General features: G+C 34.7%; 8 protein-coding genes and 5 long non-coding RNA genes across 16 annotated transcripts; 5 read left to right on the top strand and 8 right to left on the bottom strand.

Annotated features, from left to right (window-relative positions):
- Positions 1-1,495: 1,495 nt before the first annotated feature.
- LOC148780270 (uncharacterized) lies at positions 1,496-4,056 on the bottom strand. Its single transcript, XR_016042303.1, has 2 exons — positions 3,557-4,056; positions 1,496-1,913 (listed from the first exon to the last, which is right to left on the bottom strand). It is a non-coding gene; the product is annotated as an uncharacterized LOC148780270 (long non-coding RNA).
- A 1,437-nt stretch (positions 4,057-5,493) lies between these two features.
- On the bottom strand, positions 5,494-7,441 carry LOC148780269 (uncharacterized). Its single transcript, XR_016042301.1, has 2 exons — positions 7,218-7,441; positions 5,494-5,780 (listed from the first exon to the last, which is right to left on the bottom strand). It is a non-coding gene; the product is annotated as an uncharacterized LOC148780269 (long non-coding RNA).
- A 5,179-nt stretch (positions 7,442-12,620) lies between these two features.
- On the bottom strand, positions 12,621-13,441 carry LOC148780268 (uncharacterized). The gene is made up of 2 exons (XR_016042300.1): positions 13,188-13,441; positions 12,621-13,110 (listed from the first exon to the last, which is right to left on the bottom strand). It is a non-coding gene; the product is annotated as an uncharacterized LOC148780268 (long non-coding RNA).
- Positions 13,442-17,300: 3,859 nt separating this feature from the next.
- On the bottom strand, positions 17,301-19,307 carry LOC148780267 (uncharacterized). The gene is made up of 2 exons (XR_016042299.1): positions 19,102-19,307; positions 17,301-17,676 (listed from the first exon to the last, which is right to left on the bottom strand). It is a non-coding gene; the product is annotated as an uncharacterized LOC148780267 (long non-coding RNA).
- A 12,400-nt stretch (positions 19,308-31,707) lies between these two features.
- On the top strand, positions 31,708-36,010 carry LOC18447466 (DUF2996 family protein). The gene is made up of 4 exons (XM_006857563.4): positions 31,708-32,212; positions 34,297-34,499; positions 35,547-35,619; positions 35,711-36,010. Exons 1-4 carry the CDS (start codon positions 31,999-32,001, stop codon positions 35,863-35,865), a joined length of 645 nt encoding a protein of 214 aa, XP_006857625.2. The 5' UTR covers positions 31,708-31,998; the 3' UTR covers positions 35,866-36,010.
- Positions 36,011-42,455: 6,445 nt separating this feature from the next.
- On the bottom strand, positions 42,456-49,853 carry GAUT4 (galacturonosyltransferase 4). The gene is made up of 9 exons (XM_006857564.4): positions 49,050-49,853; positions 48,841-48,875; positions 48,637-48,678; positions 48,400-48,484; positions 47,307-47,587; positions 46,078-46,343; positions 44,919-45,276; positions 43,649-44,224; positions 42,456-43,066 (listed from the first exon to the last, which is right to left on the bottom strand). The coding sequence occupies exons 1-9, from the start codon at positions 49,147-49,149 to the stop codon at positions 42,791-42,793; spliced, it is 2,019 nt and encodes a 672-aa protein (XP_006857626.1). The 5' UTR covers positions 49,150-49,853; the 3' UTR covers positions 42,456-42,790.
- Positions 49,854-57,995: 8,142 nt separating this feature from the next.
- Positions 57,996-59,801, top strand: LOC18447468 (pentatricopeptide repeat-containing protein At3g12770). Its single transcript, XM_011629927.3, has one exon. It carries the CDS (start codon positions 58,226-58,228, stop codon positions 59,660-59,662), a length of 1,437 nt encoding a protein of 478 aa, XP_011628229.2. The 5' UTR covers positions 57,996-58,225; the 3' UTR covers positions 59,663-59,801.
- A 1,226-nt stretch (positions 59,802-61,027) lies between these two features.
- On the bottom strand, positions 61,028-68,754 carry LOC18447469 (small nuclear ribonucleoprotein SmD1a). The gene is made up of 4 exons (XM_006857566.4): positions 68,633-68,754; positions 68,266-68,342; positions 61,748-61,939; positions 61,028-61,289 (listed from the first exon to the last, which is right to left on the bottom strand). The coding sequence occupies exons 1-4, from the start codon at positions 68,644-68,646 to the stop codon at positions 61,228-61,230; spliced, it is 345 nt and encodes a 114-aa protein (XP_006857628.1). The 5' UTR covers positions 68,647-68,754; the 3' UTR covers positions 61,028-61,227.
- Positions 68,755-73,809: 5,055 nt separating this feature from the next.
- LOC18447470 (glycine-rich protein / oleosin) lies at positions 73,810-74,416 on the top strand. The gene is made up of 2 exons (XM_088850572.1): positions 73,810-74,227; positions 74,316-74,416. The coding sequence occupies exons 1-2, from the start codon at positions 73,810-73,812 to the stop codon at positions 74,414-74,416; spliced, it is 519 nt and encodes a 172-aa protein (XP_088706698.1).
- A 911-nt stretch (positions 74,417-75,327) lies between these two features.
- On the bottom strand, positions 75,328-85,408 carry COX15 (cytochrome c oxidase 15). 4 transcript variants are annotated; one of them, XM_088849273.1, is made up of 7 exons: positions 85,093-85,408; positions 83,552-83,865; positions 81,954-82,179; positions 81,469-81,714; positions 80,810-80,920; positions 79,791-79,922; positions 75,328-75,729 (listed from the first exon to the last, which is right to left on the bottom strand). In XM_088849273.1, the coding sequence occupies exons 1-7, from the start codon at positions 85,333-85,335 to the stop codon at positions 75,691-75,693; spliced, it is 1,311 nt and encodes a 436-aa protein (XP_088705399.1). In that variant the 5' UTR covers positions 85,336-85,408; the 3' UTR covers positions 75,328-75,690. The 4 variants fall into 4 exon arrangements, with proteins under 4 accessions (XP_088705399.1, XP_020531215.1, XP_006857630.1 ...); XM_020675556.2 differs by lacking the exon at positions 75,328-75,729 and adding an exon at positions 77,503-77,825; XM_006857568.4 differs by lacking the exon at positions 75,328-75,729 and adding an exon at positions 78,310-78,795.
- A 1,155-nt stretch (positions 85,409-86,563) lies between these two features.
- Positions 86,564-89,487, top strand: LOC105421680 (Tetratricopeptide repeat (TPR)-like superfamily protein). The gene is made up of 2 exons (XM_011629928.3): positions 86,564-89,046; positions 89,157-89,487. The coding sequence occupies exon 1, from the start codon at positions 86,572-86,574 to the stop codon at positions 88,567-88,569; it is 1,998 nt and encodes a 665-aa protein (XP_011628230.1). The 5' UTR covers positions 86,564-86,571; the 3' UTR covers positions 88,570-89,046; positions 89,157-89,487.
- Positions 89,488-97,195: 7,708 nt separating this feature from the next.
- LOC18447473 (seed imbibition 1) lies at positions 97,196-104,064 on the bottom strand. Its single transcript, XM_006857570.4, has 13 exons — positions 103,814-104,064; positions 103,057-103,301; positions 102,762-102,852; positions 101,591-101,639; positions 101,401-101,492; positions 101,188-101,295; positions 100,956-101,090; positions 100,038-100,448; positions 99,717-99,858; positions 99,462-99,529; positions 99,129-99,263; positions 98,758-98,975; positions 97,196-97,898 (listed from the first exon to the last, which is right to left on the bottom strand). Exons 1-13 carry the CDS (start codon positions 104,002-104,004, stop codon positions 97,522-97,524), a joined length of 2,262 nt encoding a protein of 753 aa, XP_006857632.1. The 5' UTR covers positions 104,005-104,064; the 3' UTR covers positions 97,196-97,521.
- A 14,975-nt stretch (positions 104,065-119,039) lies between these two features.
- On the top strand, positions 119,040-119,531 carry LOC148780266 (uncharacterized). Its single transcript, XR_016042535.1, has 3 exons — positions 119,040-119,166; positions 119,253-119,328; positions 119,418-119,531. It is a non-coding gene; the product is annotated as an uncharacterized LOC148780266 (long non-coding RNA).
- Positions 119,532-144,179: the final 24,648 nt, after the last annotated feature.

Raw genomic sequence — 144,179 nt, 5'->3', positions numbered from 1 at the left:
TAAAACATAGATGCTACTTTCTTTTTTTTTTCCTTTTTTCTTTTTTTAAGGGAAACATAATATAGACGTGTGGTTTTTATAAGGTTGCAAACTTAAACCATCCAATTAAAGCGCACCTCCAAATTTTATCATAATATGTAATTTTTTTTTTAGGATTATCTTAAAATCTATTTCATCTCTAATTATAAAATTTTAAATTCCAAAAATTGATAAAATAAAGTAGATCTATAAACATATGAAAATCTCGAAAATGAACGGTCTAAAAAATGTGTTGCAAGATGCACTATTTTTTTGGAACTCGAAATCTTTTTTTTTTTCATATTCATATATCTCGATGTCGAGATGATCACTTAGAGGGTTTTTCAACATTAAAACAATCTTTTTCGATGGATATTTTAGGTGCATATGTAGTTCTATATTTTAATGTTGCAACTTTATATAACTTTTTCCTTTACTTTTAATACAAGGAGATCACCATCACTCTTGTTAGTCAGATTTCAAATTGGGTAGTTGTGAATGTTTTATTGACAGACTTGCAAGTTCAAAAGTAAAAATTCTTGAACTTTATGATACACTTCAAGCCATTCATTTTAACATCTAATGGCTAGGGGAACTCCGTGTAAAAAACATAAATAGTCTCATATTATGAAATCATTTTTTTAATGAGAAAAGTATCTAAAGAGACCATTTACCTTTACTACATGGTCGTCACAATTAATCTTGATCATTATATGTAAAATTAGGAAGTTGCTTTTATTTCATTGACCAAGTTCACAGTTCAAAAGAATTTTTCTCGAATTTTATGATACCTTCAAGCTATTAGATTTCACGTCGGATAGTTATAAGTAATTGTGACCTCCATGTACAAAAATAAATGTTCTCGACATATACAATCCCTATTTTTTTTACCAGTACTAAATTTCTGACATGAATAACTTTGGATCGTTATGCCAATATCCACCATCTACATTTTCATGGTCAATGGAATTAATGAACAACCACTGAAAAATGAAAAATGCCTGCATATGCTGGATTTTGGGTCGAGGCACCGGATTTGATGTAAATTGTATTTTCTCTAAATGATGTTTGGTTGTGGGACTCTCTCTCTCTCTCAAAATAAAAGTTGACCATATTGTGCAAAGTATAATTCTTTGGATACTCATATCTCAAAATAATTGTCTATAGACAATCAATCAAAATACCTATAGGAGATAAACCCTCAAACATCCCTCACAAGTCTATTATTTTTTAAGCACCAACTATACACCCTAAGGTTAAATGAAGGTACGATTATCCATGAGTACCTTAATCACTTTAATAAAATTATTTATGAACTATTGAATATCGGTGTTGGGATGGATGATGAGCATAAGGCTATAATTTTATATCCTTACTTCTTTTTTTATATGAGCATCTTGTCACAACATTATTTTATAAAAAAGATACCACAGACATATGGAGGCTGGATTATCTAGAATTAACAACCCTTCCTGACTTATTCCTGGAAATCGATACTTAATTTTATTGTCTCCAGTATGCTGTCCACGGGAATGAAAATGTTCAAGTGCCCTGCCAAACTAGGCCTTATTTTACATCCCACTCTCATGGAACCTCATTGCCTTAGGCCCATATTATTCTCAAGAAGGTCTTTCTTACAGTTCATTCAAATAATGACCTGAAATCAATAGACATTTCTAAGTTTTCTTACAACATAACATTGACTCTTCCCTACAACTATTCATTGCATTTTGTTGTTTTAACATCTTACTAACTTCGTCATGTCATTTACGGGCTTCACTGACGTGGTGGTGGTGAAGGCAGCATAGGAGTATCCTGACTGCGGACCTGATTCGGTTCGGGAGGAGGATTAAGAAACGAACTTCTCTGTTTACTCTCAGTGAAATATCCATTTCCTGTCATTAAGAGGAAAGAAAGAAAGGCCAAAGTAAGAACCATGATGATAGAAATGGAGAAAAGATGCATGAAAATATCGAACAAATTTCATTTATTTGTCTTTAACTTATGATTTTGTTTAATTACCCTATGATAGGATTGTAAGACGATGATTTGTATCTTCTTTATTTTAATTTAACAAAAAATGGGTAAGGGGCCTTCTCCCCCCCTGACTTACCCAACAAAAAAAAAATCGATCAGATGGTTATTCGGTCTCAGGTCTCGTTTGTACAATAGAACATCAATATTATTTAGATTCTAGTGAAAAATAGGTTTTGTTTTTTTTTTAATAAGGGGTTAAACAAATGGAAATATATACATTGAGACCATTTGCTTTTGAAACAGGGAGGTCACAATCATCATTGACCGTCAAATTTAAAGGGAAAATTTTATATAGAGTTGAGGCTCTAAACAATCAAATTGGAGTCTACCCCAAAAATTTCACTAGAAAATGTTGTTTTGATGAATTTTTTGACAGCCAATTTTCAATATTTTCAAATTTTCATAGATCTGCTTGATGTACACTATTTTTTAAAACTTTAAACTTTATAAATAAATATGAAAATATATTTTGAGGCTATCACAAGGATCTCCAATATTGAAACCACATTTCTCGACACCATTTGAAGGTAGGCTCTAATTTGATTGTTTAGAGCCTAGGCTCTATATAAAATAATGTTTTTTGAATGTTGCAATAAATTTTCATTTAACATCCAATAGATCAAACTAAGTGTGATCTCTTTGTACTAAAAATAAATAGTCTCATAATATACCATCCCTTAACAAATTGTAGATAGTCTTAAAATATATAGAGGATGAAATAGGGGCTTAATATGTCTAAGTGTCAACAAAGCAGGCCATCTTAGGGCAGGCCAGCTGAGGTCAGCCCGTCATGAGCCCAAGCTGATATGCCAAGCCAAGCTCATCCCACTAGTTCACATACTAAACCATCAAAGCTCAAGCTAGGACAGGCTTAGCTTGAACATGTATCATTTGTGTACATAAAATATAAAAAAAATATGGGGATCTATCCGGATGGAGATTGGCTTAGTCTACTCTGCACATACACCATCACTGCCACTTTTGTTCTAGAATGTCCAAACTTAAACATCACTCAATCCGCACTATCATCTTCAATGTTTTACTAAAAACCCCTATCTTTTTAAAAAAAACCACACAAAACATAATGTTATTGTGAAATCACACAAGTATTTCTACATAACCAAAAATACTAACATAAATTGCATTTGCAAGAAATGGATTTTGGACCGTTTCAATCTTTGTTTCTACTTGTTTCCACAAAGGTTGGATGGTGTATACAAAGAAGTGTCACCATAAAACCAAGATAACATTGCGGTTATTGAAGTAATCAAGTAGATATTCCACTCTTTCACCCCTCTTCCATCACCATTGGATCTATGGATTGGACAATGATGATCACCATAAAGCAAAAAAAATTAATAAATGGACAATATACTACACTTCAATCATGGTTTTCTTTTCTTCCACAAGCTCTTAAATGTCACGAGTTTAAAATTTTAATAACAATTAGGGTGCGATTTGGATCATAACCGGAGGAATTTCAAGAGAAAAGGAATCCTACCGAATCGAGGAGGCGGCTCAAAAGCACGGCTTGACGCCCCCACAGGAATCAGAGAAGCATACAGAATGAAGGCCGCAAATGCAGCAAAGACAACGTACTTCAATGATGTCTGCATCCTCTCTCTCGCTCTCTCTCTCTCTCTCTCTCTCTCTCTCTCTCTAAAGGTGAGCAGAGGACTAGAATCCAACTCCACTTATATTCCCATGAGCTTCTTTCGAGCATGTACTCAGTCATGCATACTAGTCTGTGTAGGGCAGCGTCATTCACGACTCGCTCTCCCTTTCTCTCGGTCTCTGCCTCATTGCGAGTCATGCATTTGTTGTTGCAATTTGGGCCATTGTGTCTAGCAGAAGGAGAAACGTCAATTGGGCGGCCACCAACCCTAATCTCAACTTTTACTCTCTCTCTCTCTAGACTCGACTTTACTCTTTCTGGATTGCCCCATTTTGCCAAATTTTGGTAAGGGAAGCCCCTTTCCTTTATCCGAATTGCCTTTCCTTTGTAACCTTCCCATTACCATAAATAGTTAGTCGGGCTCGGGCCTTTGCTGAGCCGACCGAGCTGTTTCGCGTTGGGTGCCCAATTTAAGGATATTAAAAAAAATTTATATATAATAAAACCATTTATTTATTTTTGTACATGGAGGTCACAATTACTTATAAACATTCAACGCGAAACCTAATAGCTTGGGTGTGTCATAAAGTCTGAGATTATTTCTCATGAACTTTGAGCTTAGTTAATGAAATAAATGCAACCACCGAATTTCACATGTAATGGTCAAGATTAATTGTGATCACTTTATATCAAAGGTAAATAGTCTTATTAAACTTTCCGTCAAAAGAAATTTCAAAACAAATCATAAAAAATTCTAAAAAATAAGGAATTGATTTAGGATATCTTTTTTTATATTCTCTATCACTTTCTCAAATATTGGAAAGTGTTTTTGGGCATAAATATTTATTCCGATATTTTCCATCTTTTAGACTATTTTGAAAATGCCCCTAGTCACTGTTTAAAATCTATTTTTCTAACATCATTTTGTAGTGTTTTGCTTAATCTTTTCTTTAAACGTACCACTCATATTTTTTGACTTTTTTTTTATAATTTTTAAAAAAAAATTTGCTGCTACAGTGGTTGCAATTGTCGAGCCCAGTCTCCTAGACTCTTGTAATTGGCTCTTGCCAGGACCGACTGTCTCACTTTCATGTTGGTTTAGTGTGATACTCTTGAACGGGGGAATCATGTTGGTTTAGGGACCGTCCATTTCTTTGCTCTATGTATAATTCTTCCAGATGATACTTTCAGGCGTGTGTATTAAGATTAGGATTATGCTAAACACGTGGATTCCATTAATTCAAAAGTCTCAGTCTCTCTCTCTCTCTCGGGTGAGGGGTCATGAAAGGATGGGTGAGATGGGGAGGGGACATTTTGGGAGGGGGTAGAAAATCCCATGCCTTGGCGCTAATTCATTTCTTCCGCTATCTATCAGGGTCGGGCCGGGGCGGTGATGCTCCCAACATTATGAATTAGGAGTGGGGAGGCACGGACAGCTTCACACGCCTGCACAACCTCTTCAATGGTTTCTCATCTACCAATCGCCAATCCCTAACGTGTCGTGCCCGAAAGGTACCTCCCCTTTTCCTTCATCGCCAATGAGAAATTGTCATGGGATTTTTAAATCAATCCCCTACGTTTACTCAAGATCTTTACGGTGGCACACAAGTCCATTTGGGCGGGCGGGCCTAAGTGACCTTCACTCTCTCTCTTCCTCCCAATCCCTCGTATCTCTTGGATTAGTTAGTGACGTGATTAATGATAACAAGGAAAGAGTAATGGTAAATTTTAATGAAATGGATACAAGCCACCTTGGACATTTTCTTAGTACCCACCAATGTCTCTCTCGACCTAGATAAAAAGCTCGCTTTGTGGCACCAACATTTCACCACAACAAGCAAAAACCTCATTCTCATTCCCCTTGTTAACAAATTTATTTACTGAAACAGAATACCTGCAAAGAGCACACAAATGCATAATTTTTCTGCTTGTTCTTCACTTTTAGACTAACACAAGACTCAGGCAGGCGGTGGCGGTGGAGGTGGTGGTTGAAAAACAATAGCCCTCGAGGGTGCATCACCAACTCCTTTGAATGGATTTCCACGAGGACTGCCGATATTGATATATCCACCCCCTCTTAGCTCCCTATGAACTTCATGTATGCCATTTCCTTGTATTCAAAAGAGAAGAAAAAAAAAGAAAGAAAAATCAATATGGAGAAAATGAAACAAAAATGGAATTAATCAGGATTACTGGATGTGATATCAATAAAAATTGGTTGTGGTATGTATAATGTTGAGGCCTTAAACAATCACAAGTAAGGTGCACCTTTAAATAGTACTAAAATATGATGCGCCAGTATAAGAAATCTTACAAATGACCTAAAAATTTATTTCCATATTTAATTATAAATTTTAAAAAATCAAACATAGTGTAGATTGGGCAACTCTATAAGCACTTGAAAATTTTTAAAATTTATGGTCTAGATAATACATTACAATATGCATTGTGTCCAAGATATAAATTTTTTCCAAGTTTAGTTTGTGAGGTGGACAAGTTATGGGAGGTATGGCTGGCAACAGGTCGGGCTCAGGCTTAGCCAACATGGGCCCAGTTTGTCCAGAAATTCTATATCTAGGCTGGGGTACAATTCGGGCCTAAATTTTGAGGCAGTCCCGGCCTGGGCCTGAGCATATCCTTTGTCTTTTTTAAGGATGCCCGAGCCCAACCCAAAACCTGGCATTACCAGGATGACTACTAGCCAAAGCCTGTGGGATGGCCCGATTGACAGCCCTAACTTGAGTGATGGGTTAGCGCAGACGGACTTGCACCCCGTACAACGAGGATGCAAAGGGCTTAGGATGCATTTTCTGAATAGAATGCCAAAGAAACCCGGTTTTTAAGCACATTTTCGACAACTGCTGGACTTTAAGAAGGGGCAAAAGAGAGATACGAGATGGTGGAGCAAAGTGTCATGGAGTTGGTTAAAAAAAGGGATTCTGGCCGCTCCCCAAACAAGCTATAAGATATCATAATCAGATTGCTACATCATAAAAGAATTAGTGCACTAATTATCGTAAAACGCCGATTATTGGATTGTTATTAAGCTTTTATACTGGTATTCCTTCAATCTTTTACTTTCAGTGTTAGGATTTTGTGAGTGTTTATGTGTAAATGGTTTTTTTGACCATTTCAATCTTTGTTTCTTCTTGGCGTGTACTCAAAGAAGCATACCCATAAAACCAAGATAACACTTTGGTCATTTGAGTAATCATTCTAAATTACTAGGTTGGACGGTGATAGAGGGAGAGTGGGTCCAGCAAACTTGTCACTAGTTCAACTGGATGTCCCACTCCTACTCCATCACCATTGGATCTACCGATTGGATGGTGATGACTCCCAATCGCCATAAAGTCCAAAAATTAACAAATGGATCATGTTGTACTACACACACCTCCATCATGGTTTCCTTTTCTTTTCGATCTCAACATTGTTATTAACTTAATAACATGAAATTCTCTTAACATAGTTTTCTACAAGCAATCAGGCTACCAAAACGAGGTTGCATTCGGATCATAAATGGACGAAGAGAGAAAATGAATCCTACCGAAATGAGGTGGCCGCTCGAAAACGTGGCTTGACGCCACCACTGGAATCAGAGAAGCATACAGAATGAAGGCTGCAAATGCAGCACAGACAACGCACTTCAATGGTGTCTGCATCCTCTCTCTCTCTCTAATGGTGAGCAGGGGACTAGACTCTCAGCCCCATTTATAACCTTACAAGGTTCTTGCAAGCATGTGTTCTGTCGTGCTCACTAGGCTTTGTAGGGCAGGGACATTGACTCAACACTCTCTCTTTTATTGCGAGTGATGCATTTGTGGCTCCAATTTGGGCCTTGAGTCAAGCAAAAAAAGATGCCTGGCTCTGGAGAGAAGTCCATTTGTGCGGCCATTGACCCCCCGCCCCCCAAACATCTTTTGGGATTTGCCCTTTTCCTAGTTGGTAAAATTAATCATTCATAAGGTCGACAAGGATAGATTCTTTCCCGAATTGCCCTCCCCTTAAGCTCATTTGCCTTTTTGAGGCGTTTGTGTTTTAAAACCCGGTGATTTTCGATCTACATCATTGATTTAGATGAGAAATAATCAAAGACCAAATCAGTTTTAGAAAATTATAGGTCGTAGCCTGGTTCCTGTAAAACCCCAAGTTTTTTATTTTCTTATTTTTATTTTATTCTTTTGAGCTTGTCAAATGTTTTATTAAGTGGCCTTAAGCCCTTGCTCCATGAACTCCTATTTTAATTCTAGTTTTAATTTTTATTTATTTATTTTTAATATTATTTGAATTGCCAATTTTGACCTATCTAAGCCCGATTCAGATCGATGATCTAGAGATTCAACATAAATGTATGATCTACCTCACCGATCCCAATTTTAAAATACTGGCTCCAATGAAGTAATGAATTGTTGATCTAGAATCGATACGTAATCTGACTAATATGGAGTGTCTCACTTGAAACTGGGAATCAGCTCGAGTTGGTGCCATCCTCTTCGTTGTCTAATAGTATTGGGACAGTCACTTAGGACATATTCGTTTTGGTGGAAATTTTGAGTAGTTGGAAATCCAAATTCGACCAAAACGCCTCTTGTGTTTGTTGATGGAATCCGGTAGTCCGAACATTCCAAGCCCCTTAAGAAACAGCATTGTACTAGGAAGCCGCGGCTTCCATGATTTGTGGAAACAATACCCTTTTCCACATACCCTTTACAAAATGATTATGGGGTTGTACCATCCCCATTTACATTAGGGGACCGTTTGCTATTACGGGGAAATAGATTACAAAAAAATACATCAATGTTTGGGTACGACAGTGAGCAAGAAATGAAACAGGTTGCCTAAAATTTCCTCCAAACTCAAAAAATGTATTACCCACCCCAATACTTGACGTCCGCCTTATCTTCCACCTCTCTCTCGCTGAGAAACTCAATTGCTTGTGCCTGCTTCGCACCCATAAGATCAGCCTTACATTTTTCAACTTGGCATCTTGGTGGTTGCCCTTTTGGCCTGAAACCCTAGTTTTTCGACTCGAACTACTTGGATTTTCATTTTCCAGTGGTTATCTAGTCGGATTTTCAGAAACCCACATCTTTAAAGTATATCCTGAGTTTTAGTCCATTCATGGTCGTACACTCCATTTTTCTCTTTCTAAAATTGTCTCTCTCTTGCTTAGAGAGTCTCTCTCAAGGATTCTCAGGGACCAAGCAGAACTAAAGTTAATGAAAACAACCGAAAGGCTATTCCAAAGAACATACCACAACCAAATATGAGTCGTAAGACAGCAGAAATACCTAGAGCTTATCTAGAACTCCTCGAGGGACTAATGTATAGAATTACAACCGACTTAATTCGAGTTCCCCAACTTCAACCTGCAATTACAATGTTTCGTATGGAGTCAGAGTACAGAGTTCCCAACAACATTTAATCTGATGCATTTGGGACTTTAATAGCTGATAATGGCTGAATTTTAGTGTGATGAATTTGGACCTTTAATAGCTGATAATGGCTGAAAGCCATGGCAGCCCATGCACATAGGAAGCTCCCATCCATGTCTCTCTAAAATTCTCTCTCTCTCTCTCTCTCTCTCTCTCTCTCTCTCTCTCTCTCTCTCTCTCTCTCTCTCTCTCTCTCTCTCTCTCTCTCTCTCTCTCTCGTTTAGGGACTCTCTTCTCCTCATCGCTATAACAATCCATTTTTGTATAAAGTGCTCTTTTTTTTTAGGATAATTTATGTAGTGCAGTAATATGGTGTTTGTTGAGTTAGATTGCAATTAGGGTTTTTATTGATTGATTTTTTTATTGTTTTTCAGAATGTGATTCTTGAGTAAAATGTAGTAATGATAGGGTGGAAATTTTATTGGGTTCTAATGGGTTCGCATTTTAACTTTTTTTTTTTTACATAAATTCAAACTTGGAGATATTACCTTCACATTCTAGAAAACAAAGTAGTTATAATTAATATTTTATACTAAAAAAAAAGAAGAGTATTAAAAAAAACATATTACTATATATAAAATTAACACAATATTTCTTAGCCAAAATGTCGGTAATACATTTCTCAGTTTTCTTGCAGACATAGCCAAATAGTAGCAATGTATTTCCCATGTTACATCTAGATACTACCCAAACAGTAAAAATCTATTTGCAGGTAATGTATTACGCCAGTAATATATTTTCGAGACAATATATTTCCAGGTATCCAAACGACCCCTAGAGGGTTTTCTTTTTAATGTTTATGTTGCTGAGATATTTTCCTAAACATTATCTTCAAAAAATAAATAAATTGTAATTCTTCATAGTTAAGAAACCTTGTAAAGTAGATGTGCACGTGTTATTCAAAAATAGCACTACTTCTATTCAATTTATCGTAACCAATTTTAAAGGCCAATCCAATAAGAAACTTATTGTTTGGGTTTGGTTTGTATAAGGCTAAGGCCCTGAGCAATCAATGTAACACACATCTTTAACTGTTATTGATAGATATTGTTTCAGTATTGAAAATCTTTGTGATAGTCTAAAAAATAAATTTTCATCTTTAATTATCAAATTTAAAGGTGAAAAACTAGTGTAGATTGAGAAATTCTTTGGACACTTGAAAATCTTAAAAAATTGACGGTCCATAAAATATACTACAAATTGCACTATTTTCAAAACTTGAAATCTATTTTTTCTCATACCATATATCTTAAGTCTAGATGATCAATTTGAGGAGTTTTGGGCATCGAAACAACCTCTTTCATTGAATTTTTGAGGTACGCCTAGATTTGATTGCTTCCCTTCTTTACAAGCACGATACTCATTCATATAACTTCTCTCTAGCCGGGCTCATTAAACAAGAACCATCCACCCCTTTACAAACTCAAAACTTAACCATACCCTGATCATTCTCATTACCTCTTACAAGGGTAGGGCTGATCAAGTGAGATTAAGACTAGCCCTAATGGCCTAAAAATTACAACTCCAAAGTCAATGCATGCCTTATAAAAATAGCTCTTGGTGGAGGTGGAGACGATTAACTTCTTCAATAAATCAGCATGAAATTCAAGAGGACTTTCAGAACAGAGTTCTTGGTGTTGTAATAGGAGGCCTAATGGGTAGCTGTGGTAGTTTTGAATGATTGAATCCTCTTTCATGAGGACTATGAGGATTAAAATAACCCATCCTCTCTTTAGCTTTCTTTTTTCTTCTTTTTTTTCTTTCTTTTTTTTTGTTTTTTTGTGTTTTCATAGGGGAATACAAGCCCCAACCTGTTTTTAGAAATAATTAGCGTTTTTCAAATGTACAAGTACGAATGGAAACCTAGACCGGTAGCTGAGGCTCAAGTGGTGCTCCCACCCCGACCTCAACCCCATTCCCATCCTCTCTTAAACATCTAACTCGATTGCATAATTTAATGGTAGTCTAGTGGAATTAACTTGTAGATTTTCTCCCACTACTAAAAAGACCTAGTTAGGTCGATTTATGTCATCAAAAACTTTTCTAAAATATCCATGATGCATCCCAGGCTTATTTTTTGAAAGAAATAAAACCAACCTCGAAATTCTTTTTATTGGTTCATCAAAATGGATAAGTCAAAATTCAATGTCATATATGAGTCAAGATTGTATATTATAAGACCATCTATTCGTTTATATAAGAAGGTCACAGTCACTTGTAACCATTTGATGAAGAATCTGACAACTTGGGGTATGTCACACTGTATGAAATTTTTGAACTTCTAATCCAATCAATAGCTTACCCAGCCACGTAATTTTACATCCAACGAACAATAGCGATTATGACCACCTTGTAACAGGAGTAAATGATCTTATTATATTTTTTTCCCTATGACTCGAGATACTTTTGGAGTTGAAATTCCACTTATTTTTTAAATTGACCTTAGTCTTTGATAAACACCATTTCAGACATATGGGGTCCATACATTCACCCTTAACTGGGTGAGAGAGTGAAGTCTTCCATTTTGAGGATATTAACCATATATTCATATACAATGTTTAAAAACAAGGCTGGGACTCGAGACTTGAGACTTGGCAGGGTCCTGAGTCCGAGTGATCCATACAAACTTGCCTGTGTCCGTCAGGCACTCGGTTGAGTCTATTTATCCAAATATAGGAATCAACTAAGTTTGGCCGATTCGTACTTCGACTCAGCACCTTGCCTAGTCTAAGTAACTTAGACTCGGGCAAGTCAAGTCGTCGTGGACTTGCCCAAGTTTTAAAATAGTCAGATATATTTTCATCATGATTAACAAGTTAAGGGACATAGAACAACGTCAAAATTCAAAACCAAGCTACCTTGACGAAAAATAAATCATAAAGCGCTGTCAAATTCGCTTCATTTCAGCTGGAGAGGCCGAAGTCTTTGGATTTTAGGCTTACATCGAAGCCTGGTGCTACCACCTCAGTCGGCTTCGGGCTAATGCGATCGAAGCTTCGGCATTTTCAGCAGTAGCAAATAAATATCTATATAAAAATATTTTTATTTTTTATTTTTGAAATTTTTATTTTTAAAACTTTTCATTATTTTTTATATATAAATATTTCATATATTTATATTAAATTTTTTTAAAAAAAAAACGAGTTCCAAGTTCTTCCCTATCGGTCAAAGCACCAACTTGCTTTGTTTTTCTCATCAAACCGAAAGATTCAAAAACGAATTTGACAACATTGTCACAAAGCTTGCAAAACTATGAAAACTATGAAAAATAGTTCTAGATTTGGCCATAAAACAGTTGGATACAATTCTTACAGATGAATACCGATTTGCAGTTTATCTATAAACATGTTTCTTTGGGTAAATTTTTTGTTACATGTTTACATAGATAGATACAAGAAAAGAGTGCTAAAATCGAAATTGAGCTTTATAAAAAATTACACGGGATTGCAAATCATGAATATCCATGACCAATTTATTAATAGCAATGTCTTTATCTCATCTACACATAAAAAGACAAAAAAAAAAAAAAAAGGGATGGAAAAGAACTTATTTCAATTTGTTAGCATGCTTACTTTTATTAAGTACTTAACGTCTTACTAGGCCCAGTCCCAGACTCATGGATCACACTAATGTTCAAAACAAAATACTCGGGTACAGACTCGCTAGTGTCCAATTGGAACTCGGAATGAGCCGAGTCAAAGACAGAGAAGTCCTGAAAACCAAAAACATTAGAAAGCGGAGAAAGTCGCACTTTATTTTTTCCTTCTGAAATTTAACCTGTGGGAATGGAACTCGATACGTGCATCTTCCAATTCTCATTTGACACCTTTTGTGTCTTAGTAACCGGGGTGATTCGGACTCACGGAGTTCTGGTTGACTGGATCACACTCGGAGGAGCATTCCCAACACCCACTCTGCGACTCCTGCTTGGTTCGGGGGGAGGACGAGCATAGAAGAACCCGAAACGGTCAGTGTGATATGCTTGTGCTCCACCACCTACCATGGCTTCAGTAAACAGATTAAGTGAGAGACTGTTTCTTGCATACAAAAAAGGAGAGAGAGGAAATAAGAAATGAGATTACCAAAAGGAGGAGCTTGATGAATAATTGATTCCACACCACTAAGGAGTGAGGAATGCACAAGCAAAACGAGAATCAAACCAAGAAAAATGCCCACCCTCGGCGTCTGCATCATCTCTCTCTGTTTAGAGGTTCGGCGTCTGCATCATCTCTTTCTGTTTAGAAGTTTATATAGATTGCAAGATAACGCCTCTCTCTCGCTTTCTCCCCTTTGCTTAGAGCTGACTATCTCTCTAAAGTCTCTCTCTCTCTCTCGTATTTGTTTATAGCTCTCCCTCTCTCCTTAGAGTCCTCTCTCTCTCTTTTCTTTTTCATTACTCAGTCCACTTTGTTTATTCTCTGTCTCGTCTTTATTCTCTCTCTCTCTCTCGATATAATTACCTCTCCCTCCATGTGTATAGAACTCTCCTTTCACCAGATTGGTAAATAGTATTCCGATTTACATGGCTCAAATCGTATTTGAGTCCAGGTTTTAGAAATGATCGAACTTATCAGGTCTTAAAATTGGATCCATACCTCTACCAATCGGATCCCAGAACTCATCAGGTCCATTGCCACCTTATTACTATGAACTTCTTTGTTTTGTTTTTTTACCAAAAGGTTACAATCAAATAAATAAGGCTTAAAGTAAGCTTAAAATAGAGTATTTTATGCAAAAAAGTTACTTTAAATAAGGTTTAAAATAAAGTATTTTACTATTTATCAAATAAGTAAGATTTAAAGTAAAATATTTTATCTCTAACCGATTAATGGGTACGGATTGCATCCGCTGGACCCAAACTAAAATTTAAATAATATTTGGGTCTAAGTTTTGGACCTAACCCAACATGTCGTATCTAATAATTAAACTCATACCCAAACTCGAGATTGGGTACACGAGGTATACACGTGCAATCATTGATGAGATGCATTTTAAAAGCCAGAGTATTAATGTGAGAAAGATGACAAAAAAAAAAAACTTCCAATTCACAATTTTCCTGTGAGTCAACAAACATCTTATTTCCATCGCCTAAATTACCTCCACCGGAAAACGTTGACTTTAACTCCTTAATCCAACCATCCAAGGAAATAATTATAATAGGGGATCTACATTGTGTTCTTACAGGACCATACTGTTTGTTTAGTACCAAAACACAGAATTAATGGATTTTGTAACCTATTTCTTTTTTTCTTTTTTTTTAAATGATCTTTGATTCACATTCTCATCAATTTCAAATAAGAAATCATAATTATTATCATTTGACCCTTATTCCAACCATTTGGCATTGGCCTTCATGAAAAAATGTAGCGACTTTTATGCTAGTGGCCTAACACAACCTCTTCCTTTCTCTAGGTTTAGGATTGGCATGACCAGCTAGAGACTGGCCATGATGGAGTTAGAAATTCTTAGATTCAATATCCATGAGAGGGTTCCATTACATGGACTGTCTGGATTCTATTTTGGAGGGGATTTTTGTGTAAGGGACTAAATAAACTTAAAAAAAGAAAAGAAAAATAATCTAATCTTGTAGCGAGACAGAGATTGAGCTTGCATGACTATAAAATTTGAACCCACCGGACCACCTAATCTTTTGCCTTTAAATAAGCCACCACTTCATATGGTCCATGGCGCAAGTTGGTTTGCTGCCATCTAATTTAGCCAGATAAATAAAATTTTTAAAAATAAGCCACCAACTCAACCGAAATTTAAACTATACAAAGTACAAATATACCATACACCAATGTGTATGCTAAATGATAAGACCTTGGAGCCATCCACAAGTAATGGACGGTGCAGATGTAACCTAATATCAAGAATGACGATTCAACCTCGTAGGGTTAATCTCCACCGTCCATATTTCCAAGATGCCTCATAGCGGTTGTGTGTCATACATATTTCCTAATTGAAATTCAAGAAGTAATGCATTGGATGAGAGTTTCATATGTGGCCATGTGTGAGAACGGCTTTCATGGTTTCAAGATTCCCAACCAATCAATGTCTATCAAATTCGAGGTTAAGTATACGTTTATCCAAAATTATATAATTGACTTGGGTTGACTCTGATTAAATAAATAAATAATAAAATGTTATAGTGGTTAGTTGCTCATAGTTTGGACGCTAGTTCGATTCCTACGGCTAAATTATTCAAGAAAATGAAAAAGATGCTAAAAATAATGCATAACAAAGCAAATTAATCTTGATCAATTTGGATCAAAAGTTCTCATTTCAATATTTTTTTCTTTTTGTGAAGAAAACATGTTTTTACACTCAATCCGCCTCAACATGGAATTCTCTTTCTTTTCTTATTCAAAGTTCTCTTCTTTTTTATTCAAATTCATTGAAACATGGTTCTGTTCGATCTTGATTCAACCCTGTACTGGATCCTCGTATTTATTTAATGGATCAAAAGCAAGAATTTGAGAGGTTTGGCCCAAAAATCCTTGATCTCTTATGAAAAATCTTTTTTCTTTTTTTTCTTCAAAACCCTCCATTGTTTCGAGATCTCTCTTCTTTTCTCAAATTGGTTGAAACTTGGTTTTATTTGATCATAACCCAACCCTCCGCAATAGCCCCATAGTGATTTGTTTTGACTAGTGGCTGAAAATTGAGATTTGTTGCCCAAAAGTTCATTGTTTGGTGAGAAAAAAACCGTTTTTTCCACACCCTACTCGATCCGTCATTGTATTGATTTTTTCGTTCATTTTTTTTGTTGAAATCTCTTGAAACTTAGTCGCATTTGATCGTTATTCAACCCGCTGCAATAGCCTCATACTGATTTCTTTGATCAAATGTGAAAATTGTAATATTCTGGGGAGATCTTCTTTTTTTGGGACTCAGGATAACTCAGGCAAGTCCACTCGGACACACCCGAGTAACTAGGCTCGGGTAAGAGCGGAGTCTGTGGCCTGCATAGAGCTCCATAACCATGACGTTTACTTCTTTTGTTGATCCAATAGTCATGCATCGTAGATTAGCAAATGTTTTATACGTTAGAGGAACTATTAATTTTATTGACTGCTCATACTTCAGCAAAGAGATATTAGCATGGTTAGAAGGGGTGTCAACCCATCAGTTTATGCATCTCATATGCATCACGGTATGATGAAAACTAACATAATATTTGTAAGTTTGAAAAGGGAAAAGACAATAAAGCATAATTTCCATGAACCTGCTTCCTTTTATTTATTGATTTCGTGAATTGCAGATAGAAAAAAATTATACAAGGTTTCAATCTTATATTAGAGAAGTAAGGTGCACTTCAAAAATCCATTACAAAAGATTGTTCCCGTGCTAAAAAATCTTTTATTTGATCAACTTGATCTTGAGCTGTATATATAGGAGAAAAAGGATGGCAAGTCCTATAATGTATAATATATATTATGTTTATCGTCTATTTTCAAGAAATTCAAGTGTTTATAGATCTGCTCGATCAGAACTATTTTTAAATTCAAAACATAGTCTACAAATAGATTTTCAAGATGAGTTTCTGATAATGGAAATGTATTTTTCGATATGATTTAGAGGTGCGCCTTACTTTGGAGCCTCATACAGACCCACACTTGACAAACAAAGACTTCCGCAATACTTTCCATTTTTCATTCTTGTAGCACTCTTTGCCCGCAGAGGACCTTAAGCTTTAGTCTAGTTAGATTAGGTAATTAATTTTTTTATTACTTTACATGTTGGCCTTAGAAATAGGAGAAATTTATCTAAATACACCCAACTTTTTAGTTTTTTGGGATATTTTAAACTAAAATCAAAAGGAATGAGTAATATATTAAATGGTTTATAGTATTTTATTAAGAGATGATATACTATGAGACGATTTATTTTTTGTACAACGATGTCACAACTACTTTAAGCTAATGGATGTGAAATAGAACACATGAAAGTGCGTCACAATATTCGAAAAATTTTATTTTGGACTTTGTGTCCAAACAATGACACATCCTCACTTACCCTATTTCAAATCTAACAGTCAATAATAATTGTGACCTCTTTGTATAAAAAATAAATAGTCTCATTATCCACATTTCCTTCCTTTAATCCTCCTAGAAATAATGGGATTGAGATAATCAAGAGAGTAAAAAGATTGAAATGAGCAAATTGATTGCTTCTCAATTGCATCAAACAGCTAAAGAAATGAACCAATTTATTGATTAACACCACTACAAACAAATAAATAATGGATTTCATTACGAGTGTGTTCCAGTATAACTCTTTTTTCTTAATATGAATAGCTGAGGCTCTTATGCCCCAAAATCCACTAGGAGCCAAAACCCAAATGTGCTTGTGTTGAAGTAGTACTAGGATGTGTGACTTCCCATAATGCCTTTGTGCACATTCACGTCGATGAGGGGAAAAAAAAAATGAATCATGGAGGCGCATCCTCAGGAGGATCTGCACCATCATCCCCTTTATCACCCCCTCGATTTTTAGTTTGGTTTGCTGTGGGAGAAGGGGGGCTAGGAGCCTCTCTCATTTGCCTCCCATGCCTATCTAACATGTTTCCTGCAAATCAATAAATAATATGCATAAGCAACCACAAAATAAATTAAAAAATTACAAAATTAAAAAATTTGAAAGGTGTATGATTTGGGTATACGCAAAATCATGTTTTCTATTTTGGGAATGTTTGGCCAAACACTAGTTGGGCATTGAACATATTTTTTTTCCTATTGGAAAATTATTGATAAAAGTGTCGAACTTCCTCAAAATAAAAATTGATAAACCTCCTTGATAATTTTACCGATAAATAGTGCTTACACTTTGTAATTCATTTCACTTTAAGCATTTTGTCAATTATTTTGTTAAAAAACTACCCAAATACTCCTATTCTAAGTTTGGAAAACTGAACAAGTGAGGGTATTTTTATAGGTAAAATTGTTTCAAGCGGGCTTGACAGAATGAATACATATGCAGTCCAAAGAATGTAAATTATCTATCTTAAAGATGGATACAAGTAGGTGTTCCGTCTAAAAACAATGGAAACTAAAGATTCAAATGTTTTCTTATTAGAAGTATTATTTATAGTTTTTAAAATTTATTTATTTTTTTGTATTCATGATCTCCATATTAGATATTACAGGTCCTTAAAAATTAAGTCCAAAATAGGCCCGCATTTCTACATATACGGGCTTGGCCCCATAGAAATTGGGTCCTTTTCATAATAATGATCTCTTAAGTTATTCAAGCCAAATAATTTAAATACCATATTTATTTTGAGTGCTAAAACCCAAGCACTATTTTTAATTAAAAAATCTTTTATGGGTTTGGAATCCAAAACAGCTAGGAGTGTTCGTATCTTTTGGCTTGGTGATTTATGTGGAGGAAAATTACCAAAATGTCTTCCAAACCTAAAAAATATTTCTTTTACTTAAAAACATATTTGGCTTCAGAACTCGATTAAATAGTAGTATTTAAGTACTTGGCTCAGGTATTTAAGTCGATCAAATTATCAAAATATCTTCATTCTCACAAAGTAGCCATAAATGTAACTTGAAAAACAAAATTCTTGAAAAGGTACCTAAATGAATGAACTCTTGAAGGGGTACCTAAATCAATGAACTATTGTAATGTGACCACTCTAACTAAGCGCATTATTGATTTTTTTTTTTTGGCAACTTGACTGTTTTAAAGACATTTTCCTTTTTTCTTTACTTGATTATCAAAGCACCATCTCTTAGTCTATCATCTCTAGTTGAAAACCATGTTTCATGTTTCATGCGTTTTGCTTTGCTACTATATAATCGATTCAGCAAGTCAGGTATGAAATGAGAAACTCAGAGAGAGAGAGAGAGAGAGAGAGAGAGCTATGTACTTTGCTTCTATTGACATGCTATCCTATAATTGATTCAACAAATCGAGTGTGAAATGCAAAACTGAGAGAGAGAGAGAGAGAGAGAGAGAGAGAGAGAGAGAGAGAAAACCACGTACCTTGTGTCAAATGAGGAACCATAACTCTGGACTCCACAATGACATACCCTGAACTGCATAAAAGAAACACAAAGAACACCAAACATAAACATCTCTCAGTAACACCTCCCATTATCACTGTCTTCTCCACATGAACTTTGATCATTCGAGGAGGCATATATGGACGTGCTCCACCAAGACCAACAAGACCTTAATTTTACAGGAACAAAATATGTTTATAATGTAATTTCTAATATTCCCTTATTTTATATTTTTTATATGAGGACGAGGCTATGCTTCCGCTGGAGCAGACTATACACCTACTTCCTTGACCAACAAAAAAATGGCTTTGAATACTTCAACACTTAGATCCGGTCTACTATGACTTTCAGGATATTGTATTTTTAAGTCTCATATAGAGCGTGCTTGAAATTTTTCTTTGAAGTTGGCCTTCAAATTTAAATTCTTATAATTTGGGATATTCCTATATTAAGATTTATCCGAGGGAGTAAATGGACATTATGCTCTAGTAAGAGTATGAAATCTTTTGAGCTTTATACATTTGACTCCATATGCATTTTTTTAGTGTAACTTTTTCATGCTTCTATTAAGAATATGACCATGTTTGAACCTATAGATGGTCAAATATGGCTCCCATGGCAACCTTGTTAAGGGAAGGGAAGCTCATAAAAATTAATATCTAATTGTAGACGCGTTTCACCAACTATAGTCAACGGAACTCATTCTTGCTCTTGCTTGATTCTAGGTCTTGAGTTAAGACCGTGGAGGTGTATATATATATACGCGTTTCACCAACTTTAGTCACTGGAACTCATTTTTGCTCTTGCTTGATTCTAGGTCTTGAGTCAAGACCGTGGAGGTATATAGGTATATATGGGTTTGTCTAAAGCCTTAAAATATTAAGGTTCAAGTGAGAAGGGATTGTGATATGTGTATTTATCAAAATAATCATTATTTTTTTATTAAAAAATTGTTTAAATAGATAACTTTATCTTTAAGCAATGACAAATTTTAAACTTTTATAAAAGTATAATGGTGTAATAATCTTAAAATTTCAAAAAAATAAAAATAAAAAATAAATAAATAAATATAAATAAAAATAAAAATATTTATTAAGAAATTAATAAAAATCATAATATTAACGGTGTTAACATAAATAAATACAAATAAATAAATAAAATGATAATTATATATCAATAATGATAATAATAAATTTATGCCGTTAAGATATTATTATTTTTTTATATATTAACAATATATAAAACGATATTATTGTTAATATATTTGAGGGTTAAATTTTATTTGGGTGGACCATAGGTCCACCATCTCAAAGACTTTATGTCAAACTCCTTAAAACAACACCTTGCCAGTGCCTTTTTTTTATTCGACATTCTCTCTCTCTTAAAACTAAAACTCATCAAGGGGTTTCTCTTTCTCTCTCTTAAGACTAAAACCCATCAACGGGTTTCTCTCTCTCTCTTAAAGCTGAAACACCATCATCAGCAGGCTTTTCTTTTCCCCTCTCAAACAAAAACCCCATCAACGAGTTTCCCTCTCTCTCTAGCATGGTTAGAGTTTATGTTTTGGTAATGATACTTGTATGCTTTTTTTCACTAAAAAAGATTCTTCATTCACATTGAGTATCTGAAGAAAGTACCGATGTTTTTGTGTGGGATGGAACTGATGCTCCCCCAATTTCAGAGTTAATGTAAGTGATTTAATTTTCTTGAAAAATAATCCGTTCTTTTTAAAAATGAAATGAAATAATTATTTCTGCTTATTATCATGAATTTTAGGCACGATAAATTTTATGCGCAAGCGACCTCATTATTTTGAAAAATAACCTTTTTAATAAAATTATGATGTTAGAAATTTTAAATGCTGTAAATTCTTAGAAATAAATTTATTTATTTATTTTTCTTGTCTATTGTTAGAAAATTTTAGAAATAAATGTGATAGTTCTGCTTTTACTAAAATTGTGAGATTTCTTTCTACTGTTTTTTAATATTTAGACATTGTAAAATTCATATGCAAATGACTACCTTATTATCTGAAAACTGATATTTTTGCAATTGATTATAGCAATGTCTGTAAAATGTTTATTTGTTAATTGACATCCTATAAAATGTGACAATTCCTTATTCTTGAATTTCTATAAGAGTTTTTCTATACATTGGCAATTATGCTAGAATGTCTTTACGAACTGCTACCTTTCTAAATTTGAGCCCAAAATATTTGATTGGTTATTTTTGAAATGTTATTGAAAGTGACTGTTATTAATGGTTTCAGTGAAATTCATATTAGTGATTTCAGTGATATGTTGAGTGCATGATATTATTTTTTTCGAATGTTTAAAGAGATTTAGAAATATTTTAAGTATGCAAGTGGACTTATCCGATTCGCCGGTGACGTATAAGTGGACCTATCTGGGACGTCGGTAGGGATTAAGTGGACTCATCCGGTACGTCGGTGAGGTAGAAGTGGACTTGCAGGGATTAAGTGGACCTATCTGGGACGCCGAAAGGGATTAAGTAGACCCATCAAGACGTTGATGTGGTATATAGGTGACCTACTTGAGACGCCAGTAGGGTATTTTGTGAAATTCTTTGAATTATGCACTTTCGTTAAAGTGTTATATGCATTTCAATTATTCGGATTATACTTAATTATGCATTTTTTTAAAGTGAAACTGTTAATGCATTTCTGTTCATAGATCTCCTTTTTGAAAATATTGATATCCTTCATCCATGATTATTTTTAGGATTATGATGATCATTTACTGAGTAGCCAAACTCATCAAACTATGGTAAACATTTTTTTCAGGATAACTGCAGATTCATTTTGAGTGCTAGTCAAGATCAACTTTGGAAGATATTGTTGTTGCGCTAGCTTTCTTTTGTTACTTTGTAAGATCTCGCCACTGTAAATTTGTCCTATCAAGAGATGTATATATGTTTTGACTGTCACATCTCAAGAACATCTGTATTGTAAATTCTTGGGGTGTGACAATTATGGTATCAGAGCAATAGGTTTAAGATTCTTAGGAAATTTAAAAAGAATGTACTTAAAATCTCATTTATTGCGTTTACAGACTGGGACGAAGTCAAGATCCAGAATAGCTGAAGCTAATATGAAAGGAATTCCCAAAGCCTTGGAAAATATGGTTGCTCTAATGCAATATCAGATGGAAAACAACAATCCACCCAGGCAGTCAGTTACGGGAAATGGTGGGAGTAATATCGAACAATTTAAAAAATTGAACCCACCTTCTTTTAAAGGTGTTGTAAACCCACTGGAAGCCTAGGGATGGATTATGCAATTGGAGAAAATATTCGAGGTTATAGAATGTCTTGATGATAGGAAAGTGGCCTTGGCAGTTTTTATGTTAGAAGGTGAAGCACAACACTGGTGGTGAATGACAAAAGGAGTATTGATCAAAGAAAATTAACCATTGACTTGAGAAGTATTTTTAGAGGCATTTAATGAAAAATATTTCCCAGATTTTATTTGAGACAAAAAAGAAATGGAATTTCTTGAATTAATCCAAGGAAATCGGACAGTAGCGCAGTACGAGGCTAAGTTTACGGAATTGGCCAGGTTTGCACCACATATGATTAACAATGAGGCAAGAAAAGAGAAATATTTTGAAAGGGGTCTCAGGCCAGCTATTAGAAGCAGAATATCAGTCTTGAAATTGAGAACTTATGCTGAAATAGTGGATCGAGCCCAAATTGTCGAAAAAGATTTCGAAGATTGCCAAAAGATGAAAAATCAAAAAAGTCATGTTAGACCCACATCATCTAATCGACAACAATTTGAAAGGCTAAACAAGAAGCTAAGGCCCTTGCCACTTCAAAGCCCAATAGAACTATGTAAAAAATGTGGAAAAAACCATGGGTCGAGCCCTTGTTATTGGAATACTGGAGCCTATTTTAAATGTGGAAAATTGGGGCATCAAATTAGAGAATGTTCTAGCTTACAGATGCAACAGCTTCCAAAGCAGGGAGAGATAGCTCAAAAGCTTCAGATGAAGGGAAAAGTGTTTGCGATCACCCAACAAGACGCTCAGGCCTCAAAATCAGATCCAAAGTACTCTTATTATCTTCTAAAAAGTAGCTCATGTTTTGATTGATCCTGGATCTACTCATTCATTTGTGTCACCACATTTTGCATGCCACTTAAAAGTAGAACCAGAACAATTACAATACATTTTAGAGGTAGCCACACCGATGGAAAATCCAATTGACACCAATATAGTGTACAAATCATGTGTAATAAAGATAGAAGAAAAGGAACTGTTAGTTGATTTAATACTCATAGAATTTCAAGATTTTGATGTAATCTTAGGCATGGATTGGCTTTCTGTATACCATGCAAGTATTGATTGTTGCAAGAAAATGGTTACCTTTAGTATTCCGGATCAACCAGTATTTTACTTCAATGGTATCAAAGAAGACTCCCCATCATATTTAATCTCCTGTATTCGAGCTAATTGCCTCCTTCAAAAAGGGTGTCAAGGTTTTCTTGCCTATATCAAAGAAGATAGGAAGGAAGAGATAAATTTGGATACCGCTCTAGTTATTCGAGAATTTCCTGACGTTTTTCCTGAAGAATTGCCAGAATTACCTCTTGACAGGGAAACTGTATTCTCTATTGAATTATTGCCAAGTGTAGCCCCAATTTCTAAGGCACCTTACAGAATAGCACCTGCAGAACTTAAGGAACTGAAACAACAATTGGAAGAATTATTAGATAAATGTTTTATCAGGCCCAATGTGTCACCTTGGGGTGCTCCGGTATTGTTTGTTAAAAAGAAAGATGGGACTATGAGATTGTGTATTGATTATAGACAGTTGAACCAAGTGACAGTGAAAAATAAATATCCATCACCTAGAATTAACGATTTATTTGATCAATTACAAGGATCACAAGTGTCTTCAAAAATTGATCTTAGATCTGGATACCATCAGCTTAAGATTAAAAGTGAAGATGTTCTCAATACAGCTTTCAGGACAAGGTATGGCCATTATGAATTTTTAGTCATGTCTTTTGAATTAGCCAATGCACCGGCTGCATTTATGGATTTGATGAATCGAGTCTTTAAGCCCTTTTTGGATAAATTTATTGTGGTATTCATCGATGATATTTTAATTTATTTCAATAATCAAAAAGAACATGAGCAGCATGTAAGAATGGTATTGCAAATATTAAAAAAAAAGGAAATTGTATGCCAAACTTAGTAAATGTGAATTTTGGCTTGAAAAAGTGACATTTTTAGGACATGTCATATCGAAGGAAGGTCTATCAGTTGATCCTTCAAAGGTTGAAGCCATTGTTAATTGGAAACAAACAAGTAATGTGACTGAAGTTCGAAGCTTTTTGGGGTTGGCAGGATATTATAAAAAATTTGTAGAAGGATTTTCTCGAATCGCAACCCCATTAACTCGATTGACACAGAAAAATATCAAATTTAAGTGGACAAGTGAATGTGATGAGAGTTTTCAAGAACTAAAAGTTCGATTAACTTCAGCACCTATTTTAACTATTTCTGAGGGGAGTGAGGGATTTGTGATGTATAGTGATGCTTCACATAAAGGTTTGGGTTGTGTATTAATGCAATATGGGAAGGTAGTGGCATATGCATCCAGACAGTTGAAAGAATATGAGAAAAAATATCCAATTCATGACGTGGAACTGGCTACAATAGTATTTGTTTTGAAAATGTGGAGGCATTATCTATATGGTGAGCAATTCGAAATATACACGGATCATAAGAGCTTGAAATACCTCTTCTCTCAAAAGGATTTGAATATGCGGCAGATAAGATGGATGGATTTCTTAAAAGATTATGATTGTACAATCCATTATCATTCAGGAAAAGCTAACATTGTGGCCGACGCTCTAAGTAGAAAGTCTACGGGAGTCTTAGCTCATCTAATGATTCAAAAAATGAGATTGTTAGAGAAAATAGTGGATTGGGATCCGGTTCCGTCCATTAATGGTGTGGTAAGTATGATTGCCAACATTAAGGCAGAACCCCAATTAATCCAACAGATTCGATCGGTACAAAAGAAAGACCATCAGCTAATAACAATTGTAGAAGAGGTGAAGCTGGGAAAGAGAGACGAATTCTCTATATGTAGTGGAGATTTGTTAAGATTCAAAGGTCAGATTTGTGTCCAGAATGATGAGAGTGTGAAGAAAGCTATCTTGGAAGAAGCACATCACTCTAGTTATACGATACATCCCGGAAGTATTAAAATGTATCAGGATCTGAAAAAAACTTTTTGGTGGAATAATATGAAAAAAGATGTAGCGTTATTTGTGTCTAAGTGCCTAACATGCCAGCAAGTAAAAGCTGAACATCAAAGGCTCGCTGGGTTGTTGCAGCCTTTACCCGTGTTAGAGTGGAAGTGGGAGCACATCTCTATGGATTTTGTCTCTGACTTGACTAGAACAAATTCAGGACATCATAGCATTTGGGTCATTGTAGATCAGCTGACCAAAGCTGCCCATTTTCTGCCAATTCGCACAACGTACACTGTAGATCGACTGGCCCAGTTGTACATTAAAGAAATAGTGCGGTTGCATGGAGTTCCAATCAGTATTGGATCGGACAGGGATACTCGGTTTACTTCTAAATTTTGGGCTAGGCTACAGTCAGCCATGGGGACGAGACTCACCTTTAGCACTGCCTTTCACCCCCAAACTGATGGACAATCGGAGAGGATCATCCAAACCTTGGAAGATATGCTAAGGGCCTATATCATTGACTTTACAGGAAGCGGGGATGACCATTTACCCCTGATTGAGTTTACTTATAATAATAGCTTCCAAGCCAGAATTCAGATGGCACCATACGAAGCCCTATATGAAAGGAAATGCAGGTCACCCATCTGTTGGGACGAGGCTGGTGAAAGAAAGCTTTTGGAGCCAAAAATTATCCAGGTAACCACAGATAAGATAGCATTAATTCGAGAAAAGCTCAGGACAGCTCAGAGTCGGCAAAAGAGTTATGCCGATAACCAAAAGAGAGATCTTGAATTTGAGGAAGGTAATCGAGTTTTTCTAAAAATCTCGCCAATAAAAGGCATTATGAGATTCGGCAAGAAAGGAAAGCTGAGCCCACGTTACATCGGACCATTTGAAATCCTGGAAAGAATCGGAGGTGTCGCTTATAGACTTGCCTTACCACGCGAATTGGCAAACGTCCATAATGTCTTCCATGTATCTTCACTACAAAAATATCTGCCCGACCCATCCCATATCTTGAAATATGAACCTTTACCGATCAAAAAGAATCTATCTTTCATTGAGCAGTCAATTTTGATATTAGATAGAAGGGTCCAAGTGTTGCGCAACAAAGATATTCCTTTGGTCCGTATATTATGGCGGTATCATTCAAGAGAGGAGCCGACTTGATAACGAGAAGACGATATCAGAGAAAAATATCCCTATCTTTTTCAGTAATCAGGTACACAAATTTAGAGGACTAAATTTTTTTTTAAGGGGGGGAAGAATGTAATAATCCTAAAATTTCAAAAAAAAATAAATAAATAAATAAATAATAAAAATATTTATTAAAAAATTAATAAAAATCATAATATTAACGGTGTTAATAGAAATAAATACAAAATAAATAAATAAAATGATAATTATATATCAGTAATGATAATAATGATAATAACAATTTTATACCGTTAAGATATTGCTATTTTTTTTATATATTAACAATATATAAAACGATATTATTATTAATATACTTGAGGGTTTAATTTTATTTGGATGAACCTTAGGTCCACCATCTCAAAGACTTTATGTTAAACTCCTTAAAACAACACCTTGCATTGAGGTGCCTTGTTTTTATTCGACATTCTCTCTCTCTTAAAACTAAAACCCATCAACGGGTTTCTCTTTCTCTCTCTTAAAACTAAAACCCATCAACGGGTTTCTCTCTCTTAAAGCTGAAACACCATTATCAGCAGGCTTTTCTTTTTCCCTCTCAAACCAAAACCCCATCAACGGGTTTCTCTCCCTCTTTCTCTAGCATGGTTAGAGTTTATGTTTAGGTAATGATATTTATGTGCCTTCTTTCACCGGAAAAGATTCTTCATTCACATCGAGTCTCTGAAGAAAGTATCGATGTTTTTGTGTGGGATGGAACTGATGCTCCCATAATTTCAGAGTTAATGTACGTGACTTCATTATTTTGAAAAATAATCCGTTCTTTTTAAAAATGAAATGAAATAATTATTTCTGCTTATTATCATGAATTTTAGGCGCGATAAATTTTATGCGCAAGCGACCTCATTATTTTAAAAAATAATCATTTTAATAAAATTATGATACTAGAAATTTTAAATGCTGTAAATTCTTATAAATAAATTTATTTATTTATTTTTCTTGTCTATTGTTAGAAAAATTTAGAAATAAAATTATTAGAAATAAATGTGATAGTTCTGCTTTTACTAAAATTGTGAGATTTCTTTCTACTGTTTTTTAATATTTAGACATTGTAAAATTCATGTGCAAATGACTGCCTTATTATCTGAAAACTGATATTTTTGCAATTGATTATAGCATGTCCGTGAAATGTTTATTTGTGAATTGACATCCTATAAATTGCGATAATTCCATATTCTTGAATTTCTATAGGAGTTTTTCTATACATTGGCAATTATGCTAGAATGTCTTTACGAACTGCTACCTTTCTAAATTTGAGCCCAAAATATTTGATTGGTTATTTTTGAAATGTTATTGAAAGTGACTGTTATTAATGGTTTCAGTGAAATTCATATTAGTGATTTCAGTGATATGTTGAGTGCATAATATTGCTGCTTTCGAATGTTTAAAGAGATTTAGAAATACTTTAAGTATGCAAGTGGACTCATCCGGTTCACCGGTGAGATATAAGTGGACCTATCTGGGACGTCGGTAGGGATTAAGTGGACTCTTCCGGTACACCGGTGAGGTATAAGTGGACCTGCAGGGTTAAGTTGACCTATTTGGGACGCCAATAGGGATTAAGTAGACCCATCAGGACGCTGGTGGGGTATATAGGTGACCTACTTGAGACGCCAGTAAGGTATTTTGTGATATCTTTTGAATTATGCATTGTCATTAAAGTGTTATATGCATTTCAATTATTCGGATTATACTTAATTATGCATTTATTGAAAGTGAAACTGTTGATACATTCCTGTTTATAGATCTCCTTTTTGAAAATATTGATATCCTTCAACCATGATTATTTTTAGGATTATGATGATCACTTAGTGAGTAGCCAAACTCATCAAACTATATTAAACATTTTTTTCAGGATAACTGCGGATTCATTTTGAGTGCTAGTCAAGATTAACCTTGGAAGATATTGTTGTTGTGCTAACTTTCTTTTGTTACTTTGCAAGATCTCGCCATTGTAAATTTGTCCTATCAAGAGATGTATATATGTTTTGACTCTCACATCTTAAGAATATCTGTATTGTAAATTCTTGGGGTGTGACAAATGGCATTTTAGAAGTTAGTGTCCTAAAAGTTTATTTGTGGAATGCTTTGTCTTTTAGTTAAAATTTCAATTTTACCCTTAATAGAATATCGCTATTTTTTTATAAAAATATCCATTATACCTTTCTAAATGACCAAAAATGCCCTTTTTTGAAAAATTTTGTACTACAATTCAAGAGTATTTAAATATCCAAAAATATCTAGAATTTTAAATATATAAACCACCTAGTAGTGTAGCCTAACAAAGCCATCTAATAAACATTTAAATTCACTTAGAGACCTTTTTAGTCATAAATCTTTCTACCCATGCCCTTCTCTCTCTCTCTCTTACTTTACCATTCAATTATAACTCTTTCTCTATCCCATGCCCCTCTCTCTTCTCTCCATTTCTTCTGGCCAAAACACAAAAATGGAGGCTTCTCTATCCCGTACATCTCTGTGAAAATCATGCAACAAATGAGAAGTAGCTTCTTTAAAATGTATTTTCTCTCTCTAACTCCCACTTACTTTATTAATCTCTCCATTGTCTCTGCTCTTGTCTCTACAAATCTCTCAGTATTGTACTTGTTCTTTGTGATGCTTAATGCTTTGTGATACATTTGCAAAGCATGTAATAGGTATATTTGCTTTGTGCTTCCTAATGCATTGATGCCAAAAGTGTTTTTTACATTGAAGCGAATGGGCAATTGGTCGTTTGTTTATTGTTGTTTCTCTATATTCTGGTGGTGGTTTTTGTTTGTGTTTTTTTGCAATTTTCAGTGAGGTGTTGATACCTTGTTTACTAAAATTACGGCCTAGGGTTATTGTACTGAAATAAATCGAGATGGTGGCCAAAATTTAATTCTAAGTTCACATAAATGGCAAGGTCCTAAGCCCTTATTTCATGTTCAAAAACCTTAATATTGAAGTAGCTTTCTCTAATACTCTCTCTAAGATTCCACGTATTGGGAACTGACCATATTGTTAGCGTAGTATTCTACATCATTATAGACATATATCAGTGTTTGTATGGATTTATATAAATTCTCTCCGTTGAAATGTGTAATACTAGAATACCCCCCCTAACAATGTCTTTGGGCGTCTGAATCACCTAATTATGTGGTCATGCTGGACCATTTAATACGTGTCCATCGATATATGAATAGACTCGCTTTCTTCACGTAGATGTGCAATGCTCATATTGTAGTTGTGCTCTCCGCTGAGCACAGTGTGTATATGGAGTATGTTGCCGTATCCTCCCTAGTTGGCATGATACACACTCCAATTTATCTCTATTGGGTGCAATCGACTTAACATATGATGTGTAATGGAAAGCAGAAATGAAGCGTAATTACGCGCATATTACTGCTATAGAAAAAAATTTTGAAAATTTAGATATTATATTAGAGAAAGGTTTCTATGATTTTCTTACAGCATAGAAGTTCTATCCTCTCCCTACCATTCAGTCGTCCAATTTTGATGAAGAGAGCGACTCACCGTTTGATTTTAGATCCGACGTCTCAAAGTATTTCATTTTTAGCTTTTCTTTATACAAATTGTATGAATATGAAATTTGGTATGTGACATCTTCTCATTGGGGTGCACTTTTAACAAAAAAATTAAAAATAAATTTTTAATAAAATATAATGACCAAAATATCCCTTGAATCTTTCAGGGTATTTTGGTCATTTTAATTTATAGAAAATATTTTTTTTATTTTTTTTGTTAGTGCGAGTTTAATAGAAGAATGAACATCCAAACTTTGGCACCAAAATAGTTTATAAAAAAAATTATAAATAAAATAGTGTAGAGACGTAACATTGTGATAGGGGCAATATTAGCCCTCCATTCAAAATTGACGATTGGATAAAGTGAAGGATAGAACTTTTATGTTGTATGGAAAGCATAAAAACTCCTATATGTGGATAAAATTTAGAAGGTTGACAATATGAATTTTAGAGGACTTTGGATTTTGAAAATCTGAACTTCTCTTCGAAAGTGTGGCTTGCTAAAAAGTTTCGTATTTTTAATATTAAAAGTTTAGAGAGCTTTAGATTTTCAAAATTAGAACTAATTTTAAGTCTTTCAACCACCTAAAAAGTGGTTCAAATATTTGATTAAAAACGTTAAACTTTGGATTTTTAATATCCGAAATAAAAGTAACGTTACCATTTAAAAAAATACAAAAAATAGGTATGAATGTAGGAGAACAACTTTAGGAGGATATGCACGCACAAAATTGATTTCTTTAATAAGAGGCCCTATGACGTACCACTGCCATAGGGTCGGTACTGCACATAGCGGCCGGTCAGCCTTGTCCTCAAGAACTAAGGCCTGTGTCAAATATGGCCTGAGGATCAGGCTTGATTGGGCTAACATGTCCAGATGGTTGAGGCCAAGCTTGGATCAAAACCACAAGCAGGCTCCACGCAGGCCTGATGTCTGCTTTATTTTTTTCTTTTTGTAGTCTATTAGGCTCTGTCCACCTTGGGCCTAGGCCCCCTTTGGCCCAATCTATGCCAGGCTCAGGACGAGGCTGGCCCAAATCAACCCAAACCGGTTGCAGGCCCTACACTACCCCTTTACAATATCCCCCACCTCAAAACCCTACCAAAAAATGCAGCCAAGGTTTAGCCGATATGTGAACACTTAAAAATCAATAATCTAAATAATGTGTAAGAAAATACATTGTTTTAAAGCTTAAATTCTATACTTATCATAATATGGAATTCCAAGAAGAAAAGAGTAAAGGAGACGATACATACGATAGGGGTGGTAATGGAACCTACCATACCCAGGATCCAACGGGTAGACCCAACCTTGGGTCCGGGTATGGGTCCAAATTTTTGTTTTGAACCCAAAAGGTCGGGTCTGGATCTGGGTCCCGCTAGACCAGACGCGTTGCCACCCCTAACATGCAAGGAGAAAAAGAAGAGTATGAGATAATTCTCGGAGGAGGGAGAAAGGATGAAAAGAAAGGACATACAGGGGAACGTTTTGAAGAATTCAGGCTATCTTGGTCATTTACCATAGTGACATGCATTTTCTTGTCCCTCTGTAGAAAAAACAAAAAAAAATACAAGAAAACATGGCAAAAAATTGTACAGATGGAATGAAGAGTTTAGCCATATGAATACTAGAGGCTGGCATTTCTCTAGCAAAACAGCTCCCTGCCACTCAAAAGAAGAAATAAAAGGTGAACAAGCCCATCCAAAACAACAAACTGATTCTTATTCATTCTCCACCCTGAAATCCCTCGGCTAAGAAGGGAATTTCACATAACACCGCCTGAATTCCGAAACCCCATTCTCTTAAGTTCATGAAATTGTTCTAAATTGTAAGGAATTCTCAAGTTTAAGTGCATTAAATAGTTGTAAAAAGTAGGTATCAATTTTTCAGCGACAAGCACTTAACATGGCTGCTCAATCTATCAACATGTATAGCCCTTCAATTCAATGTACGAGGTCGAAAAGGAATTTTTCTTTCCCTGTTTCATCTTCATGTTTTCAAGTGGGAAAATCGGAGTTGAGAGGCCAGAAAATGGCTGGTGGAGAAGTGTTGGTTGTTTTCAGGCGAGGACCTCCGAGGAGAATTGTCATGTGTTCAGCTGTTCAAGAATCACCAACAGGTAAGCATTCTTACTCAGTGTTAAAACTTAAAAGAGTTAGAAAACAATACTCAGTTCGGGACATGCCACGCAGAATTCCAACACTGCTCATGTGTGTAGTAGAGCTGGAAAGTTTCTGTTATGTGTTTCATTGTAAAATTCCTAGATCATGGAACAACTTTTATTAGAACATAAATGAAAATTAATGGAAACTGTTTGCTTAGAAGCAAAATTTAAAAACTTGCCACCAAAAGGAAAACAAAATTACATAAGAAAAAAAAGATAATTATAGGCAAGTTATGCCCAGAAAAGATGTACCAATTTCCCAAAGATTTGTCACCACAGAAACGATGGATTTTGAACATAAATTCAAGTATCCAACTCATTTAGCTAGTATTTAAGTGACACAAAAAGGAAACCAAGAGCTCTTTTGCCGAAACTCCTATGCTTAATTTGCTTTCTATTTTGGAATGCCCATTATGTTTTTTTTCATCATGGAATTTCTTAACCCTTCTGAATTCCACTGCAATGACATGCTCCAAAACATAAAGTATCAGTGCTTAAAAAGTTGGACTCATCTCTAGCTCACCAATTACTAGAGCCGAGGTCCACTTTTAAGCTTGTCCAAGTCATACTGGGTATTTCTCAATATTAAAAATTCAAATATTGTGAAAAATTCAGAAGTCTTGTCTGATTCCTCAGTTCTCAGCCTAGAATCATTGTCTCCCAATCTGGATCGATTTGGGCGAGTCCCAAGTCAACCCAAGTCTTGAGTTGGGCCTGCAATTTTTCAAAAACAAATTTAATTACATGCAAATTTCAGGCTAAATGCACCGCCAATCCCAAATTAAGTAACTCTTAACAATGAGACTGTACAGAGGCTTGTTTCCCATCACTAGCTAGTGAAAGTTCATTCTTTATCTAACAATATCTACTTTTATTAGGGTTTTCTAACCAGTCATGCAAGAATCTACACGACCACAAATCACTTATGTTAATATGATCCAGGGCAGAAATATACTCATCATATGATTTATAGAATGATCTTCTTATAAATAAGAAAATGTTATACTTAATAACAGAAACATGGTTGTCAGAAAATAGAAATACTTCTCCAAATAAAACAGGGTTTTGTGAGATAGTAGAATCCAAGTAAATATTAACGAGAAGTATGAGAAAATAATGGCTCAATTCAAACCAAAAGTGCCCTCCAAAATGCTAATGGTATGTCACTAAGATATAGGAAAAATATTTGCCGAGTCAAGTAACCCATCCCCTGAAAATTTTTTGGTTTTCGAGGGATATAGGGTTTGGAACATATACCAAATCACTGGAGATTCTTTTCTGCCTCGAATCCATGAATTTGGAGATCTAAAAACAGTGCAAATTTCATGATTATGGAAAAATTAAAATGAATTTTTCCAAACTACAAAATATATTATGTCCAAGACTCGAAATTCGCTCTTTTTATTTTTTTGGGCATTCATAATCGTAGTGATATGGGAACTACAACTTAATTAGAGACATGTATGGGGAGATTCAATCTTCATGAATTGGAGGATCATGGCATCTAATGACCATGCTGTCGAAATCTTCATATGGGCCTTCAGTATCTATGAACCACTGTTACAAAATCTCTAGTCCAAGTTAGGACTTACCGGAGTCGGACCAGAATGGGAGAAAGATGATTTTGTGCCAAGAAACCCAAGAATTGGCCGACTCACTCTTCTTTCTGTAATTTTTTAGATTCTTCATTGAAAATTCCCCCGACTTCTTCTCGCCCAAGTCAGACTAGAGGGGTTCAAGCTCGGGACGCTGATGTGTTGGAGCCCGAGTCCAACTCTTTAATGGTCCAACTCTTTAATGGTCCAATCATACATGCTGCTATGATCACTAACGAATTGATGCAACATTGCTCCATGCACATTAAGGCTCTAGTAGTCACATGAAACCTTAACAATTTGATGATTAATCAGGTCTTTTCAGATTGGGTTTGTCTTCCTTTTTCTCATACAACAGGTTACCTTTGCCTCAATTCTCAGTAAAGTCTATAATATATATTCTTCATTTTCCTTTTCTTATTTACTTTTCTCAATGAATTTCAGTTGCATCTGAAACTAAAGAAGCAGTTAAACCAGAAGGAGAAACTCCAGTTAAAGAAACTCCGGCAAAGCGAGCAGCTCCAGCAAAAGCTCCAGTCAAAGCATTGCCTCAATTTATGGAAGAGGATGTTATCCCTTCTCTTAGGGCTATTCTGGAAGCCGAAAATGATATCTCAGAAATCGAACTCTCATTTAGTGACAATAAGGTCAGTTTTCTGCAACCTTCATGAAGCATGATATTCCTAGAGGCCATGTTTTTAATGATCAATGGGAAAGTGCACTATAGCTCCACAAAGTCACAAACTACACAAAACCTAAGGAAAGGGGCTGGGGTTGTGGCGGTAGCATCCCCACACCCAGTTATCACATCATGGTATCTATGCCTACGGTTGACACTTCCAATTAACATATTCAAAATGTAACTCCCTAATCTATTAAAAAACAGGCAGGGACCTGTCGTCCCCACTGAAGTATCCAAAAAAAAAAAACAATACAAAACCTTTGATCCCATGGTTTGAGACCTTCCGATCAATGGATGACTCATGATCGAGAGATAATGGGACCCCACTCAAACATGGAACGAGCCAATTAGTACCTTCCATGTTCCCTTATTCATTGCCTGTCCATAGGTTGGATGGTGGGGATAACCTTAGGAAGCATGGTTTTCTGTAGTCTAAAGGTCGGATTCAGTGCAGAACCTCCAGGGGCCTGACCGAGTAACCCTGAACTAACTCGGGAGAGTCCAACTCAGATTAACAACAATTAAAGGATTGGAGGCTTGGGGAATTCCATGGTTTTTCAGTCCGAAACGATGGCTTACGATCTGGACTAATTGGGTTCACATTTGGGGAATGGGTGGGACCGATATTGCTTGATTTAACCTTTCGCTAGAATGGACGGTCTAAATTCGCTTCGGATGGAAAGCCGAAGGACATTCCCCTTTGGAATAAAAAAATAGGTGGAAAATGACTAATAAAAAATATATAAGGATAATGCATAATCCAAATATATGGAAAACCAGTAATCCCTGATCCTGAAACTTCAAAACATTGTTTTGACATACACAACTTTAGTTAATCTTTTATATTTTTATTTCAAACAACCACCTACCCTGCCTTACTGCATATTGTGATTATGGTTGGTTTCCATCTTGCAAAAATAGAGAGGGAAAAGGAGTCTTTTATGGACCTTGATGACTTTTTAATCACTCTCTCAAATTTCTCATGCTTTGCTTTTTCTTGTTTTAATTCCAGTTAGAGGGCTCCTTTGTAAAGGATGGCATACCTTACAATTTTTGGGCTTTCTTCCCTAGTGGCAGCCTTGTAGGTGGGAGCCTAGTTCTCTCTCTCTCTCTCTCTCTCTCTCTCAATGCAATTCTCAAACTCAATGTACTTTTATATGCTTTACATTTTGCCAGGGCCAAAGGGGTTTTCTCTATCATCTTATGGATCAGGAGCCAGTACTGTGGAGCCATTTCTCATTGATGAGAAAAAGATAACATCAAAGCATGTGGTCTTTTGGGTAGAGAAGCGTTTGGCAGCTCAAGGCATTCTTCCTGTATGGAGGGAATGATCAATCAGTAGTCCACCCAATTGTAAATCAATGAGAGTTGTATTAATCCATAGTATAATTTGATATATTAAGCCAACATTTATTGCATGCCGTAGGGAAGATGGCAAACCAAACAACGCTCCATAATTTTGGGTAATTCAGTGGCCCATTTTTTTTTTTAAAGTAGATTAGGAGTTTTTTTTTTTTTTTTTAAGCATTAGTGGGGTGGTCTTAGCGGTGAAAATGGAAACCATAAGGTGGTGATTAGGGTGTGGGGTGGTACCCCCGCAACCCAAGCCCCCTAAAAAAACAACAACACTTTATAATTGTATGAAATACAAGCCATTAAAATCAAAAAGCTGATTAAGAGGGAGAAGGTTCTTGTAGAAAAACTTGCCAAAAAAGCCCATTAGTGTTCTAATCGGACTCGGCCCCTAACTCGTCAAGTAGCCACTCCAGATTAAGTCTGACAATGAAAATCAAACATTACAAAATTAACATAAATAAATATCATATTTTATGTGATTCATTATTAATGTGACTACATCCAGTGGCGAAGATAAGTAAAGGCTTCACTATCGTAGATCTAAATGTCCTAGCCAACTCTAACATGAGAAATCTCAATTACTAAAGCCAAATGCACATAACATTGTATACTAGGTTAAACCCTAAGGTGACCCCTAGAAAATATAAGGTAAAGGGTGTGATTTGTTTAAGACATAGACCCAAAACCATAAAAGTAAGGCGCGCCTTCAAATAGTGTCGAAATATGTGTTTAACTACTGAAATCTTGTTTTCATCTCTAAATATAAAATTTAAAGCTTCAAAAATAGTGTAGATCAAGAAAATCTATGAATACTTGAAAATCTTGGAAATTGACGGTCCAAAATATATTACAATATGCACTATTTCCAAGACTTAAAATCCATTTTTTTTAATGTCCGTACATCTTGACGTTGAGATGATCAATTTGAAAAATTTTGGACATTGAAAAAACCTCTTCTAGTGAATTTTTGAGTTGCGCGTTTGCCCTTATATAAACTTTTGCAAAAATATATATGTTACTTTAACCTTGATTATATATCCATATGCTGAAAATAGGGTGAGGAGTACGAGGACCCGGGATCAACGTGATATTTGTTGCATCATAAAAAAGACAGTACACACAACAATGGTAACATGAAGGCTATTTTGGGTGGAGAGGAAGATTTAAAAGAAGTTAATTAATTGCATAAAGTGAGACAGTGAAGAGATTTGGATATAAATAGTCGAGAGATAAGGACAATGGGTAAGAACTTCAAGAAAAAGACCATAACTGCTACAAATGCTAGATAGATAATCAGAGGTCTACTTCCAAAATAACCCACGAGGAAAGCTTGTACAGAGAGAGAGAGAGAGAGAGAGAGAGAGAGATTGAGTCGTTTTGAGTGTGAGTAGAACGATTAGAGTGAAGCCTATTTCAATGAGGGGTAGAGAGAGAGGAGATTAATGATTCAGACCGATCAAGATCCAATCCAAATTGTCGATCCAGCAATTTGACAAGGATCCGTGGGTGAATCATCTTGCGCACATATCCGGGTTTTCAATCAATGTCTATGAGCAAGGTTGAGCAATGGAAATGGAAAACAATGGCACAAAGGAGAAATAAATATTTAAGAAATTTATGCCATTATCTTTATCGAGTATTGTTATATAAAAATCCCTCTCAAAAGTTTGATGTACCTTCATCTATCTTTTTTTTAACATCTTATTTTTTCTAGTTCATTCCTATTTCAAACCTCGCAGCTCCGTAATTGAATCTTTTTACCCATTATCTTATTTCAGACCCTCAAAGGTCTAAAGATGTTTCAAACCACTTCAGAGGCAGAGCTTCAAAGTCAAAAAGTTGATATGTGGAACAAAAATTAACAAAATAATTGATATATCAAGTTCAGATCTTGAAGCTTCAAAATTATGTTTGGAACAAAAATCAACAAATCAATTTTCAATAAAAAGCCTCAAACAACTTAAAAGTCCAAAGTAGGGCAATATGGGGGAAAAAAAATTAGAGATAGTAATATAAAGTATTTTTTAAATAAAATAATTTAAAGGGACATTAACCTAATTCTTAAACAAGGTTGAGCATCGTATGTTTCAACATGAAATTTCATGTATCCGTTGAATTTCGGCAAACCAACGGAAATATTCCGAAAGTTTCACTTTATCAAGTGGATATTGGCTTGCATTGGGGTGTGCCCCTTTCATCTAAACACTATTCCCACGTACGCCCATTTATCCAAATAAACAAAAATCAAAATAAAAATAAGAATACAATTGAAAAAAACTGCATACGTATAAACTCAATTGTACCTATAAAAATTTTCAGATCACATGGCGGCAGCAGAGAAGGCAATCATCACAAATTTCTAGATCACATGGCGACAACAAAAACCTAAATCCAATACTCCGGTGGTGTGGTCATTTCTTGAGCTCCAGCATTTCAAGTTGAATATTGACGGAGTTTCTTTGCATAACTCAGGATTAGTTAGTGGTGGAGGTGTTATCGAGGATAGTAATGGTATTGTTGTCATTTATTTTGCCAAGCCATTTGGCACTAAATCTGTTGCCCTTGAATAAGGTATTCATCTAACTATTCATTAGAATTGATTTCCTTTCCAACTTAAAAGCAATTCATCTTTACTCGTGATTTGCATTCATGACAGTGTTCGCAAAATCGAATCGGAATGGTTAACCAAACATGGAGTCAAAAGTGGTTTAACCGGTAAATCGGCCGATTCAACCGTTCTAATCGGGCAAATCCCAGGCTGTCAAAAAATTATAGAAAAAATAAAAAAGATACAAATAAAACCTACTAAAATATGAAAAACATATAAAGAAGGATTAAAACAAAACACATTCAAATGAAGTTGAAAATTAATGAAAAAAAAAATTTAAATAATCGATTTGTGTAAGGGTATGTTTTAAAATTTTTGAAAAAAATGGAAAAATATAAAATTGAGTATTAATGACCAAAACAATTTCTAATATTTACCATAATGTAAAGAATATTAAAAAAAAAAATAGTACAAACCAAATTCCTTATTTTGGGGATTTTATATACTTTTTTAAAAAAATTATTAAATTTCGGTCGATCACCAAAACCGCCCGAAACTGAAACCAGTCACTGGCTGGTTTCGATCTAACTGGGCGTTTACCAGTTAAATCGTTCTGTTGTTCCATCATGGGTTCATGATCGTTGTTATGCCCTATAGTGGTTACATACTATTACAGCAAATTGTCGGAGCAGACTTTTACACTCGTACATGGTCAATCCCCTACATCTTTTACAGGGCCAATATGGCAGCCGATGCACTTGCTAAGAATGCCTTGTTTAGTTCTGGAGCTACTATTTGACACTCTCGACCGTTAGATTTTATTTCTTTACTTTTACTTCATGACTTAGCGTAACTGCCCTATTATAGGGTTGTAAATTAATGAGTTGTTTTCCATCTTATTGTTTATAAATGGAAAAACGGGTAGGAGCTTTTTTATAAATGTAAAGACAGGTAAAGGGCTTTCCCCCCTTGTGAGTTACCCAACAAAAAAAAAATGTACCTATAAAAATAATGATTGTATAACACCGAACCGCTTTAAGGTATAGTGTATAACACAACCGTTATAACGTATAGTCCACAGCCATGTGCCCCTCCCTTTGAGAAAGGGACTCTTTGTCTCTCTTAACCGCACGCCTAAATTTTGTGGTCCCACACGTGTGGGCCACCATGTCTACCACAGGCCAACAGACCAAAAAGCTTCATCTTTTCTCCCACTTTTTTTTTTTTGTGAGTCAATGGAAACAAATGAACAGAGAAATACAAAAATCACGCCATGAATAACGGGGAAGAAAGACTGAGTTTACCCAATAATGTAAATGTTTTGCTGAAACCTCTCTCATTGATGAATAAAAGTTTCCGAACATTTGTAAAAAAGAAAAATAAAAAAAAAGAGAGTTTAAATTTGAGCCTTTTTTACCATTGAAATTACTAATGTGATTTCGGCTTAAAATATATGTGAGTAGAAAAGGAAAAGTATATAAAGAAACTGTACTTTTAGAACAAAGGGATTATAGTTACTCTTGTCCATCAGATTTCAAATTGAGTGGTGAACATATGTCATTCATTAAACTCAAAGTTTAAAAGAAAATTTCTCAAATTTCATGACATACCTTTAGTCATTGAGTAATTATAACCTTCATGTAAGAAAAATAGCTGGTGTCATAATATACAATCCGAATAAAATATCCATTGTCATTTTAAGGGACATAGGATCATACTACATATAAGTTTATGCAAGTTTCTAAAACTTGGTGAATGAATCGTTGCAATCTAAGTTTATGCAAGCTTCTAAAACTTGTGAATGAATCGTTGCTCGAACCCAAGTCAGAGCTCAAGAAATCACCTAGGGTTGTTAACTACAGTTAATCACCCGGTTCATTGTAGATTCTTTTTATTGAAAAAGTTGATATTGTTATATGCTATGTAATTTTCAGGAAATTCAAATTAATAGTCGTTAAAATTATTGGTACTTCACATTTTGAATTTTATGCTCATGTCCTTCTATTGTTTTTTTCAGTTCTGGATCTATTTGATTATTGAACTAATAGTCTTTTACTTTCTTTCCTTAATTCCTTACCATGTGCAGTTCAAAACCAATTGCTCTTCTCCAATTCCTTACAATGTGTCATCCAAAATTATTAATTCTAAACCATTTTGATTCTTTACATTGAGCTATTCAGAACTATGAGTTTGAGAAAAATAAAAAATATACAAAAAAAATTAAACAACAGAGTGAACTTCAAAACATAGTGGTAATCTTTTTTAAGTTCTTCTAAAGTTTTAAATACCTCTAATTGTACTTAAGTTTTCCTCATCTTTTGGGCACCTAAAATTTCAAAAGTGAAAAGCTAGGGATGGCAATGGGCTGGGAGGCCCGGCCTAGCCCTAAAAATCTAGGGCCTGGGCCACAAAATTGTGGCCAAACAGCCAGGCTTGGAATAGGCCAAGACAAACCAGCTCGATTTGGCCCATTTTAGCGTGCTCCAGCCTTTTTTTTTTATAGATATCTTTTAAATTTTTTTCCTTAAAAATTGCCAGGTCCAACCCTCAGGGGAATGAGGCCGGGTTAGGCTAAAGGCCCAAGTCAGGTTGAAATGTTAACTTTGATGGAAGTTACCCGGGTAATCTGGGGGTAGCGGTATAGAAGGTGTATTGCATGATTCTTTTGGTGAAGTTATTTTTGCCTTTCCAGAGTCGGTTGGTATAATCACTGCAAATCACACAGAGCTACTTGTCGTGTTAGAAGGTTTGAAAGTTTTTATTTTGAGAAACATTAGCAATTCATGTGTGATTGAGGGTAACTCTATGAATGTTATTTAATAGTGTAATAAAGAACATCGGGTTCTTTGAGAGCGGAGGTTTTATTGGCAGCGACCTAGTGGAACCGTTGTATATCGCTTTTCTTCATTTTATATAGGGAGGTAAATTCTTTGTTTTAAGTTCTTTCAAAAAAAAATGTTTGTAGGCCTTTGGGCATGATAAAGGGTACACATGTATACAGCTGCCGTTTGCTGATAAAAATGAGAAAAGAACAGAGCAATATGAGTTTGCCGTCCACACATATTTTGCTAAGAGACAGCTGGCCTGAGCCATCGCATCACGCCATTACCATGTTAGTTCCAACGCTACAATAAATTCCCAACAATGCAATAATATCAATTTCAAAAGCAAATGTTAGTTCCAACACTATGATAATATCCCAACAATGCAATAATATCAATTTCAAAAGCAACAAAAATCCATTAGAGAAGGGTGTGGTTTCTATAAGGTTGTAACTTTAACCTTAAACAATCCAATTAAGTCGCACCTTCAAATTTTATTCAAATTTTATTTAATTAAATCGCACCTTCAAATTTTATTCAAATTTTATTTAATTAAGTCACACTTTCAAATTTATCATAATATATAATGTTGTTATAAAAAATTCTTGTGATTATCTTAAAATATATTTTTATATCTAATTAAAAATTTAAAACTCTAAAAACAATTAAAATCAAGTAAATCTATGAAAAATATGAAAAATCTTGAAAATTGACGATCTAGATAATATGTTGCAAGATGTACTATTTTTAAGACTCAAAATTTTTTTATTCATATTCAACATCTCAATGTTGAGATGATCAATTAGAAGGTTTTTAATCGTTAAAACAACTTTTCCGATAAATTTTTGAAATGCATATGTGATTCTACATTTTAAGATTGCACCATGTATAAACTTTTTCCATTAGGGAAAGCCATTATTTTTTGCTAAATATTGCCATTATTTTTTTTGAATGTTGAATCCATTAAATTCTACATCTAAAGGCTAAAAATCCTTGTCCTTAGTAACAATAAAAAATAATCTCATAGTATAAAATCCGATATAACTTCTTAATATATATATCAGACTCTAAAAAACAAAGAGGGGAGGGAGAGAGGAAGAGGGAAGAGAGCCCACCACTTAAGGGGGAGAAGAGAGAGAGAGAGAGAGAGAGAGAGAGCACAACTCTACCGTTTTTGAGTTAATCATGTCACTGCTAAGATACAATACTTTCTCCCTTTACTATTGATAAGAATAAAGAGAAACATTGTTAAAAGGCCTGAAAACCCAATTACTGCACTATGATATGTGAAAAATGTACAATGAACATCTGCAAATCTGCAGAAGAAAGAAAAAACAAAGCCTATAACGAATCTTTGAGAGACTGTAGATACACTTATAAAGAGGCATCCGCAGAAAGAATGGAGAACCGCAACTCCAAAATCTACCAAAAATTTATAAAAAATAAAAATAAAAAACAAAGGCAAACAAAAAGAGAGCTAGACCTCAAAATCACAGTTAATGATGTTAGAGAGAGAGAGAGATTCCTGCTTTATGGATTGATATTGCAGTCTTGTAAGTATGGTTGATTATAGTTGATGTATTTTTGCCAGTAACCACGAAACTTTGGCAACCCGATCTCAAGCCATGGTTTCAAGTTTCCATTGTAATGAATTGCAGCTGCTCGTTGTATGTCTCTCTGGTTCACACTGGGGTCATAGCCAAGGCCAAGAACGTGCCATCCCCGGTTCAAGGGGAAAGTCCGGTTATAAAATGTAATCAGGCCAGGCGGTAGAGTCCCCAGCTTCCACAGCTGCCTGTCATTGTTCTGCAGAGAAGAGAGAGAGAGATTCTTCAGTTTTCTCCATAGGAAGTATAAGAGAGTTTATAGAAAAAATGTACAATGAACATCTATAAAATATCAAGTCAATCGTAATGTAATAACAATTGATTTTAAGGATATGGGGATTCAATCCTAGCTCTATGAATGCAAGTTGATCGAGAAAGAAAACTAAGCAAAAGTTTCAGGACATTAGCTATGAGAAGCTAATTTACACGTGCAAACATGTCAACCCAGTTCAACATATATGCGATTCCACCACAAAAAAAGAACAAGACAGACATTTTTGCTCACGAAATTGTTGCCTTTACCGGTTTTTCAAGAGAACGAAAAGGAAAATTGGAGGCAGCCATTGACAAAACCAAAGGGTCTTGCAGCAAGAGGCCTTGTACGAGTTTTGATAAGAAAAGAAAAGAGTGAAGGACATGTGAGTAGAGTGCCTTTGATGAATTTCAAGTTCTTGGATATGTGTTTTGCTAGTAAGAGGGATAATATAAACCCAGTGAAGAGAAAACGAGATGGCAGGCTGCAGCCACTAGAAGGGAGAAAGTAAAACTCAAATTCTCTTACCAGTTTCTGCCATGAGTGGTAGATCTCTGTAATTTCCTGCTTCTTCCACTCCTTCAAATCAAAAATATTCATTCCAAAAGCCCACCCACATGCATGCGCTTCAAAATTCTTCGAAATCAAAGGGTTAGAGAAATTGAGGTATCTATCAAAACGGTGAAAACTCTCTCTGCATGTCTCTACTGCACCATTGATCTTCCCTTTCAAATCGATCTTCCACAGTTGAGTAAGATCCCTTTGCACCACAATATCATCATCCAAGAAAAGTACTTTGTGAAGCTTTGGGAAAATCTCAGGCATATAGAATCTGAGATGATTCAATATAGAAAGATATTTGGGGTTCCGATATTTGAGATTGGAATCTGGGTTTGCACGATGGGTTCTAAAGTAGTAATCGATCATAGATGTAGAACCAAGTTGCTTTAGGACTGGACTGTAACTTGAATTCAGCCAGGTAAACTCTTCAACACTCTGAACTTGAATTGTAGCTTTGCCTGGAGGGTTAGCTATGAACCACATTCTCATTGCTGCATAGTTTAGCCTGTCTGTGACTATGTGGAAGACATGATTTCTAGGATCCTGGAAAAAAAAGACCAAGATAAAGAAATTCAAATACTTGGGATACTTTCAATCAACAAATTTCAATTGGTATAGAATTTCAATTCTTCGTAACACAAATTTGAACAATTAAACTTCTTTCCTTTTTTCCATTTGTAACAATAGTTCAACTATTTCATTGGGTATGGTTTCAGAAAATTGTGTAAATAGATAAAATAAAATAGTGCAATCCAACACCAAAGTTTACAGATATTAAATTCTTCAAAAAATAGTAGCGTACTAATACTTGCATAGATCATGAACTCTTCAGAATGCAGCAATTTACAAATAATTCTGAACATATAAACACACTTTTAGATATTTATCATAATCCAACTGGAACAATGTTCTAGCATGGTTAGGACATTTTGGCAAACAGCCAAAATGCATATAATCACAAGAGTGAACAAGGACTTTTTCACAAAATTAAGATCCAAAATTCTGCACTTCAAAAGTTCATTTTAAAACAAAAAATAATAATTGAAAAGAAGGGGCTCTTTTTCCAATCATGAAACCCAGATCCAATTCAGAAATTTAGATGATAGCACCCAAAATAAACAAAAACCTGAAGCACCAAACCCTGGTTTTTAGTTAACTATCATGCTAATCAGAATGCATGAGATAAAAAAAAAAATCAGAGATTCAGAAGATACATCTTATACATGCTGATTCTTACCCTGGCATTAGAAACAGTAGAATTTACAACCACTGCTGCTGCCAATACATTGTCTGAGAACAAAGCATAGTGATAGATATTGGGATTTTCGAGTTTCTCTTGATTTGGGAACTGCTGCTGAGTTGAGTTCAATGAGTAATACTCAGTTGTAAGGCGCAAGGGAAGACAATGTAGGCCTTTGGGTAGGGTTTTTGCAGACAGCTGCATCAAGAACATGCTTTGTTTCTTGTGAACTCGAAGCTGCTCCTCAGTTGAGTGCAAGATGGCACGCAGCTTCTTTATGACAGCAGCACAGTCATCCTGGATCTGCTTGCCCTTGGCCAATGTTTCTTCCATTGCCTTCAATTTATCATAAGCACTGGAGCAAAATTTAGCGAAGTAAGAAATAAAACAAAGAAGAAAGCAAAGGAGATCGAATAGCAAAAGAAAAACAATAGAAGACACATATCACAAACAACTTTTTTCTTTTCTTGATAAGGTGTAGCAGAAAAATTGTCTTTCCCTTTTTTATCAACATCATGATTAAAGAATTTAATTTCTTAATGAAATACGCAAAATTCTAGGTTAATAACTGTATTATTATTCTTACTGAAATTTCTGATTTTAGTTTGAAAAATTCCATATCTATTTTTAATGGCCTACAAGATCATCACCATCCGATAAAAAGATAGATCAGGAGAGTAGGACATACGAGAACAGGAAACGACCTGATGGTGGTTCTCACTTCGGCACATTTGTTTCACGGGAAGGAACTCTGGACTACCGCTTTCCCACATCTGTTTCATAGGAAAGTGGTAGTCACTGTAGTGTGTGGGAAAGTGCGTTCCCCATTTTTCAACGGTTCCCTATGCGTGCTATCCAGGGAAAGCGTACCTATGAAACAAATGTTCCCTATCTTTCCATCACTTCCCATTTCATTGGATGGTGATGATCCGCATGTACTACAGTTCTTCTGTAGTTTGTTGGATTATAATATATATTCCCAATCAAACTTTCGTCCATGTCCACCCAACATCCTGGTGATGAGGGCTTACTTGTAGCTCTAGGATTTATATGGTCATTATAATGATGTTGTATGATAGAATACTAGGTAAAATACGCACAAAATTAAACCAAAAATTAATCTAAGCTAAGGATAACACTCTAAATACAAACTCACCCCCTTGGAAGTTCAGAATCCTTGGTTGCATCACCTAGTGCTCTTTGAACCTCCCTGATGCGCACTCTAAGCTCCTTGATAAAGTGAGGGTTGCTTCGAGTCGTTCCGAGGCTCAGGTAAACCTTGGCCTTGATTAGTTGATCACGAAGATGATGGACACGAGCATCTGGCATAGGCTTCTTATTATCATTCTGCCTCTCGGGGCTGGGTTGTGAAGGCCCATCAGGATCAGATTTGCCAGACTCGATCTCTGGTTTGTCCGGTTCCTGAAGGCAAAGACACTATACCAAGTGAATTTTCTAACCTTAAAAACAAATGTATTTTCTATTTAACATTAATAATATTTCTTCGGTTAATAACAATATCAGAACTTGGTATTGTGTGTGTGGCTCAGTTCGTTAAATATGTCTGATGAGTAGACTTCTTGGACATGTGATTTTAAGTTTCTTAAATCCATAACAGCCAATGTCCTCCTATGTAAATACAACCTGAAAGGTCCAGTAGCAGCTATCAGAAATAATACCATTTCAACTCTGTAATAAACATGTCTCTTCTCCGCAAACGACAGCACATTATTTGCACATTATTTGCAACCATGAAGACAAAAGAACAAACCCAAGAACTAACAAAAAAAAAGAGGCCACCAATTCCTTTTGTCATGACTCCAAATATAACAATAGAAACTACTATATTGTTTTTAATGAGTGAACTGCTAAATAATCTATTTCCCAACCTTAAAGCATTGACAAATGAAGTGACATGCCAACCGCCAACACCAGTTCAACTCAAACTAACAAAGAAAAACATGGTACCAGTTGTAAGCAAATAGAATATAGCAACAATCACTTCTATCGATTTTTCTTACTCGTAGGCACTTATTAACCCCAAAAAAAGTAGGAGGATTAAGGGAATAAATAAAGCAGGAAAGAAAGCAGGAAAGAAAGCTAAACAAAGAACCACTCTAGAACTTGTCTATGGTGAGAAACAAAAAATAGCACATCTTTCCATCAGCGATCATAATAGTCTAGCCAAAGCAATGACATGTAGGGTAGGTATCAGAAATCATACTTTTTCTGAAAACAAATGAAAACAGAAGGATCTTTCCACAAGTCGTACTTCAGCATGTTTACAATCAACCCATTACACATATATGACTTTAGAAATTTAAAATCTTAGAACTATATAATACGATGGCAAAAAGAATAAAAAAATTAAACCAAGAATGTTACCTGTTTCTCTGCATCAGTTCTGGAACTCAGCCCAATTTCCTCTTTTATAGAGGCATCTTGATGACCAAACTGTTCCTCTCTTTTCGCACCTATTTTCTGTTCATTCGACTGCAACAATACCTGTTGGCTTTCTTCAATGGTCTCAGCCTGAGAATCACCAGCAATTTCTTGCCCATTTTTCTCTTCACGGTGAACTTTATCTATTACTTGCTCAATGTGTGTTTCCACTTCCAATGGTTTAACATTTGATTGCAACACCCTAGATCTTGCCATTTTTGGTTCTGTTAATTACAAAATTAATTAAGAGTTCTGAACAGTGTCATAATAATAAACAAAACCCCAAACAAGCATAAGTACCAATCATGATTTTGAACATGGATCATGAATGTGATATTCGCGGTTGCAATAAATAATCCTAATTTTAAAAACAACATTGATATAAAAAATTTACATTTTGTTGGCAAGAGGGCAAGCATTTATGTACACCAACAAAAGGTGTTAACCATCACAATCATAGCATGACCACATCAATGAATCACAACAACAAAGGGAAAAAATTGAAGCAGATGGCCTAACCTTGTCCTTTTCCTATGGAGCACAGCTACAATAACCAGCTTCTTCGTAAACATAATTTTAACCATGATCTTTAATTTCAACCAAAATTCAATTACCCACAACATGAAACTAAAAACAGGGAGTTAACCCCAAACATCACCAGAAGTCCAGAAGAATTCATTTGTAAATTTTGGTCAAAAATTGAAAGCAGTTAACCCAAATTTCATCACATCGCACCTAAAAACAACCATACAGAAGGAAAAGTTAAAGAACAAAAGAACAAAAGAAAAAAGAAAAAGGAAAAAGGAAAAGATAAGGCGTAAATCTCAACTACTAATTCCCATAAATATTATTCTTCAACATTTTCTTATAGCTTTTGAAAACCAAATTTCAAGCATTTTTCATCCATTAGACAAACAAATTCAATCCAACATTATGATTTCAAAGAGAATTTTTGTTTCATACTAGAGTAAGAAATGAATCAGAATAACAAAATTGTAACGCAAGATTATATATAAAGAGTGTCCTCAAAGTATACCTTCTTTTACAGAGATGGCCTCTGAAGGGTCTTTATCTGACAAATAAACAACCCCACTTGGTTCCTTCAATGCATTAACAGATTCCTGTACACACATAAAGCATAGAACAAAAATCTAAAATTTTCCATTTTCTCTTGATTTATCAACTGACCAGATTTTCAAATTCAACTCTATATAACCAAAATTAAAAGACTCAAATTCTATAAAGGAAATGCAGACCGTAAAGAGTGAAATACCTGAGGAAGAACCTTTAATTTGTTAATGTCCCGCCCATAATTCTGAAAGGAGATAAATTAAAAAGGATAATTATCAACAAATGGGACAATAATAAACCCCTAAAGAAGCAAAAAGTAACTTTCCTACAATTTCCATTGCTTTTTTGTTTTTCTGTTTCTTTTTTGAAACGTCTGGTAAAGACAAGTATAACTAATCAAACTTACAATTGGGGAAAATTCCTCACTGAATCCAGCCTTTGCTGCAAAGAATATTTGGAACAAAAGAGAAACGTTTCATCAATTTACAGGAAAAAATAAATCTAAAAAAAACTCAAAACTACATGCATTTGCTGAATAAAGAAAAACACAACATTTTCTCATTAAATTCCTGTAATTTTCTTTAATTTTTTGTAATTTTTTAAACAAAGGCTTACCTATAGAACTGCTGAAGCTTCCCAATCTATCAGTGTAAAGAACTATTGGAGCCAGTACACTAAAGCAAAGCAAGAGCAAAACAGGCATTCTAAACTTCATCTTTCGCTTCGATCCTTTCTTTTCACATAAAAAAAACCTCAAAAAACCACTGCTCCTCCCTTTGTCACTTTGAAGTGCTTTGCCAAAACCTAATCCAATATCTTTCCCAGAAATCGCTTCACCGAGCTATCGATTAAGAAAGAAATCTACCCCAGATCTTTCTCCTCAACAGAGGCTTAACAAAACAGCCAATATCCAGTCATCAAAGCCAATGCCGCTCTTCACAAAACCGCTCAAACCCTAGCTAACAAATCAAATGCTGATCTTCTTTCACCAAAACGCTTTCAAGGACCTCCAAATCCAGGATTACCAAAGGATACATGCACAAGAACACAAACTCAAGCCTCTTCGTCAAAAAAAAGAACACAAACTCAAGCCTCTGCAACTTAAACCACTCAATTCAAGGGCAAACCAAAACACCACCAATCTCCACCAGAAACCACCGTTCAAACCGCTTTTTCCTCACTTCACATAAACAGCCGGTTTCAAGAATAAAAGAACGCCCTTAAGAATCATCATTCCACGAGAAGGGATAATTTGCAGGCAATATGAAGGAGAAATGCAGATATAGTCCGTACCCTGAAACCGCTTTCGCTTAATAAAACTGCCTTTCCATGCACAAAACCACTTTTCTCGAAAAGTAGCGGTAATGGCTTGTTTATCCGAGAAATGAAGAACAATCCATAAATTCCTTCCCCCTCTACAGCCTGTGAAATTGAGAACTAGGATTTTTATAAAACATAAATGACATAAAATGGCCTTCTTTGAATATGAATGACGGTAAAGCCCCTGATCTTTACATGACCGTTATGCCGTCATTGAAAATCGCGTTAAACTTCAACTTAGAAAAGTGTACCTGATGATCCCGCAGGTCAACACTATACTTATTTTTTAGGACCTAAATTCACAGACTTGAAGCAGAAACGGAGTTGTGGTTATTGAGATCGAAATTAAGTCTCTCTCAAAATTTAGGGCGGTAATGAGCCAGTAGATTCACAAAAACTTTTCCATAAAGAAAATTCATCAAAATATACAAAAAAATACATGTAACAATTCATTTCAAACATATATATAAGAAAACACTAAAATTCCACTTTTTTTAATTTAATTCCAAAAATTTCATAAAAATGTACATGATATCGAGTTGGAATAGTTAAAAATAGCGAAAATGTCAAATAGTTAGTAAGTCAGGTTTATTGTGATAAATTGCTCTTTTCATTATTCCTTAGCTCTTAAAACTCTATAGTAAACTTCATAAAATGGACTCGTAAGATTTTGAAATAGGAACTAATTTAGAGTATTACCTTGAGTTCCAAATTAATATTTAAAATATACTGATATAACAGATAATAAAGACTGAGATAAATTAAGATGACTTTTGTGTCATGGGACCTGTCAAATGCTCTTCAAAGCTTTCTTTGGTTTGGTTAGAAAAATAAAGAAATTTGGTACTTCAGTCGATTTGGGAAAAATTTTGGACTTTTAAAAAAAATTAATATCAATAAAATATATTTTAAAAATAATCAACAATTCAAAACCAACATTTCAAAAAAAAATTAACAAAAAAACAAACATTTTTTGTTTTAGCCAAAAATTCAGCCAAAAGTCAGACTAAAGCGGCCTAAAACTGATCAAAGCGGTTGCACTAATAACTAAACTTCAATTTGCTTCAGTCTAGCCCTAAAATCCAAAGATTTCGGCCTTTTCGGCCAAGAGATTTTGATAACACTGGCAAGAGACTACCCGTAAAGGGCCTTTTTATTTTATTTTTTATTTTTTATTTTTTTTTTGGCAAAACGTACGTTACATATAGTTGATAGTTCTGAATCCGCAGGACTACCAAATATTTTCTCTATTATAATTCGTCTTATTCTTTTCGCACCGAAACCATTCTATAACTGCAAGGGCATTTTGGTCACCTTCTAAACTCTAGCAACATTAAACACGGTTCACAAACGTCTTAGATTTCGGCCTATTCTCTCCCCAAAACTTCGGCAACTGATTGAGATTTCGTCAACACTGTTTATTTCGGCTAAATTTCGGCGGCCGAATTGACACGGCGTTACTATCCCATAAAAGGAGGGAAAGCTGGAATACGTACTGCTAATGTTAGGGATATTTAAGTCATTTGAGGATTTTAAGCCCTCCAGCAGCGCTAGCTCAAAGTGAGCTGGATTTCCAAGTCATCTATGAATTACACGTGTACATATCTCCTCCGTTAGATCAGATGATTTAAACCACGTAAGGCACTTGTCAGTTACTTACTGAAACGAAAAACGTGGATACGTATTTCGTCGACACAATTGAGCAAGTGTCGGCGGGGGCAACGCATTGATTTATGATGGGTGCATGTTAAATGGGGACCATTTTCTATTCTTTTTTCACTTTTTAAATTTTTATTGGTTTATTTTATTTTCAGAGTTTATCTCAAAATTTAGAAAAATAGGGGGAAAATTTATTCTAAAAAAGGAGGGCCAGTGAGACGTTATGGTGAAGGGATGTATATGAAATCATTCCTGATTGGTTGATTAGTGGTACACGTGGCCATAATTACTTTTATAATTTTTATATATTTGATTTATTTTTGTGCCAAAAATAAATTATCCTTTTAAAGATATAGTTGCCCTCAAAAAGTACTAATCATTCGATATTATTTTAATCTTGAGGAGAAAAACAATTAATAATAGAAGATATAAATGATCACCATTAAAACTGATACGAATTTTTAAAAAAATTATTATATAGGTGTGAAACTAAATTTTTTTATAGATCCGTATCAAATTTAATGATGATCCTTTAGAGTCCTACACATGGGTGTGGGAGAGCCTTACAAAGTCATTATATATATATATAGAGAAAAAGCTCAAAAAAAGTGGTTTTAATATTGAAAATCTTTTTGACAAACTTCAAATATATCTTTATCTTTAACTATAAAATTTAAAGCTTAAAAAAAAATGTAATTTGAGCATATCTATAAAACTTTAAAAATCTTGAAAATTGACGATCCAAAAATACATTACAAAATGCACTATTTTCAAAACTCAAAATCCATTTTTTTCTTATGTCTATACATCTTCATCTCGAGGTAATCAATTTAGTGATATTTGAGTATCAAAACAACATCTTCTAGTAAAAATTTTAATCTAGGCTCTAATTTTGTTATTTAAAGCTTCAATTCTATATAAATTTTTTCCTTTAAGAAAGTTTACGTATCGAACAAACACTAAGAGTTAAAAAGAAAGATATATAGAATTGTGTAGTATGACCATCTATCATATATAGAGGTCATAATCATAGTCATTTTCACTTGCATGTCGAATCAGGCATTTGGGTTTACGACCTTGACATGCTTAAGGTTTAAAATAAAATTTCCTAAGCTTATCGCACACCCTAAACCAACAAATATCACACTCAGCCACAAGAACAAACTTAAAAACTCTAAAAACAAATTTTGTTAAGCTTATCTGAGACCCTTGGTGGATGCTTAACCAGGAAAAAAAGAAACAAAAAAAGGTTTTTTGAGCTTATGATAAACCCTAAGCTATCAAATATCACCTCATAATTAGGGGTGGCAATAGGTCGGATCCGATTCTATTGCCACCTTTATATATGTGTTATAACTAAATATATATAATTATATTTATTTAAATATTATAAATTAAATATTATTTAAATAATAACACCATTTGAATCAAATATTTGAACTTGATTTTAACCTATCTGATTTAATTCTTAGATCCATACCCAAACTCAAGTCAGGTCTCGGGTTGAGTCAAGTCCAAATATGGATCCATTTCCACCCCTACTCATATGTGACACTCGGTAGTGATTTTGATTTCATGTCTTACAGGCAAACGTTATTAAATTTTGTGGGAACAAGCTTAAAATATTTGACATCTAAAATCATTATTGAAAAAAATAATGCATAGGGATACGTGCAAAATGCATAAACACGTGCGATGGATGTTAAGTTTAGTTACCCTTGGGAGGCGTAAAACGAGAAACAGAGGGGCTTCCAAGACTTTCTTTAATGTAAGTCCACTTTTCGATTCAATGAACCACCTAAATAGAAAACATAGAAATTAATTAACATTTTTTACAACAAAAATTAGAGAATCCTTGGACTCCTTTACTCAGTGCAAGATAGAAGTTTGGTGTTTTGGTGTGTCGAGCAAGTGTGAGGAATAGTTCCTTAAATGTTGTTATTTATCTTCAAATTATCAAGGAAATAAAATATGTTTCTTAAATTAATAAAATACACACACTATAAATTTTTCAGTAAAACTATAAACTCAAATGTCATAATATCAATTGTCATTGATATGTACACACAATTAAATAACTCAAATGTGGCCCCTTGAACGCTTTTGTTTGGAAGCCAAAGAAACATAGGGGATCTTAAGGTTATTGAAGCATTTTGTTTGTAAAATAAAATACCATTTATATTAGAGATCCAAGAAAACCATGATAACTAACATATTTGTGCCGGATAAAAGTTAACTTTTAGAGAACTACATTTCATGAGGTTTTAATCCTATGAATTAAATTGTTGATAAGAAATTGCATAATCATTGATTAAACAATTTTAAGAAAAAACATAAATTTGAAATAGAAAGTATAAAAACCCAATTACAATCATCATCATCATCAAACAAGAGGTTTTAATGCTATGAATTAAATTATCTATTAGAAATTGCGCGAGTCAAGCAATTAAAAAAAAAAAAAAATTGATATAAAAAGTATAGAAGCCCAACTAAAATCAGCATCAAACCTTTTTTTCAACTATTTAGGGTCGACTACATAAATCTTGGTTTATTATTCTGCTCTATTAAAAGTTAATACTCTCAATGACGCTATAAGTTCTCATATTTTTTTCTCATTGTTTCCAACCATGTCTTTTTGGGTCTAACCCTTGTTCTTTTTTAGCCTTTCACTTTAAACAACGTACACATCCTAATAAGTATAATATTGGATCTATGTTGAACATGGCAAGCCCACCTAAGTCTATTTTCTTTCATCTTATCGCTTATTGGAGTCACACGTAAGTTCTCCTGAATGTATTTATTTCGAATTATATCCTTTTTTATCTTGCCGTTCTTCTATCTCAATATCCTCATCTCAGCTTACACTAGGATATATTGTTTTTTTACCTCCCAACATTCTGTCCCGCATGGCAAAGCTGCTCTCATAGTTGTACTATAGATCTTTTCCTTCATGTTTCTTGGTATGCGATGATCACATAAAACTTCAGTTGCACTTTTTCACTTTATCCACCCAGCTTTAATTTTATGTGCGATACGTTTCTCAATCTCTTCATTTTCTTGGATTGTCAACCCAATATATCAAAAGTGTGTACTTTTTGGTATTCCGTGACCGTCAATCTTTACTACTTCCTCGTCTCTGCTCCTATTATTACTAAATTTGTATTCTATATACTATGTCTTAATTCAGTTAATTTTAAAACATTTAAATTCTAGAGCATCTCTCCAAAATTCTGACTTTGTGTTAATGCTTCAGGTCATCAAAACTATGTCGCCTGAGAACAACATACATCATGGTATCTTATCTTGAATGTGTCTAGTTAAGCCGTCCATAACTAAGACAAGGGGGTCCAGGCTCAATACTTACCCCTGAAATAGACCTATTGTTACTGAAAACTTACGTACCTCTCCACTAATTGTTTGCACCCTAAGTCATGCTCCTTCGCACGTATCTCTAATCACGTTGATATAGAGAAATCCAACTAAAATGCAACTCTAAAATAAGAGTCTAGATAAGCAGTCCAACTACTTCAAAAGAAAAATGGACGTTCAAATTGTATTTGACTCCATTAAATACACACTGGAAGTGCATAAGTAAATGAAACAAAATTTACGTTAGTCGAAACACTTGCCCCCGTTTTTTTCTCGATGTTTAGGTATTTGTTTAGGAATGGTATACTATAACGTCATTTATTTTTGAATAAAGAAGTTGTAATGCCATTAAATTTAAAATTTGATGGATTGAAGTGTGTCACAATATTTTTTAAATTCTATTTTCAATTTTATGCCCAATTAATAATTTATCCCCAACAGCCTAATTTCATATCAAATGGTCAATATGACTGTCAACCCCTTATATCGAAATTAAATGGTTTTATTGTATATATTTTCATTTATTTAACTATATTTTTTGCACGTGCTTCTTGGCCCTAACAAACGAGTGAGGAAAAAAATTTCGAAAAAAATATAAAAGATAATTCTTGATAAAAGAGAAATCAGGTTTAACATTTTATTTTGATGCATTGTTTTTTTTTTTGTCAAAAGATTTTCGACTCCTGCATAATGTTACTATTAATTTCCTTCGTCAGGTAAAATACATGCTACATATAATTTTTGAATCTGAAAATTTTGGGGTGTGACTTTTACAACCCATAGAATAATCTCGGCAAAAAAATTTCTGAAATACGTATCACAAAACTTAAAACTCAAATTTTTATATTTTAAAAATAATCATCTAGTAATTATTATGTGTTTGATGAATAGTCCATTAAATAATTTTTAAGAGTATTGCTATCTGCACCAATGTTTTTCATCAATCCATATGCTTTATTGCATCCTAGCAAAGCTATTTTTCCAGGAACAGTAAAGGGAGAGAGAGATTACAAACGGCACTTCTTAAAAGGAAGAGGTTGAATTTGTTCAAAATTCTTAAAAAAGGAGAGTAAAAAAAGGGAAAAAAAGAAAACCATTCTTCAAGAAACGTACACGCTAGAGAGAGAGTTGCTGCCATTTCAAATACAGCACATTTTAAAAAGAAGAGCTTGAACCTCTTCAAAAAGTAGTAAATAAAAAATAAAAAATAAAAACCCAAAAAAAGAGAAAAAAAAAAAAAAAACATTCTTCCAAAAAACTACATGGAAAAGTATCTCTTAACCCCTTTTGATTAAGCAAGCACTTGACCTAATAATAAAACCTACAGTATAGTGGTAAAAACTTGCCCATGATACTTAATATACAAGGGATGTACATATTTCAAGTGATCAAATTAAAAGAGTCCAACAAATTGTGTACTCAAAAAGCCAAAAAGGCAAAGGGAAAATGAATGCCCATCTAAGGTATTATGTATACACTGACCTACAAATCTCATGCACTCTCCTTTTTCAACAACCTTTTCCTTAAAAACACTCCCATTTTTCATTATTGCTCTGTTGGGGACCCCCATATCCTCCATATGTGTACCTATGTGACTCTCTATATTTTGAGTGTCGGTGCTCCCTCTCTCTCTCTCTCTCTCTTCTAACCAAGATCGAAAAAATCGGACCAGTGGATTGAACTTGTTATCTGGGTTGTGTTAGATCAGCCCATTCGGCACGTCTGATCGGTCTTAAAAGTACCAAAGAAAAAGGTTTTGTGGAATAAAAATGGCAAACGAAAAAAAGAGAAAAAAACTTAAAATTAAATTACCCATTATAGATGAATAATTTAAAACTTTACCTATATTTTTTATTTAATTTCAAAATACCCATAAAAATCATATGATATCGAGTTAGAAGAGTTTCAAATGGTTGGAATGTTAAATAATTAATCTCTTATAGATATTTTAATGAATTTCATTTTTTTTATTTCATCTAATAGGGGTATGGATCAAAATAAATAAACACTTATATCGAAATAAAATATCGAGCTTCAAATGAAAAAGAAAACCCATGTTTGACCTTTGGTTGTGTCTAATTGGAGCTATAGATCTAAAAAACTGATATACATCTTATAGTGTAGTCAAAAAAATTATCAAAATCGTGTTTCTTTAATGGAAAATAAATAAAAAGAATGGAGGAGAATCAAAGAAAATCGAGGAAGAAAATATAAAATCAATCTAAGAGATTTTTTTTTATTTTGATTTGGACTTTACTTTTTTAGGTTTTGTAGATCAATGTGAGAGGAACAATTTGGGACAAATTTGAAAGAATTTGGTAAAATAATGAGAGAGAAATCAAAGGTATTTATTTAGGCTTCAAAAACTCTCTACTCTATTTCTTCTCTTTTGGTTTTCTTCTTTTGAAAAAATGTTCTATGTTGTTTCAAAATACATTTCTGCCCTGAATTATAAAATATATAGCTAAAAAATTGATGTAGTTTGAGTACATATAAAAAAAAAAAAAAAAAAATCTAGATAATATATTACAAGATGGACTATCTTTATTACTCAAACTCAAAATTATATATCTAACATCTTAAAGTTGAGATGATCAATCGACGAAGTCAAAACTACCTGGTTCTTAAGGTGCATCTCACGTCTATAACATAGAGTTACATCTTATATTAAACTTCTTCCTTCATTGAAGTTTGAAATTTGTGGTTTGGCTGAAATAGTTGGAAGTTTTGTTTGTACTTTGTAGTGTTTGTGAATTGGGGGTGGTGTCGGTTCTAACTTATTTTCCTCAAAATAACTTGAATCCCCTAAACAGAACCTCAAAACTTTTGTCATGGCCTCTTGAATTTTCATGGCCTCTGCTCTTTTAGGTTGTAGATCCTTATCTAGCTCAACTTTCTTATATTCTCACTCTTTAATTCAACTTCTCTCTAAACCCAACAAAAACCCCACCTCAAAAACCAGATTTCAATCTCTAAACTCTGCCTCTTTATCCCTCTTAGAGGACATCAGAAACCCCATATTATTAGAAACCAGGTTTCAGCCTCAAAACTACTCTTTTTCTCTCGTAGAGGATACCAAACACTCCCCTTCAGAGACAAACTTTCAGGGTCCAAAAGGTTCATCTTTATCACTCTTAGAAGACACCAAAAACCCCGATTCAGAAGCCAGGTTTCATACTCTAAACTCTTCGTCTCCGTTACAAGATACTCAAGACCGAGTCTTTTTTACTGATGATATTGATGCATACACTTCTCTCGTAGACAATTCTTCCCATATCAAACACCTGAAACAGATCCATGGGCATTTTCTCTCTCTCGGGCTTCAAAAAACCATATTTTTTGCAGCAAAATTCATCAATGCCTGTTCAAAATTCAATGAACTCAACTATGCATGCCAGATATTCAGTGAAATTCCACAAAGGAGTAGCTTCCTTTGGAATGCAATGATTCGAAGCTATTCTCAGCATAGCTATTATGAAAAGACACTTGAATTGTATGTTAAAATGCAAGAAGAGGGCGTCAGACCAGACGGGTTCACCCTCCCTTGTGTCCTCAAAGTCTGCACTGGACTCTCGGATTTAAATGTGGGTCGAGAGCTACATGCTCAAATTTTCAGGCTTGGGTTCGAATCTGATGTTTTCGTGCAAAATGGGCTCGTTGCCATGTATTCAAAGCATTCGCAACTATGCAAGGCTTTCTCTATCTTTGAAAGAATACATAGCAAGAGCGTAGTTTCATGGACTTCCATCATTTCGGGGTATGCACAAAATGGTTTCCCCTACAAAGCTCTACAAATTTTCAGAGAGATGAAGCGTTCGAGCACCGAGCCTGACTTTATCTCTCTGGTGAGTGCACTGAAGGCCTATACAGATATTGAAAGCCTAGACCAAGGAATGTGTGTTCATGGGTGTGCAATCAAAATTGGGCTTGAAACCGAACCCGATTTGCTCATAGCATTAACAGCTATGTATGCTAAATGTGGTGAAGCCAAACTCGCGCGGTTGCTATTCGATATGGTCTCAAACCCATGTGTTATATTATGGAATGCCATGATTTCTGGCTATGTAAAGAATGGCTTTGCTTACACAGCCTTAGGACTTTTTCGAGAAATGATTCATTCAAAGGCCATACCAGATTCGGTTACTATACGCTCGGTGATTCTAGCTTGTGCCCAAACTGGATCTGTAGACTTGGGCAAATGGGTTCACGAATTCGCTAAAAGAACCCAATTGAATTCGGATGTGTACGTGATGACCACACTCATAGATATGTATGCCAAATGCGGGTGTATAACAATAGCCCGAGAGCTCTTCGATGGCATAATTGGGAAGGATGTGGTTTTATGGACAGCCATGATTATGGGTTATGGCATGCATGGCCATGCTCGAGAGGCTCTCGAGCTATATCGAGAGATGAGACATATGGGCATGGTGCCTAATGATGTCACATTTATAGGGCTATTATGTGCATGCACCCATGCAGGCCTTGTAGAGGAGGGATGGAGGTTCTTTGAGAGCATGAAGAGAGATTATGGTATAGAGCCAAGGCATCAGCATTATGCATGTATGGTCGATCTCATGGGTCGAGCTGGTTATGTACAAGAGGCATATGAGTTTATCATGACCATGCCTATGGAGCCTGAGGTCACAGTATGGGGAGCTCTGTTGAGTGCTTGTAGGGTTTATCGGAATGTGAGGTTGGGTGAATATGCGGCAGAGAAGGTTTTTGCAGTCGATCCGAGAAATGCAGGGCACTATGTCCAGCTTTCGAACATTTATGCAGAGGCAGGGATGTGGGATTGTGTCGAGAGGGTGAGGGTCTTGATGAGAGAGAGGGGGCTCATGAAGCCTGAGGGGCTCTCAGGATGCAACGCTTTGTGAAGATTTATAGGGGCATGGTTATGTGATATGATGCCCCTTCGTAACGTTTTATGTTAATCAGTAGAAGTGGCCTCAATTTGAGTTGATGGAATTGACCCCTTCTTAATGTTTTATGTTAATTAGCGTGTGGTTTCAATTTGAGTTGATGGACTTCTTTCTAGTGTTTGAAAATTTGAAAAATCGAACCCGCCTTGGAAACTGGCCAAGGGCCGATTCGAGTAATCAGTAAACCAGCTGTTCAATCGGTCTAACGGGGCAAATCCCAACCGGTCAAAAAAGTGTTTAAAAAAAAAAAAATGACAAGTATATTTAAAACATGATTAAACAAAACATATCCAAATGGAATTGAAAATTAATGTAAAATAAAGGATTTTTAAAAATTGACTTGTACTCAAAAGTAATTTTGAAATTTCTAAAAAAGATAGAAAAATATATTAAAAAAAATATTCATAATTAAAACACTTTCCAATCCGTATCAAAATAATAAAAAACATCTTTTAAAAAAACCCTTATTTTTGAGATTTCATATAATTTTTTTAAAATTTTTTTTTAAAATACACTGCCAAATCATCTAAACCAACCAAAATTGAAACTAGCCTATGCCTAATTTTGATCTAACCAGCCGGTTCCAAGATTAGCCAATCGAGTTTGCGAACACTGCATTACTCTCTCTCACTTTGTTTTTGAACTTTTATTCCAACAATGTTAAATGACTTCCCATCAAATGTATTCTATTATAATGGGAACAAAAATAAATGAGATTGTCTACAAATAGACATTTGTACATAAAAGCCACAATCATTTTATCTCTTTATCTCTTAAATTTCAAAATGAATGATTGTAAAAACATCATTATATAAACACAGATTTCAAAAAAACTGAATTCTTAAACTTCTCGACTCACCCCAAGCCATCCAATTTGCCATATAATAAATGAGAATTATCGTAACCTCCATGTACTAAAGATATATGTACAAAAGATATATGGTCGTTTGTTGACAATCCCAAAATAAATATATAAGCTAGAAAACAATCTCATCTGTCGACAATACCAAAATAAATATATATGATAGAAAACGATCTCAATATGTGGCTTCACTCATGGCTTCGAGTCTCAAAATCTGAGAGAGAAGAAGAATACAGATTGACGAGATTCACAAATCATGATGCAACTTAGCGGACACCCAAAGTAATGTAATTCGGAGAGTAATATATGGTTGAAATGGTGATATCCCTACTCTAGAATAAACAAGCTAGGAAACTTTTGGAGATCGAGAATAGAACCGGAGCGGAAGTAGAAATTTTAGCTGTCCAGCCACCAAGCCATTTGCAAAGAGAGAGAGAGAGAGCATGTGCCCCAGAAAATAGACACCAAAAAGGCGGACGCTCTTAAACCACCAAAATGCCACAGCCAATATATGTATCCATAAACGTGTATGCTTCAAGATAAGTGAAGAAGAAACATGCTAGGCCTCAAATAAAGATTCTCTTCAAAATGTCTACAATATACATCAACATAGTACTCAATTGCACGAGAAAAACTGTAGACTTTGGTAACCAAGAAATCAACGGCCACGGCCGCGTCCACGCCCACGCCCACGTCCTCGGCCACGCCCAAGAGGTCTCCCTGATGAATCAACCGACAATCATACAGTGATAGACATCCATTATAGAGAGAGGGCAGCCAGCAAAAATAAAGAGATAAAATAAGTGATTTATCCACAAGTGTGTGTGCAGGCATTCCAGAGAGAGAGAGAGTGAAAGAGAGAGAGAGGGAGATGGCATTCAAGGATGATAGATGACTAAAATCAATAGAGAGAGAGTGAGAGTGAGAGTGAGAGAGAGAGGGAGATGGCATTCAAGGATAATAGATGACTAAAATCAATAGTATCACATTAGAAAGAAACCATGAATAATAGATGACTAAAATCAACAGTATCACATTAGAAAGAAACCATATACATGGATAAAACAGTGTATCCCACAAGAACAAACACATACATTTGTGACATGATAAACGGTCAGGTCCGTCAGCAAGCATGTGTGTGAGATTGCAAGAGAGAGAGAGAAAGAGGGAGGGGTTACCTGCAGTAGGCTTCTTGGGTTTGACTCGAGGTGTCTCCTCAACCAAAAGAGTCTCGAGGTTTAGACTATCAGGGAGGATATAGTATCGTATGTTGTTGCCCCTCACACTAAGGTGATCAAGGGTCACCGGATTCTTGCCTTTCAGTGTCAACTTCACCGTCTTAAGATGTGTGTTCATACTGATATCCACTCCTGTAACCATCAAATAACACATATTATCTGCCATAGTTCCTGTTATAGAGTGCTGCATAAGCATTGTAAACAAGCAAGAATTACATGGGCTTATCCTGCAACCAATCCTAACTGGTATAAAAAAACACTCATCACAAGAGAACACTTAGAAGCACCAAGCGCTGCATAAAAATTCCCAGCAACATGTTTCTTTTATTTTTCTTTCATTTTTATCTTTCGTCTGTCTCTCTACACAAGTGCAAATAAAGAGCACGCGTACATGTGTGTGTGTGTGTGTGAGAGAGAGAGCGAGTGAGAGAGAGAGAGAGAGATCAGGCAATATCTGAACATCAGTTATATAAAATATAGATCAATGGAAGCCACGAAAGCAACTGTTATGCAAAGCAAAGTCACATGTCAAATGACTACATGGAGAATGTAAAACTCCTTCAACACTTCAGACTACTGAGAGGAGGGAGAATCAAATCTTTCCTATTGAAGGGGAGTAAGGAATGCAAGTTGGCATCAACTGTTGAGAGAAGCAGAATGACGTGCATCTCCCCTGATGAAGAGAAAAGAGAGGAAACCAGTTGATATACTAAAACAGAATGATATCTTAGTGGACATGCCTAAACCCTGAAATCTTATTTCTTTTCTTCCTTTAAATTAAGTATGGGTGATCATGCTTCAAATTCAAACCCTAATCAATTATTGCTTCCAGTTATTTCAACTCAAATAGTGAATATGGACAAATTAACTAAAACAATCATAGGGAAGCAACGATAAAGGGTAGTTGACCCACTTTAAAATTTAGAACATTCTTTTGAGGCTTACCACTCAGTCAACATATGATAGCCAGTATTTATCATGGAAAGCATCCCTATGGTATCCAAGAGTCGGTAGCCTTTAACTCTTGTACAGGGAAGCGTGCTAAAATCCAATGACCAATGGAAAACCATCATCCATTGGGAACACCATCCAATTATATGATGTATGAAGAGAGGCTGGGACACAAAGTTTGCATCAACAAATCAAACCATGACGTTAACAATAGACACTGTCCTTTCACCTTACTTTGTTTAATCACTTTGGTGTAAGCTGTATATAGTGCCTGCCCTTCTCCCCCAAATACACAAAACCTTTTCTCCGGCTATCTGCCACTTATAGTGCACTGCTTTATCTGGGTCTGGTCATTACACTTGCTTAGCTGCAAGTCAACCCTAATTTTCTTTATTTTTGCTCACTAATCAGATTGACCTTATGGCTCAGTCCCATAGGCTTAGCACCTTTTCCCTATTTCTTTTCTTGGGCAGCAATGGGTAATGTCAAATCTTAAAGATTCCTTGAGGTCCAACATGTTAGAAGCTTCTTCCAAGATTATTGATAAACCGGATATTGCAACATAGTACATGATTTATTTAATCTAAGATTATAACAACAATATAAGTAACTTTTTATCAATAAAGATAAAAACAATTCCGAAAAATGCTCACATAGAACACATGCAAACGATGAAATATGTTAATAGAATGCAATTTAAATTTCACGTTTTGTAAAAACTAATTTAAACAACTTCCCCTTCTTACATCACTTCTTTTTTCCTTTGTTTCAGTTTTTGTTTTTTTTTTTTGGCTTAAAACTCCACAGAATCTTCGAACTGTTTAACTTCCACAATATCTTTCCTTTAGCAAAATGCCTTTGTGTTGCATTTCACTTATGACAACTACGAAATGATGCAAACCCTAAAACCTAGTATATCCAAAGAAAGAAAAAAATTGGGATACTTTTTAGCAGACATGAATTAATAAGGACCAGACAAATCACAACAACTAAGAATATTAGTATATGGCAATCATATGAGAAGAATGCGCTAGTATAACAGCTAATGTTATTTCATTTACACATATATAGAAGGTGATTATGCCGCATTCCAAATATCATGTTCACAAGTTCACAACCCCAGAATGGCATAAATTTTACCCACTAGATTTCAAACCCAAAACTTGAAACACTCTTCCTAAAAGAAAAAAGAAGTTTGATCACCAATTAGAAAAAAAAGCTTGATTATTCAAAATTAACCAAAAGCCGAAGGTGAATTATCACATGTTTTTATTCATAACACATTGACAGGTACCAACAAGAAGATATGGCATTGAAATACATGCTTTTTGCACACTGTATAGAGGCAAGTAAGTTCAGCTTCTATACTCATTGCTTAGAAATGCAAGCTGGACATTGGAGAAGTATGTGAAGTGGAAACAGAATTCAGAAAATTGCTGATATGCTATGTAAAAATCAATCTGCCTATATTGCCCATGAAAATGAAAATATTGTACCTCCACCTCAACTTTCCTTAAATACCATGGCCTACTTGCCTTCGACTACCTGCCTACCAGAACTAGAACCTCAAGACCTCCAGGAAACCATACTCCTTTTTGTTTTCTGAATCTGTTAACTTTGTATTAAAGGGAAGAAACCATATTCCGTTATTCCCTCAAGAGAGAATGTTTGGATAATCACCATGACAAAAGTCACCAAAACATAGTTATCAGCTGCCGCTGCATAGTGCATTAGCAGTCCAACCATTAACTGCACTAAAATTGCCCACCATGATGTTCCCACGTACGGCATACCAGGGTGAGCCTCCCCCAGACCCAAGAATGAGGGCAAAAGTTTCGAGTGGTACATAACCTCCCCAACCCCTTAGAACAATCTTTTTTTTGGTTCTAAAGAGAATAAATAAATAAATCAAAATTAGATTCTTCATTCTTTCCAGTTATTGAAAAAGGTAATACATTTTACCTGCAACTTCCCAAATCAAATTGGTGATCATATTGAGAGGATTTTCGAAGGAACCCGCCTCGAACCACTCATGAGGAATGTCCTCTGGTCAAGGGAAGGCAGCAGGAAATACCATTTAATCTCGTAGGCTAAAGTCTGCTCACCCAAATCGGCCGTAGGATTGGGAATCCGCAGGCTGAGAACTTGTAACTTAGCTCTGCTAAAGAACTGGTGGTGGCACTTTGCCAAAGTCCACATTTTCAGTTGGATTGCCATTTCAGAAAAGGGCTCTCAAGTCAACCAACAGCAACGAAGAGGTGTACAAACCCCAAATTGGTCCATCATGTGTCCCGATGTTGAAGACACTAATGCCCCCTCTTCATGCATTGTGCCCTTGCACATTCTTTCTTAGGAGACATCTTACAGCTGTTTGGCTGGCCATAGGTGACCCCACCCTCAATTCCACACCTTTTTCGCCACCTTTACTCTCCCCCTTGGCTCAAGTCGGGGTTACTCTTGTGGAAAACCACTGTGGCAGCTCTTCTGTGGGTTCATCTAGAAAGAGCAAAACTGGAGGATCTTTCAAAGGGAGTACCTCTTAATTAAGGCCCTCAAAGATCAAATTAGAACCTCTATCATCTTTTGGGTAAAAAACAACAAACACTTAAGGAATGCTTCCTCCTCCGACTTCTTCCAGAACTGGCAAGCATTATTGCACTTGCGATCCACCCGGGTAACTCAATCCTCCCTTTGGAAACTACCAGATCCTGGCCAGATCTAACCTTAATTTTGACGGGTGTTCTCTAGGACCCAGGACCTGCAAGCATAGGGGGCCCCTTTAGAGATAAGGAAGGGCGTATGCTGTATTCCTACTCTCGCCCCATCGGTCTCGTGGACTCCAGTACTGCTGAGGCCACGTCCCTTCTCAAAGGCCTTAAATCCTTCTATCCATCCTACAGTCCAATCCTAGTCATTGAGGAGGACTCCAAAAATGTGGTGGCATGGGGATCAGGATTCTCCCCTTACCCATGAAGGTTCAAACATATTTTTAACAAGATTTCCCAACTTTGCAGAGTTATTCATGTCTCTTGGATGCATATTTCACGGGAAACCAACACAGCCTTCGATTCCATTGCAAAAGAGGGAGCTAAAAAGTCGACAAACATGCTGCACAACCCTTAGGCGACTCTCTAGCACCTTCTTGAGCATGGAGCCCCCATTTTGTATCTATCGGTTGCTACTGTACAGAAATTTTTTGGCTGCCTTCTAAGGGCTCACATTTTATGAACCCTTGTGGTTTTTGTACAGGGCCACTGAACTGTAGGGTGCCTAATCTCTCTCTCTTTCTCGTACTTTCTTTTACTTAATACAACAGTCTACATTTTTTTGGTTGCCCTTGTAAGGGCTCACATTTTTTAGACCCTTGTGGTTTTTGTACAGGGCCACTGATTTATAGGGTGCCTAATCTCTCTCTCTCTCTCTCTCTCTCTCTCTCTCTCTCTCTCTCTCTCTCTCTCTCTCTCTCTCTTACTTTCTTTTACTTAATACAACAGTTAACAACTTAACATATTAAAAAAAAAAAACAACCAAGGGCCACGTCGCATCAATGCATAGTTTATAAATGTGGTAATACCACATTGAGCAGGTGGATTGAAGCGGCGTGACCATCGGCCGTGCCTCTTCGGCCTGCCCTCACAGGTATACTTGATGTGCCTTCCTAGCTGCATAGGTGGCTATATTTAGGCCTGCTCATGGAAGCAAATACAGCCCAAGGGTAGGGGTAAAATGGCCTCTAAACCCACAATACCAATCAAGGGCCGGACAACTTTGATACAGCCAAGTCACGTGTTATGCAGCCGCATTCAGTAACTAGGGACTGAATCTAATTATCTGCAAGTTTTTTATGTCACGTGTTTAGGAATTGAACTTTGATTTTTCTTTGCACTTGCCAAGTACTTCCTATTTGACTATATGCTACAATTGCCACTTTCCAATTTGTTTTAATAATATCATATTATGCTTGCATTTTACTTAAGTTTATGCTAATTGACATATCCTTTTTCTTTTTATTACAGTTGATGAATGGGTTGGATTACTTTATAATTACATGCTAATTACATTAGAGAATAGAGACAGAAAATATCTCAATTATTCTCTTTTATTTTCATTGAATTTAATGAACAAATTGGATTAAAATATGAAAAAAATAAGATATAAAACGTATCTATTACTTGGTCAATGACTTAGATAGCATGTTTATTAAAGGCGACTAATAAATTAAAACACCTACTATCACATAAGTCAATCCATGTTACTCTTAGTATTATAATTTTTACTAATTTTTGGAATTTTTTATACTTATTACCCTCATAGGTAGTAATGCACCCCTATTGCAATTGCATCAAGGCACCTAGCACCTTGCACTGCTTCCTGCATCTAGTAACCTTGCACAAATTTAAAAACATGGCTATCAAGCAAATGAGTGAATAAAATCGAAATACAATCAATCTTGAAACTAAAATGACAATCATAACATTCCAACAGCTAGCTGTATAAAAACCAAGACATAAACCAAAGAACTGTACACACTAAGTGAAGACTTAAATGAAAACATAATTGATAATAAGTAAAGAGTTCACTTGAGCTATTTTGAACAAAAAGCAAAATTTTGGCCCCAAAAGATCAAAAGATAATTTTTCTCAGATTATAGGATAAACCCAAAAGATTCAGCCAAACCAAACTGATTAATTTAAGTTTCGGATTACTTCCAACAACAGAAGTGCAATGTATTTTTAGCCAGCCCTTGAAATCTGATGAAGACAGATAGAAAACAAGAAAATAAAAATTTAAAACTAGATACTGCCACCCAAACTATGTAATTCAATAATTCGCAAATATATTATACCTCTGAAAGTTATTCCCAAACAATTTCCAATTTATCCTTCTTTTTTTTTAGCTATATCTTCCAAGAATTTATAGGTAAAAATCCCATGATACGATGGTGAAGAGCATTCCATGTCCATCAAATATATCCATTCCCTTCGGAAAAACAGAAGTCAAAATGAAAACATATGATAAAAATCCACATACTTAACATCGCATGGACTCCTACCAACGTAGCCAAACAGACATAAATATAAAACAGGCAAACCCCAACTGGCTATAATATCATAAAATGCCATCAAAAACCCCAAAATAGCAATACATGAGCACCAAAATACAGATCATGTAAACACTTAAAGAGTTTCTGGCTTGAACATTGTTACCAAAGCACCAATAAATATCCAAAGGCAAGAAGACTAATTCTATAAAATTTTCTGAGAAGTAAAAATATAAAAATTTATCAAGATAAAGAATGTTTCAGCAGTTGTAGTGCTCTACTAATTTTATTGACCATCCCAAAACCCTCTCAAAACCCTAAGCATTGCTGTCAGGTTATGAGCATCTTAAGTCAACCCCAGTTCTCCTTTAAGGTAACGGATCTGGTTATACGACATTCAAGAATGAAAAATGGCTCTTCGAATCAACCATCCTAAAATAAGTAAAAAAAATGATATGAAACAAACCAGTGATAGTGCCATGAACAACTGTCCCATTCTTGAGCTCAATGGAGACCGTCTCATTGTTCAGCTTCATCAAAAACCTAAAAGCAAAAAGAAAAAGAAAAAAAAAATCCACCAAAACAACATAAGTTAAAGAACCAGCGGCTCAAAGAGAGAGATAACAAAGGAGAAACAAGTAAAAATTGAGGAATCAGCTCACTCAAGAGATAACTAGAGCGAGAAAGTGAGAGAGAGAGAGAGAGAGAGATATGGAAGTGTCGGGAAACAGAGTATCTCATTCGTGCTCTTACACTGAGAGAGCAATGAAATGAGAGAAAAAAATTCAGGGCATTCAGGTCGAGAGAGAGAGAGAGAGATTAGGGCACGTTACCTAACGAGCTTCATTTTTTAGAGAGAGAGAGGGGGGAACTGCTTCTGTTCTAGGGCTAGAGGAGAAGCAGAAACATGGACCGCGGGTGTAAAGCCGAGCGGCAAAGCTTCCTTTAAGAAGCTGGGAAAAATATATCATGCGCGTCTCGTGTACTATATAGTGTGCAAGGATCAATTATCGACTGTCCACTTTCTACACAAACGGTTCTGATGATCTACTTTTCCCCCTTTGGCGGCGAGGTATGAAATGCACGAGACGTGTATAGTTTGCGCTTCCTCCTGAGTTCCTTGCAAACCCTGCCCGTATAAATCCTGGAGACGGCGTGGTTTCTGTGAAAAAAATTTCTTATTGGAAATCAGATTATATGAAGAAGGGTTATGTTTGCATGAGGTGTCATTTTTTTTAGGTGACGAAACTCTTATGATCATCTTAAAATGTATTTTTTACTCCTATTATGAAATTGAAAGCGCCAAAAAATGTAGTTCTAGTAAATCTATAACCACTTAAATATCTTGACCATGGATAGTTTAGATAATGCGTTACAAGATGTATTATTATTAATACTTGAAATGTAACTTCTCTTTCGTGTTCATATATATCGTATGGGAGATGATCAATTGGAGGGTTTTCTAATAATGAAACAACATTTCCTGATGAGTTTTGAGGTGCACATTACTCATAAAATATAAGGCTAACACCTTATATAAAAATTTTCCACAAAAAGGACCAATTAGTGTGAGAAAACCTTCAGCATGGGGAAGTTCTTTCGTATGAAGACTTTTAATTTTTTTTCATATGAGCCAAACATACCCTTACACTTGGTAACATGCTCCGAATAGCTGTTTCCTATGTTTCGTAATTTATAAGGGAATTTGTTTTCGAAAATCTAAAATGCAGCATGTTTGTTATCGTTATTTTTTAAAAAATTCATAAATTAGATATTGATACATGTTTGATGAATTATATTTGTTTGGTATCGTTATTTTTTAGAAAATTCATAAATTAGATATTGATACATGTTTAATGAATAATATTTGTTTGAAAGAAAAGTATACAAATAGACCATTTACTTTTAGTTCAAGGATGTCATAAATCACTCATGTACGTCAGATTTTAAATTGGGTGATTGTAAATATACCATAGATTAGACTCAAAGTTTTAAAAAAATAACAAAAAAATGTCAAACTTCATTATTGTGAACTCTTTGTGACAATGGTAAATGGCTTTATAATATACAATCCCTTATTTAAAATAGCCAATTCAATTAGTACTAATGAATTGGATGGTTCAAATCATAAGTTCTTGATTTATTATTGATTCTTGCTCTCTCCCGCTTAATTTACTACTCACCGTTACCCTCATTCTCTCTCTCTCTCGCCCAAACATTTTTTTTTTTTTGTTTTTTGTTTTACCTTACTATGTTTCTAGATCGCGCCTTGTTCCACATACCTCAGTTGGATATCCATTTCCATTCTTAATCCTTCCTATGGAAGCAAGGGTAGCTCGAGATTCTCATAATCTAAGGTAACTAAACTAAGCATTTCTGGCTTGGAGGTGCATCGATTGTTTAAGGTTGTAACAGAATATGAATCACATCCAGAAAAAAAAACATTAAGAGATACTAGAATCTCTTGAGATGACTTAGTAAGATATTGGTCGAAAAGAAAAACATTAGGAGATACTAGTTTCTCATAAGATGACTTAGGAAGATATTGGTTTCTAAAGATGCTAATACCATAATAACTTACATGATGAGTATATGAGTGCAATCGTAGAGTGAAACGTTCGTACTTGAGAAAACCAGTATTGCATGTCAACAACTTAACCACAAATTACTCTATGTTTTTTTTTATTTTATTATAGAGGGACGATACAAGCTACTTATTTTTTTTTAAGAGTGAGACCTTTCTACACTCATGTAGATAGAACTTCAAAGGATCACTATTAAATTTGGCACAGATCTCTAAAAAAGTTAAGTCTCATATCCCTATGATAATTTTTCTAGAGATCTATGTCAAATTTAATAGTGATTATTTGGAGTCATACACACATGAGTGTGGAAAGGTCTAATAGGATCATCATTCTTTTTTTAAATAGTTTAAGAGTTAGTTTTTTTAAAGTGTTAGTAGAGTGGTATCAATGAAAATGAAAACTACAATATGGTGATTAGGATGTAGGGGTGCTCCCACCAAGACTCGAGCCCGTTCCAAAAATATTAAGAATTGTTGTTCCAATAAATGTTAATATTGATTCATTATAGCAAGCCGTTCCCGAGGTTTATGAAATTAGGAGCACATACTTGGCAAGGCCTTTTTTTGGTTCACTTATTTATTTTGTATTTTTTCCCTTTTTATCCCCGCTTGATGTTTGTGTATTTTTTCTAATGTTCCAACCCATGTATGAAGTAGAATTTCTAATTTTAGTGGATAGGAAAAACAGGAGGATTCATTATTCCAATTATTATTCTTTATTTTAATGAAAAATCTCATTGTATATTGTCAGGTATGGTGATATTCAAAATCACCCACATAAAGAAATATCATATTATATGGAATTGGGATTAATACTGATAGGTTTCCTAAATAAAATAGAAATTAAAAAAGATAAAGACTGTAAGTATATCTCTTGGTTTTTGAGATATACACAATATCTATGTGAAGTTTTTTATTTAGTATTGATTCATGATTCAGAACTATATATATATATATATATATATATATATATATATATATATAGGAAATTCTTGAGATTAGCCCATTAACTCGTATGAGCCCAATGGCCCACATTGAATATGGGCCAATCTGATGGTCACGACCTCATTTCGTATTTTAATTTTATTTTTTTTACAAATCCAAGTAAATTGTAATTTTAGGCGTATGTACTTTAAAAATAAGATAATCTAATAAAAATATCAAAAAAATAATTTTTAATAAATAAATTGATCAAAATACCCCTGAAAAGTTTTGAGGGTATTTTGATCAATTTATTTATTCAATTTTTTTTTTAATATTTTTATTAGATGAGCCTTATGAGAAAAATAGAAACCTAAAATTTAAATTTATTTGGATGTGTATAAAAAAAATTAAAATTAAAATACGAAATGAGGTCATGACCATCAGATTGACCCAGATTCAATCTTAGCTATTCGGTTCATATGAGCTAGTGGGCTAATCTTAGTATTTTTCATATATATATGGAACAGTGTAAGCCCAATATGTCCATATTGAATCTGGGCCGATCTGATGGTTTATACTATATATCAGTAATATAATTTTAATATTTTTTATATAAATCCAAACAAAAGAAAATTTGGAAAATAAATTCTTCTCATCAAGACGCACCTAATAAAAATATTTTAAAAAATAATTCATATAAAATAAGTTGACCAAAATACCCCTAGAACTTTTCAAGGGTATTTTGATCAATTTAATTTATGCGAATTATTTTTTTGATATTTTTATTAGATTTGAATTTTCTTGAAGCATAGACGCTCCAAATTTCAAGTAATTTGGATTTGTACAAAAAAATTAAAATTCAATTACGAAATACAATTGCGATCATTTAATTGGTCCAGATTCAATCTGAGCCGTTTGGCTTTACACTGTTCCATGAGCCCATGGGCTGACAGGAGCTTTTTCATATATATATATATATATATATATATATATATATGAAATACTTGTCACCATATTAGAAAGGTGCCCTCCTCCATATAGAAAGTAGGCCTCCGGTGCAAGAGAGGCCTCCAGATAGAAAGTAGGCCTCCGGTGCAAGAGAGGCAAAACATCTTTTTAGAGAGAAAAGAACTTTATATAGAGAGAAACAGTGCGATGATGCGTCCTCTCTTTATAAAAAAAAGAGAGCTACGTTACAATGGTGCCTCCGGTAGGGTAAGAGGATGATCTCTTATAGAGAAGTGGATACGTTGCGATGGTGCCTCATGTAGAGTGAGAGGCATGTCTCTTGTAGAGAAGTGTATCCCATGAAGATATTGGGTGGTTTCTCCTTGTAGTAAAAATGTCAGGTGCTCTCAAGGTACTCAACTTGTACAGTGGTTTAGCTTTGAAGTGGAGATGAGTCTCTTCTTGGACAACAGCTTAGAATTGTATTTGAGAGAGTTTAAAAGGGTTACTCGACTTGGGTTTGTTGATAATTAAAGAGGTAACTCTGTGTCCTAAAATATATGATATAACTTTTATTAGTATTGTGAAATTTTACTTGCTAGGCTAGTGGATGTAGTATTTTTGGGGTGAATCACATAAATCTTTGTGTTGTTATGACGTGTATGCTTTATGCTTTATTTCTCGACTTGTAGTCTTGCTTATTTTGTTTCGAGATGGATAAATACGTATTTTTAGTGGGATCCAACTTTTTGAGATTCTTATTTCAACATCTAATAGGGTTTTTAAATCCCAACATATCTTTATTTCAACAAGGGTCATTTGAGTCCTTTGAAAATTATTTTTTAAAATACTTTTTTTTAAAATTATTTTAAAATATAAGCATATCCAATAATTAACACTCAAATTAGAGGATAATCTAACCAACAGTTTGATATTCTTTATTTTTTCATAAATTTGTTAACTAATTAAATAAAATTATCTATTTCTTCACCACGTCCACTCTCTTTACTAAGTGTCAATAATCTCTTTTCCCTTAATCTTGAAAGCCATTTTTTTAAAAAAAGGGAAAACGATCCTCGGCATCAAATAAATGTTTGTCATCTTTTTAGCATTTTAAAGGTCTATACTACAAGTGACGTAGCCTAACAAAACCCTAATAAATATTACAACCTTTTAGTCTATCAATTCATGCAATTAAACAGTAGTTCAATTACAAACATACAACTTCAAATTTAACGAATGTTACTTTCTCAAACTTACCCTCTTTGGGTACGAACAATTCAAGATAAGTATCTACCATAAAAGCAGCCACCGTGTGACTCTTCACCTTACACGTGCCACATGCCTGACACGTGGAAGGTCGAATATGACACCCAGACAAACAGGTCGGCCTTTCAATATCCATGAGCTCTATAAACCTCCCATCTCTCAAGTCTCAACTGAAGGAATCCAAAGGCCGAGAGAGAGAGAGAGCCCAGAGAGTGTATGTTCTATTGCTAGAGAGTGTGTTCTTTCGTGGAGAAGAAGAGCTCCAGTTTTTTGGCAGTGCTATCAATGGCAGACCGAAAGGTGCAAGAAATGAAGAACAAGACCAGTGGCTCGTCGGTCTTAAGTTCCTCGATGGCTGCACTGGTGATCGGGGGACCCTTGTTGGGGATGAGTGGTTTCTCTTTCTTGGCTTCCATGACCATACTCATAATAAGTTCGCCGTTATTCCTCATCTTTAGCCCTCTTATTCTCCCGGTTGCCTTTGTTCTCGGCTGCTCAATGGTGGCTTTTGCAGCTGCTGGGTTAATGGGAATGGCTGGGTTCTGTGCCATTACTTGTGTTTTTCGAAGTGTTCGAGGTCAACAAATCGGGAGGATTCCGGCACAAGTGGTGGATACGGCCCAAAAAGCGAAGGAACATGGCAAAGAATTGGGTGCTCATTTGCAACAAAGGGTGCAAATTCCCATTGAGAATAAGACCAGAGGTTAGGGGAAGTGGGTGACGTAGTTTTAGATTTTCTATTTGTTTTGTGTGTAATTGCGTTTGCGAGTTATGTGGGTGGTTTGAAGCAGGATGGATGTATAATTTGTATGCTTGTACAAGGATTTGTTGGGCACATAAACCTACTGCCTTTGATATGGCACACTCCCACGGCTTCATAGTGTACACGTAGTCCCTTAGTAGCTCCCTCTGGTGAATTGCTGTAAAAGAGTTGCTTAGGCTGATTTTTTTAGCTTCTAAATTTTGGTAGGGAGAGTATAGTATGAGACCGCTACGGGGTACAAGGTGAGAAATTAATCTTCGACCATTGGATGGCTGCAAACCAAGCTCAAACTTGAAAAGAAATTATGGGAACTTTGTGATACATCCAAGTTATCAAATTTAAATCTTGTCGGTAAGATGGTTGTAAGTAATTGTGACAATTTTTGATAAAAAGGTAAATATACCCTTTATCAAATTTGTCGTCGGATCGTTGTAAGTAATATGTCGGATCGTTGTAAGTAATAAGTAATTGCGATACGTGATAAATGGTCACAATAACATCCTTTTCCTTTTTAGAACCCGGGTTTAATTGGTGAATTACGAGGTAAGAAAAGAGAGCCCGGGTTTTAATTGCTGAATTACGAGGTAAGAAAAGAGCCTGGTTTAATTGGATAGTGCTTGATCCTAGTCCTCTCCCCATTAACTCATTAAAAAAATAAAATGAAAGCGAATCATGAGGTAAGAGTTTTCTCTCTCTTAAAAAATGAATTTCAGAGTTCTTAGGCCCATATGCATATGGTCGGATGTTTTGTCTGGCTTAGCTTGGATACCCAAATTTACTTTGCGTTTTAAAGGAGGTTAAATCCAGGTACATGGATCTTGAAAATTTTCATAAATAGGATCTTAGGATCAGGGCTTATCCGAGGGAACTAAGGTTTACCCATTGCTGTCAGGATTAAATTAAGAACACAGATATTGTTCTCCCTTTGCCGTTGAACGATAGAAGAATAACTTCTCTTGGTTAGCGCATCTATGGTCAATAGGTCTGTGGATACGGCGGTCGATCGGTTCGCGCATCTCCGGTTAAAAGGTCTGTGGATACAGCGAGATGAACCATTTATCATCACGATAAGTGTCAAGTGGAAGTACAGTGGTGTCAAGTGGAAGTACAGTGGTGTCAAGTGCAGTGATATATGATGTAGTGTCAAGTGGAAGCGATGTATGACAGACTGGACCCTTGCCTTCCCAGTTAATGTTTTCCTCTCATTCTGATGGCATAAAACCATTACTCTCCGCAACACGAGAGGAGCGACGAACCTACGGGGCACACGATGATACTGAGTCTATAGGCGAATCAAGCCGATGACTGATACAAAGAGGGCTATGCATAGTTTTCAGACGTAACTACTGGGATTGTCGTCCACATCCTCTTCGCTGTCCATATCCCGCCGATTCAATCTAATCTCAGAAGCTTCGCTGGGATTGTCGTCTACATCTTCTTCCCTATCCACATCCCGCCGATTCAATCTAATGTCACTAGAAGTTCACATGCTAGTAGCACTCGAATAAGAGATTTACCATATTCCATAGTTACAGTTCAAAAAAAAAAAAAAAAAGATATTCCATAGTTTGATTCTTTTAACTGGTCTGGCTAGTCAACATCATCATCTCAAAGGGGCTGAAATTAGCGTTGTTAGATTCAGAGCCGTAAATATTTAAATCGACATAAATAATATATATATAAAAAAGAAATGATTTCATGAGACTCTCCCCACATTTGTGTGTAGGATTTTAAAAGATCACTATTAAATTTGACATAAATCTCTAGAAAAATTATCACATAGGTGTGGTACTTGACTTTCTAGAGATCTGTGTCAAATTTAATGGTGATCTTTTGAGGTCTTACACATATAGGTGTGTGAAGGTTTCATAAAGAGTCTCACAAGATCAAGACCATTTCTCATATATATACTCTTTCACACACATGTGTGCAGGACTTTAAAGAATCACTATTAAATTTGACAGATATTTCTAAAAAAGTTCCCACATATGTGATAATTTTTGTAGAGATTTCAAATTTAATATTGATTATTTAAAGCCTTACACACATGGATGTGGGAAGGTCTCATAAAATCATTACTATATATATATATTAAAATAATAATTTTAAAAATAAAAAATTTAAAAATCTAATTAAAAAGAGAAGATAATTTCGTTGAAGAGGATCAAATGGGTCTTTTTAAAAGACACTTATATGCTTCGATTTAAGAAGCCGAGTCAAACTGACGTGGGCCCAAAGCAAGCTTAAGCTTTCTACTTCGGTTTTTGTTTTGGGCTGAAGTGTTCAGGGTAGTAGTTTGCAAAGTTGCAATGTTGCCTGATTCATTTCGTCCTAGAGTCTAATTCGGTTTGGCATGAAAACATTTCGAGTTTGTTTCGGTATTGTGTGGTGTGAAAAATGAACCATTTGGTGTTTTTAATGGAGTACGCATTGTTCGGATATTATTTCACATGGAGTATTATTTTGTATGCTCAATATTTTTAGATATTATTTTTATTTTATAATATAAAGTTTTTTAAGCATCTTATTTTTATTTTCTAATATAAAGTTTTTTAAGCATCTCATTTTTATTTTATAATATAACTTTTTTTAAGCATCTCCTTGATTATCAAGGTTAAATATTTTTATAAAAATTAATAGTATTTATTAATGGTTAAAAAGTAAGAAGTAATATCGTGTGGATGTCATTATAGTTAATAAACAATTTACTTTATCATTTATTAATGTTTAAATAATTATAAAAAAATATTATATTATAAGATAAGAATATTGAGGGTCCATAAATATGCATTAAGGATAGGAAAAAATTTATATGGAGATTAGGCACTAAACAATCAAATTAGAGCTCACCTTAAGTAGAAGAGGTGGTTTTGATGCTCAAATATCTCAATTTGATCAAGGTGCATGGACACAAGAAAAAAATGAATTTCAAGTTTTGAAAATAATGCATCATCTATTTTTGGACCATCAATTTTCAAGATTGTCAAGTTTTCATTGATATGCTTGATCAAGCTTTCTATTTTATACTTATAGATGGAAATATATTTTAAGGCTATCCCAAAGCATTTTAGTATCCCAAAGCATTTTAGTATTGAAACCACTGGTGCACTTTACATTGCATCGGCTCTATACAAACTGCACCCTTAACGAAATACTTAATGGAAGTACCCTCATAAAGGGAATAATAAGAAGGAAATCTACCATGAAGGGAATAATGAGCTTAAATTTGTAACTTCATAAAAAGATTAAAAAATGAATTATGTGTTCATTATTTCTATCAAGAACAGGAATTGTTATTTTATATTTCCAAAAAAAAAAAAAAAAGTTATATGAAATAATAATAACTAGACTGGAAATATTGAATGATATCTGGGTGAAAACATTTGACTTTGAATTTGTTGAGAATTAATTTTGAGCTAATCTCAACAAGAGCATCTCTCTTTGAACTCCCACATAATCATCAGAATTACTAGGGTACACTTGTTTTGAATTATTCAACGTAGGGACCAACTTCAAAGAAATGACAATTCATAAGCACCTGGAAAAGAATAACATGTTAATATCGAAACATTGGATGGTGAGATCTAGGTATTTTTATGAACTTAATAATGCATGCTTATTTCTTTTGGAAAAAGTTTATACCGAGGCTCTAAATAATCAAATAACAGCCCACCTCAAAAATTTCACCAGAAAAGGTAGTTTTGATTTGCAAATATCCTCAAATTGATCATGACATGAGAAAAACATAGATTTCAAGTTTTGAAAATAGTGCGTCTTGTAACACATATTTGGACTGTCAATTTTCAAGATTTTCAAATTTTCATAGAGTTGCTTGATCTACACTATTTTTGACGTTTTAAATTTTATAATTAACAATGAAAATATATTTTAAGGCTATTGGTTTCCAATATTGTACCTGCATTTCTCGACACTAATTGAAGGTGCGCTTTACTCTGATTGTTTAGAGCCTTGGCATTGTACAAACCACACCCTTTCCTTTTTGGAAAATTAATATGGTGATCTTAAAGTAAATCCCAAAATTTCATATAGAAAAACTCTTCTTAAGTAGGCCTTTTACACGAGGGAGTAAAAAGTATGGTATGCTCTCTCAGGGCATGCCAATACATACTTAAAAGTTTGACATAAAATGGAAGAGGCCATGTACAGTTGAGAGAGAGATGGTGTCAGTCAAAAACATAAATATGATAAACTATGATGTTACACAATGAAAGGAACAAAATTTTGCTGGAGCTCAAATCTTCCATACTAGGTGCAAGAGGCTTGTTTTATTATAAGCCTGCTTTCACCTTCTTATTGCTTTGCCCCATAACCTTGGCAGTGGGGTTTGAGAGAGAAGAGGAGAGAGACTTCAAAAGGGCTGGAGATGGCTTTCTCACAGAGTGAACCAATAGTAACATTAGCGTCAACAATGTTAAAGCCCCTGCTTGATGAGCAGTGGCAAGAGAAACTGGAACATATGAAAGCAATGTTGATATACCCAAGGTCACCTGCATTTTCCATAAGAATCAAAATGGCTGGGACCCCCACAAATTTTACTAAGATCAAAGGTGATTTGGGGACAGCACTTGGAAGCATTTGAAATGAATGGAGTCTATGGACAAGTAATGGTTTAAAATTGGAGGCGTTTCATGTCTTGGGCAGAATAAATAATTTAAATGATTAGCATTCAACATGATTTATTAATTTACTGTCTGGGTGCAATCAGCATGATATTTTGCATTACAAGGAAAAGTTTAATAGCATTGGGCATTTTTAGAAGCCTTTCACCGAGATTACTGACAGTTTCTGGAGTAATTTATTATCTCTCAATCATTTTTTGCAAGTATAGGTGCAAATTGCAATGTGTCATGGGTAATTTTGTTTGCATCAGTCAGAGTTTTAAAAAATGTCGATTCAATATCAGAATCGCCTGATCTAGATTGGGAATCGGTGGAACCAATTCTTCCCACCACATATCAGGAACCGGCCGTTTCAGCCCTACCTTTTATTTTTTATTATTTTCCATTTTTTATTTTGTTCTCTATTTTTTAAAAAAAATTTATTGACTGATTCACTCGGCAGGAACCCCAATCGAATGGACTATGGGCAACCTTTAGTCTATCAGGTTCATTACCTGGTTCAAATGACATGGAAGGTGATAGAGAGCGAGTGGGACCCACCAGTGTACTATGTTTTTGCACCCTCCATGACCAATCACCATTTTACTGGGCAGTGACGAGCAAAATGGATGGTCATTTTCTAAAGACAATTGTAATGTAGCATATTATTTCTGTGGATGTGTGGCTTTGTAAGAGCCATGCAATAAATTTGCCAAGAAACTGTTCACTGGATTCTTCTTTCACCAAAACGATTATATTTGTGCTCAGCAGTTCAAATGCAAAGGAATTCTACTATGCTTCAAGAATATCGATCATCATGAGAAAAAAAACAAAATAAAATAAAATACATAAAAATGCATCAAGGAATGTAAAGATTATGTTACCTGTAAAGCTGCCATACCAAGGGTACTTCCAATCAGGGATTGGACTGCTGGATGCAAGTCTAATTTCTTTGTGGCCCACCACATGCCTCCAATGGAAAGCAGAGTTGCAGTGGCAAGTATACGGTGGTCAAGCTGGAAGAAAACAAGCAAGAAACTCCTCCTAATTTCTCTATCTTAATAGACTCTCTTAAGTTAATCCTAGAAAGAAGAAAATCACTACCATATCACACTGATCATATAATGATGAACTCTTCACAATCAGATATAATCTGTCATTTTTTACTTTTGTGCGGGCAGGCATGGAATGCTGCATGTACCAAACATAACACATGCAATTCTATTTTTTATTTTATTTTTTTGTGGTTTCATATTTAATTTATATTTTATTTGCCTCTTTTGTTGTTCCATATGAACGTATTTTTCATTTCCTTCCTCTTTCTATTTCTTTGTTCATTCTCTCGTTTCTTGCTTTCATTTTGTTGCATGTTTTAGTACAATTCAAACTTGAGATTTCCTGCCTCAACCTTGTTTTTGTTTCTTCTTCTCTAACATATATGTGCAATGTAAATTATTGGCAACTAGTTATCATATATGCTAAGCATTTGTTATTTCAAAAGCATATGTTCTCTTTTTTCATTTCCTTCACTTTTCTATCACTTCTTTGTTCATTCTCTCATTTCTTGCTTTTGGTTTCGTTACTTGTTCATTAATACAATTCAAACTTGAGTTTTCCTGCCTCAACCTTGCTTATTGTTTCTTTTCTATAATACAATTCAAACTTGAGTTTTCCTGCCTCAACCTTGCTTTTTGTTTCTTTTCTAAGATATATGTGGAATGTAGTTATTGCCAACTAGTTATCACATATGCCAAGAAATTAAAAGGTTACTTCATAAGCTTGGGGTTGAAGGGTCCTGATGTTTCAAGTACAGCAACAAAGAAATTGAAACATCTATGGAAAATTACAACTAGATCATATTGAAAGTAATATTTACAAGCACTATCAGGCCTTTGAAATTTACCTGAACAGTTGCTGTATTCTCAAAGAAATTGCGAAAAATAGGCTCTAACTCAAAAATCTCATCTGGGATCCAGCTGTCTCCCATCTTGGGAAACGTATTATATGCATGACCCTGAAGTTATAAAAGAGAATAAATAGCAGTGTGCATCGAACTGGGCATTGAGCGATATCTATCACATACGTAAGGTGTCAACATTATATTGTAGAAGTAAGGTACACCTCAAAATTTCACCTGAAAAAGTTGTTCCTAAGTCGAAAAACTTTACAATTAATCATCTCGACCTCGAGATGTATCGATTTAAAAAAAAAAAAAATTTCAAGTCCTAAAACTGCTGCATCTTGTAATATATTATCTAGACCCTCTATTTTCAAAATCTTTGTTTATAGATATGCTCGATCTACACCATTTTTTAAGCTTTAAATTTCATAATTAAATGTGAAAATTGATTTTTAGGTCATCATAAAGGTTTTCGGCACAAGAACCGCATCTTTTACCAAGATTTAGAGGTGTCACTTTGATTGTTTAAGGTTGAGAGAGAGAGAGAGAGAGAGAGAGAGAGAGAGAGAGAGAGAGAGAGATTTTACTATGTAAAGTCAGACGATTTGGAATTGAAAGAAATGAGAGGCAGCAGTATAGACAGCAGGCTACTAGTAACATACCGCATCATTTCCTGCCACAAAGGCTCCTGAGAGAGCAGTGACACCAACCAGAATACTCACGGGAATTGCAAGTGTCCGAGCTTTTGCAGCTCCATGTATCCAAGATAATGAACCAGTTGGTGGTTGTGGCATAACAACTGAAAGACCAGTCCAAAAAAGGCCGCAGTATATTATGAAAGCAGATGTCAAATGAGTAGCCAAACGATAAGGGCTCACCCTTGGCTGAGCATATTCAGATGCTGGCTCCTGGAAAAGAAAACAAGCTATTTGATGAATTCAAAAAATTAACTACTAATTTTTCTCTAGGTATTTCTTTCTTTTTTTTCTTCTTAAGAAAAAATACTCACCCTTGATAAAGAAGAAAGAATGTAAGAATTGCGAATGATCAAAGACAAATTTGCAATGATCTATATTAAGAAAAATAAAAAAAATCAATAACAGCATGCCAAGGAGAATGGGTCAGTAATAATTTTCCGGGGTCGCACCTCTAGTCCACTTTTTACCATCCACCAGCCAATTAGACCCTGGCCAGCACCAAGTGCAAAAAGAGCAGAGAGTCTCAGTCCAAGCTGACGGGTAATATACCCTTTAGCAAGAAAATATGTAAAAGGCATTGCAAATATGATGCCCAATCCCCTTCCCCACATTCGATGTGCATATTCCATCCAATATATGAATTTGAAATTTTCAAGACTCATCCCTCTGTTCACTCTGCAAGGTATCAAATTTGTGTGTGATCACCCATCTATGAATGGAATTTTGTAGCATCCATGAATACAAATTTAAGATAAGAACCTATATTTCAGAGACCAAAATGTAAATCAAATAACACAATAAAATCAAGAAAGGGCAACATATAGTAAGCTGTCTGCTGATCAGCAATAACAGAAGCAATTTACATTGTGGTTTTATGTTCTACCCCAGTACTTTGATTCTTTTCCAATACATCACTTCAATTAGATCAGAGAAATGATGAAATAAAACAGGGCAACCACAATATTTGCTATAGAAGAAATCAACAAGCTATGAACATCAAAAAAAGGATGAAAAGCACTAAAGGGAAAAAACATTGAATATTTAAAATACAAGATGAAAAGTACTGTTTGGTGACCTGAATCTCCAAATTGGTAAGATAAACCCAGTGCTCAAAATTAGGAAATAAAATTTAATACTTTAAGTAAACCTCACATGGATTTTCTTTTGAGGAAATAAACCCTGAATGGATTAACTATATATCACTGTCTCTCTTTTTTTTAGAATATTTTTTAACATTAACAGAAATAAATCAAGATGCAAAATAAGGCAGCATTTCAGAAGGCAAATTTTATGCAAAATAGAGCAATAAAAATTGAAATATTCAATTTCCTCCATAGCGTCAAAAAAAAAATCAATTTCTTCCTCCTAGGAAAAAAAAGTGTGCTGATACTTCATTAAGATACAATATAAGAAACAAGCTACCCAAGGAAAATCTTACTGGAGCAGCATCTAATAAATGTCCATGAAACCATTCATATCAGGACAATTGAAATGCCACCTTTCGAGAAAGGAAACCAAGTAAATTGTAGAATGAAGAATCACACATCTCGAGAAAATAGAAGTGATAACACAAATTGGAATTATAAGTATAAAGCATGTAGAGGTTAAATACATTTTTAACAAGAAAAGTGTTCAAAGAAAAATTATGCACACTAACTGAAGCTTAACTGATTCAATACTAAAAATAAAAAACCAGGACCTTTACATTTTAGAACTTACCAGTTCATAATGGTGAGACAATTTTGCAAGCAAAGGGTGTTCCAAGTGAGCAGAACAATGGAATATATCAGTATTACTTAAAAAAAATAGCATATTAATATTGTAAAAGCTAAATCTTTCGTAAAAGAAGTGCTTCGAGCCAAATTACTACTTAGAATGACATATAAATAAAAATATAAATACAATATATATCCCTCTTTTTAAAAGATAACCATATAATATAAATTTACTTAATTGTTTGCTTTGGCATTGCTCTACAATTACACTTAATGGGCACGGACATGAATATGCATAACCCTTATACACATAAGGCATTGTGCAGACAAACCTTTTGTATTCAGGTGATTGCTTGTATTTTTCAAACTCAAGCTGCCATTCTTCTTCTGACAATGGTGGGAGTCTACCACTAAACTTCCAATCAGTCATCGAAAGACCAGACCTTGTAAGGCGTGTAACACCGCCAAGTACCACCATACTAAATACCCATGCAGCACAACCAAATATCCATATTCCAACTTGTTTCTGTACTTCAGTTCCTTTATTAACAAGCAATGTCACCCCTTCTTTCACAACTTCAGATTTGTTTGGTGCTAATAAGGATGCAGTGGTTGACATGTTCTTTGAAGGTTGAAAGGAAAATCCCTGAGAATGTAAAGGAAGAGTCACAGTTTCTATCTTCTCATAATGAAAACAAGTGGCCATGTATTACACAGTAATCAGATGGAAGCACATGAAACAAGCAATAAAAAGGAAAAACCTTCGAAAAAGGATAGTAATTTTAAAACCCATGTGCATGTGCCACATCGCTTAGTCATGTGAATGATACATGATTCCAAAGTGATGCAGGAAACCATGGCAATTTCAGTGGGGAAAGGAAAACAATTATGGCACAAAAAGAACTGCTGTCATTGATAAACAGAAGACCACGTTGGGGAAAGCTTAAGAGCTGCGAACACAATATTAAGGACATGATTCGAGTGAATAAATTAAATTTTGGCTAGAAACTCGTACGTGCTATCAAGTATCAGCCGGAGTAAAAGGATTAAAGTTCTTCAGATTCTGATATCACTGGAATATCATAAAATTTTTAAAAAAGGAAAAAAAAGAACTATTGGCCCATTGTGAAAAACTCTTAAAATTGCCAACTATGTAGCAAAAATCATCCTAATTAATGACGATTACCTACTTAGCGGAAAACACCAGAAACACAGATGGCTCAAAAACTGAACATTCCTACATCTAGGGATTGAAATGAGACGGTCCACCAAACCAACTGCAATGAGGACATGGAAATGTAACTAAAAGCTACTATTGAGGGGTATTATAACTGAGCAACTAATGCTGATATTGATTTAAACCACTGCTTTCAAGGCCATCATTGCATGTTTTCGCGAGGTGAAGGGCATGGGCCTATTGTGAACATGTACGTGAATCAAAAACAACGTTTTTTTTTTTTGATATCCAATTTGCATAGCAAAATGTGAGTGACATACACGAGGCATACATTCGTTCAAGAAATGCAGCTAAGAACATACAAGGAACAAAAAGACTAAAATTTAAATGCCCAAAATTTTGTGGTTTGGTTAAATTAGATGCACAAAATAATATAATCTGATTTACTTCTTTTTCTTTTACTAGATAAGCTCTAAATTATAGAAGAACACAATTGATTGGACATAACATTCGATAAAAGAAAACCCATTTTAAAAGCAGTTCAATGAATATGCAGATGATTTTCCATCGAGAGAGGAACTACAAGTGAAGAAAAGCTTCTCCAATGAATTCACTGTTAAAATTGAATCATGCCATATAAAATAAAAATAAATTCTAAATAGCATGCAATACAGGTTAAATGATAAAAGCCATCACCTTTTGCATGAATTTGCTCCGAAAAAATGCATTGCCGTAATTTAAAGCAAAACGACTGGATAAAAAACCAGCTCCATTTGAAAAATTGGAGACTTTAAGCAGCTGTAAACCAACTCCATTTGAAGCACCACAACTTTTAATCAGCTCAAAACCAGCTTCATTTGAAACCCTAGAAGAATCCTTGAAGAGATGGAAGAGTGATGAATTCTTGTTTCTCCTAAGAAGAGAAATCAACCTACTCATAATGGATGAGCCCTTAGAGATTCAAGAATGACTGCATTTCTATGAAGGGTTGAGGTAAGGGGCTTGTTAATCCAATGAGTTCTAGGGTTCAAGGTCGCGCAAATAACATGAAGAAACAGTGGAAAGGAGAAGTACAACAAAATGCCGCTCTTGAGAGAGAAATGATAGGCTTCGGAAGGAACCGGGCTCACCGATGACTTTCCCGGTAAGGTTTTCGGGCCGAGATTTGTGCTTTAGAAGATAATACAAAGGATTGTTTTGTTTTTTACAATATAAGGAGGTCAGTGGGTTGGATTTCAAATCGGAAGATTGTGAGTGCATTATTGAATAGACTTGAATTTTAACTTTTTTTTTTTTTTTTTTTTTTTTTAAAAAAAAGAACTTTTTAACATGATGAGTGCATTTTTTAATAGGCTCAAAATTTAATTTAATTTTTTTAAAAAAAAAGACTTTTTAACGTGATCTAAGCTATCCAATTTAACACCTAATGACTAGTAGCAACCGGGACCTCCTCGTTACAAAGGTAAATAGTCTCGTATTATACACTTGAGTTTATTTTGAGGGTTCACTCAAATTGAAGAGAGGTAAAGTGGACTGCATTGACAGATAGCAAATACGACTTCCTTGTTACAAAAGAAAGTAGTTACACTTCCGTTTACTGTGGGGGGGGGGGGGGGGGGGTCACTAAAATTGAAATTGAAATTGGAGAGAGTTTGATAGAGTGGCATAAAAATCGGGTAGCTAATGTTGCCTCGACTCGACCGATCGGATGGATTAGATTTGAAAAAGAGCATGTATACTTTTAAATTTCACATCGAAAATTGTTGTAAGTAATTGTAGTAAAAAAAATCACATTGTATGTCCTTCCCAAAAAAAAAAAAAAAAAAAAAAAAAAAAAAAAAAAGCGGTGGTTAAATTTGGACAAAATTCCTCACCCGCATGCGTAGTCGTCCTTGGATATTTAAAAGAGCGGGGCTCATGTGAATGACATCAAGAGAGAGTTGTCTATAAGAATATTAAGTTTCGAACGCAGAGGCGGGTGCAAGCTTCCCTGCAACTGAAAAATCATGTAATACGTTGGGTGTTGGGTTTTTTAGAGAGAGAGAGAGAGAGATGGAAATGGATTCATCTCATCCCATGACAATTCGACCCCTATCTGCAGCATACCTCCATTTTCAGCTTCCTTCTTGTTTTCTGCAGCTCTGTTACTGCTTGTAACCATATCCATAATCAATCATGAAAAAGCTAGGTCCTTTCCTCTTTTCTTCTACCTCAATCCACTCTAAAAGCCCAACGTATTTATTTCCCCTGATTTTTTCCCAGTTTTCCACAGCTACACCTCTCTCTTCTCTCGCTGAATCTGATGACTCCTCCGATTCAGAGCCATGTGACCTTTCTCTCGCTATAATCGAACCCAGAAACCTTCTCTCTAAAAGCAATTCTTCAACCCAAGGCCTCCACGTTCTTGACTTAATGGACCGGGGTTCAATTCCAGTTGATGCTGAAACCTACTCCAGATTGCTCAAGAGATGCACCCAATTGGGTAAATTAAAAGAAGGTAAATCGATCCATGCGCACATTTTGAACTCAAAGTTAAAATCTGATATTTTCTTGAGAAACTCCATTATCAACATGTATGCAAAGTGTGGGTCTCTGTGCGATGCCAAAAAATCATTTGATGAAATGCTTCTGAGAGATATGGTTTCTTGGACCGTATTGATTACTGGGTTTGCGCAAAATGATCAATCAGCAGAAGCAGTTGGATGTTTTCTAGAGATGCATAGATCGGGATTGAAGCCAAACCAATTCACTTTTGCTAGTGTTTTCAAGGCTTGTGGGGCTTTATCGAGCTCTGAACTGGGTAAACAAGTCCATGGATTTAGTGTTAAGAGTGGGTGTGATTTCAATGTCTATGTTTCTAGCTCAATTGTTGATATGTACACTAGAAATGGTGAAATGGGTGGTGCACATAAGGTCTTTGATGAGATGACTGAGAGAAATGAGGTTTGCTGGAATGCTTTGATAGCGGGTTATGCTCGGAAGGGGGAGGGAGAAAATTCCTTAGAACAATTTTTGAAGATGCAAAGAGCTGGTTTTGAACCTACCCATTTTACTTATTCTAGTGTTTTTAGTGGGTGTGCTAGTATAGGGGCACTGGAGCAAGGGAAGTGGGTTCATGCTCATATGGTTAAGTTTGGATGCAGGGTCATAGCCTTCGTGGCTAACACCTTGATGGATATGTATGCAAAATCTGGTAGCATTGAAGATGCTATGAAAGTTTTCGATAGGTTGCAAAAACCAGATGTGGTTTCATGGAATTCTATACTTACTGGACTGGCCCAACATGGCCTAGGAAAAGAAGCTGTAATCAAATTCGAAGAAATGCTTAAAAAGGGAATAAAACCCAATGAGATTAGCTTCCTTTGTGTGCTTTCAGCCTGTAGCCATGCCGGTTTAATAAATGAAGGGTGGCGTTATTTTGAACTAATGAGAGAGAAAGAGAAGTATGGAATTGAGCCTAAGATGGAGCACTACGTTTCAATAGTAGATCTCTTTGGTCGAGCTGGTATGCTTGATCAAGCCGAGAGGTTTATTAAGAGTATGCCTATTGAGCCTAATGCTGCTATTTGGGGTGCTTTACTTGGAGCTTGTAGAATGCATGGGAATATGGAGTTAGGAAAGCTTGCAGCGGAGTGTGTATTCGAGCTTGATCCCCATGATTCAGGCCCCCATGTTTTATTATCAAACATTTATGCAGCTGCTGGTAAATGGGGTGAGGCAGCTAGAGTGAGAAAGTTAATGAAAGAGAGTGGGGTAAAGAAAGAACCAGCTTGTAGTTGGGTAGAGATAGAGAATTCAGTTCATATGTTTGTTGCAAATGATGATACTCACCCACAAAAGGAAGATATATTTAAGATGTTGGACAAATTGGGTGTTAAGCTTAAGGAAGCTGGTTATGTACCCGATACGAATTATGTCCTTCTATATGTGGATAAGCAGGAGAGAGAGATGAAGTTACAGTACCATAGTGAGAAGATTGCTCTTGCTTTTGCCCTTCTTAACACCCCTCCGGGGGCCACGATAAGGATCAAGAAGAATATTAGGGTTTGTGGGGATTGTCATAATGCGATTAAGTTGGCATCAAAGATCGTGGAGAGAGAAATTATCGTGAGAGATACGAATCGTTTCCATCATTTCAGGGATGGCTCTTGTACATGTGGAGATTATTGGTGACATATTAAAGAGAGCTTCAGGAATGTGTGGAAACCAAGAGAGAGACCTTGGTGATGCCAATTATGAAAGAGCCATATTTCATTTGTTTGGACTTGGAAATTAGTGGCATCTCAAAGCAGTCACTGAGTTACGCTGTGCTGCTATTGAGAAACAATGAGTTATGACCTTGTAGTAGGAAAGAGAAATGGAAGACGCGATGGTGAAACAAAAGAGAGACTAAGCCTACATAAGAGTTCAGAGAGGAGGAAGAGGGGGGAGGTGAGAGCGGCAAATGGGGGACAAACTGTGCTTTCTTATCAGCATCCGCTGGGTTTCACTCTTGTGAGCCTGTAAGTCTTGTATTCATCAATGCTACATTCTTCCTCACTGAATTCACAACACGACAGTCATTATTATTGGGATACACTTAAAGCCTGAAGCTATAACGAAGACACAATATCCAGCCAGATCTATTGTACAGCTTTGACTATGAACCTGGTAAAGACCTTATAACTCATTTCGAGTACTGATCCATGATGAGTTTCTTTTATGTGATATCACTTGTACTGATATACTAATTTTGGGACTCACCAATTGATGCATATTAGGTTACCAGCTTACCAATCAATTACACTGGGCATGTCGAGGGAGGGATGGAGCGAAGGAGGGAGAGATTTTGTGTCTTTTATTATTATCTCTCATTGATTCATTTTATATTCATTTTGTTGTAACTTGCAACAGAAGCAAGATTATTTGGAAGAGTCATAAATTAGTATGGTGTTGCAGTTTAAGGGATGATTGATCCTGGCAAGGATTTTTCGCTTGCCCAGCCATTTTCGCTGACTGCAACTTGTCAGTTGATGAATATCATTTCATTGTGAACTCATTGCTTCCATTTTCGTTTACGTGTGATGATAAATTATTAGAAAATGACTGAAAGTACTGGTGTTTTTATTTGCTTTTCATGTTCTAATGCTACTGTAAAGTTCCTATTACTGCATATTTACTCATCGTTCCAACAAAACTTTATATGTATATCTGTTTTGATTTTGATTTGTAGAGTAAGGACACATATCTATGATTTACAATTGTGAGAATAGGAATTTATGCTATACATTATGCTCCTACACTAGCTAGTATCAATAGTCCTTTTTTTTTCTTTTTTTCTTTTTTTGAGAACATGGTCTAGATATTCTGTTCATTGATTGAAATCTTGTAACAGCAATTAATAGTTTAGAATGTTACAGAAAGTACCAAGCAACACCATCGTGAAAAGTGTATTTGAACTTTAATCACCCATCAATGCTACTACATCCTAAAAATTAGGATACACAAGCTTGGTTTTGAAGAATTATTTTCTCACAAGTATTATCTGAACATTACATTCTCAATCGTGTCCCTTTCAAAGAATTAAAATTGAATGCCAATACTAACCCAATAAAATAATAACCTTTGAAATATAATTCTTTAGTAGAAATAGTGATCAATCATTCTCTCACAGAGAAGAACTTGAGTGCTATGATTGGAAACTGGGCATTTTTCGTATTGATGCTGTAACAATGATGATCTCTTCTCTCATTTCTCCTGACAACCTTCAAGCACAAATAGTTGTTATTTATTTTTAAGGAACACGACTTCATGTAGAGATATAAAAGTTTATATCCAAGTTTTGTGCCCAGTTCCTTTGTAACTTAACCCATTCTATGTACCCAAGAATCACTCCTGATATATACAAACCACCAGTCACAGATTTTTAGGGTGAGTCATACTTCTTAAAATTCTAAGCAGGGATATGCTTCCTTCTTCCCTAAATCCCCACAGTAACAGTCGCTCCAAGTTATGAAGCATAAGATGCTTAGTCTTGGAAATCCTACATTATCACTGCATCCCATCTTGCACACATTGTATGCCGCAGAAAGCACAAATTGTGTCTAATAAGGCAATGTTTGGGGAGATTTGATTGGGTCTTTAGTTGGGACAGAAGATCTTAAATGCAACCTTGTGAGACTCTCAAGAGAGCCTAACCACTGTGGTAACTTCCCTAACACAAAATCTATATGTAGTGGACTAAGATGTGGTGGGGCTAGATGCCATGAGTTCATTGTATAAATTTCTGTTTTATCAATAGAAGACAAAACAAGGCTTTTGAGTTACTTCATCTTTTGGATGGAGGCCATATCTTCTCCCCATCCTTCTTGTTTGCCAACTGGATAATTTCTTAACTCGGATAAACTATTCCAAATCTTTAATAAAAGCAACACAGAAAGGAATATAAGAGATGAGCCATGATAGCTTTTTAATCAATAGAAAGGGATTTCATAGTGTTCAGAATAGAACCAATATAAAACAATAGTAAAAATTCAAGCTCATGGGGAGTATTCACTATATAGTGGATGAGAGTAAGTACTAAAATCTTGAAGAAATTTACAGGGAAAAATGCAGTTAGGATTTTGAATTTTCTTATTGGAAATCAGATGGAGGAAAATTTAGCTTTAGTTGGGAAAAGGCTTTGATGATGATGATATAGGATTCTTTGCTTGTGAAAGATGTTGGTTTGAGTTTCCAAAGAGAGAGACGAATTAGTGGCATTTCTTACTTTTCCCATTGAGATAACTATTACAATACCTTTTTATTGTATTTGATTTTATTTTAGGGAGATTGTTGGAACCAGCCAATGCATTGATAGGACCACCCAAAATGCTAATTCATGGGTCATCCAGCTACCCACTCCCCATATTCTAAAAAAACAAAAAGTTTGAATCATCTAAAAAATTGCCTTAAACTCCCCCCAAATTTTAGGGATCTCCCACCTATTCTTTATTTCACCCTCTCTTACTTCCTCTTTTCCATGCTCGTAGAATGGAAACCTCTCTCACTCTCTCATGAATAGTCTTGAGGAATCTCTTGGAGCTTGTCATTCCTCTTAAGTGTCTTGAAGACATGGAACTTCTTTTTTATCCCGTTTTTCTCGTGTGAGAAAGAATGGTGGGATTAGTTGTCCTTTTTGAGGAAGTGTGGCGGAGCTACTCTGGCTCCTCTTGAGAAAATAGAAAACATTGAGAGAGAGAGAGAAAGTCATCATCATCAGACCAACTATTTGGGGTCTGCTATATAAATCCTAGTCTGTCTATGTACTCTATTAAGGGTCATACTTTCAGTGAGGCCATAAGTTCCTATGTCTTTTTTCACTATTTTCAACTATGCCTACTTGGGCCTACAGAGAGAGAGTACCAATCTTTTTGTTAACAACCAAGCGAATGGTGAGTAGTCAATTGGCATTCAACTATTTGGGGTTGCTACATAAGTCTTAGTCGGCCAATATACTTTATTAAAGGCGATACCCTCAGTGATGTCATAAGTTCTCATGCCTTTTTTTACTATTTTCAACTATGCCTACTTGGGCCAATAAAGAGAGAGTGACCATACCTTAAGAGACGCCATAAGTTCCCATGTCTTTTCTCACTATTTTCAACTATGCCTACTTGGGCCTACAAAGAGAGAGAGTGATGCCATGTCTTTTTTTACTATTTTCAACTATGCTCACTTGGGCCTACAAAGAGAGAGTGACCATACCCTTAGTGACGCCATAAGTTCCCATATCTGTTCTCACTATTTTTATCTATGCCCACTTGGGCTTACAAAGAGAGAGTGACGCCATAAGTTCTCATGTCTTTTCTTACTATTTTCAACTCACTTGGACCTACAAAGAGAGAGAGCGGGTACCGGTTTTCGGGGAGAAAAAAAAATAAACCAGAAAATAAAAATAATGATAAAAGGTGAGAGAATATACCCTCTCTCTAGGTCTGCAAGGGAGTCTATCCAAAAGATCTTTTCAGAAGACCCAAATTTTTTACTCAAATCCAACTATCTCTTTTTACAAAAAAAATAAAAAGGCATCTTCTCTTTAAATACATTTACAAGAATAAATAAATAAATAAATAAACACCTACAAACAAAAATAACTTTTATCTCACTCTCTCTTTGCTACTATTTTCTCTCCCATCTTCTTAAGTAAATCTCCCTAAAATCTTTACCAAATAATATCTCCTTATATTTAGGAAATAACCAACTTGGTTTCTCTTTATCCTCATGCACCACCTTCGTCCGTATCTCTTTTTTTTTTTCTTTTATAATGCTTATCAACCCATTAAGAGCTAACAATTCAACCCCCACAAAACTAGAAACTATATCCTCCTAAAACTCTAACATAACCAACTCCCATAGACTAAAGAAAGCAATAATAACCCTAAGGAAAACTACAATCTCAAATAACATATTTTCTAAAATTAAAAAAAAAAGTATAAAATAAAAAATAAAAAAATCCCCGATTTTTATTTGCATCAGCAAGTGTCCGTTTAACACATGATTTTTCAAAAAATCCCATTTTTTTAATGGAACCGATAAAAATCAATATTTTATCTATTTTTCCAAAAAAATTTCCAAAAAAGTTTCTTCCCTGCAATTTTATCTCTTCAATGATTTAATATATTTGAATTTTAGTTTAGAGATAAGCACAATAGAAGTAGAAGTACATTAAGAATCTTGATTTAACAAAAATTCCAATCAAAAATTTTCACCAATATGTTCCCTTAAAAAAGAATCTTGATTTAACAAAAAATTGCATCAAGAATTTTCACCAATATGTTCCCTTAAAAAAAAGTGCAATATATTCTCCAAAAAAATAGCAATATACTCTTCAAAAAAAATAATCCATCAGAGCAACCATATATCTCAAAAAACTAGATAGAAATAGAGGAAAAGTAACCCAATAAGTAATCTTTTTTCCCTCTAAACATAAAGCATCGTAATAAAGAGCAAAAGAGAGATTCAGATACAACTAAAGATTTAGGTAACTAAGAAGCATCATAATAAAGAGCAAAAGAGAGATTCAGATACAACTAAAGATTTAGGTAACTAAGAATTCAGGGTGCACTTCGAATATTTAGATTTGCTTAAGCACTTTTTTGTTTTCTTTTTGCATACTAAAGTTTGATTAATTTCACCTTTTATATTTTTTTTAAGTTCTGTAGTGTGTACAACATAACAATTTGGATGGATCACTACGGTACATATTTCGGTTTTTGTGTTTTAGTTAACTGCATTCCTTTACTAAAGATCTTTTTTTTTTCTTACAACGATATTCCCATACCTTGGTTTCCATTCTTATTGTTGGCTGATGTAGTTCTTGTGTTTAGTGTTGTCGTTGTGATGTTATATTGTAGGGAAAAGTTTATATAAGGTTGCAACCTTAAAATGTAGAATTACATATGCATCTCAAAAGTCTATCGGAAATGTTGTTTTAATGTTGAAAAAGCCCTCTAATCAATCATCTTGACATCAATATCTATGAATATGAAAAAAAAAAAGTTTTTGAATCTTGAAAATAGTACATCTGGCAACACATTATCTAGCCCGTCCATTTTCAATATTTTCATATATTTATAGATCTACTTGATTTTAACCATTTTTGGAATTTAAAATTTTCTAATTGGGTATGAAAATAGATATTAAGATCATACTAATAATTTTTTACAACAAAATTATATCTTATGATAAAATTTTAAGGTGCCCCTTAATTGGATTGTTTAAGGTTGCAACCTTATAGAAACCTCACCCTATATTGTATGCTCCCAATAAAACTATCATATGTTCTTTGTCGTGAGAACAAAGTAAGCATTGTTGTTGTATTTATTGAAAGTTTAGATAAAATTTGTCAGTATGACACTTATGATATTAGGTAAGGACATAAAAGTATTTTAATGGTTTCAATGTATCCATACGATAAACGTAATTCATAATCTTTTACTGTGACATTTATATATCTGATTTATTCACTTTGTTCCTTTGAGCCAAATCCCAAACATTCATGATTCTCTAAGTTTTGGCGATTGTATTGTCATTCCATGACTTGCTAACTATGGGTTGGTTCCAACAGTTTCTTTTTTAAATAGATATTAGAAACACCAATCACATTTTTAGGTATATTGAAAACGCTCTCGCGCTATTTTGACCATATAGATAGCAACAAACTTTAGCAGAAATTGTGCAAAAATAAATTATAAAAAGGGCTTAATGGCAAATATATATTATTTTTGTTCGCACTACACAAGTCAACAAAAGAAAACATAATATAGACAAATTCTAAGATGTTTGTGGATTTTCACGAAAAGATTGTATATTCTAATTCATGTAGCCTATATAGTATGTTATCTACATCTACTTTCCATGGTCAAATAGTGACGACTGAGATCACCATTTCCACTGTATTGGAAATGTAAAGTATGAGCAATACTTCGCTGTTTGACAACATATTGTGGAAGCAATATACCTGGTGGGAATGTGGAAGAGAACTTAATTTCATGTTGCATTCTTAGAGCAATTCACATCAGATTTACCCACTCAAGAAAAACTGCTTTTTTTATCCAAATTTCATATCATTTTGATTTATAGAAAAAAAATGAAAATTGAAATATTACCGGACAATCATGAACGTGCGATGAACTTTGGACGATGATGAGCATAGGCAAAATCATTGTTCATTTTCGCCTATAGGCGTTGCGTAGTGCTTTCATATATATATATATATATATATACAACAACAAAGGAGACATATAGAGTTATTCAAACTATCAACATATCAAACTTATGAAATAGGGGCAGCTTGGGAAAAAAACTGAAAAAAAAGATGGTTGAATGTAAAGTCAAACACAGAAAAAAAAAATGGTTATAAATGTAAAGTTAAACAAAGGTCTGAAGTAAGTTTATGAGTTAAAAGAGATGAAATTTCAAACCTTCAAGGTCTAAAATAAGGGCGGCTTGGGAAAAAAACATAAAAAAAAGATGTTTATGAATGTAAAGTCAAACTTTTTAGGGGGATTTCTTAAATAAATGTACTTTTGAGGGACTAGTGTAATATAGAGGGACCAATTAATGAATGTACTTTTGAGGGACTAGTGTAATTTAGAGGGACCAGTAAATGAATGTGCGTATCAATTGGTTCAATACTAGTGGAATACTAAGAATATAATGACACCAACTATGTTAACCGACACCAACTATATTAACCGACTTGATTTATATACGAGTGAACAACTATGTTAACCGACTTGATTATATAAGAGTGAACTCAAAAATGATGGCTGTGCAGGGAGTAGCCAGCCAAGACTTGATTTATATACGAGTGAATCCAAAAACGATGGCCGTACGGGGAGTAGCCAGCCAATCATAGGGGGCCCACCCCCAGCTTGCTTAAGGGGCACACAAAATGATGGCTGTGCAGGGAGTAGCCAACCAATCACAGGGGGCCCACCCCGAGGTTGCTTGAGGGGCACACCCCCAGGTTGCTTAAGGAGCGCTGAGTAATATGAGGATAATGAGGGAGGGAGGGAGCACTGAGTAATATGAGGATAACTGCTAGAAAGGTAAGTGAGTTTTTCGATGGTAGTAAGCGTGCATTAAAGGTAAGTGAGTTTTTCAATGGCAGTAAGCGTGCATTAAGGATCGGCATGAAGTCGTACCTTTTTGCTTTTGGTTATGAATGAGTTAACCAGAATGCTGAGTAATATGAGGATAACTGCTAGAAAGGTTAGTGAGTTTTTCAATGGTAGTAAGCGTGCATTAAGGATCGGCATTAAGTCATATCCTTTTGCTTTTGGTTATGAATGAGTTAACCAGAAATATACAGGCGCTGAGTAATATGAGGATAACTAGTGAGTTTTTCAATGGTAGTAGGTAAGTGAGTTTTTCAATGGTAGTAAGCGTGCATTAAGGATCGGCATTAAGTCATATCTTTTTGCTTTTGGTGATATACGGTGAGGATCCGTGGTTATTTTCTTTACAAATAACATAGCTTTGACTATTGATATTAGAGAAAGTTAGAACTTTGAAAAATGCTTTAGACTCTAAAATTTTTTAATAATAGTCATACTAAGATTTTCTCTTTTTCTATATTTTTCTACATGTCCCCAGATAAAACTTTTCAAATCAAAGTTTTATAAATTATTTTAGCTTTTTTGGATTTTTATGCTGCCTTTGGTTGTTTAAATTCCAATTACTATTTTATTTTTTTGAAATTTTTATTTTTAGGGTTTATTGGCCCTGTGCATTACAGCACCAAGTCCACTCGGACTTAGCCAAGCTACTCTCAGGGCACAGGCCAGTTAAGAAAAATTTCCCCACAGAATATCCAGAATTAAATGCCATCAGTTGAGTTCCAAAGCATTCAAGCTTACATCGAACCAGTGTTCCGAAAATTGAAATCTACTGGGCAGGGGCACAGGCTCGTTGTACCTGCACAAGGCTAACATAAAACTAAAAAATAAAAATAAAAATAAATAAATATAAAGAAGAAGAAGTAATACTGGAAAAACAGGAGACTCAAGCAATTATAGGGTTTTTCGGTTAGGAATCGCCACCTTCCCTATCCAATTTGGCTCAAACAGTTAGATTTTTTATATCCTACATTGAACAATAGGCATATGACTCCAATGTATGGATAGTGAAGATCATGAGTTAATGCTTGAAATACTCTCATCACGCATTCTCTTTCACAAGCTCTCATAATTGTCTTCATATTAATTATCCTCTCTCTCTCTCTCTCTCTTTTTTAAATTTTATTTATTAAATTTTATTTATCTCTTCCTCCAAAGATAGGAATGTATCCTACAATCTTTATAGAATTCATGAGTAAATGCTTGAAATACTCTCATCACGCATTTTCTTTCACAAGCTCTCATAATAACAATTGAGGAAGAATTCTTCCTAGTTTCTTCCGATGGTTCCAAATATAAAAGTAAGCTCTCATAACAACATTTGAGGAAGAATTCTTCCTAGTTTCTTCCATTGGTTCCTAATATAAAAGTGGAAGTGGAGAAAACCGAAAACTTCCGTCTTTTTCTTTGTTCCTGGTTTCCTCGAATATCATTCATCTAAATCACAAAGCAGATTATCTCAAAAAGCAATCTCCAAAACCAGTTATACTTCTACTGTGATCTCCCACATGTATGACTCTTTCTCAGGAACTCCCAAATCAAGGCTGAGCAGACCTGAACTCTCCTCATATGTGAACTCTGATTCCAAAGAGCCCACTGTGATTCTCTTGGGTCTTGTAGAGGAAAAAGCTCCGAAAAGGCCGCACCCACGAACTTTCATATTGATAGTCGTGATTTCGGATGACTCGTATGCCAATTCCTTGATAGCCCCACCAGAATTGAACATCTTGATCAGGCCAATTGGTGCAAAAGAGGCGCCATTGGAGAGATCCTTAACAGGAGCAACTGTGAAAACTTCATACTCTCGGGACTTCAAGGTAACGGGAACAGATGCATTTTTGGGAAGATACACTAGCTCTCCTGCACAAAAAATAGTGGAAAACGAGTAAACAAGCAGGATATCAAGGTTCGAAACTGAACCCAAACTCGGAAACTACCCAACAGCCCGCTTTTCTTTCATACTTTGTCAAGAATATAAAATGCAAGAAACACTTGAAATGTGTTTCAAGAAGAGTATATCAAACGCATGAAATGCTGATTTGTGGACTATGAACTCTTTCATCTCTTACAGATCTGTCGTATTCCCCTCTATCTTTTTATTTGTTTCCTTTTTCCCCTCACAAAACTCATTTATTAAATAACAAGCTTTTTAAATCCTTGTGTTTTATTAAATAACAAGCTTTTTAAATCCTTGTGTTTTATTAAATAACAAGCTTTTTAAATCCTTGTGTTCAAGAAAGCAAACTCTGGACCTTTTAACCACCTGGAAGCATTGGGATCCCGTTGCATTTGACATTTAATGTGATTAACTTGGGCCTTTTGGGACAAACTTCGAGGATCAAACCCTTGACCTCCCACATTATGTCCAGAACTAACTTGATTCCAGAACTAACTTGATTCCTAGGAGAAAGAAAGGGAAGCAAAAACGAAAAAGCCAAGGTTTGCCTGTTTGGGGTTTTTGGACAAATTTTAAGCGCTCAAACCTTGATCACCCTCACCCAAAACTGAAATGTCTACTGCTAAACCAAAGCCTAAGGGACAGAAGTATGTTGAATAGGATTTGAACTTGAGTAATAGTGAGTAAATAGCAATACACTGACCATTAAAACCCCAACGAATTAACTGAGCTGAATGCGATTTGGTCCTTTAGGAACCAAGAAACATTTTGGTCTTTCATGGAGTGACGTAATGAACATAAAAGTTATTTCAAAAATCTTACCTCCTAAATGTGAGTATAGAACAGCATTTCCACTCCAGTCATTTTCTGCTATCTTTGGCAAATAGTCAACATCCTTTGCTCTAATACTTCCCGTGATTGTCCCTGGTTGTTTATCATGAATCGTATTCTTCTTGCCAATCCTACACCATCCAGCTCCTTGACAATTAAAGACTCCCAGGACTCCAGTGTGATCATTGAGGTTCCATATTTTCAACAAGCTACATGGTACAAAGACAAATTACCAATTAGTCAGTATTTACCACATAAAAATTCACAATTAAAAACCAAGAATAAGCTTAAACCCAGTTAACAGTGGATTCAGAAAGTTGTGGTCATGAATAATGAGAGGAAATAGTTATTTAGTTTCTCACCTTTTCCCATCTCTTGCAGGATCAGAAAACAAGCAATCCTTGGTGGGTCTCCCCGGAAGTTTGGCCCTCAATATCGAGCCATCTGGAAGTACAAGCTTCTTCAACAGATCAAAATCATGGTTTCCTGGTTTGTCACTGCATTGAGTAAAGTTAAAGTGATAATTTAGCCAACAGCTTCAGTCTCCATGAATTTTAAGCTATCAAAATAAATTATTTAGCTGGATATCCAAGGTTTCAATGCCTGAATTTTTTAAACAGAAAAAATATATATACACAGATACGCATGCATGCGCAAACACACAGAGGCATAGAGAGAAAGAAAGAGAGAGAGACCTGACATAAATGGCACATCCACCAACTGCACGTGCTGCTCCATGATATTCAGCCATTGGATGAAGGCTCTGCACAAAGCCAAAGGAAAAAGAATGAAATCATGATATACAAACACAAATAATACTCCTCGAATGTAGTGTTTGAATTTCTAAGTTAATAAACCAGCTTGCAAATATTTAATGCACTGATAGATGCCCAACACATTTCCACCAAAAAAAAAAAAAGGAACAAAAAGATCCGAGTATGGCAACATACATGGAACATATCCCAGTCAGGCTGCATAAATTCTCCGAGAAAAACAGTATTATATGCCACAGAAGCAATGTGGATTGTGTGAGTGGCTGGATCTTTAGGCCAAAAATCATCGGATGCTCTTATTACTGCAGTTCTCTTTGAGCTATAATCAAAACAAGATATCAAACTAATTAAGAATACAAAAAAAGTAACAGACATTAACAAAAATTTTGGAGAAAGAGGTTTAGATAAACCAACTGTTAGTGAAAGGAATGAGCAAAAGCTCACCGGCAGCTAACAAAAACTCAAATAGAGAACCCAAGTACTCACAGTTTCCATTACCTGTACAAACCATCCGTATTGTGACTCATGCAAGCAATTATTCCATTATCGGGGAAATTTCTCGAGATTGAAGCTTCCAATGCTTGATGGTATTTTCTAGCGAGGGTCACACGCCCACCATGGCCAGCTCCTAAGGTCTCTAGAATGTTTTGGACATCAACTTTGACCCCATCAATTCCAGCTGATGCGAGATAAGAGTGGAGTTCATCATAGAAGCTGAAAACTTTCTCCGGGTTTACAAGGCCAAGGCCATTAAGTGCAATGCTATTTAAGGCGTCACAAGCTTCATTCGATAGAATCCCAGGAGAAGTGACGGGATATGCCATCTTTGATTCATAGTGTTCCATTCCTTTAGCACCAGGCCTTACCCCACCCCAATACCCAGTCAATGCATGCCAGACGTAGACATATCTGAAAAATGAGAAAGGAAATTATTAGCAAGATAACCAAAGATGTAACAAAGTAATTACATGGATTGCAAGAAAATGTACATAACCAATTAGGATAGTAATAAAATCAGAAATATGTCAAATGCATGGCAAGATAGCAATACATGGAATTATGACATAATTAACTTATTCACTATATACAAATGGTTAAAGATGTTTCATTTACTTTAGCCATTTTAATATTTCTGGACACAAGTTATAAGCCAAATGCATGGACAGAAACTATCCAAAACAGAGTTTTCATTATTGCATCTAAGTCGGTCCTTGGTGTTCGCCAATATAAATGATACACATCAACAGAAGTTTAAATGGATGACTTTTGAAATAATACATGGACAACTATCAAATTGGTGGCAGATAGTAATCAAATTGTGTCCAAAAGCTGATCATCAATACGAAAAGAATGAATTCTCACAATGAATTTAAAAAAATGAACAACGATCAAATTGGTGGAAGATAGTAATCTTACTTTACATCGTGTTTGCCTTTGATTTCACTGACTATGTGAAAAAGACCCAACGCTGGATCCTCCTCTCTGTGACCCTCTTTTCCATTCTTCTGAAACTTGTGATTCTCCTTAATATGTGTGAGCCTGTTTGCAAAGCTGTCCAAGGGAACAATTGCATATTATAATCTCAAAATGGAAGAAGACCTAGCCATTGACAAGCTTATATATAAAATATAATTAACTGTATGCTTACTTTGCTGCATCTTGAGCCTCAGAGGCAACACCGATGGGATCCATGCCAACAGATTGCCAACCATCATCTATTATTACAAACTTGGGGGGTATTCCACCTTTCTCTAAACTGCACTAGACTAATCAACTTCAGTATAAAAATCATTTTGTAATCTAAAATCCATATAAATATTTAGCCTCAAAAGAAGAGAAATAACCCAAAGCAGTTCAATACCTTTCCAAACCTTGTTTGACTCCATCAGCCGTAACATCAGTATAAAAAGCATCCCACGTGCACCACCCAAACCAATTAAGCATATCCGGCATCTACATCAGATATATGGCAAATATAGAAGATAAGAATTTGGGATTTATGGTGAATAAGCCACCAATGGTTAGAATGGGGAGAAACATCTTGCAATTACCTTCTTTCTTTCACGGTGAGCAAATGTTTGGGAATGACTCTCAACAGATCTACAAATATTAACAAAGAAAAAACAACAGAAGCACATTAAAGATATGCAAGGGATGTAGGTTGAATTGACCAACACAAAATACAGAGAAGCATAAGGTTTTTTTTATTTGAGGAAAAGAACCACAGGATGGCAAACAAGACCACCAGATTCTATTTCTTTCCTTTTGCTTTCTGATGTCGCAATTATTCCTCATAAACGGATCTCCCTTCGCATTTAATGTATCTTATCTTTTATATATAAAGAAAAATGGGCAGGGGATTCACCCAAAAACAAAAGGGTGCAGTTGGCATACGGATGCATCCGTAGCCGTAGAGGTAAGGTGCACCTTCAAATTTTATCATGGTATATAATTTTGATGTAAAATGTTCTTAGGATTATCTCAAAATCTATTTTTATATCTAATTATAAAATGTTAAATTTAAAAAATGGTTAAAATCAAGTAGATCTAAAAACATATGAAAATCTTGAAAATGGACAATGTACATAATATGTTGTAAAATGCACTATTTCTAAGACTTAAAATCTTTTCATTTTTCATGGTCATACATCTCGATGTCGAGATGATCAATCAAAGGGTTTTTCAACATTAAAACTACCTTTTCCGATGGATTTTTGAGGTGCATACGTAGTTCTACATTATAAGGTTGCATCCTTATATAAACTTTTTCCAAAACAAAAATATCCAAGAGTAAAAGACCAGAGATCAGAGGACATACCCCCTATTACAATTCTGGATCCCAAATTGATAAATAAATGTTAAGTAATTAGAAACACTTGATCATGTCAAGATTTAACATCCGACAATCTAGTCGCAAATTTCAGAAAATGATCAACATATAATGTATTTTTTGATCCAGAACTAGCCTCAAAACAAGTAAGGTGCATTGCTGACAATGCTAGGCATTATGTCCTTCATTTTTCTTGAAATATTTCTCAAATTGATACTACAAAGGCAACATACAAGTTAATTTGAGTGACTATGGCAACTCAACTCAGCCAGACAGGAAGATCACAGTTCTCTCTTGATATATATATATATATATAAGAAATTACCTGTATGTTATAGAGAGAGAGAGAGAGAGAGAGAGAGAGAGAGAGAGAGCAGAGAAACATATCATACTTCACTGCACTTCTGATGACATCAAATGGGTCTGTTCCAGCAGCGACAAAAACCAAATGGGTTCCATCGTACGTCTTGACATCCGGATCTCCTGAAAATTTAAGAAAAGCAAACAAAAAATTTGAAAATTTGTTTCACTCTGAAGGAAAATTAAAGAGAAAACAGATGCCCATTTGTTTCGATCTCAAATTACTTTTCAAATAGTTAGAAATGTATGATCGACGGTTGCACAATCAAGTTCTTTGGGTTAGAGAGAGAGACCATGCTTGCTATAGCCAATCATCTTAGTTCTTACCACTTTCAAGACAGATCTCCAATTCATTGTTGTCATTTCCTTGAAGAACCGCTCTGAATGATCCTTCTAGAACTGGTAAGAATACCGTATAAATAACAGATTCATTCAATTCATCAAAATGGGATCCGTCCCTCCCCTCAACAATCAGAAATTGGGTTTCAAAGGGAATGTCTTTGCCACAAGAACCCATCCTTTGTGTCATCCACCATAGCTTAAACCGGAAAGTACACATAAATCTCAGACCCCTGTAATTCAATAAGAGACGCTAAATCAAGCACATACCATTAATATGTTCCACCATGAACACTCATACGACACTATAATCAGAGAACCACTGAAAAAACCAACAACTGATAAATTAATAAGATCGAACAAATCGGCAACCTGTTCAGTGGAAGTTTATATAATTGATATTAGGCTTCTATTGCATTAAAGTTATTTCATTGCTCGCAATTCTTCCAAAGGTAATTGATACATGCAAACAAAACTATGCATCCATTTCCAGTTAAAAACCAAAAAGAAAGGGAAAAAAAAAAAAAAGTTTAGGCAAAACCAAAAAGAAAGGATCAAAAGGCCAAAATTAACCACCAACGGACTCAAACAAGACATCAAAATAAAATTGGCAGATCAAAGTATTACCAATATTTAAACTAATCTTAAGGACATCAATGAATCAAACTTTAGAATGGAAAATATTTGCTGATAAACTACCCAAAAATTTAAAGTAATGAGAAACAAAAGATTAATGGGTACTCACTCGAGTGTTCCAATGGGAAAAACATGCCGGCTCCCAGTCTGATCTGATGTCGCTCCTATAAATGCCCCATTTGTTAAACCCGAACCAGTTGCAGGTGTTACTGTGATATTGCCATGAACATTTGACAAAACACAGGTCCCCAATACCATCAAATTACCATCATTTATAGAGATTCCAGCTCCCACAGTCATCTTTAATGGGAAATGGAAGTATACAAAATTTTAGAAAAAAGAAAGCAAGCTATGGTGCAGTGGGAAATGCCTCAAAACTCAATCTTCAAAGAAGATGAGAAGAACCCAGTAATCTTACAATGCTCAAACCAAAAATAAACAAAAATGGCAACCCAAGACACAGACTGAAACTACAACAGGGGGGAAAAAAATCTAAAATTTCAACCCTCAGCAACAAACACAACGAACAAACATTCAAAAAAAAAGAAAAATACAAGCTCTAGAAGAACAAAGTACCCAAAAAATGAAAAACTGAGCTCAAATTTGACCACTCGGAGGAAGAACGAAGACCCCAAGCAAATCTACCAAACTAGAAATCTATAGAACAACAAAACACAAGTTTAGACGAAGAAAAAAAAAAAAAACCTACTAGATTTGATAGAGAGAGAAGAGGGAGAAGCAAAGCTCAAAAAACAAAGAACTGAAGCTCAAGTGAAGATTGAATCAATGACCAATGCATCCCAAAAACTATCAAGGAACCAGTATTTAAACTGCGAGGAAGATATTTTTATTCAAAAAAATGGTGAATATGAAAATTAATTAATTCATGAAAAAACAAAGCTCGAATGACGAGGAAATATAAGAAAACAGCAAGAAGTCACGTGGTCTCGGAAAGGTCCCAACAAAATATTTGCACTTTCGATACGTACTGCTCACGTATCAACTGCCGCACCGCATATTTGGCCTAGATTTCGGCATCAGATAAATACCGTGAGCCGAATCCCGAATCCGAAATGTTCCGACATTTTGGCAGATGGATCGGCGAAATTCAAGTCCCACGTTGAATAAAGAAAAAGAAATTTCCCGTTTTATTTTTGGAATTAATAAATTTCTATATTTTTATGGGTGTGGTTTGTATAAGGTTGAGGCCCCGAGCAATCAAAGTGAGGCGCACCTTTAAATAATGTCTAAAAATGTTGTTTCATGTCGAAAATATTTATGATAGCCTGAAAATTTATTTTCATTTCTAGTTATAAAATTTGAAGTTTAAAAAATAGCATAGATCCATTAGATCGGTGAACAATTAAAAATCTTGAAAATTGATGGTCTACATAAGCATTGCTTTTGAGAATTGAAGTCATTTTTTATTTTGAAGGTCAAGATGAGCTGATCAGATTTGAAGGTTTTCGGCATCGAAATAACTTCTTATTGTGAATTTTTGAGGTGTGCCTTAATTTGATTGTTTGGAGCCTCAACTTTATATAAATGTTTTTCTATTTTTTATATTTTATGGTTAAATTTATTTTTTGGTATAAGTTATATTTGAACTTTATCTTTTTCTCTATATCTACAATTAAGCTCAAATTTGGAAGGTTAGTATTTATTATCATAGAATAAAAAAAATTTAACATAAATTAAATTACCAAAATACATCTAAATGCTATATGGGTATTTTGGTTGTCTATTATTTTTATAATTATTTCTTAATATTTTTTATAGGTGCCTGGTGGAATGATGGAAAGAAGTATAGACACAAATTTTAGGTTAATTTGATATGAAGAAGATAAAATCAATTTCATTTCTTTATGAAAACAAAGTAAAGACTCACCTCAAATCCTTATATCGAAAGTACGTTGGGCAAATTTTGAAGTAAAAAAATAATACAAATCTTACAGATCCATAAACATTGATTTCTAAGCGGAATGGATGGTTTAAAACATGTATTATAATACACACTATTTTTAAGGCTTGAAATCCTAATTATTTTTCGCAACCATAATGTAAAGCGGAGATGATCGATCCAAAGGCTTTCTGATGTTAGGACTACAATTTCCGGTAAATTTTGAAGTGAGGTTATTTTGCCGATCAAAACATTTTCCAATTATTTTCCTATAAATATGAAAGAAAGTTTGAGGAAATCACGAATTACAATAAAGCAAACTCATTTCTTGGAGTTTTATCACCAATTTATCGGCTAAGTTTTGCCAAGTTTTCATAGCTGGAACTTGAAATTGTGCTTAAATGTGGTTCGTTCAAGGGTTCGCCTCAATTTGGAGAAACCAATTTATTATTATTCAATCGCCATTTTTTTCCTAAATTTAGTAACAAAACGGCAATTCAGTCTGAAAGTTGTGGCAGATAACCAAATTTGGCAAAATTGCCACTTTTGGCGTCCAAAAAGGAAAGTATGTAAATAAAGGTATATCCTATGTGCCATTCACACACAAGGAGTAGATCCACCGCCGGTTGAGATGATGGATGGTGGAGATAACAATTGACATCCTCTACTCTACGGTGTTTGATTAATCTACAACATCTAATTTGTTTTGTAGTTTCAAATATCATAAATAGGCTCCCGTTTCATTGGAACGTGCGCATCGAGCACTACATAAGTGTACTTAGTATTCAGTCTTGTGTATTGTATATGTTGTGCGTAACACAAATCACTCAATGTACACTATGCACGTGCAAAGTATAAAAAGATTCCCCGTACTTACAACGAGTTTTATTTTTTAACCAAAATATTGGGATGCTTAGCGATTTTCAGGTCTTTTGGTGCAAAATCACTGACATCATGATCCGGTCCGACTAAAATGAGTTGCGAGGGATTTTGGAACCGTGGAGCATGCTACAAGCCCACACATGCTCCACAGTATTGTATGCTTGAAGGAAAAGTATTTTGTACATCAGGGGATGCAATTCTATGTTAGCGTCGCCAGACACATCAAACATCCATTGTAAGGATGAATGTAAAGAAGGGGTGGTTTCAAAAAAAAATAGAGCCACCAGTTTACAACTCTTCTTCGAAACATATTATTCTTAATTTTTAAAAATTATTTTTTTATTTGTCAATGATCTCCATGTTAGAAAATATATATTTCTAAGAAATTAAATTAGATTAAAAATCAATCTAAAAAGTGCATCATGGAGTGAAGTGGCAATATGTACAAATGACCAAGGAGACTCATAAAAAACCGTGTACATATTTAATTTGCAAATGTTTTGAGCTTCTAAAGGTTGTTGTATTGCTCATTATTTATTTTAGTTAAACAGTGTAGATTTGATATATTTTTTAAGATATTGTCATCATATAGTGCCGAATTTATATTGTTTACATAAAATAGATATTGTAGATTACTTAATATTATTTTATAAAATAAAGATGATAGTTAACCAAGAAGAAAAGCAAGTGTTTATTGTGATACATGATATGGAAACAATATCATATTAAATTGGTAGCGTACATCAATGCGTTTGATAGTGTGAGGTGCTTATCAGTATTTCAAAACCCACATTGGTGGGGCAGTTTGTTCACCCACAAATTCATGTCTTCAATTCAAATTGGGTTTGGATCATTCCGATATAAAAAATCATAAAAAGTAAATGAAATAAAATAAAAAATTAATATAAAGATTAATAGGATGGGGATTTTTTAATAACATACGCCGAAACCCATTTTAGGGACTGCAATTTTCCCCAAAATTTTCCCACTAAGATTCCCGTAATAAACCGAAAATTAGGTGTTCTAGTTGCCACCGAAAATTAGGTGTCGCCACCCGAGAAATGGTAGATATGCCGATGTGGTGACGTCTGCATTGACCCCGTATTGGCTAACGTGGACATGAGTAGATCTGACGTGGACTTGATCATATGAGAGGGACGTCAAAGGTTTGGCACGTCGGACCAAGGTGTAAGGTTGCCAGGTCCTTAGTCAACGTGGACATGAGTAGATCTGACGTGGACTTGATCATCTGAGAGGGACGTCAAAGGTTTGCCACGTCGGACCAAGGTGTAAGGTTGCCAGCTCCTTAGTCAACATCTTCTGGTAAGAAAAAGAGCATCATAAATCATGCATGATTGTTGCCACGTCAGTTATTAAAAAGGCTCCAATGTCCCTTTGACTCAAATCTCAATTAAAAAAAGGTGTGCTAGCGTAAAAAATAATCTTTGAAAAAAAATGTCGGGTCGTATCGGAACAGTTTAATTCTGAATTAGTGAACCCATCCGATTCAACTTAAGAATTAATGAACCTATCTCAGTTTCTTGATTATATCGGGAGCCAGGGAGTTTTCACTAGGACCTCTTTGGTTTTTTAATATAACCTATCAGTTCTACTCGGGAAAATGGCTGATATGGCATCCCATTTACTAAATTTGTTCTCAAATTTTTAGTTTTTATTGGTCGATTCTCTCAATTGGATCACCGATTGGCCGACTTGTGCCAATTTTTTGGATGACAGGTTCACACTACCGGTCCAGGTTTTTATACATTGATAAAGAGTAATTGTTGGGTTTCTGTGGCCTTTAAAGGCCTTACGAGTGTTGGTAACATAAAATGATGTAGTGGAACATGAACTTAGTGGGAGTGTGGTCCCTCGTAGACCCTACTAAACAAATGATGGCTTGCTGATACCTATCCGTGCTTCACGATCTAGGTCAGTCGGTTGGAAAAAACCTATGTTACTTGAGCATGAAGAACAAACCAATAAGGGTTTATGGATTAACCCTTGCTGAGGTCGGAGAACATGCCCGGATGAGTGAGCCGAGGGACTCTATGACCCTTGTATGTGATAGTGGCGTACTGAGATGGGCCCAAACTTCATCCATATCCCATCGCACGGCATGCATATTGATAGATCGTTCAGGAAAGTCAGATATTTACGTTTGGGTGAAGTGTATGCATGTAGGAGAGATACCCCTATGCGCTATAAAGCTGTGGTCGCATCAAGTCGTGGTGACCTTGACTTGTTTATAAGAGAGGACCTATAATCCATAGACTGGTATTGCGACCCCTTGATTCATCGACCTGACTTTGGTGGCCTGCTAATGAGGCCCTACTTGGACTGTGGGTCATGGGAAATACTGGGTCGGTTCGAAAAAGCTAGTGTGGTATGTAGTCCACAGTTAAAGGCGTAGTACCCCGTTATTACAGATTGGATTACCAAAACCATATTGATAATTTTCCCATCATATTAATTTAATTATGTTGATTTTATTATTGAAATGATTTTAGTTTTATTATTTGAATTTTTATGAATCTCTCAATATTTTATTTTTGATTTTTGGACTTATAAAAATACAGTTATTATTTTTACAAGGTTATAAAAATTAAAATATATATTTTAAATTATTTTATTCAATTTTAAAAATAATACTTTTTTTATAATATTCCATGGGGGCCCATAGTGTACATAGGCCCACCATGTGGCATGTGGGTGGAGACTCACACGTGCCACATTTAGGTAAGGGGGATAATGGTTCATGCAACATCGACCCATCTATGGAATGGATAGCTCATATCTCTCACCCTTGATCGACGGTCTATATTCAACCCTTGATCGACGGTCTATATTCAATCTCATAAAAAGATGCAAAAGAAACTCTAATATTATTCAAAGCCTATAAAAAAAGATTGTCTCTACCCAAAAATTTCTACTCATTATCTCTTGTACCTAATTTACATATTTCTCTCTCATATCCCAAAAAGAGGGCACGTACCACTCTCTCACACATTATGAAAGAACCTTAAAGGTTTGATGTCTCTCACATTGTGAAAGAACCCAAGGGTTTAAGTTATGGAGTTTTTCTCTCTTATCTCTCAAATATGGATTTACGGCTAAGGGTTTTAGGGTTTAGCAAAAAGAGAATCCATCTCTCTCAAACTAGGTTGCTAAGAGAATTCACCTAGGGTTTGAGTTTGTGATCAAAGGGGTTCATGATACATTGGTGTGGCTTGGCAGAAATTTGTTTTCTCGGATCGAGATTGAAGCTAGACCGTTGATCCCACGGCATCGGATGGTGGTGACTCGTTGTGGATTGTAATAAGCCCGGTTGAGGTAATCTCCGACACACTTCTTTTTTCTGTTTCTTGCAATCTTATAATTTATTATCAAACAAAGTGCATAGTTGTTTCAATGGCATCAAGTTGTTAAGATATTGGTTTTATTGTTATGTTGATTTTATTTTGAAATTTATCTTATTATAATAAAGACCACCTGTAAGTGATCTTTTGCCAAAAGAAAATGGCGAAAAAAAAACTATACTCCCCGATAAAAGATCACATAGGTCTTTCTTTTACTAATCACAGTAACTACCCTTCAAGACCCATCTAAAATGTCGCTCTGGCCCGATAAATTTTTATGATAGCTTGATATTCTCTTTGGCTCTTGTTTATGAAATTTTAAGCTCTAAAAGTGATCTAGATTTGATAAATCTCTGAATAATAGTGAATGGACGGTCAAGATAACTAGAGATGTCAATGTGATCAATTTTAGGGTCTTCCTAGTGTCTAAATGATTTTATTTAAAATATGACATGCAACTTAGTAAGCTACTTGTTAACCTTTTGCATAAAAAAAGATTACATGGAAGAAAAATCTAAAATTTTCCAAAATTAAAGAAACATCAATTGTTAGGAGGAAAGAAAAATTATAAGCAAATGAAAAGAAGGAATCGACAAAATGAGAAGACTGAAAAATTGAAATAGGAACGAAAATGGATAAAAGAAAAGTATTCGGATCAATGAAACGCTTTTTATCGATAAAGATGCCAAATATGGTTTCTTATGGCAATGGTGTAGTATCTTTCAATTGAATATCTGAAATCACATGTTTTCTTTTCATTCTCGGGTGGACATGAACGTCCATGTCACATGCTATGTAATGCAGTGTTTAAAAAGTTGGACCCAATGTTTTAAAAAACGCTGACCGGTTCGACTCGGAAATTGCAAAAAGTGGATCGTATCGGCTAAAAAATCGGAAATAGTCTGGTTCTAGAGAGAACCGGACGATTCTGTACAGTGAATCGCCGATTCACTGTACGGAATCGGCGAGTCCGTACAAGATTTTTTTTTTTTTTTTTTTTTTTTTTTTTTTTTTTTTTTTTTTTTTTTTTTTTTTTTTTTTTTTTTTTTTTTTGTAATCCATGATAGATTTTTTTGTAATACTTGATCGATTTTTTTGTAATCCATGATTGAATTGTTTTTGTTGAATTGTTTTTGTTTTTTTGTAATCCATGATCGAATTTTTTGTTTTTTTGTAACCCATGATAGAATTTTTTGTAATCCATGATCGAATTTTTTGTAATCCATGATCGAAATGTTTGTTTTTTTTTCTTGTAATCCATGATCGAATTTTTTGTTTTTTTTTTTTGTTTTGTAACCCATGATAGAATTTTTTGTAATCCATGATCGAATGTTTTGTAATACATGATCGAAATGTTTGTTTTTTTTTGTAATCCATGATCGAAATGTTTGTTTTTTTTTTTGTAATCCATGATTGAATTTTTTGTTTTTTGCTTTTTTTGTAACCCATGATAGAGTTTTTTGTAATCCATGATTAAATTTTTTGTAATCCATGATCGAATTGTTTTTTTCTTTTTTTGTAATCCACGATTGATTTTTTTGTCTTTTTTTGTTTGTTTTTTTTGTAATCCATGATCGAATTTTATGTAATCCATGATCGAATTTTATGTAATCTATGATCGAATTTTATGTAATCCATGATCGAATTTTTTATAATCCATGATTGAATTTTTTGAAAATTTGTGATTTTTTTTTTTTAATCCATGATCGAATTTTTTTTTGTAATCCATGATAGAATTTTTGAAAAATTTGTGATTTTTTTTTTTTAATCCATGATCAAATTTTTTTCTGTAATCCATGATAGAATTTTTTGAAAATTTGTGATTTTTTTTTTCAATCCATGATCGATTTTTTTGAAAATTTGTTATTATTATTTTTTAATCCATATTATTCAAAGAGAAAATGAGAGAGAAGATGATTCTGAGGCCGCCCTATCCCAGCCATATTATTCACATATCGAGTCCCAACAGCAACAATGTAGGGATGAGCACGACAGTGCAGGTGAGCATGAAGGATGGACAATCTTCGGGGATTTTAGATTGGGAACACAACAAAACACTAACACTCAGGGATTTGAGAATAGTCAGACGCCTGCTAATATCGATGATTCGTTTTTAGATCGAATCAATGAATTGTTAAACTAATTCAATCAATGGCACCAGCGTGACCAAGAAGAACAATAACGTCGTCTATCATTTTATTTTTAAATCATATGTTACTAATTTTATGCTTTATTGTAGTCCATGTATGTTGATATACTTATTCCATGATAATTATATGTTTATCCTTTTGTGTGATGTAAATTAAATGCTGAATGGCGGTTCATGCAGGGAAAGAACATATCGATATTCGTATATTCATTCAAAAACATGAAAATTCTTAATTTATTGAATTCCTAAAAATAATATTTATAATGAATTTTAATAATTTTTTCGGATTTTTTTTAAGCTTTATTCTGACCGATTCACCCGATTCCTGATCCGGATCGCCGATTTGCTGATCCGGATCGGTTTTTTGGAAGCCCGATCCGGGTCACCGATCCGTTTTTTAAACCATTGGTTGGAACCATTTCAATCCGCGTATCGGTACGGTAGATCGTTTCTCTACATATCCATGTTCGATCATTGGATTCGCGATTAAGATTAAATCCAGATTGTTTTGAATTAATGATCTAAAAATGGTGAAAAATAAGTAAAATTGAAATATTGGTTTATAGCTTGGGGATTTAAGGGACCTAAAAAATATTCTATAAGCTTTAAAAACATAAAAAATAAAAAGGAAAGTTTTAGGGGAATAGTGTTGGAACCCAATATCATCCTAAAACCAGTTCGATTTCCACATGAATAGATGATCGAGATTGAAAATAGCTGGGTTTTAAAATGCTGGATCCAACTCTCTAGGGCTTGAGTCTAAGTTCCCGACTTGAGAAAGTCTAATAAAGTCTAAGTCAGATGAAGCAATTTTTTGAGCAAAAATTCAATATTATAAAAATAACAGGAATCGGATGATTCCTTGTTCTTTGAGCCCTGAATTCCATGCACTCATTCAAGGTTAACTCGTACGCATCCCGAGTCGTGCTTATGATTGTTTTAACAATACACTAATATAATATCTTTTGGAAATGCATATAGTAAAATCAATTATTTTTGGAATAAGTAACCACAATTATTAATAACCATTACGTGTGAAATCAGGTGGTTGGGGATGCATGACTTGTCACCATATCCAAAATAAAATTTGTCGAGTGGTATGATGCACTTCAATATATTGGATTTCACACCCAATTACTTAAAATAATAGCGACCTTCTTGTATAAAAAATCAATAATATTGTAATATACTTTTTAAATCGTGTAGTTACGTGGGAGACTAATCTTTTCAGTTACATAGGAGACTAAATGATACAAAATTCTAGATGTACCAAACCATACGGTTTTGAGATAGCTTTTTGTCACACCCCAAAAATTTACAATACTGTTATTCTTGAGATGTGACAGACAAAACATATATACATCTATTGATAGGACAAATTTACAGTGGTGAGGTCTTACAAAGTAACAAAAGAAAGCTAGCACAACAGCAATATCTTCCAAGGTTGATCTTGACTAGCACTCAAAATGAATCCGCAGTTATCCTGAAAAAATGTTTACTATAGTTTGATGAGTTTGGCTACTCAGTAAGTGATCATCATAATCCTAAAAATAATCATGATTGAAAGATATCAATATTTTCCAAAATGAGATCTATTAACAGAAATGCTTCAACAGTTTCACTTTCAATAAATGCATAATTAAGTATAATTCGAGTAATTGAAATGCTTATAACACTTTTAACGGCAGTGCATAATTCAAAGGATTTCACAAAATACCCTACTGGCGTCCCAAGTAGGTCACCTATATACCCCATCAGCGTCCTGATGGGCCCACTTAATCCCTATCGGCGTCCCAAATAGGTCCACTTAATCCCTGTAGGTCCACTTATACCTCACCGGCGAACCGAATGAGTCCACTTAATCCCTACCGGCATCCCAGATAGGTCCACTTATACCTCACCGGCGAACCGGATGAGTCTACTTGCATACTTAAATTATTTCTAAATCTCTTTAAACATTCGAAAGCAGCAATATCATGTACTCAACATATCACTGAAATCATTAATATGAATTTCACTTAAACCATTAATAACAGTCACTCTCTATAACATTTCAAAAATAACCAATCAAATATTTTGGGCTCAAATTTAGAAAGGTAGCAGTTTGTAAAGGCATTCTAGCTTAATTGCCAATTTAATATGTATAGAAAAAAAACTCTTATAGAAATTCAAGAATACGGAATTATCACAATTTATGGGATATCAATCCACAAATAAACATTTCACAACAATACTATAATCAATTGCAAAAATAGCAATTTTTAAATAATAAGGCAGTCATTTGCACATGAATTGTACAATGTCTAAATATTCAAAACAGTAGAAAGAAATATCACAATTTTACTGAAAGCAGAAATGTCACATTTATTTCTAATAATTTGATAGTATCTAAAATTTTCTAACAATAGCCAAGAAAAATAAATAAATTTATTTTTCTAAGAATTTACAGCATTTAAAATTTCTAACATAGATAAAATATCACAATTTTATTAAAAAGATTATTTTTCAAGATAATGAGGTCGTGTGCGCATAAAATTTATCGCACCTAATTCATGATAATAAGCATAAATAATTATTTCATTTTATTTTTAAAAAGAATGGATTATTTTTCAAGACAATGAGGTCACTTACACATCAAACCAGCGTTTTAAAAATCGCCGAGTCGAACCGGACTCGCCCGGTTCGACTCGGAATTCACGAAAAAGGGACCGGATCGGTTCAAAAACCGGGAATCGTCCGGTTCTAGAGAGAACCGGACGATTCCGCACAGTGACTCGCCGATTCACTGTGCGGAATCGGCGAGTCCGTGAAGAACACGGGTTGCACAGTGTTCTTCACGGATTTTTTTCAAATTTGTCATTTTTTGATCATTTTTTTTGTTTTTTTCGGCACGTGATCTGTTTTTCAGGCTGTAAACAGCTTTATTCAGCTTTTTTAACGATTTAATGGTGGAAAAATTGGTTGTTTTTGGATCAAGAAAAATTCGGGGTTTAGGGTTTCCGCCATTTCTGAAATTTCATGCCAAATAGGGCATGAATCTTTCAAAATTTGTAGGCATATTGATCTTAAAGCTGTGAATCAAAATATTTTGTTACTAATTTGTGATAATCGTTGAGAAAAACAGACTTTTTTGGAGATTGAAGGCTTCGGTTCACAAAAACAGGTAAGAACTTTGGGTTTTTTTGTTTTTCCGCCATTTGATTTATTTCATGGCATATTTTGAACAAAATGAGTTCAATAATTAGGGTTTTTAATCTTTATTGTGTCTAGTATGATTTAAAATTTTTAATTTTACGTAATCTGGTTAATTACAGCAAGAAATTTGATATGAACAGTGAGATGTCAGGGGAAAAAAATTCCGCTGTTTTTTTTTTTTTTTTCCGCCTTTTGATTTTGTTTTCATGATATATTAGAAATAATGTGTTAAAAATTTAGGTTTTTGATTCCTTATATTGTTGTTTATCAGAAAATATAGTCAATTGGATGTAATTTATTCACTTGGAGGTGAATTTTTGACTTAAAATCGCTTATGTAAAACGACTCTGTGATGAACAAATTTTTTTTTTTTTTTTTTTTTTTTTTTTTTTTTTTTTTGTAGCCCATGATAGAATTTTTTGTAATCTATGATCGAATTTTTTGTAATCCATGATCAAAATGTTTGTTTTTTTTTCTTGTAATCCATGATCGAATTTTATTTTTTATTTTTTATTTTTGTAACCCATGATAGAATTTTTTGTAATCCATGATCGAATGTTTTGTAATCCATGATCGAAATGTTTGTTTTTTTTTGTAATCCATGATCGAATTTTTTGTTTTTTGTTTTTTATGTAACCCATGATAGAGTTTTTTGTAATCTATGATTGAATTTTTTGTTATCCATGATGTAATTGTTTTTTTCTTTTTTAGTAATCCACGATCGAATTTTTTGTTTTTTTTTGTTTTTTTTTTTTGTAATGCATGATCGAATTTTATGTAATCCATGAACGAATTTTTTGTAATCCATGATAGAATTTTCTGTAATCCATGATCGACTTTTTTGTAATCCATGATCGAATTTTATGTAATCCATGATCGAATTTTTTGTAATCCATGATAGAATTTTCTGTAATCCATGATCAACTTTTTTGTAATCCATGATCAAAATGTTTGTTTTTTTTACTTGTAATCCTTGATCGAATTTTTTGTGTTTTTTTTTTTTTTGTAACCCATGATTGAATTTTTTGTAATCCATGATGGAATTGTTTTTTTTTGTTCTTGTAATCCACGATCGAATTTTTTGTTTTTTTATGTTTTTTTTTTTTTTTGTAATCCATGATCGAATTTTATGTAATCCATGATCGAATTTTATGTAATCCATGATCGAATTTTATGTAATCCATGATCGAATTTTTTGTAATCCATGATCGAATTTTTAGAAAATTTATGAATTTTTTTTTTTAATCCATGATCGAACTTTTTGAAAATTTGTTAATTTTTTTTTTAATCCATGATCGAATTTTTTGAAAATTTGCTGTACTTTTTTTTTTTTTATTTCTTTTTATCCATGATCGAATTTTTTGAAAAATGATGATTTTTCGAAAAGATGTGAAAATCGTGATAAAGTTTTGATTATCATGATGTATTAAACATTTAAACCTAATTTTTAATTTTTATTGTTTGAGTTTGCTGTAATTTTTTTTTTTTTTTTTTTCATGATCGAATTTTTTGAAAATTGATGATTTTCCGAAAAGATGTGAAAATCGTGACAAGGTTTTAATTATCATGAGGTATTAAACCATATTTTAAATTTTTATTGTTAAAGTTTTTGTTGAAAAAATTGTATGTTGATGGATTATTTATGCAAAAAAATGCATGTTATTATATTTTCAATACAAAACTGTATTTTTTTTATCTGTTGTTCATGAATTTTTAAGTTGGAATGACTGATGTTAGCCGGCTCTTTGAAGAATTGTTTTTATTATTAATTTTTTAATGCAAAAAATGTATGTTCTTGATAATTGAGTTGTAGCCATGTTTGGAGCTTGCATTTTGTATTATTCTAAATGTTTGTAATTGATATGTACGAAATATTATTGTCAAAAAAGGTATTTTGCAATAACAAATAACAACGAATATGACTACATGAACTACCGCAACATATTATCACTACATATTGTGATTATTTTTCTTTTTGAACTGTCAGGTTAATTTAAACTTTTTACATCTTAAAACAGTTGAATCATGTCAAGATCTATAGAAGACCCTGCATGGCAACATGGGGTCAGACTTGATCTCAACAAGAAAGACAAAAGTATTTGTAATTACTGTCAAAGAGTGATAAGTAGTGGGGTACATAGGTTCAAGCAACACTTGGCAGGGGTTAAGGGAGAAGTTTCTGCATGCACTAGTGTCCCTAGTAATGTAAAAAAACAGATGGTGGCAATTCTTAATGCTAGCAAAGGTAAAAAAATTGCCAAACATAGGATGAATGAGGAGATAGCTAGTTTATATACACCATCAAGCAGAAATGATACAGAAGAGCAATATAATTATGACCTAAAAGAGTAATATAATAATGAGCTGGACATGGCCACAAGATTGAGTTTATATGAACAATATCAGAGGGAATGTGGGTTTAGAATGCCTGGTGGGTCTAGCTCAGACATGCATGGTGGGCCTAGCTCCGATATGCATGGTGGGCCTAGTTCAGATATGCATGGCGGGTCCAGCTCGAGCATGTATGGCGGGCCCAGCTCAAATAAGTATGGAGAGGTTGGTGGCAATATGTATCAAGAAGAATCAGTTGTTGAAGAAATTGTTTCTAAGTTACCTAGGAGTGCCAGTATTGCAGGTCATGGTCGTAAAGACCCATTTCTCTCAAAGCCTAAGTCACAACAGATGACCTTAAAAGGCATGGTTAAAGGTACAAGAAACATGTTAGGGAGATATGTTGGTAAATGGTTCTACGATAAAGGGATTCCCTTTGATGCAGCCAATAGCCCATATTTTCCACCTATGGTTAGTGCAATCCAGAGAGCCGGGCCCGGGGTAAAACCCCCGACGGCATATGAGCTCAGTGGGCCAATATTAGACGAAGAGGTAGAGGAAGTTAAAAAGTGGATTGAAGAATATAAACAGAGTTGGCCAAGGACAGGAATTACTCTCATGAGTGATGGTTGGTTGAATAAAGTTAACAAAAAGGAGTTTTTAAACTTCTTGGCCTATTCCCCAAAAGGTACAGCTTTTTTGTCTAGCAAAGACGTATCAGGGACGAAGAAGGATGCAAACTTCTACGTACGACTATATGATCAGATAGTGGAGGAGGTGGGGGATAAGCATGTAGTCCAGTTTATTACGGACAATGCGCGTGCATGTGTTTCTGCGGGCAGCAAGTTGATGGATAAGAGGAAGCATCTAGTATGGACCTCGTGTGCTGCACACAGCATCGATCTTATGTTAGAGGAAATCGGTGAGATCAAAATTGTGAAGGAGACTCTAGATGAAGCAAGGTTGGTGTCGAGATTTATATACAACCACTCGAAAATATTATTTCTGTTTAGAGAACACTCTAAGAAAAAAGAGATAATCAGGCCTGCCATAACCCGCTTTGCGACCGATTACTTAGCTGTGGACTCCATTCGACAATCTGAAGGTGCATTAAAGAGATTGTTTACTTGGGAAGAGTGGTTAAATGACCGCCTCTCGAAGTCCAGTACCGGTGTAAAAGTGGATAACATAATCTCAAATAGGCTGTTCTGGTCTCGATGTTCCAGTGTTGTAGAGGCCACTGCCCCTTTGGTCACGGTGTTAAGAATGGTGGATGCTGATAAGAAAGCTACCATGGGTATCCTTTATGAAGGTATTGAGAGGGCGAAATCAGCTATTGGGGAGAAGTGTAATTTTGCTAGCAAAGTGATCGAGATTATAGAAAAGAGGTGGAACACCAAATTCGGACGTCCAATTCATTATGCTGGTAAATATATATTTATATCATTACAATGTTTCAGTTTAAATCATTTTTTTATGAAATTGTAAATGACATTTTTCTACCTATATATTTTTTAGGTTACTACTTCAACCCAAATTTTTTCTATTTGACACCTGAACAACCCCACAAGATTATGGAAGGGGTCAGATACATTATTGCAAGGTTGGAGAGAAGCCATCGAAACCAAGTAGCAGCAATACAAGAGGTATTATTTAATGTTCGGGTAAGAACTTCATTGAGTTGTTATATTTGTGAGGAATAATGCACTAAAACGTAATATATTTGTTTTAGCTTGCTATGTATAGGGATGCTATAGGATCCTTCGGAACTAGACTTGCCAGAAATTCTCGAACTATGATGGATCCAGGTTATCCCCTCGCTAATATTTTGTTTATTCATATATTTAATCTTATGAATTGTTCTTGCCCTTACAATGCTTTTTACATTTTAATCCAGCTGAATGGTGGGAGATATATGGTACTGATGCACCTCACCTAAAGAGGATAGCAATCAAGGTGCTCTCCCAAACATGTTCTGCTACTGGCTGTGAGCGCAACTGGAGTACGTTCCAATGGTTGCTCACTACTAGAAGGAATCGACTCGCTTCTGAGAAGCTTCATAAACTAGTCTACGTTCATTATAATTTAAACCTCAGAGAGCGACAAATAAGAAGGAAGCTTGAAGACTATGGGCCGATAGACTTAGACACAATATTTGTCACAGACACCGCAGACCGATGGGTAGTCGAAGAGGAGGAGCCAGTGTTGCACAAGAGAGCGTTCCTTGAGGCTATCGGTGATGAAGATATTGAAGAAACTGATGAGCGGCATGAAAGAAGAAGCAGCCAGCCAATGTATCCACAATATGTCGATGATATTGCACCTAATGAGGGAGAGTGGGAAGGGGGTCTAAGAGAAAATGAGAGAGATGATGATTCTGAGGCCACCCTATCCCAGCCATATTATTCACATATCGAGTCCCAACAGCAACAGTGTAGGGATGAGCACGACAGTGCAGGTGAGCATGAAGGATTGACAAGCTTCGGGGATTTTGGACTGGGAACACAACAAAACACTAACACTCAGGGATTTGGGAATAGTCAGACGCCCGCTAATATCGATGATTCGTTTTTAGATCGAATCAATGAATTGTCAAACGAATTCAATCAATGGCACCAGCGTGACCAAGAAGAACAACAACGTCGTCTATCATTTTATTTTTAGATCGTATGTTATTAATTTTATGCTTTATTGTAGTCCATGTATGTTGATATACTTATTCCATGATAATTCTATGTTTATCCTTTTATGTGATGTAAATTAAATGTTGAATGGCGGTTCATGCAGGGAAAGAACATATCAATATTCGCATATTCATCCAAAAACATGAAAATTCTTAATGGAGTACCCTCATTTTTTATTGAATTCCTAAAAAACAATATTTATAATGAATTTTAATAAAATTTTCGGATTTTTTTGAAGCTTTATTCTGACCGATTCACCCGATTCCGATCCGGACCGCCGATTCGCCGATCCGGATCGCCGATTCGCCGATCCGGATCGGTTTTTGAAAAGCCCGATCCGGGTCACCGATCCGGTTTTTAAACCATTGCATCAAACTGATAAAATAAAGATCCTAGACGGAAATATCACTATTTATTAAAAATAGACTATTTTTCAGGAAAACGATGTCACTTACCCACAAATATTTGAGGGGGAGCTTCCGATAAAAAATTCGATTCGAGAGAGGAGTTCACTATGTTTCGACCAGAGAGAGAGAGATTTCAAAATTTTCTAGGGTGGGAGTGCTCACCTCCCCTGTTTAAATTCTTATAACGTATTATTATATTATTTTATTAGGCTCTACCTCATACCTGAGGTATCGCGTTAAGAGTCTGTTTTTAACATATGAAAACCACATCCACTAAAGATCGTGGCAAGCAGCAAGCAAAAGTTTAAACCAAGTAAAAATTTTGAAAAATAGTGATGGTCCCCAAAGACCATCATACTCAAACAGACCATCACCTATTTAAAAATATCTTTTCTCTTTTTTTTCTTTTTTTTTTTTTCCTTTTTTTTTTTTGAAATTTTAGGATTGTTACACTTTTATTTTCCATATTTGTTTTAGTGGGCCGATTATATTCAAGCCTTTCACAACTTTTACACCTCAAAACCATGTGAAGGCCATGGTCCATCAATAATGATAGTAGCATTAACAAATGAGGAAGCATTGGTTACGGCTCAACCACCGTTTCCAATTTTTGCACATGTAAAATGATTCACAAGTAAATTCAGTAATAATCAATCACTTTCTCAAATGCAAATCGTACTGTCCTTTTTCATTTAAGCGTATATGCCCGGGGAATATATTTCTACATTTGCGCCCGCGGAGGCATAAATCATCCATCTTAAAATGGCTCTAGCTGTCCCTCCAAGAAAAAGGTCAAATCAACTGCGTAAATAAATATAAAAGGAAAAAGTTTACATAGAGATGAGGTTCCAAACAATCAAATTTGACCGTACCTAAAAAGTTTCACTAGAACATGTTGTTTTGATGCTCAAATATCTTCAAAATGATCATCTTGACATCAAGATGCATAGACATAAGAAAAAAATAGATTTTAAAAGTTTTGGAAATAGTATATTTTGTAATGCATTTTTGGACCGTCAATTTTTAAGATTTTCAAGTTTAATAGATCTATTGATCTACATTATTTTTGAAGCTTTAAACTTTATAAATAAATATGAAAAATATATTTTAAGGCTATCGCAAAGATTTCCAATATTAAAACCACATTTCACGACACTATATGACGGTAAGCTCTAATTTGATTGTTTAGATCCTAGGCTCTATACAAACCACACCCTCAAAGAGCTATTTATGGACATACCCTTAAATTTTAGGTACGATACCGTGTGGAAATTAAAGTGACTCTTCTTTTTTATTTTTTTCAAAATTGCTCCTTAGTCAATTAACATTTTGATTTTTTTTTTTTTTTTTATAATTTTTTCCCATTAATAGGGCACACCCCAAGTTTTAAGGTGCTACACTACTAATGAAAAAAACTAAAAAAAAAAAAAAAATTCAAATTTTCAAATTCAAGTTGACCAAGGGGCAGTTTTGAAATTAAAAAAAAATTGGGCTCGATGACCTTGTTTATAATTTCTGCATATAAATGAAGCACTTTGTATTTTACATAAAATTTTAGGGTTTGTATATATGGTTATTCTAGAGTATAACACACTAATGGTGAATTTAAAATTTATTACTTTAAATTTTTTTTGACATCAAATGCCCTCACAAATATATAAAAGTACAACTATATAGTTATTCTAAAATACAACACATTAATGGTGAATTTAAAATTTAATACTCTAAAATTTTTGACATCAAATACCCTTACAAATGTATAAAAGTATAACAATTGCTTACTTAAAAATATCGACAATGACATATTTATAATTTTAACTTACTTTAAAAGTCCAATCATCATTCAAAAAGTCAAATGAATATTTTGTAATTTGAAATTAAGCTTTGGAGGGATTTAAAAAAGATAAAAATAACATTAATGATCTCGAGGTTGGGGATTGTATATTTAAAAAAATTGAATTATTAAGAGGGGCCGTATTTCTACATATGAGTCTCAAGTTTCATAATACTTTCCAACTTTTGTGGGATACTAATATACCATGTGAAAGAAACTTCTTTCTTGTGTTTAAAGCCTTTTTTATTAGCTCATCTACTCATGTGTGAACTTTAGGTTTTAGTGAGTTCTAAAACTCACAACAAACTTCAAATCTGTTTTCGAGATCCAGCACAATATCCATTAGGAGGTCTGAGTTAGTTTAAGTGGAAGATTCAAACAAAACAAAAGGTAGCCCCAAAAGGCAAGGAATAGAAGTAGTGAGAAAGGATACAAGAACTTATGACCTCATTGAGAGTACGATCCTTGCTAGAATAGAACGATGAATCAAGAATCGTGTAGCCGATTCTAATTAGTTAGAAAAATGCTCTAATGATGATGATGATAACGATCCATAAATTTGAAATTCCAAAAAACTTGCAGATCCCATGATCTTCAAATAATTGATACCAATGGTTTAAAAATCGGATCGGTGACCCGGATCGGGCTTTCCAAAAACAGATCCGGATCGGCGAATCGGCGATCCGGATCGGCGAATCGGCGATCCGGATCGGAATCTGGTGAATCGGTCAGAATAAAGCTTCAAAAAAATCCGAAAAAATTATTAAAATTCATTATAAATATTGTTTTTTAGGAATTCAATAAAAAATGAGGGTACTCCATTAAGAATTTTCATGTTTTTGAATGAATATGCGAATATTGATATGTTCTTCCGCTGCATGAACCGCCATTCAACATTTAATTTACATCACACAAAAGGATAAACATAGAATTATAATGGAATAAGTATATCAACATACATGGACTACAATAAAGCATAAAATTAGTAACATACGATCTAAAAATAAAATGATAGACGACGTTGTTGTTCTTCTTGGTCACGCTGGTGCCATTGATTGAATTCGTTTGACAATTCATTGATTCGATCTAAAAACGAATCATCGATATTAGCGGGCGTCTGACTATTCCCAAATCCCTGAGTGTTAGTGTTTTGTTGTGTTCCCAATCCAAAATCCCCGAAGCTTGTCCATCCTTCATGCTCACCTGCACTGTCGTGCTCATCCCTACACTGTTGTTGTTGGGACTCGATATGTGAATAATATGGCTGGGATAGGGTGGCCTCAAAATCATCATCTCTCTCATTTTCTCTTAGACCCCCTTCCCACTCTCCCTCATTAGGTGCAATATCACCGACATATTGTGGATACATTGGCTGGCTGCTTCCTCTTTCATGCCGCTCATCACTTTCTTCAATATCTTCATCACCGATAGCCTCAAGGAACACTCTCTTGTGCAACACTGGCTCCTCCTCTTCTACTACCCATCGGTCTGCTGTGTCTGTGACAAATATTGTGTCTAAGTCTATCGGCCCATAGTCTTCAAGCTTCCTTCTTATTTGTCGCTCTCTGAGGTTTAAATTATAATGAACGTAGACTAGTTTATGAAGCTTCTCATGAGCGAGTGGATTCCTCCTAGTAGTGTGCAACCATTGGAACGTACTCCAGTTGCGCTCACAGCCAGTAGCAGAACATGTCTGGGAGAGCACCTTGATTGCTATCCTCTTTAGGTGAGGTGTATCAGTACCATATATCTCCCACCATTCAGCTGGATTAAAATGTAAAAAGCATTGTAAGGGCAAGAACAATTCATAAGATTAAATATATGAATAAACAAAATATTAGCGAGGGGATAACCTGGATCCATCATAGTTCGAGAATTTCTGGCAAGTCTAGTTCCGAAGGATCCTATAGCATCCCTATACATAGCAAGTTAAAACAAATATAATACGTTTTAGTGCATTATTCCTCACAAATATAACAACTCAATGAAGTTCTTACCCAAACATTAAATAATACCTCTTGTATTGCTGCTACTTGGTTTCGATGGCTTCTCTCCAACCTTGTAATAATGTATCTGACCTCTTCCATAATCTTGTCGAGTTGTTCAGGTGTCAAATAGAAAAATTTTGGGTTGAAGTAGTAACCTAAAAAATATATAGGTAGAAAAATGTCATTTACAATTTCATAAAAAAATGATTTAAACTGAAACATTGTAATGATATAAATATATATTTACCAATATAATGAATTGGACGTCCGCATTTGGTGTTCCACCTCTTTTCTATAATCTCGATCACTTTGCTAGCAAAATTACACTTCTCACCAATTGCTGATTTCGCCCTCTCAATACCTTCATAAAGGATACCCATGGTAGCTTTCTTATCAGCATCCACCATTCTTAACACCGTGACCAAAGGGGCAGTGGCCTCTACAACACTGGAACATCGAGACCAGAACAGCCTATTTGAGATTATGTTATCCACTTTTATACCGGTACTGGACTTCGAGAGGCGGTCATTTAACCACTCTTCACAAGTAAACAATCTCTTTAATGCACCTTCAGATTGTCGAATGGAGTCCACAGCTAAGTAATCGATCGCAAAGCGGGTTATGGCAGGCCTGATTATCTCTTTTTTCTTAGAGTGTTCTCTAAACAGAAATAATATTTTAGAGTGGTTGTATGTAAATCTCGACACCAACCTTGCTTCATCAAGAGTCTCCTTCACAATTTTGATCTCACCGATTTCCTCTAACATAAGATCGATGCTGTGTGCAGCACACGGGGTCCATACTAGATGCTTCCTCTTATCCATCAACTTGCTGCCCGCAGAAACACATGCACGCGCATTGTCCGTAATAAACTGGACTACATGCTTATCTCCCACCTCCTCCACTATCTGATCATATAGTCGTACGTAGAAGTTTGCATCCTTCTTCGTCCCTGATACGTCTTTGCTAGACAAAAAAACTGTACCTTTTGGGGAATAGGCCAAGAAGTTTAAAAACTCCTTTTTGCTAACTTTATTCAACCAACCATCACTCATGAGAGTAATTCCTGTCCTTGGCCAACTCTGTTTATATTCTTCAATCCACTTTTTAACTTCCTCTACCTCTTCATCTAATATTGGCCCACTGAGCTCATATGCCGTCGGGGGTTTTACCCCGGGCCCGACTCTCTGGATTGCACTAACCATAGGTGAAAAATATGGGCTATTGGCTGCATCAAAGGGAATCCCTTTATCGTAGAACCATTTACCAACATATCTCCCTAACATGTTTTTTGTACCTTTAACCATGCCTTTTAGGGTCATCTGTTGTGACTTAAGCTTTGAGAGAAATGGGTCTTTACGACCATGACCTGCAATACTGGCACTCCTAGGTAACTTTGAAACAATTTCTTCAACAACTGATTCTCCTTGATACATATTGCCACCAACTCCTCCATATATATTTGAGCTGGGCCCGCCATACATGCTCGAGCTGGACCCGCCATGCATATCTGAACTAGGCCCACCATGCATATCGGAGCTAGGCCCACCTGCATGTCTGAGCTAGACCCACCAGGCATTCTAAACCCACATTCCCTCTGATATTGTTCATGTAAACTCAATCTTGTGGCCATGTCCAGCTCATTATTATATTGCTCTTCTAGGTCATAATTATATTGCTCTTCTGTATCATTCCTGCTTGATGGTGTATATAAACTAGCTATCTCTTCATTCATCCTATGTTTGGCAATTTTTTTACCTTTGCTAGCATTAAGAATTGCCACCATCTATTTTTTTACATTACTAGGGACACTAGTGCATGCAGAAACTTCTCCCTTAACCCCTGTCAAGTGTTGCTTGAACCTATGTACCCCACTACTTATCACTCTTTGACAGTAATTACAAATAATTTTGTCTTTCTTGTTGGGATCAAGTCTGACCCATGTTGCCATGCAGGGTCTTCTGTAGATCTTGACATGAGTCAACTGTTTTAAAATGTAAAAAGTTTAAATTAACCTGACAGTTCAAAAAGAAAAATAATCACCATATGTAGTAATAATATGTTGCGGTAGTTCATGTAGTCATATTTGTTGTTATTTGTTATTGCAAAATACCTTTTTTGACAATAATATTTTCGGACATATCAATTACAAACATTTAGAATAATACAAAATGCAAGCTTCAAACATAGCTACAACTCAATTATCAAGAACATACATTTTTTGCATTAAAAAATTAATAATAAAAACAATTCTTCAAAGAGCCAGCTAACATCAGTCATTCCAACTAAAAAATCCATGAAAAACAGATAAAAAAAATACAGTTTTGTATTGAAAATATAATAACATGCATTTTTTTGCATAAATAATCCATCAACATACAATTTTTTCAACAAAAACTTTAACAATAAAAAATTAAAATATGGTTTAATACCTCATGATAATTAAAACCTTGTCACGATTTTCACATCTTTTCGGAAAATCATCATTTTTCAAAAAATTCGATCATGGAAAAAAAAAAAAAAAATTACAGCAAACTCAAACAATAAAAATTAAAAATTTGGTTTAAATGTTTAATACATCATGATAATCAAAACTTTATCACGATTTTCACATCTTTTCGAAAAATCATCATTTTTCAAAAAATTCGATCATGGATAAAAAGAAATAAAACAAAAAAAGTATAGCAAATTTTCAAAAAATTCGATCTTGGATTAAAAAAAAAAAATAACAAATTTTCAAAAAGTTCGATCATGGATTAAAAAAAAAAAATCATAAATTTTCTAAAAAATCGATCATGGATTACATAAAATTCGATCATGGATTACAAAAAAAAAAAAAAAACATAAAAAAACAAAAAATTCGATCGTGGATTACAAGAACAGAAAAAAACAATTCGATCATGGATTACAAAAAATTCAATCATGGGCTACAAAAAAAAACAAAAAACAAAAAATTCGATCATGGATTACAAGTAAAAAAAACAAACATTTCGATCATGGATTACAAAAAAATCGATCATGGATTACAGAAAATTCTATCATGGATTACAAAAAATTCGATCATGGATTACATAAAATTCGATCATGGATTACAAAAAACAAAAAAAACAAAAAATTCGATCGTGGATTACAAAAAAAGAAAAAAACATTTACATCATGGATAACAAAAAATTCAATCATAGATTACAAAAAACTCTATCATGGGTTACATAAAAACAAAAAAAACAAAAAATTCGATCATGGATTACAAAAAAAAACAAACATTTCGATCATGGATTACAAAACATTCGATCATGGATTACAAAAAATTCTATCATGGGTTACAAAAATAAAAAATAAAATTCGATCATGGATTACAAGAAAAAAAAAAAAAAAACAAACATTTCGATCATGGATTATAAAAATTCGATCATGGATTACAAAAAATTCTATCATGGGCTACAAAAAAAAAAAAAAAATTGTTCTTCACAGAGTCGTTTTACATAAGCGATTTTAACTCAAAAATTCACCTCTAAGTGAATAAATTACATCCAATTGAGTATATTTTCTGATAAACAATAATATAAGGAATCAAAAACCTAAATTTTTAACACATTATTCCTAATATATCATGAAAACAAAATCAAAAGGCGGAAAAAAAAAAAAAAAACAGCGGAATTTGGTTTTGCAGACATCTCACTGTTCATATCAAATTTCTTGCTGTAATTGACCAGATTACGTAAAATTGAAAATTTTAAATCATACTAGACACAATAAAGATTAAAAACCCTAATTATTGAACTCATTTTGTTCAAAATATGCCGTGAAATAAATCAAATGGCGGAAAAAAAAAAAAAAACCCAAAGTTCTTACCTGTTTTTGTGAACCGAAGCCTTCAATCTCCAAAAAACTCTGTTTTTCTCAACGATTATCACAAATTAGTAACAAAAGGTTTTGATTCACAGCTTTAAGATCAAAATGCCTACAAATTTTGAAAGATTCATGCCCTATTTGGCATGAAATTTCAGAAAAGGCGGAAACCCTAAACCCTGAATTTTTCGTGATAAAAAAACAACCAATTTTTCCACCATTTAATCCTTGAAAAAGCTGTTTACAGCCTGCAAATCAGATCACATGCCAAAAAAAACAAAAAAAATGATCAAAAAATGACAAATTTGAAAGAATCCGTAAAGAACACTGTGCAACCCGTGTTCTTCACGGACTCGCCGATTCCGCACAGGGAATCGGCGAGTCACTGTGCGGAATCGTCCGGTTCCCTCTAGAACCGGACGATTCCCGATTCTTAAACCGATCCGGTCCATTTTCGTGAATTCCGAGTCGAACCGGGCGAGTCCGGTTAGACTCGACGATTTTTAAAACGCTGATTGATACAAAAATAGACCAAAAGAAAGTACAAGATGACAATAGACTTGGATTCAAAACTCATGTCCGAAAATGGTCTTTCCGAACTCAATTCATTACAAGACATGCGTCTGTGGGTGCAATATGACTTGTATCTTTTTTCTATTAGAGTGCAGTTTATACAAGGTATCAACTTTAAACAAGGCATACCTCCCAACCTTTCAACAGTATGTTGTTCTAGTTCCTAACCATTACGATGGTCTGAAACTCTTTTTGTTTTTAATTATAAATATTAGATTTATAGATCTGTTTAGATCTATAAACACTACTAAATATTGAAAAAAAGGTGGTATGGATGACGCACTATTTTTAGAATTTATTTTTTTATATTAATATATCTTGAGGTCAAGATGATCGATTAGAGGGGCTCACAACAAAAAAAAAAAAACTTTTCCGACGACTTTTTGAGGTACGCATTACTTTTTAGTATAAAGTTAAAGTTTCACATTATACAATTTTTTCCCTTATATTACGATATATTCAAAAAATCTAAACTCAAGGGATCCTAAAGAGATTTCCATGCAATGAGGAGTACATTTTGTAATTCATTGGGACCTTGGTTTGGTTGTGGCGCTTGACACGGTACGCCATTTTCTTTGCTTCAACCAAATAAACAAGATTGTGCCTGCTCTGTCCTACCCTTCGTTTCGGTACGCCTTTTTGACCCACGCAATAGAGAGAGAGAGATCTATTTTATGTAAAATGACATATTTGCTATGTTTTCTATATGATACATTGAACATATTTGCTGTTTTTTCTGCATGAAACATGGAATACAGTCAGGGCTCGGGTTCTATTTCTTAGTTTTATATGTTTGGCTACAGTATCTTTGGTTGTGCGGGGCCCAAGTACTGTCTAATTTTTTTTCGATGTCGTAGGTTTTACATGTTTTTTTAAAGGGACAAGTTTATATAGAGCCAATGCTCTAAACAATCAAATTAGAGCTACCTCAAAACTTTCATTAGAAGAAGTTGTTTTGATTCTCAAATATCTTGAAATTGATCATCTTGACATCAAGATGCATGCACGTGAGAAAAAAATGAATTTCAAGTTTTGGAAATAGTGTATTTCGTAATGCATTTTGGACAGTCAATTTTCAAGATTTTTAAGTTTTCAAAGATATGTCAGTCTACACCATTTTTGAAGCTTTAAATTTTATAAATAAATATGAAAGTACAATTTAATGAAACCATATTTCATGACATTATTTAAAGGTAGGCTTTAATTTGATTGTTTAGAGCCTAGGCCCTATACAAACAGCATCTTTTTTTAAAAGTTGGTTTCTCAGCAATGTTGTCGTATTCCTTTTTAGTCTTCTTACAAAAAATGAAACAATTCGGTGCTTCAGCTGATTAGGCTGATTAGGAAGACGACTTCGAACTTTTTTTTGTTTTAATTTATTGTAAATAAATTTGATATATATATATATATATATATATAATGAAAAAAATGAGCGAAGTGAACTTGACATTATTGGTCTCGTGTCCACATGCTGTGGACACTTAACAGGTGGGCAGGTACCATTTTAATGGTTCAAATTGAACCAACCTCATTCGAATGACGAAATTAAGTTTATCTTTTATTTTAATTTTTATTTGACTATGATATTAACCTGGAAAATTGTTATTAACCTAAAATTTGGGTTCTAACTTCATTATTATAAGTAAAATTAACTAAAAATATTTTGAGTAAAAATATTGATCAGAATAAATTATTTATTTATTTACAAATATATTTGATTATTTTTACAAATATATTTTTACAAATATATTTGATTAATTATTTATTTACAAATATAGTTGATTATTTTTATTTAGTTCTCTTTATAAAAAATAAACCTATACCCCAAAATTCATATAGATATTTTATTTAAATAAAAAATTAGAAAAATAATTTAATGTTTTGGGCATTAGAAGTGGCATTGTGAAATCTCAACCTATTGAAAGAGGGTATGTACACCCTTCCACTTATCCACTTGATATGGACAAGATACTTTCTTTTTTTTTTTTTAAGGTGAGGTTTGTATAGGATATCCACCTACAAGTACAGTGTACTTCTAAATCTTGTCAAAAGATGTAGTTTCGATGTCGAAAACATTATATTAACTTGAAAGTTAAATTTTAATTTTAATTATGAGTCAATTGTTTGTACAAGCCCCAAAGCTCTCCTTAGTTGTGCCGCAAAGCTGCTCTCCGTGGCTGCTCCTTTGCTTCGAGTAGCTCCGAACATATTTCTTGTTTGATTACTTCACGAACCCACTCACATTTTATGTATAATAGATAATAAATAATAGGTAGATAGATACTAAAAAAATGAAACATATTCTCCTTTTTCTTTATCCACCATTTAGTTTTCTTTTTCCATATTTGCACACCCATCCCCTCTCTCTTCCTCTTGTCAAGGTTCATGCTACCATTTCCATCTTATATTTTCTTCCTCATAAAAAAATCTCTCTCAATGCACCATATTGTAGTACTACCAAAAGGAATTATATCAAATACTGCATTTTATATATGCAGCTACACTACAGTATATGAAACAATCCAATATTCTTTAATCTCGATGGAGCATGAAAATTTATAACTTTTAAGTTACAACTACCTCGTGGATGTTTTTAACAATTCAAAGTACGTACCGTCGTACGAGCACAGCGTCCAATTTATCGACGGGGGTCACGGAAAGTTAATGACCTCAAAGATATTTTTTTGGTAAGATATTACCTTTGCCTTTTTTGTATTTTATTAGGGGTGTGTCCGGGTTGGGTTGGGTCCTGGCTGGACTCAAAGTCAGTTGTACATGGATTTCTACCTGGCCGAGTTTCACGCAAAACATATAATTTTTAGAGTAATTTACGTATGGATTTAAAATTTTTAGGGTCCATACATAAATCACTCTATTTTTTAATAGAAAATATAATTTTTTCTATAGAAAATAACAAGCTAGTTTAGACCCAACTTAGACCCGACCCATTTAGGTCTTGACTGAACCCAAACCTGATCCACTACGTGTAGGATCTAGACCCAAACCTAAACCCTATTCGAATCATGCCATCGGGTCAGCTGGTCGACCTAACCCAATTTACAACCCCTGTTTCACCTTGCTAAAGATAGAGATAAGGTTGTATATTTTCGGTAAGGGTGCAGTTGGCATACGAATGCATCCATTGCTGTAAGGTAAGGTGCACCTTCAAATTTTATCATTGTATATAATTTTGATGTAAAATGTTCTTAGGATTATCTCAAAATCTATTTTTATATCTAATTATAAAATTTTAAATATAAAAAATGGTTAAAATCATGTAGATCTATAAACATATGAAAATCTTGAAAATGGATGGTGTAGATAACAAGTTGTAAAATGCACTAGTTATGAGATTTAAAACCTTTTTATTTTTTATGGTCATACATCTCGATGATCAATCAAAGGGTTTTTTAACATTAAAACTACCTTTTCCGATGGATTTTTGAGATGCATCCGTAGCTCTGCATTATAAGGTTCTATCCTTATATAAACTTTTTCCTTTCGGTAATTAGGTTTTCTTCGGTTAAGGAGAGAGAGTTACATGTATGATATTGGGTTTGTTTCCAAGTAAGGGAGGAGATACATTTATTTCTTCCAAATGTTTGTATTTTGCGTAAATGTCATGAGGAAACTGTTGACCATCTATTTCTATTTCTAAATTATTGTTATGCTAACTCAGTTTTGGCTGTGGGTTTTAGGATGGGTGGGAGTACAAGTAGGTGTTCCCACACAAGCTGAACATGCAGTTGGCCATTGGAAGATTGAAGGAGTTGGAAAGAAAGGAAAGTTTGTATGGAAAGTTGTTAAAGCTACTGGGAGCTATGGAAAGAACACAACATAAGAGTTTTCGAAAATATTAAGCCGAACATTGAATTAAATGAAAAAATATGGATATCTGTGGCAGATTGGCTAGAGTAGTGGGGGGTGTCTACACTGGATCTTATGTATAATCTTCATGTACTTGTGAAGGAAAAGACATTGATGGTGGGTCTCTGGCAATTACCTGATGAGGGATGGATTAAATTAAACCTTCAATGGGTAATCTAGGCCCTGTTAGAATAGGCGGTATTATTAGGGATTGTTTGGGTAATGTCTTGCTGAAATATTACGGGCCTGTGGGCAGTCTGACTGCGAATGACGCAGAGTTGAAAGCTTTGCTTCAAGGTATTAAGTTTGCAAAAAGATTCAATAAGCCCTGTTGTCGTGGAAGGAGATTCAATGAATGTCATTAAATAGATGAAGAAGGAAGCAGAGTATCCATGGTCTCTACATGAACGGGTTCAGGAGGCATCTTTGATCTGTTCTGGAAATGGTAGTGTCTCTGACATATGCGTATAGAAAGTGTAATATGGAGGCAGATCGTCTGGCGAAAGATGGAGTTGTGCCGAAGGTCCCATTGTTATATAGGTTGCTGGTCTCAGATGTTTTTCTGCAATTTTGATGTAAAATTTGTCTTTTACTTTTATTTTGTGGTTTGTTACATGGGCCTGATTGGCGTCTGAATCTTTGTAACTGTTGCTCGATGATGCAATAAAATGTCACTGTTTCTCAAAAAAAAGGAGGAGGCACATCTATGTGCTATGTTTTCCTTTGATAGTTTCTACTGAGAAATATGTGATTATTTTTGTTACAGATTATTCTGGGCTGTCGATCTCCCAATATTCTACGGGGTGCAGATCACGGCTATGGTTTGCAAATTCATTAATGATTTGAGCCTAGAGGTAATGGCCACTCGATCAAACATTGTCATATAGATGTGTCATATTGACATACCTCAAAACAGAAGAACAATAGTTTATTTTTGTTCATTTATAATTCTCTTCGGCCGTTCCGAACTTTGCAGGTCCAAGTTTCGGGGGGCTGGACTTTGGTGAGATCGAGTTCAACGGTCAGTGATCGGTGGGTCCGTCTGAGTTCGGTCGGTTTGATTCCTACGTTTGAACCTCAAAAAAATAAAAAGAACAGAGCAAGCTTTCTATGCTTTCCCTACAACATAAAACTTATATGCTTCTCCTTATCCAACACTCCATTCTAAATGGAGGGCTAAGATTGTCCCAGTTATAATGTCATGTCTCTATGCTATTTATATTTCATTTTCTTTCTATAAACTATTTTAACACCAAATTTTAAACGTCCAATCCTCTATTAAACTTGCACCAGCGAAAAATATATAAAAACATATTTCTAATAAAATAAAATGACCAAAATACCCTTGAAAGTTTCAAAAGGTATTTTGGTCATTATATTTTATCGAAAATTTATTTTTAACCTTTTTTTCTAGGTGCGCCCCAATGAAAAGATGGCACATACCAAATTTCATATTCATACAATTTGTATAAAAAAACTAAAACTAAAATACTTTTAGATGTCCGATCTAAGATCAAACGGGGAGTGGCTCTCTTGATCAAAATTGGATGACGGGATGGTAGGGGAAGCATAGATCTTCTATGTTGTAGGGGAAGTATAGAAACCTTTCCCAAAAGAAAATTGAAGGAGTGATTTCTCTCAATACTCGAAAAGATAGCTCCGGCCAAGCCCATACCCCAATCGAGTACTCGCCCGATTCCGAGTAACTCAGCTCTACTTAGGCCAAGTATTGTAGTAGTTGATAACTATTAAAAAATAAAAAAATAAAAAATCCAAAAAACTAGGAACAATATATGCGATGCAAAATTTAACAAAACACAACTAGTTGTGATTAAAAAAGTAGTGAAAAAATAGATTTTAACAAATGAGTTAGTGACTGAAGGTATTTTCAAGTTTCCAAAAGAAATGGAAAATGTGAAAATAAGTATTCATGGCAAAAATAATAGAAAGATATAAATAAACATGTTACAGATATATTTTTTATTTTATTTTTTTTAAAAAAAAATCCCGGGCTCGACCTCCAACTTGGAACAACTTGGGCTCGCAAGGGCCCTAGCCCGAGTAACCAACTCGACCGACTTTTCGATTTTTATTCTCGATTAGGGGTTGATATTCGGTATAATGGCTCTTGGTTTCGAGTACTAAATCGACACCCTAGGAACATAGACTTTTAAAAACCAATATTTTATTGCCAAAGTCAAATTAAACAATCATTAGGGAAAGATAATGAGGAGATAATAATTTTGGTTCCTTTCTTTTACTTCTTACAAACTCACTTTTCCGAAAAGTAGACTTAGCACATGGGGATGCTCCACCATGTGGCCTGTTTGAAGAGGAGAAAAAAAAAAAAAAAAAAAAAAGCAGAGCGCATATGCAGCATATGATATTCTGGAGAATCGACACCCAAATGCATGTGTTGTGTTCTAAGATTCTCATAGACATTAAGAATAAAGCATTTGGGTTTGGAACAGAGCAGATTCCTTCCAATATTGTATTTTGTTCAATCTTTCAAGTTTCTCCCAATATTGTTTGAACTCTCGATAAGGTTATCAACAAATGGCGTAAGTGTATATAAATGTTTAGAAATGCCGACTTGGACCTAACTAGCCAAGGTACCGAGCCGGGCTAAGGCCGTATTGATAGATTGTCTTGGAAAATTTCAAGGATCCCTTGCCCAACTTTTGGTAGACTTCCTTTGGAATTGCTGAGGTCCCATATTTAAAAAAAGAAATGCTGAAGTCCCGAATCAAAGGAGATTTGAGCACTTCTAAGTTGTCTTGAAAACTTTTATAACATTAATATATACAATAATCTTTCATCATCATCATTATTTTAGCTTTTTTTTTTAATTAATTGAAATTCGTTACATAAATCCTGATTCTCTTTCCTGCTCTAGTATAGCTCATGTGAACGTGAAATGTTAGTGATCATAACCAATGGTCTTTTTTCTCCCTTTCTGTTTGGCCTTATATATTGCCAACTTAAAGAGTCCACCCAATGTCACATGAGCTCTTTTCTATTTATAATCCATCCTTGTATTGTTAGCAATTGTCCAAGATTTTAGATCTATAAATAGTGTTAATAGGAATTTTAGCGCTACCTTTTTAATGCAATACAAAGTATAGAAAGGAAATAGCAAACTTTCACATTAAACAAAAGAAAAAGTTGATATACGTTGCAACCTTAGAATTAAGTTGCACCTAAAAAATCCATCTTATAATATTATTTTGAAATTGGAAAATCTTTTAAATCATCATCTCGACATCAAGAAGTACGAATATATATATATATATATATATATATAAGATTTTGAGTCCTAAAAATAGTTCATCTTGCAGCATCTTATCTGGACCGTCTATTTTCAATATTTTTATATGTTTATAGATCTACTTGAGTTGAATCATTTTTGGAATCTAAAATTTCATAGTTAGAAATAAAAATAGAATCTTAAAACATCCTATGAAGTTTTTATACCAAAATTACATCGTATGATAAAATTTGGTGGTGCACGTCTAAGTTGCAACCTTATGCAAATCATACCTCAAAACAAATGAAGAAGGGGAACTATATTAAGGGTGACGCTCGTAGGGTAATGCACCAGACATAACTTTTCTGATGGTGTTCAAGTCTTGTACTATTTTTTACTATGGAATTTAAAGATCCAAAAAATAATGCCGTTTTTTCATGTTTAAAATAAGGTGTGGTTTGTATAGAGCCGAGTCTCTAAACAATCAAATTAGAGTCCACCTTCAAATAATGTCAGGAAATGTGATTTCATTACTGGAAATATTTGACTAGCCTTCAAATATATTATCATCTTTAATTATAAAATTTAAAGCTTCGAAAATAGTGTACATCAAGCAGATCTACAAAAACTTGAATAACTTAAAAATTGGCAGTTCAAAAATGTGTTACAAGTTGCACTATTTCCAAAACTTGAAATCCATTTTTTTCTCAAGTCCATGCATCTTGATGTCAAGATGATCAATTTGAAGATATCTGGACATCAAAATAACCTCTTCTAGTGAAATTTTTGGGGTAGGTTCTAATTTGATTGTTTAAAGCCTAGGATCTATATAAACGTTTATCTTAAAATAAATAGTCCAGATAAAATCATACTTGATAGACTATATTTAAGGCTCGAAAGTTTTTATTATATTATTTTCAAACCCATGATTTTTAATTTTTTTCTGAACATTTCAAATCCATAATTTTGTTGTTGAGATGATTGATTTGAATATTTTTCAATGCTAGAGCTACAAATTCATGCAAGATTTGAGGTGAATTTTATAAAGCTACAACAGTAAAAAAAACTTGGATGAATACCAAATTTAAAACATTTCATAATATATTGCAAGATGCATTATTTTTAGGACTCAAAATATTTGTGTTTTTCATACTCATACATCTCGATGTCGAGATGATCAATTAGATGCTTTTTCAACATTAAAACAACCTTTTCCAATAGATTTTTGAGGTGCATTTGTAACTCAACATTTTAATGCTGCAACCATGTATAAACTTTTGGAAAAATTATATAAATCCCCCAAAATCAACTATGCATTCAACTTACTCCCGACCTAAACTTTCCTCACTACTTTTTTTTAAAACCCATATTTCCTAGCAAATACCCCCCACCCCCACCCCCACCGCCACCTCCACCTCCACCTCCACCTAAAAAAACAAGAAATCTAAGATAATACTACCCCTCCCTTACCCACGAACCTATTTCTATTCTCGCTCTTTTCATTGGCGCTCCCTCTCTCTTCATGATTTATCCACCTATTTCTACTCTCTCTCTTCACTGGCGCTCTCTCTCTCTCTCTCTCTTCACGATTTACCTGCTGTTACTAGTCCGACCTTTGTATACTGTGGTCCGGCGATTAGGAAGAGCAATCCGACATTTTCATGGGGCACTTCGGCGTTTCATCTCACTGGAACTACCCCGGTCTAGCGTTTTGATGATCAGTCCGGCATTTTGGGAGGTCAGCCCGGCATGTTTAAGGTGCAGTCCGACATTTATGTCATTGGAACTGCCCCATCTGACGTTCTGAGGGGCAGTTCGGTGGTTAGGGATACCAGTCCGGCGTTCGTATATTGCGGTTCGGCGTTGGGGAAGGGCAATCCGGCGATTTCATGGGGTAGTCCGGTATTTCATCTCACTGGAATTACCTCGGCCAAGCGTTCTGAGGGTCAGTCCAGTATTTTGAGAGGTCAGTCCGGTATGTTTAAGGTGCAGTCCGGCATTTATGTCATTGGAACTGCTCCGGTTCGACGTTTTGAGGGACAGTCCGGTGGTTAGGGAGGCTAGTCCGGCATTCTTTTATTGCAGTATGGGGATTTTTTCTGTTGGAGGGGGGTTCCGGCGTTAAACAAATTCGATCCAATAATTTTGTTTTTATTGGACTAGAAAAAAACTTTTTAAAATGTGAAAAGGATATCTTCGTAAAAAAAAAAAAATTCACTTTTTGTATGGGGGGTACTTGCTAAGAAACATAATTTTTAGAAAAAATTGTTACAAAACCTTCATAAGGAGTTTATGCAAGTTTCTCTAAACCTTTTCCATCGATCTTGGGAAGGGAAAAATGGGTATTAGATCGAAGCCCAAGGTAATGAATTTTATAATTGCGTGTCACCATCACCGATGCAATTTTAAAAGAAATTAAAACTAATTTTGAATTCTTAAAGGCTCAAATCTAGTCACCCATGAAATAGACAACCTGTACTAGAGAGCTAATATTAATATTAATAATAATAATAATAATAATAATAATAATAATAATAATAATAAACTATTTAAAGGCTTAAATTTAGTCACCCATGAAATAGACAACCTGTACTAGAGAGCTAATATTAATATTAACAATAATAATAATAATAATAATAATAAACTATTTTTCAACAGCCTCCAAAAATTGGGACAGGCAGTCAACTCTAAAAGTATATTCTCCCATTAAAATATTATTAAATGAAGCACTATTTGCATTTTTATTCTTATACTTCAGAACACTATCGCATTTTTATTCTTATGTTTCGGACCAGTGTCCGCAAATTCGGCTGGTTCAACTTGGAACCGGCTCTAGCGGGTTTTGATTTTAATAATCTAGTTGGGCATTTTTAAAAAAAATAAAATATTATATAAATTTTTTAGAAATAAGGGATTTATTTGTAATGCGTTTTTTTTTTTTTATCATTTTTGACAAAGATTGAGAAGTGTTTTGGCTAATTCTTTAATAAGAAATATAGAAAGGCAAGTCATCCAACAATTTTTATACTATTGTGCACCTACCTGAAATTTGATTCAACTTCTACAAAAGAATTACAAGAAATAATACAAACCTACACTGCTCTCTCTCTCTCTCTCTCTCTCTCTCTCTCTCTCTCTCTCTTAACTCAAGGCTCTCTCTCTCTCTTAACTCAAGGCATTAGGCATTGGGGTTGCTCCTACTGTTGGCCGAGAGAGATTCAAAATGGAAAAAGTTGCACATTCTTTCTAAAAAAAGGAATTTCTTTTGTGAAATTTTTTTTAGAAAAATTATTAAAAGGGTTAAAACACATCGTTGACAATAAAGACTAGTGTTTACATTTTCATTTCACTTAAATTCTTTTCCAAAAATTACTCTCAAAATTTTTGAAATTGCCTATATTCAAATTTGAGAACCAGAATAAATAAGGACATTCGGTAATTGGACACACCTGAAACAAGCAGGGTTACTCCTTAATTTAGTTGGGACGTCTTATGGGCTACATTATTTAAACGAAAAAAAAGCTTATATAAGAGGTAAACCTTATACTATTGAAGTAAGGTGCACCTCTAAAATCCTTTAGAAGAGCGTATTTGGAAGTTGGAAAACTCTCCGATTGATCATCCAATTTCAAAATGTTTGGATATGAAGAAAAAAAAATTTCAAATTCTAAAAATAGTACATCTTGTAATACGTTATCTGGGCCATCTATTTTCATTATTTTCAATTGTTAATAGATTTGCTCAATATGTACTGCTTTTTGAAATTTAAATTTCATAACGAGAGATAAAAAACGATAGTCATGCCATCATAACGTTTCTAATACTAAAATAATTTAGAGGTATGCGTTTTCTACAGTACAAAAAGCGCTAAGGGTTGGAATGGGTCAAGTCGAGTATAGGTCGACCCGACTAGGTCTAAGTTAGGACCGGCCTTGGTTTGGGTCCAAGTAAATTGAACCCAGACCCAACATAGTAACCGAACCCAACCTAATAGGTTTGGTTAGGCCCGGGTCCTTTAATAAAATATGTATATATATATATATATATATATATATATATATATATATATATTATTTTATATTTTTTATACAATATACTTAGTATTATCTATGTGTAATTTATATTAATATATTTAGGTTGCATCAGGTTGGGTTGGCCTCGACTTAGACTGAACCTAACCCAATAGGATCCTAGCTGAACCTAGACCTAGCCGGATCAAGGTCAAGTGGACCTAGACTTGATCTTTCGGGTCCATTGTCTTGGTCCAGGTCCGAACCCAACCGGGTCGACCCGTAATTCCCACCCCTAAGGAGGGTGCTTTGTATAAACTCACCCATGTTAAAATCTTGTACTTCTTCATGATTAGGTTCCTAATCATAATCAAGAGCAACTTGGATAATTTTCAAAACTTTTTATTCGGAGATGCATCATGGTGAAATAGAGATTAAAAAATAAAAGATCAAATATTCATTAAAATCTGTTGATCCTGTAATGATTGTGTGGTCAATTTCCGGCCTTGCATTATCTGTTCTGTCCTTCGTCTGAAAGTAAAAATTGCATGATTTTTGTCCATCATCTACCCGGACGATATAGGGCATGAATGCTTCCCAAATAATCCAAACCGTCTCTCTCGAACCCGTGGGCCTTTGCTTTCCAAATAATCCAAACACTCTCTCTAACCCGTAGGCCTTTGCTTTCCAAATAATCCAAACACTCTCTCTAACCCGTGGGGCTTCAGCAGCCTGTAATTTTGTCCCTAGAGAGAAAAAATCAAAATAAAATCCCTCGTGCTGGTTTATAGAGAGAAAAAGAGCAACAAAATCTAGGGGCGCAACGGGTCAGGTCCAGGACCCAGACCTGTAAATGATATGGAACCTGGACCTAGACCTAGATCCAGAGACGACCTGACCCAAATTTATTGGACTCGGACCCAGATCTGGATGCAATTGGATTCGATTGGACCTACCTAAAAACTACAATATTTATTTATCTAATTATATTTAAATATACTTCATGTATTGGGAGTTGAAAAGTATTATCTAGACCCGAACCCAGACCCAAATAGTACTCAAGTCCAAGATTTGAATCCAAATCCAGATCAGATCTACCCCTCATGTCACACGAAGTCGGGTCGGGTCGGGTCCATGTCACTCCTAACAAAATCAAAACTTAGTGCCTTCTAGAAGGTTTGGTGAAAGGTGTAGTGGGAATCTGTCACAAGAAGCGTATAAATATTGTGAGTACGTCACCTCCACCCCTCAAACATTCCCTTCCCTCTCTCTCTCTCTCTCTCTCTTCTCTCTTTCTAGAAGCTCTCTTGTGAGTGACTTCACATCCTACCTTTGTTGGCACGTGCCAGTCAGACTGCAAGCAACGACCTTCTAGATTGCTCAAGCTCGTGGTCTCTCTCTCATAGACCATGAAAGACGAGCACCACTATTTTTTCTATTTTTTTGTTGTGAGTTCGTTGTCCTTGCCTTATGACAATTATGTTTTTTTTTTTTTTTTTTTTTGAGAGAAAAAGCCATGCCTGTCATAACCCCCTGGTTTGGGTCAGAATAGAAAAAACATAACAAAAAGATATAAAAATAAGAGCTAGGACAGGCCAAAGCTCTAGGGCCACGGTGGCTCGGTCCTCAAGCCACATTGTGTGGCTCAAGCTCTGATTTTTTAGAGCCAAGCCTGTTGCGACTTCTATTCAATATGAAAGAGAGAGACATAGAGGCATGGGGTTGGAGCATTAGTGGTTAGGCGGCAGGTGCCTCAATATAACGCCTTAAGCTGTGTTTTCACCATCTGGGACCAATTCATTGTTGGGTTTTTTTGTATTTTCGTATTTTTCACTTGGTGATTTTTGAGGGGCAAAATCCACAAGCGGACTCGAGAATCAGCAATTTGACTTGAATCGTCGTGTGCCTTTCGACACTCAGTTTTGTTTTTCTAAAAGTACTTGTCAAAAATATGAGATTGTCTACAAAGAGATCATTTATCTTTTGTATATAAAAGTCATAATCACTCTCACTCATTAGATGTCAAATTCGATGGTTTGAGATGAGTCACGAAGTTTAAAAAAAAATTTTAAAAAAAATTATATCTATTCAATGACACTCTTACAACCATCAATTTTAAAATTTAAAAAACAAAAATAATCGTGACATCTACAAGTAAAAGATGAATGGTCCCTTTAAAAAAAAGCTAGAGAGAGATTATGTTGGGTGGAGGGTTGAGTCGTTTAACGAAAAATGAGAGCAGATGATGTTTATACGTGGACCATTGGATGGTCGAATAGGGGGAGAAGTAGAACGCCGACTGGATTGCGCCATAGGCTTGTATTAAGGTTGCGTTCTTCCGAAAAAATGCTGCTTTCAATAAATACGTGGCCTTTTGTCCCTTTTTGCTTAAAGAGAAAGCGAGAGAGATTGGTGTTCAGGACTTGCACTTGTTTAAGGAAAACAATGAGAATACTGAGGTTTTCACTGCCTTTTTACTTGGCGGGGGAGGGGGAGAGGAAGAGTTGAGAGAAGCTTCTCCATTTTGATCGAAAAAGTATACTATTTATTTTTGATACAAAGTGGTCACAATAAATTTTGATCATTGGATGTGAAGTTTGATAGCTGCATTTATTTCATTAACCAAATTCAAAATTTAAAAAAAAATTTCTTGATACATCCAAACTATCATATTTCACCTGTTATGATTGTATGTATAGATTGAGATTGTATGTATCATATTTCACCTCTTATAATTGTGACCTTAGCCTCAATGTATACAATCCGAACATTTATCATGTAATTTATTTAAGTTCATTGGACTTCTTAGCATATCCCTAGAGAGAGAGGGGGGTTGAGGGTGCATCTTAGGCCTTTCTAATTTTTAACGGGAGTGTAATAAGGTTCTTTTCATAGAACATGGAGTTCTAAATCATTTTATGAGAGAGAGAGAAAGAGAGAGAGAGAGAGAGAGAGGGAGGGGTTAGAGGTTTGTGCTCGGCTTCAAATTTTTTAAGGTTCTTTTTCACTAAAACTCCATTCCTTCCCTTTTGTAGATAGAGCGAGAAACGTGGAGGTTTGTGGTAGCCCTTCTAGGTTTTAAATAAATTTTTTCAAGTATAATTAGGTTTTTAGTCTTTTTATTAAAGCATGGAGTTTTCAATCCTTTCCTTTAGGTGGAGAGATATAAAGGGAGATTTTGAGAAATTATCCTCATGTTATGATAAAATTGAATGTAATGGACACTAGTTATTCCAGTCTTCCCATCGTTATCAAATTAAATGGAACCGACAATCCAAGCGGTCGGACTGTCAACCGGTGCTTTGTCCAGACTGATTTAGAATAAATATAAAGATTAATAAAAGTCAATTAAAATTAATATTCGATTGATTTTTATTGTTCTGATTGATTGATTTCAACCAATTCGACCGATTTAACAAAATTGACAAATTTTTAAATATATTATATATTTTAAAAGAATAATGATACTATAAGACCATCTCATTTCTATGCGAACACGACTCCAAATGATCACCAATAAATTTTGATATAGATCTTTAAAAAAGTTATCAATAAACTCATTCAAGTCTTACACCCATTATACTATGAGACCCGCTATGAATAAGATCCCAAATAATTACTATCAAATTTCAACACAGATCTGAATAAGATCCCAGATAATTACTATCAAATTTCAACACAGATTTCTAAAAAAAAAAAAAGTTGCCGATAAACTCCTTCCCCCATCTCCCCCGCTAAAAAACCCAACGCGCTATTTCGTTGAAGACAAGAAGGCATCCTTATCATTCTCGCTCTTAGCGGGTTTTTCGGTACATTACCCCCTTTCTAGAAGCCCTTTGAAAAACGGACCTTTCGCACGTAAGAGTCTACTCGTCAGACAGCTTCAAGAAGATGAATCGCATGCGAGATAAGACAAAACACGCGGATTTCTCACACCATGTGCTGTCTACTGCAACGCCCATAGTGTAGATGATTACATAAAATACCCTTACACGCATTAAAGGGCCAAATTCGTAAATTACAAGAATCTTTAATAAAATACCAATTTAATCGCTAGTTTTCCAAGAATATCCTTTGCACCCCTAAAACTTCTGGGTTAAGTCGTCCATCTGTACTAACAAACAATCGAGACAAAAATAGAGCTTGAGCTTCATTGGTTAGCGCTACAATGCAATGCCTACATCATAGGCTCAATTCCTA

The sequence above is a fragment of the Amborella trichopoda genome, chromosome 10 (genome assembly GCF_054954075.1).
Source record: "Amborella trichopoda isolate Santa Cruz 75 chromosome 10, AtrichopodaSantaCruz75HAP2 v2.0, whole genome shotgun sequence".
Classification (NCBI taxonomy): domain Eukaryota; kingdom Viridiplantae; phylum Streptophyta; class Magnoliopsida; order Amborellales; family Amborellaceae; genus Amborella; species Amborella trichopoda.
The sequence above is the reverse complement of the archived record's forward strand: the minus strand, read 5'-3'. Positions and strand labels throughout refer to the sequence as shown.

Coding starts and splice junctions, on each gene's coding strand:
- COX15 (XM_006857568.4), bottom strand. CDS start 85,335: ATGAGTAGGTTGATTTCTCTTCTTAGGAGAAACAAGAATTCATCACTC. Junction 81,715..81,953: donor TGGTAAAAAGTGGACTAGAG/GTGCGACCCCGG, acceptor TTTCTTTTCCAG/GAGCCAGCATCTGAATATGC. Junction 78,796..79,790: donor TTGGTATGGCAGCTTTACAG/GTAACATAATCT, acceptor TGGAAAATGCAG/GTGACCTTGGGTATATCAAC.
- LOC18447469 (XM_006857566.4), bottom strand. Junction 61,940..68,265: donor TGTTCATGGCACTATCACTG/GTTTGTTTCATA, acceptor TGATGGTTACAG/GAGTGGATATCAGTATGAAC. Junction 61,290..61,747: donor ACCCAAGAAGCCTACTGCAG/GTAACCCCTCCC, acceptor TTGATTCATCAG/GGAGACCTCTTGGGCGTGGC.
- LOC18447473 (XM_006857570.4), bottom strand. CDS start 104,004: ATGACTGTGGGAGCTGGAATCTCTATAAATGATGGTAATTTGATGGTA. Junction 101,091..101,187: donor GAGGCTCAAGATGCAGCAAA/GTAAGCATACAG, acceptor TCCCTTGGACAG/CTTTGCAAACAGGCTCACAC. Junction 97,899..98,757: donor TCTATACTCACATTTAGGAG/GTAAGATTTTTG, acceptor TTTTTTGTGCAG/GAGAGCTAGTGTATCTTCCC.
- LOC105421680 (XM_011629928.3), top strand. CDS start 86,572: ATGAAAAAGCTAGGTCCTTTCCTCTTTTCTTCTACCTCAATCCACTCT.
- LOC18447468 (XM_011629927.3), top strand. CDS start 58,226: ATGATTCGAAGCTATTCTCAGCATAGCTATTATGAAAAGACACTTGAA.
- LOC18447470 (XM_088850572.1), top strand. CDS start 73,810: ATGGCAGACCGAAAGGTGCAAGAAATGAAGAACAAGACCAGTGGCTCG. Junction 74,228..74,315: donor CATTGAGAATAAGACCAGAG/GTTAGGGGAAGT, acceptor GGTTTGAAGCAG/GATGGATGTATAATTTGTAT.
- LOC18447466 (XM_006857563.4), top strand. CDS start 31,999: ATGGCTGCTCAATCTATCAACATGTATAGCCCTTCAATTCAATGTACG. Junction 34,500..35,546: donor TCTCATTTAGTGACAATAAG/GTCAGTTTTCTG, acceptor TTTTAATTCCAG/TTAGAGGGCTCCTTTGTAAA. Junction 35,620..35,710: donor CCCTAGTGGCAGCCTTGTAG/GTGGGAGCCTAG, acceptor ACATTTTGCCAG/GGCCAAAGGGGTTTTCTCTA.
- GAUT4 (XM_006857564.4), bottom strand. CDS start 49,149: ATGAAGTTTAGAATGCCTGTTTTGCTCTTGCTTTGCTTTAGTGTACTG. Junction 48,679..48,840: donor GTGAGGAATTTTCCCCAATT/GTAAGTTTGATT, acceptor ATCTCCTTTCAG/AATTATGGGCGGGACATTAA. Junction 48,485..48,636: donor AATTAAAGGTTCTTCCTCAG/GTATTTCACTCT, acceptor ATGTGTGTACAG/GAATCTGTTAATGCATTGAA.